This window comes from Myxine glutinosa, chromosome 1 (genome assembly GCF_964187855.1).
Source record: "Myxine glutinosa chromosome 1, kmMyxGlut1.1, whole genome shotgun sequence".
Classification (NCBI taxonomy): domain Eukaryota; kingdom Metazoa; phylum Chordata; class Myxini; order Myxiniformes; family Myxinidae; genus Myxine; species Myxine glutinosa.
In genome coordinates, this window is record NC_136261.1 from 60,584,943 (window position 1) to 60,729,121 (window position 144,179).

Sequence of the window (144,179 nt, forward strand, 5' to 3'; positions counted from 1 at the left end):
ATTCATTTGGGGATTGTCCACATGTTTGAATATTTGCCGGATAAGCATTGAGATTCTACGAGGTAAAGAATTCGTAATTGCTGTAGTAAATCACGTAAATTATACAAGCTGGTACATGGAGTAATTAATTAAGTTCCCGTCTGTCTCGTGTCTTTAACTTTCCTGTAAACACGTGTGTTCATTAAGAGAAGGGACAAATTGTACTTGAACATGTGGATGGCCCGTCCATTGTATTAGCGACAGGTGCAGAACAAAATATCATGCAGCAATTACAACCAACATATCTGCAAATGGCTCCTTCTTCTTCTTCTTTAACGGCCACAATTATTCCCACGTTCTTGTGGGGTTGCCTGGGGGAAGCTTGGCCAAAGTCTTTCACCAACCGGCTGGCCAGGTTAAGTGATTTGTTCAGGGTTCCGGCGATATTAGAATGTTGTATTTATAATCAATTAGAATGTTATAAACGACAATGCAAATATAATCTCTACCCCCTTTTCAATACTTGTAACATCTAATATTATCAGGTAACTAGACGACCCATGACCCGTTGGGTCAATGTTATTTAATATATAATTAAGGGGTTACCATGGTTACAGTGGGGGTCAAAGGTCAACCTATGGTGAAGATATATAATTTTCTCACAATTTCTAATACAGGGGCAAAATGCCATATAAAACTAAATTTACTGGTTCTAATTGCTTTTATTTATCAATCCTCACATAGAAGAGCAGTTTTTAGTAATGAGCAGTGAGGAGAAGACCCCTCAGCCAATGATGCCACCCCGCAGCCAATGATGTGACCCCTCAGCCAATGATGTGACCCCTCAGCCAATGATGTGACCCCTCAGCCAATGATGTGACCCCTCAGCCAATGATGATGATGATGCTACCCCTAGACGACCCATGACCCGTTGGGTCAATGTCAGTTTGAATAGATATGAGAATAGAACCAAAGCGAACGCTGGACATCATCAGGGAGATTATTTGGGCCAGCAAGCCATAAGGCTCACCTCTCCAGCGTTCTAAATCACTTACCTGTGACACGTGATTTCGGCCCTTATCTCCGATCACGTTGACGGAAATCACCACAGCATATCGTCAAGATCCCTCCAAAAGGCTCGTCTTTGTCACATACATCACGCAACGTGCGATCCACAGCCTCGAAACTCTCTCTCCTGATCATAGGACACTCATCCCACACGATGGGTTTTGTACTTCGAAAGAGGTCTGCGATAGTGGAATTTTTATCGATGTTGCATACGCCATCTTCCCTCGGTGTCAGAGGGATTTGGAACCTTGAGTGCGCTGTTCTTCCACCAGGCATGAGGGTAGCAGCTATGCCAGATGAGGCCGCAGGGGGCAACTTCTCCACTCGCTCTCACTTTAGAGAGAATCAGGTTAATAAGAAACGTCTTCCCTGTGCCTCCAGGCGCGTCAATGAAAATCATTGATGACTGATTCGTGCGGATGTTGCTATTCGCGTCCATAGACGTGAGGTGTGATTCGTTGTCCGCGTCCGTAGCGCCGTCGGAGGGTTGATACGACATTCTTCCTGCAAATAGTATTGTGTTTGTGCTATCGTTTTGCCGATCATCAAATGACAAATAAATTACATTGTGAAAATTAAAGATTTCAAATAAACCTATTTAAAGTGTATGCGCATATAAATAATTTTTTAAATCGAAGAAATATCTCGGTAATTTCCTGAAACATATTTTACTTCCGGGTAATAATGTTGAATGAAATGACGAAGATATATACTGTATGCCTGTTATTTTAGGCGGTGTATTTTCGTATATCAACGTGGCGCGATTTTTAAAATATATCTCTGCAATTTCCCGTGTGTGCGTGAATGTTCTCAATTATTTATTTTACCGAGTCTAAAACCATCGATAAAAATGAAATCAGATGGCGACTTAGATTGAAGATAAAGGCGTGAAACAGACTCAATGGCCTTGAAGATACAAGCCTTCCAGAATTCATTTCGTTCTATAAACGGAAACTTTCATCGGATTTTCTTCCCGTTTTTTTTCAACCGAGTCTAAAACTATGTTAGCGACTGTGAAAAACGAAATGATATATCGAATTTGATTTGAAATAAAACTGAGAGAGAGAGCAAGACACCACGGGCCTACAAAACAGGCCTCAAAGCTATGCGAGTTAATAAAATGGTGGATATTACTACTCTCTCAAAGGGGTAAGCCACGCCCCCGGACCGATCGAATGTTACATACAAACACGCAAGATTTCAATTTTATAATTATATAGATAGATATAGATAGATAGAGATGTTGTAATGTTTTCCCCTTTTTAACTGTGACATACGTGTCATCGTATGTAAATATGTTGTATCATATGTCATCATATGTATCATATGTCATGTCGTGTAAATATGTCATCGTATGTAAATATCACATGTAAATATGTTGTACCAGACTGTTGACTCAGTCTGTCATCCTTCCGATGTCGGCAAAATGAGTACCAGATGACTGGTAATGGGGGGCACTGCATCAGTGGCACAACCGTACCTCCAGGAAATGATGCAGACACCAACGTAAAACACTATAATCCGATAGTTTCTATTTAGGTCACGAATTGAACCCAGACTAGACAACTCAAAGATAAATTGGCTACCTCTGTACCATCCTGGAGCAGAAATAAAGCGCATTTGAAAGCAAGTGCTTGACATAAACAAATCTTTGTTAAAGATCAGTGAACAGCCAGGCAATCGAGTTTCAAATTTGCATTCCTGGAATGCAACAGGGACATTACCATATAATTGCTGGAAGGCTTGGATTACAAACCAAGTTTTAAAAACAGGCGGATTGAAAATTGCAGTGTTGATTGCACATGCAATTTGAGCACGTGGAAGTCATGCCACTGTGTGGTGAGGCCAACATGGTGGATGCTCACAATCACAGTACGACTTGCACATGGACCTGACGATAGAATATAGGCCTCCATCGCAGGGTGTATCATTTCGGGAACTACCAATTCCTTTGGAGTTGGCATTCCTTCTGGTATATTTTGCTCTGGATACCTGGGCCAAATTAATCTAGATTATTGTATAAAAATCGCACCCGTGTCCCAAAGAAGCGGTACAGTTTGGAATTTTTAATATGAAATAGGCAAGGCCTTGAAACGAACGAATTCCATTCGAATTACCATTTAGGATCAACTTTTAGAACCCATTATAATTACCTATTAGAATCACCCTTTAAAACCCATTAGAATAACCCTTCAAAAACCCTCTAGAATTACCCTTTAGAACCTTCTAGAATTACCTTTTAGAATTACCCTTTAGAACCCTATATAATTACCCTTTAGAACTCTTTAGAATTACCCTTTAGAACACATTATGTTCATTAGGTTTAGAAAGTTAGAACATTTTAGAATTACCCTTTAGAACCCATTGGAATTATCTTGTAAAAAATACCCTTTATAACCCCTGAGAATTACCTTCTGAAATCGCCCTTTAAAACCCATTAGAGTAATTCATTTAAACCCTTTAGAATTACCTTTTAGACCCCTCTAGAGTCTAGAATTACCCTTTAGAACCCTTTAGAACCTTCCAGAATTACTCTTTAGAACCCATTATGTTCATTGGGCTTAGAACTTTATAACCCATTAGAATTACCCTTTAGAACCTTCCAGAATTACCCTTTAGAACCGTCTGGAATTACCCTTTAAAACCCTATAGAATTAACCTTCATAATTACCCTTTAGAATTAACCTTTAGAACCCATTAGGTTCATTATGTTTAGAACTTTAGAACCTTTTAAAATCACCCTTTAGAACATTCTAGAATTACCACTGAGAATTACCCTTTAGAACCTTCTAGAATTACCCCTTATAATACCGTTTATAATTACCCTTTAGAACCTTCTAGAATTACCCCTTATAATACCCCTTATAATTACCCTTTAGAACCTTCTAGAACTACCCCTTATAATACCCCTTATAATTACCCTTTAGAACCTTCTAGAATTACCCCTTATAATACCCCTTATAATTACCCTTTAGAACCTTCTAGAATTACCCCTTATAATACCCCTTAGAATTACCCTTTAGAACCTTCTAGAATTACCCCTTATAATACACCTTATAATTACCCTTTAGAACCTTCTAGAATTACCCCTTATAATACCCTTTATAATTACCCTTTAGAACCTTCTAGAATTACCCCTTATAATACCCCTTATAATTACCCTTTAGAACCTTCTAGAATTACCCCTTATAATACCCCTTATAATTACCCTTTAGAACCTTCTAGAATTACCCCTTATAATACCCCTTATAATTACCCTTTAGAACCTTCTAGAATTACCCCTTATAATACCCCTTAGAATTACCCTTTAGAACCTTCTAGAATTACCCCTTATAATACACCTTATAAATACCCTTTAGAACCTTCTAGAATTACCCCTTATAATACCCTTTATAATTACCCTTTAGAACCTTCTAGAATTACCCCTTATAATACACCTTATAATTACCCTTTAGAACCTTCTAGAATTACCCCTTATAATACCCCTTATAATTACCCTTTAGAACCTACTAGAATTACCCCTTATAATACACCTTATAATTACCCTTTAGAACCTTCTAGAATTACCCCTTATAATACCCCTTATAATTACCCTTTAGAACCTTCTAGAATTACCCCTTATAATACCCCTTATAATTACCCTTTAGAACCTTCTAGAATTACCCCTTATAATACACCTTATAATTACCCTTTAGAACCTTCTAGAATTATCATTTATAACCCATTAAAATTACCTTTTCAAATCACCCTTTAAAACGCTCTATAATTGCCCTTATAGACCCTTTCGAGTTAACCTTTAGAACTTTCTAAAGTTACCCTTTAGAACCCTTGTCAATTAATCAGGTGGGTTGGAAAGTTTCTTCTTCATTTTTGACTGAAAGACGGACACAGCCAAATATTGAAGCGTCTTCCACGCTTAAAAATTATCTTCTGGAAATTTCCTCAACAAGGGTTATATAAAGTGTGTCGTGGTGTATAAATGGGAGATAAAACAACAATTAAACACGTGTGCAGACTGCAAGCGAAAAAACCATCAAAAGCAAGCTCGTATAAACAAGGCCGTAAACACTACATGGTTCCAGGCTCACACAAATATGTGGTAGATGAAGAGTGCACACCTGGTGTGCCATTCCAAGTGGTCGTAGATTGGAATGCTTCGTGGTGACAAACAGACACCTGCTGGATCTACTGCCTTCCTCACGCCACTTCTTCGGCTGTCCCCGCCAAACGATGAGCATCCCTGGAATGTACCTGGTTAGGCGGATATGTGGCCAAATATAGGAGGATTGTGTTGTGACTTTGGTGGTAAAAGCACCACAATTGGCACATTTGAAGGTTATTATATACTAAACGATTTCAGATATAGGGCCAAGCTCAATGTTTTCCCTGGATGCCCAGAAATGGAAACATCCAATATGGCCGCCATTCAAATTGTGAGAAATTATGAAGTCTAATATCTTCGCCAATAAATGACATAACAATACGAATATAGTATCTATTTATATGTTTTCAGCTATGATGAATTCAATGGAATCATCGTTTTGATGATAACATGTACACAAATCAATATGTCAGACAAAATATGTAAATTAGTTTGCGAAAAAATGGGAAATGCAGTAATTTTTCAAGGTTTAGAAAATAATTTAACACACATGTACAAACAGTCACATACTTTATTGTCAAAGAATATGACACCATAATATATGACCATGTGTGTATACCTTATCACATACATGTATATCGTTATTCAAAACACGAACATAGAAATGAACAATATTTTTTAAATGTGACCAGACGAGGAACAAAACAGCATAACAACAAAATAAGCAAAAAAAAATGTTGAATAGACCATATATATCAAAGAAAAAATCTAGCACTGAGTGGCACACTTATTAATAATAATAATAATAATGCATTTATTTTATATAGCGCTTTTCAGGAAGCCCAAAGACGCTTTGACAGAGTGCAAAACATAATGCATAGCAAAACATAAAAACAATTGCAAAAAAAGAAGATTCAATAGGGAAATATTCAAAGCACAAAGGAGGGAGAAGGAGAGGAGATAGTCAGGGGTTAGATGCTGTGGGTTAAATGTTGAATGCAGTGTTGAACAGGTGGGTCTTGAGTGATGTTTTGAATGTGGTGAGTGAGGAGGAGTCTCTGATGGTGTGAGGTAGCGAGTTCCAGAGGGTGGGAGCAGCGATGGAGAAGGCCCTGTCCCCCCAGGATCTAAATTTGGTCCGGATGGGGGGGGGGGTCAGGAGGTTGGTACCAGCAGAGCGGAGGTTGCGGGTGGGAGTGTGTCTGGAGAGGAGGTCAGCCAGGTAGGATGGGGCCAGGTTATGGAGGGCTTTGTAGGTCAAGAGGAGGATTTTGTACTGGATTCTCTGGGAGATGGGGAGCCAGTGAAGCTTGTAAAGGACGGGGGTGATGTGGTCACGGGTCCGGAAATGGGTGAGTAGACGGGCAGCGGAGTTCTGAATGTATTGGAGTTTATTGGTGATTGTTGAGGGTGAACCATAAAGGAGGCTATTGCAGTAGTCCAGACGGGAAGTGATGAAGGCGTGGATGAGGGTTTCTGCAGCCACCGAGGAGAGGGATGGACGGAGACGGGCGATGTTTTTCAGGTGAAAGAAGGCTATCTTTGTGATCTGTTTAGTGTATTTGTCGAAGGAGAGGGTTTGGTCAAAGATGATGCCAAGATTCCGGATGTGAGGGGAGGTGGATACTGGGAAACCGTCGATGTTGAGGGCAAAGTTATGGGTGGACTTGGTGAGCGTTTTTGGGCCAATGATGATTATTTCAGATTTATCACAGTTAAGTTTGAGGAAGTTGATTTGAAGCCAGGATTTTATTTCAGTGATGCAGTTTGTCAGGATAGAGTGGGTGGCGGTGGAGATGGACTTGGTGGAGATGAAAAGCTGGATGTCATCGGCGAAGCAGTGGAATTGGAGACCATGACGGCGGATTAAGTGACCGAGGGGGGACAGGTAAAGGATGAAGAGGAGGGGGCCAAGAACTGAACCTTGGGGGACACCTTGGGGGAGGGGAGCAGTGGGGGATTTGCAGTTATTGATGGAGATGAACTGACGTCTGTCAGAGAGGTATGATTTAATCCAAGAGAGCGCAGTGCCGGTAATGTTAAAGGTGGTTTCAAGTCGGGTGAGGAGGATGGTGTGATCGATGGTGTCAAAGGCGGCGCTGAGGTCGAGGAGGATGAGAATGTTGAGGTTGCCAGCGTCAGAGGAGAGGAGAAGGTCGTTGGTGATTTTGAGGAGAGCAGTTTCAGTACTGTGGTTGGAGCGGAATCCGGATTGGAATGTTTCATACAGGTTATTGGCAGAGAGGTGATGTTTGAGTTGAGTGGCTACAGCGCGTTCCAAAACCTTTGACAGAAAGGGTAGGTTGGAGATGGGTCTGAAGTTGTTTAGGGTGTCAGGGTTTAGTCCAGGTTTTTTCAGAATGGGGGTAACAGCAGCAATTTTGAGGGATGGTGGGACGATGCCTGTAGACAGGGAGGAGTTTATTGTTGCAATGATAAGTGGAGGGAGAGCAGGAAGGGAGGCCTTGACAAAGCTGGAGGGGATGGGGTCAAGAGTGCAGGTGGCAGTTTTCATTCCGATGAGGAGTTCAGAGAGGTCAGTAGGGGAGACTGGGGAGAATTGAGACAGTATTTACTTTATACAGTATTTATTTATACAGACAGTATTTATTGACACATTTACTGTATAAAAGAACGTAATTTTTGTATATAATTATAACTGATACCAATAACTGGACAAAACCTACACTACGAATCATTTGGTAATTACATACGTGTAGATCTACGTGTCCACACAAATCAAGAATAGTTAGTAACGGAACAACTAAACAACACAACTTAATGGCTATCATTATGATCACAATTACCAGCGCAGTTGCAGAGTGACGTGCACTTCAGATCAGCTTTGACACATTTGCAGAGTCCCCTGCATCCCTTCTTACAGCCACACCGTAGCAACTCTGAACAGGACACTGCTGCTTCTGGCAACAATGTCCACAATGGCTCCCATCCTCGTGAAGTATTCTTTTTCCATCCCCATGACTCTGGCGAAGGAACATCTGGAGCTCGTATGTGTGCCTGCCCCCAAACATGTCCTCCCTGGTAAATGTCACGTTTTGCATGCTGAAAAAGCGCTGCGCTAGTTGGTGGGATGGCATCGATGGATCTTGCTTTGGTAGTGAATAGATGTCTCCTGGCTGAGTCAGCAGTAGCTTCAAAACTCGTTCTGTCATATAGCAGCACTACGTACGACTCTAGTACTGACATACTAGAGTCATACGTACAATCATCATTGAAGCTTGCTGGCATTGCAACAAGTTTCGCAAATACTGCAGTAACTGCATTGAATGATTTCCATGTGTCAAAGGCAGTTGTCTTGCCCCTTCTAGCAAAGGAAGAGACCGTGTCACAACCGGTGAATGCGTGGAACATGGGAAGAGCTCGTGCCTTTTCTGCACCCAAAGATGTGGCGATTTGATGAGCTGGGATGTATCGAAGGTGTTTGCCAGTACTAAACGCTATCCAAAGTTGCGTGTTCTCGAGTTGCACAACAGTCGAGAGAGCCAGGATGACGACATCCGTGTCCACTGTACGCAGCATCAGCCTGCGATAACCTTTCTCTGCTGCATCCATGACGTGCAGAAACATTCTGGTGTCGGCCTCTTCGTGAGTACAAGGTGCCAACGATGAGACATCCTGATGAACACGAGAACAAAGCACATTCTCGCCGCATGTTGAGAACACTTCCTTCTCTGTCGAAAGATTTTCCACCACTTGATGTGCCAAGAAATCAAAGAGCTCAGTCTTGTTGTCATCTATTCTCAGAAACTCCTGCCAGTTTCGTGGGATTGAGTTGGCTGTTGTGACACGCCTTCTGACGCCCTTTCCTCGTTTCTCTCTTGTTGTATACTTTAGACTATCTTGGCGATACACATCCCAAATAATGTCAACTCTGTTGGATTTTGCCAACTGTGCCTTGATGTATGGCAGGAACACTAGTGTGGCGTAGTCTTGGAAGGTGTTTGCTCCCACTGGCCTCAGCATATTGACGATAGCAGCTCCATCCAGTATGATGATGTCGACTGTTGGCGCCTCGCCTTCAGATGTACAAAGCTTCTCTAGACAGTCGGTTCGAGCCGCTTTGGTACCAAGCCGTAGTTTTCCCAACTGAGACAAGGCTGGCGGGTATGCATGGTTTTCATGCTTGAAAAAGTTTTCCTAATCACCGTCACGTGTTTGGCATGCGATGTAAAGCCTGGAGAACAGTGCACAGTCACTCTTGAGCGATGCTACCATCTGTGTCGCTTTGGATGGAGTCCTTGTGGGTGGCCGGCTGAACAAAGCCAATCTGTTTTTGGGAATCGTATCCGATACAGGTGTTGTTCGCTCAATTAACCGCTGAGTGACATAGCTGTCATATTGGTCCTGACCCAGCTTCTCTATCCCACGAAAAGTTTTAGCTACAGCTTGATCTGGGATGTCTCTGGTATCTAGAACCAGAAGGTCTCCACTGTCTTCCATGAATGGATTACCGAGGTCTTTCATTACTTGCACAAGAGCCCTGATCTCGCTGGCAAAGGAGACTTGTGCGGATGGTGTATGCTCATGATGCCTGACTTGGTCTTTCTCAGTGTTGTTATCCGAGCAAACTGTTTCGAAACTGTCTATAGCCCTCGCGATTTCTGGTCCAGCTACCATCCACCTCAGTAGAGCTCTAGGATTTTGCATCAACCCGATTGCCCCACCATCTCCCTTGACGATTTTGTTGTTTTGTTCATGTGCCTGGTCGATAGCCATGGCTGAGAAGGGGCGAGTCGTCTTATGAACAATGAAGCTGCCTTGATCGAACTCCTTTGCTACTTTGGGAAGTCGTTGGTGTAGTGTTGTCATATCACGTATGTGCACGGGAACCCATCTAGCATAATGAGTGTGGTCCAAGGCAAAGAACCAAGGAGCTAATGCCTTCAGCACAGGAACGTAGAGTGAAAAGGTACCATCACGAAGTGACCGGACATAGACCAGGAGGAGACATTCCAGGTGCATGACCATATACCAGTAGTGGAACTGTGGAGAAACCTCAGCTTGCTTCACACACCAATCATCAAACGACAGTGGTGCACTTGTTTCCATGCTATACACATCATAAGCTGTGTGGAGCAAAATTGATAATGCACTGGAGGTGACTTGGTGTGCATGTCTAGTGCGCTTGACATGGGCACCTTTGAGAAAGGAGTCAGCCGTTCCTGCTGTCGCAATACCTGCTTGGGTAAGAACATTTGTCCAGCCACTGCCATCCAGCAAATCCCCGAGAGTGGTCAAAGCAGCCATTTCTATATGCAACCCTCCAAGTAGGATGACAAAGTTCTCTTCGCCGTACACTTCTGGCCAGTTCCATTGGATGAGCTTTGCGATCGCGAACAAAGGCTGATCTACTGTGAGCACAGGAATCTGCCCAGGGTTCAGATGTTCGACAGCTTGTTTGATAACATCCATCGAATGACGAATCATGGCCACTGACTTTGAGTCGTCCGGGAACAATGGCAGAAGTGATGTGATGGTAACATCGAAGTTACGTGATTGGTTTTTATTCGAGTGGAATGCAGCCAAGCAATCAGATCATCAATATTTTGGACCTGTTGATTTATGAGTCGCTGTGTGTTTTTCTGCCATTTCGTCTCGTCTTCAAGAGCAGCCTCCAGAGGAGCAGTGTTACTTGTGAGTGGACCTGTCATCTCTGGGATTTCTGGATCTTTCTTTCTAACTGCCACTGGAGTCAGGATCGTGTAGGTTTCCGGAAGTTGTGGTATCTTCTTGTTTGTTGTCCCTGGTTGTAAGTTAGCTCTTTCTCGCTTGGTGTCGTCAGTCTCTTTTTTACGATTTTGGAACAGCGATATGCCAGTGTCATGAAAAGAATCACGAGCAGTGTTCAAGCTGGGATTGTGGTCAATGTTATCCACTGCCGCAGTCGTGAAGAGACCATCTCGAAGAATGAGGGGGCATACAACACCATCATTTTCATATTGGCTGGCTGTTTCGTTGGCCATATCCATGGATATATCCATAACCCTGTCATATGATATTGATAGTCCGAGATGGAACAAGGTATCAACAACTTCACGTTTTCGTGTGTGTGCATGAATCATCATACCGAGGTATATTGGCAGTGGCGTCTCTCTGTTCTTATTGTGATGAGTACCAGTGGAACCTCGGCGTCTTTTCACGTAGCTGTTGTACTGCAGCAATTGTGCCATACTGAGCGTTGCTTATCTCACCTTCTCAGTTTCTTTATTCATAATGTTTGGGCCGTCCATTATCATGCTAACTAGTGCCACCAGTGACTTGGGAACAGCCTGTTCTTGGCAGCCTTTGCTAAAGGACCCATCAAATGTTGCTTGCATTTCCAACATATCTCGACGAATGAGTTGTGCTGCCTTTGCTAAACATATAGCTTCGTCGTCGCAGTTATCCACACTCGAATTCATCAGTGCAAATCCGACATCATCATCAAAACTGAGTAGAACGTCTCGGCCTTGCTTGTAGGCCCGGATTCCAGGGACATTAGCAAGTATTCGATCTTTTACGTCTGAAGAGTGGATACGGCCAGTTACCTCAACCCCCAGGTGTCTCAGTCGATCAGTGTATAACTTGAGAAGATCTGACAACTTGAATATTGGGGCAACCGATTGCTCTACCATCTTTGTGTCTTCTATGTAGCCTAAGAGTTCCGCCAATGCTATGCCATGAGATACTCCATCTGTGTTCCTTTGTCGATCTACGGCTGTTTTCCTACTGGCTGCGTTGTACAATTTCACAAGGCATGGTGCATGCTATTTGGCATCCTGTGCCACCAGGTCGCCGGAGCTAAGTTTTGCAATGAGTTCTTGATCGTGAAGCTTCAGGGTGCATTGCTTAACTCGATAGGTCAGTTTGGGCATCATGGCATCATGCAGAGAGGCACGTTCCGTTGCAACTTCATCACAGAAGAAACATACATCACCTTGAGAAGGTAGGTCTTTTCGTGAAAACTGTCGCCACGTGTAAGGGCGATCTTGGGTGTCACTTTCACATGGAGGTATTGCAGCTGTCTGAAGTCGTGCTAGACGACTTGAAGAACACTTCAAACGACAAGATGAGTGCCACTGAGCGCTATTTTTGGCAAGTGTCTGAGGGATACCATCGCCATCATCTAATTGTGCTATGTCCACGCCAACTGGCTGTTCACCTAATTCTCGAAACGTTGTTAAATTGTCATCCACACGGTCATACCCAGCCCCAACATCTGTCCTCTTCGATTTTGCTGGGCACTGGAGAGGCTCTGAAGAATGTTCTTGGCAAAGGGCACAACGACTCCAATCGATGGGAGGATAGCCAACTGCCGATGTAGATGGTTGCAGACTGACATCTTGTACGATCTTACATCGCTTCTTCGCCGGCATGGTGGATTCTACTTCTGATCAGTCACCTGAAATAAGAGAAGTATTATATTAATATATTGAAGGAGCTGGGGCTCCCACGTCGATCGGAAGAATGGACGCGACAAAAAGCTGGAATTCATCCGAGTTGCTTTAATCAAACCAAACACTCAGTCACTCTGAAAAGCCCATTTATCGGGCAGCAATATATATACATATTATCCCGGAGAGTTTGCCCAGGAAAGGCGAGAGGGGGCGTGGCCCAGCGTCCTGGCTGCGGCCTGGCAAGTTGAGGGTGAGCCTGCCCGGGCATGCCCGGGCATGCCCGGGCGTCCCGACCGAGGCCTGGCAAGTTGAGCGCGGGCCTGCCCGGGCGTCCTGGACGAGCCCGGCATGGTGATCGCTCCGCGTCCTTGATAGGTGCAAGGCGATTGTGAAAACCCAGCGGTAGCCGCTACACACGTCCCCCCAGAATCGACTTGCACCGGCAGGGTCAATTTGAGGGGGGTCCTGATGACCCGGCCGAAGCGACCCCTGGCGGGTCGTGGGAGGGCGTCCGGTGTGGTGGTGGGCGGTCGAGTGGGGGGCACCGTGGACGGGGGGCGGCCTCGCCGCGGCGGAAGGGCCACACGTGGTGGGTGGTCGACGTCCACGTGCGCCGGCTTGAGGCGGTCCACCGCAATCCGTTCCGACCTGCCGCCAATGTCGATGACGAACGACTTGTCGTCCCATCGCAGCACCCGGAAGGGCCCGTCGTACGGCCGCCGGAGTCGCCCCCAATGTGCGTCGTTACGCACAAAAACATACTCCGCTGTGCGAAGTGCTGGGGGGCGTAGGACTGGGGGTCACCGTGGTGGGATGTTGGCACGGGGGCAAACCGTCGGGCGGCCTCCTGGAGGTCCGAGCGCTGGTGAGCTGCGGACCAGGGACTGGTAGCGTCGGGCACGAATTCGCCCGGGATGCGTAGCGCCTGGCCATAGACAAGCTCGGCGCTGGATGCCTGGAGGTCCTCCGTGGGGGCCATGCGGAGGCCCAAAAGGACCCACGGCAGCCGGTCGGCCCAACCGCCGTCTTGAAGGCCGGCCATGAGCGCGGCCTTCATGGAGCGGTGGAATCGCTCGCACAACCCATTTGCTTGGGGGTGGTAGGCCGTAGTACGGTGGAGCTTGACCCCCAGGTTGCGGGCGACCGCGCCCCACAGCTCGGAGGTGAACTGTGGTCCGCGGTCTGACGAGATGTCCGCCGGTGCGCCGAAGCGGGCGACCCAGGTGCCGATGAAAGCCTGCGCCACGTCGGCGGTGGTGGTGGAGACAAGGGGAACGGCCTCCGGCCACCTGGTGGTCCTGTCCACCATGGTGAGCAGGTGTGTGAACCCCCGTGATGGGGGGAGGGGGCCCACCAGATCCACGTTGACGTGGTCGAAACGTCGTTCGGGCACGGTGAAAGGTGCCAGCGGGGCCTGGGTGTGTCGGTGGACCTTGGCCCGTTGGCAGGCCGTGCAGGTGCTGGTCCAATCGCGGACGTCCCGACGAAGGCCGTGCCAGACGAATCGCGCCGACACCAGCTTCTGGGAAGCTTTCCGGCCCGGGTGGGAAAGGCCGTGGAGGGAGGCGAAGATGCGGCGTTGCCAGGTGACGGGCACGATGGGGCGAGGCTGGCCTTGGGAGACATCGCAGAGCAGGACAGTGTCCGCGAAGGGGATGTCGGCCAGGCGGAGGCCCGTGTCCGCCGCCCGGAGGGCTTGCACCGTGGTGTCGGTGGTTTGGTCCGCCGCCATAAGCGCAAAGTCCACGCCCAGGTGGACCACGTTCGCTCTGGCCCGGGAAAGACAGTCGGCCACGGCGTTGTTTTTGCCGGCGACGTGCCGGATGTCCGTGGTAAACTCCGACACGGCGGAGAGGTGGCGCTGTTGCTGGGCCGACCACGGCTCCGTGACCTTGGCCATGGCGTAAACCAACGGCTTGTGGTCGACGAACGCCGTGAAAGGTCGGCCCTCCAGGAGGTGGCGGAAATGGCAGATGGCCAGGTGTAGACCGAGGAGCTCCCGGTCAAACGTGCTGTATTTGAGCTCGTTCGGCCGGAGCTGCCGGCTGAAAAAAGCGAGTGGCTGCCAAACCCCATTCACCCATTGCTCATGTACGGCACCCACCGCGTAGTCGGAGGCATCCGTGGTGAGGGCGATGGGAGCGTTGAGCACCGGGTGAGCGAGCAGTGTTGCGTCGGCGAGGGCCCGCTTTGAGCTTTGGAAGGCCGCATCCATTGCTGCGGACCAGGCGATGTCGTGCTTGGCCGGCTTGCCCCGGAGGGCATCGTAGAGGGGCCGCATGAGTTGAGCAGCGCGGGGCACGAAGCGGTGATAAAAATTCACCATTCCCAGGAATTCCTGCAGGGCCTTTATGGTGCGGGGACGCGGGAACGTGGTGATGGCCTCGACCTTGGTTGGCAGCGGCACGGCCCCGTTCTTGGTGATGTGGTGGCCCAAAAAATCAACGGCCGTCGTGCCGAAGTGGCATTTGGCCGGGTTGACGATGAGGCCGTGCTCGCTGAGGCGCCCGAACAGTGTTCGGAGGTGGAGGAGGTGCTCGGCCCGGGACGTGCTGGCGACGAGGATGTCGTCCAGGTAAACGAAAAGGAACGGCAGGTCACGCAGCACGCCGTCGATCAAGCGCTGGAATGCCTGAGCCGCGTTTTTGAGACCAAACGGCATCCGCAAGAATTCGAATAAGCCGAACGGCGTGATGACTGCCATTTTAGGGACGTCGGCCGCCCTGACAGGTACCTGGTGATATCCCCGTATGAGATCAATTTTCGAAAAAATGACCCGTCCCGCCAGACGGGCGGAGAAGTCTTGGATATGCGGGATCGGGTACCTGTCGGGGGTGGTAGCGTCATTGAGACGGCGGTAGTCGCCACACGGGTGCCATCCACCCCCCGGCTTTGGCACGATGTGCAGTGGCGAGGCCCACGTGCTATCGGAGCGCCGCACGATGCCGAGGTGCTCCAACGCGTCGAATTCGGCCTTCGCCACGGCGAGCTTGGCTGGGTCGAGGCGGCGGGCCCTGGCGTAGACCGGCGGGCCCGTGGTTGGTATGTGGTGCTCGATCCCATGCCATACTGCGACGGCCGAAAACGTCGGCCGCGTGAGGGCCAGGAACTCCGTGAGCAGGCGAGCAAACTCGTTCGCCGCCGGGACGGCGCATGCTAGCTCGGTCGGCGCGGAGCTGCTCAATGTGCATACCAGGGAGCTGAAGGTTTCGGCGTTGATTAAACGACGCCGTTGGACGTCCACCAGCAGTCCGTGTGCGCAGAGGAAGTCGGCGCCGAGCAGAGCCATGGGCACGTTTGCGGTTACAAACGTCCAAGCAAAGCGTTGGCCGCCGAAGCAGTGGCTGACGTTGCGCGGGCCGAAGGTGCGGATGGTCGATCCGTTGGCCGCAACCAAGGAGGGGCCGCAAACCGCGGATTGCCTGTCCTGGTCAGAGGCGGGTATGACGCTCAGTTGGGCGCTGGTGTCGCACAGGAAGCGCCGTCCGGACGCTTTATCCGCGATGAACAGTAAGTTGCCCGTGTGGCCGGCGCTCATGGCTGGTAATGAACGCCGGCCCGGCCGTTTCCCGGCCTGCCGAAGGTGCACGGGGGTCGGCATGTCCGGGCCTTCTGTCCGAACCTGGCATGATAGTAACACCACGCTTGGTCAGGTGGAGGTGGAGGTGGAGGTGGAGGCATCATGGAGGAGGTCGTCGTGCTGGAGGTGGTCGGCTCGGTGTAGCGGCCGCCAATTGTGTCGGCAGTTCGGTCGTCGACCGTGCCGGGTGCTCGGGCGCCATGGGTGTTGCGTCGGATGGCGGTGGGTCCCATGTCGCTGCTGTGATGCGCTGTCCTGTGGCGGAGATCTTGTCGGCTTCTCTGGCAAGGGCCCGGGGATCTGTGATCGTTGTGCTTGCCAGGGCGAGGCGTACCGGGTTAGGCAGCTGACGGAGGAACAGCTCCCGGAACAGGAATGCCGGAGAGTGCTCGCCGAGCAGTGAAAGCATGTAGTCCATTCGCTCGGAAGGGCGCGTGTCGCCGAGCTCGGGCAGGTCGAGCAGGCGCCGTGCGCGTTCCGCCGATGGGAGGGCGAAAGCGTTGAGGAGAAGCTTCTTAATCGCGCCGTATTTGTCAGCAGCTGGCGGGCTCTCGAGGAGGCTCAGGGCGCGGGCCGCGGTGGCCGAACCGAGCGCTGCTACCACATGGTGGAAGCGGGTGTCGTCGGCCGTGATGCCTCGCAGGGCGAACAGGGAATCCGCCTGTGCGAACCAAACCGCCGCGTGAGCCTCCCAGAAGGTAGGCAGTTTAAGGGTGACTGCCGTGTCCATGTCGGTAGGTCACCAATGAAGGAGCTGGGGCTCCCACGTCGATCGGAAGAATGGACTCGACAAAAAGCTGGAATTCATCCGAGTTGCTTTAATCAAACCAAACACTCAGGCACTCTGAAAAGCCCGTTTATCGGGCAGCAATATATATACATATTATCCCGGAGCGTTTGCCCAGGAAAGGCGAGAGGGGGCGTGGCCCGGGCGTCCCGACCGAGGCCTGGCAAGTTGAGCGCGGGCCTGCCCGGGCGTCCTGGACGAGCCCGGCATGGTGATCGCTCCGCGTCCTTGATAGGTGCAAGGCGATTGTGAAAACCCAGCGGTAGCCGCTACAATATATTATATATTATATATATATATGTTATATATATTATATATATATTATTAATATATATTATATATATATTACAATATATAATGTATATTCTATCTGAAAGCATGTACAACAAGTCGTGCAACATGATAAATTGTCATATTTATGCATCGGCCACGACATATTTATCATGAATATCAGCTTAATCGGGATTTTAATGCCTTTTAGCGACAAATGAGTGGTGCCATTGGCTTCCTTATGTGTGAAAACATATAAAACGATATGTTATTCATGTCTATGTGATATATATTCAGAAAGATATGACGTAAAATAGATTTTCACGATTCAGATGGCGGCCATCTTGGATTGTCCCATTTTATGGGTGTAAAAGGAAAACATGTGCTTGGCCCTATATCTGAAATCATTTAGTATGTCATGATCATCAACTGTGCCAATTTTGGTGCTTTTACCACAAAAGCCACAATCATATCACATAACTGCCTTACTAACCAGCGTTAGGGTTAGCTCTTCATACCTCCCTTTGGAAAGGTCTTCGAGACCCTCTGTCTCTTCACACGTCGCTTTGGCACATCGCCATAATGATGCTGCACTCTCGGTCTACAATGGCCAATATCTTAAGGTTTATGGAATCTGCAGCCTCAAAAAGGGTCTCTGTTCCAAAGACCCGCAGGTGTTGCGTGTGGAACCATTTGTTTGGTGCTAAATACGTAAACTCACATATAAAAGTAAAGCAACAAACGACAGCACATTCGAATCATTCAATCAACCTTATATAATGCACAACCTGTCATGTAATATGTATAAGGCATTTATACCTGGAGGCAAAGCGGAAATTAAAATACTTCTTACATTTTATTATCCCACGTCACATTTTATTCAATCAAAACTTACTCCTTACCTGGTTTCGAAGTTAATAAATCTAGGTGGCCCTTAAGTAAAGTAAAATTGGATGTTGATCATTTAAGGTAAGGTGATATGCAAGTTAATTTTTATGTAAGTAAATGTATAAAATGTGGAGTCCTGTACATCATAATGTGGAGTTAACTTCGAAAAGGAAGAGATTGTTTTCAAGAGCATCGGAGAGGGTTGTGCAACGATAGATGTCTGGGCCCTCAGTAACCAATAAGAGGGGAGTGGAGAGAGTTTGCTTGATCACAGTTAGAATTTGTGAATGGAGGAGGTTAAAAATGCAGGTATGACATTCATTTTGTAGCTAATATGGATTTGGGAATTCAGTATTCATTGCCCCACACACGCGAAGTGAAAAGCAGGGTGAAGTAATTGCTTCACTTCTGTCTGTCTCTCTCTCTACAAACAAGTTTATAATCGATGAACAACTTCATTTGAATTGAATGTTAAATTTTGAACGCAAATTCGAACATGAATCGGAAAATGATCCCGAAGTTTAACAGTACTTTGGCTCTGAATTCATCCCAATCGTGTATGCGGGGAGAGGAGTGAGATAAGTTTTTAACTCGGTCTGCTTGTCTCACAGTCAAAAATAATTTAAATTAAGTACAAACTGGAAACTTACTGTTTTTAAGGATGTTATAAAGGACACAAGCACCATGCACGAATAACTAATGTAACGTGTTAAATACGGTGGTGTAAAAGACGCTGCATCAACGGCGGTAAACTTCTGAATTTTTTTTCTCCAACCTTTACAATCTTTATTTTATTTAAATAGAATTATATACTTGAACACTGCTGAACACAAATCACCTTATTTCACTTTCAAAACCCTTCCATTTAGCAGTACCTGGATAAAATATTACGTTACTTTACATTGTCATAACTAAACAAATTTGCCGCTCGTAGTCCCTTCTCCTTCGTGATAGGTCCTTGTTTTTCAAGACAACGTGGGGTAATGTAATCTATTGACTCTCTTCTTTTGAGCTATTTAGTCTCAGTGATCCCTGATGGAGTTAGATTTTACTTTAGGTGGCATTGGACAGATTTTGGTGGCATTCGAAGGTTAAGCTACACCTCAATAAGGGAAGAGCAAAGTCCCACCCCCAAAGGTTGCATGAGCTTATGACTCAATTGATGGAGCAATTTCGTTGCTGAAGTCGTGCTCGGGTTGCACCCTGCTGAAGTTGCACCCTGCTTCTCCCATCCAATCTAGGTGAGGGCACCACACTCAGCTCGACCACCCCTGAACCAACCTTTTTATTTATTTTATCCAGGCTGACCAGGTGTCTCGTATTTCAAGAGATTGCGTCGCTTTTTACCCAAATATCTAGCATCCCATTTCATACATTCCTAGGATGCCATTTGTCCTGTTTTTTTCAGTACTACCAACAATATTTACCCTGCGCTCGCAAAGCAAAAAGTAGGGTTAAGGGATCGGCTGAGTGCGTACGTGTGCCGTACGTGTCTGCATTTTTAAAATTCATTTTCTCAGCAACTGTTGGTCCGATTGACACGACATTTTAGCATAGGAGTGCATCCGCCTGTAGAAGCTCTTTTTTATGCAAAAGTATGACATCATAGGTCACATGGTACGGACGCCATCTTGGGAAAAACCTTGCACCTCTATATCTCCGAAACCACACAATGATATCCCTTGCCTCTTGCGTTTCTCTGCCTGAAGAAAAGACAACGTACGCAAATTTCATCTCCTGTGCCATGATGCCTCAGGTTACCGATCCCACTGCGAGTCTGCTACATATAGTGGGGGCCCAGAGCCAAAATATTCACAATAATTATGCATTTTTTGATAAAAGCAACAAATTTGGCACAACGATAGACCAATATCATATGAACAAATCTGGATATTGGGGCATCACAGATTTGGCCTCTGACAGCCATGGAAACCATCTTACGAAATGGCCACCTGTGGTTGCAATGACTTCACAGATCAGCTGAGGGTGGACCAAGCCCGGTGACGAGCTGCACTGGACCACCCTACCAGATGCAGCCCAGACCTGATACGAGATAAATGTGTCCTGCAAATGCAATGAGGGTCGTGTGAAGTGCTGTAAGTGCAGAAAGGCTGCACTTGAATGCACAGCTCTGTCTGTGTGTGAGGGCGAGTGTTTGCAGTATTGACAACGTGGCCTCTAGTGACACATGAATAGAACCATGACTGTGATTATCGTGAGATCTGAGGATCTGAACAGAATTAACTACGATATCTGATGAGGACTGCACTCGATATTCAATGCATAAGTGACATCGCTCAACTGATATTTTTTATACATGGTATAAGCTCCTGGAAGAGCTAGGCCACAGAACAGATCAGGGCATAACATAACAAAGGGAACAGTAGCAGATAGGGGAAACACCAACAGCAAGGTGGAGGGAGAAAGTAGACAGAGATGGACAAACAAGGTATGCAGTTAATGATCAGCTGTTGGAGGTGAACGCAAGGGGTGGGGGTGTTTTAGCGGGTGTAGAAAAGATCATGGGATTTGATAGGGGGTGGTGGTGAGCTGCGATGGTGGTGAACAGCTGTTTGGGAGACATGGAGGGAAGAATTGGATATTAGAGAGTGTGGAGGCGGTTCCACAGGTGGGGGAATGGAAAACTAAATGAGTGGAGGTGAGGAGTGCTTCTGGATTTAGGCAGTTTCACGAGGACGGGGTTGCTGGTGGACTGCGTGAGTCCATCAGATACTTGGGGCACACATCATGGAGATGGCAGAGGGTGCAAGACCAAATATGAGGCAGAAGACGACCGAGACCAGTAACCTGTCGGCAATGGCGAAGTGATAGGCCCATGGACCTAGGTTCATCACGAGAGATTCCAATGATCTTAAAAACCTTAGTTTCCACAGCGTCAAGCTAAGCAAGATGTTAGGCAGGGGAGCCAGCTCAGAGGGGAGAGCAGTACTCCACCAAGCTGCAGATGAAATCCTTGTTGGGGCATAGGAGCTGAGGTGTGCCAAGCAAAGACTTGGCACAATGCAGGCTGCACAGTCAGCGTCTGGCTTTGCCGGCCAACTTTGAAATGTGGCTTACCCACGAGAGATCATGGCTGAGAGTGAGACACAAGAGTTTGAGTGACTGAACCTCTTTGAGATGGTTGTTGAGAAAGAAGACGGGGGGGGGGGGGGGGGGGGGGGTTGCGGAACGGTCATTTCGGAGAGAGACAGAGACAGAGACAGAGAGAGAGAGAGAGAGAGTGTAGTATTTATCAGGATTGAAAAATATGATCCACGCGTTTGACCAGTTTGTGATTTTGTCAAAGTCTGATGAGAGGTATGACGCTGCTGGCTGTCTGTAAGAAGGATGAGGGATGTCATGGCAGAGTCTGGAGTCATCATAACGAGATAAAGATAATTTTCCAGAGAGTCAGTGAGATCAGCTGGTCGAAGGTCTTGGCGGGTAAACCCATCATGAAATGTTGATTTTCAGGATGGCTGAAATACCAATGTTTTGGGGTGACCAGCACAGTGGTTAAACAAAATGAATATTCCACAGCAAAAAGCGATCGAAAATGGCGGAAGAAAAAAAAAAACCCCGGGAAGTAAAAAAAAGTTTGTCGAGTTGTCGTGTACCACTCTGATGATAGTCTCAAGGGAAACCAAAGAACAGTGAAGTAGAGTGTTTACCCGCTCCACGTTATCATGCCTTCAGCTCCAATGCCCTCGAGAGGAGGGAGTCCGCATAAAAACCCTCGCCTTCCTCTTCCTGGGTCTCCATCCTCTTGTACTGAGAGAGTTGATTGGTTGTTACTGGTTTGAAACCACATCCCACTAACATAACATTTACTAGCAGAGTGGTGAGTGGTTCGTGTGCAGCCACCCGGCTGCTGGTTGCATCATTTTTCTGTGGGCGCGTCTGCCGCTGATGCAATGCCTCTCTCTAACCAGTTATCTGGTGCTCATTTTGCCAACCTCGGAAGGATGACAGGCTGAGTCAACCCCACCTGGCGTTAATTGGTGAATTGATTCTGCTTGCACAATCTGTTCATGTGGAATGATGCATGTAAAACTAGAAAGTCACTACACCATCTATTTCTGAACTAAGAAGTTCCTCATCATTACCAAAAGCCTGGTTTTGGCTTATTGGTTAAGGTGGCTGGCTCAATATCTCAAGGTCTTGAGTACTGTTACGTCTTGGAGTTGAAGACTTGAACCCATGTCCATGCATTGAATAACAACACCACGTGGGTTGATTCAGCCTGTCATCTTTCCAAATAGGGCAAAATGGAGAAGACTGTCATGGTGCCCACAAGGCTAACCCCTGCTCGGGCAGGGAAAATGGCCTTAATATGCCTGTTGTTTGTTGTATTCTTCCGAGGTTGGCAAAATGAGTACAAGCTTATTGGGAAGAATGAGCCATTCAAGTATCCTGTTGTAGCGGTTACCGGACACAATTCTCTTGTACCGGCCGGTGACGTAATCAGCGGGCGGTCACTCGGGTTGCATACCACGCCCCGTTGAGAGGCGTGGCTTACTGTTTGAATTTGAAAGATATATTGCCGCTCGGCGTAGCCTTTTTCAGTGCATTCGTGCCGAGCTCGGAATAAACAGCTCAGTGAAAATCAGCTCATTGTCACGTCCATATTGTTGGAGTTCGACGTGAGAGCACAGCCCCACATTGGTGACCCCTTTTACGAACACGGCAATGGAGTCGACCGTTGCTTCGAAGCTCCCTGGCTTCTGGGAATCGCACGCGGCCGTCTGGTTTGCCCAAGCGGAGTCCCAGTTTGCTCTGCGGCACATCACGGCGGACGAGACTCGCTTCCACCACGTGGTCTCCGCGCTAAACGCCGCCACCGCCTCCTGGGTCTTGAGCCTTCTACGGAGCCCGCCGGCCGACGACAAGTACGGCGCACTCCAACGACTACTCCTCGGTACGTTTGACCTCACTGAGGCCAAACGCGGGCGACAGCTGCTCGATCTGCCTGAGCTCGGGGAGGCTCGACCATCTGAGCGCATGGACCACATGCTCTCCCGGCTCGGCGAACACCGCCCAGATTTCCTCTTTCGCGAGCTGTTTCTCCGACAGCTACCCGGGCAGGTATGCTTAGCTTTGGCTAACTCGGCAATCGAGGACCCTCGCGCCCTGGCTAAGGAAGCCGACAAATTTTTCTCGGCTGGGCGGTACTTCGGAGCGGCCGCCTGGAAACTGGCCCGGCCGAGGCAACGCCCCCGCCACGACTGGCGCTGCCACCGGCCGATTCAGCGCCCCTTGTGGCCGCGGCCGCCATGACACCCCGTCAGCCGCACTCGCAATGACCGGCACCGCAGCCACCACCGGGGCGGACCATGTGTTACTACCACGCCAGGTTCGGGCAGAAGGCCAGAACGTGTCGCCCTCCGTGCACTTTCGGCGGGTCGGAAAACGACCAGGCCGGTGCTCGCTTCCTGCCATGAGCGTCGGCCATTCCGGCAACCTTTTGTTCATCACGGACACCGCATCCAGGCGGCGTTTCCTGTGCGATATGGGAGCGCAGGTGAGCGTTATACCTGCCTCGGGGCAGGACAAGCAGGCCGCGCTTTGCGACCCCGCCATGGTCGCCGCAAACGGCTCCTCTATCCGCACCTTCGGTTCACGCAGCGTCGCACTCTGCTTCGGGGGCCAGCGTTTCGAGTGGGATTTCGTCACGGCGAACGTGCCCATGGCTTTGTTGGGTGCGGATTTTCTTTGCGCCCAAAGACTTTTGGTTGACGTAAAACGTCGTCGGCTCATCAACGCGGAGACCTTTCAGCTCTCTCGCTTGTTCGTTGAGCAGCTCCGCACCGACCAGGCTAGCCTGCGTGCTCCCGGCCGCAGACAATTTCACCTGCCTCCTCGCTGAGTTCCCCGCCCTCACGCTGCCGACGTTTTTGGCCATCGCCGTCAAACACGGTGTCGAACACCACATTCCGACCACTGGTCCATCGGTCTACGCCAGGGCTCCTCGCCTCGACCCTGCCAAACGCGCCGTGGCCAAGGTGGAATTTGATGCGCTGGAGCAGTTGGGCATAGTGCGGCGCTCGAACAGCGTGTGGGCCTCGCCCCTGCACATCGTACCCAAACCGGATGGCGGATGGCGACCTTGCAGCGATTATCGCCGCCTCAACGACGCCACCACCCCCGACCGGTACCGGATACCGCATATCCAGGACTTTTCCGCCCGTTTGGCGGGGTGGGTGATCTTCTCCAAGGTCGACCTTATTCGGGGCTACCACCAGGTACCTGTCCGACTGGCCGACGTTCCGAAGACTGCTGTAATTCCACCTTTTGGCCTCTTCGAGTTCCTCCGAATGCCGTTCGGCCTTAAGAACGTGGCCCAGGCCTTCCAGCGGCTGATGGACAGTGCGCTGCGCGATCTCACCTTTCTGTTCGTCTACCTGGATGACATTCTCATCGCCAGCACTTCCTGGGCGGATCAACTCCTTCACCTTCACACGCTTTTTGCGTGCCTCAGCCAGCACAGCCTCATCATCAACCCGGCGAAATGCCAGTTTGGTGTGGCTGCCGTCGACTTCCTGGGACACCGCCTCACGCCGCGTGGGGCCGTTCCGCTGCCGACCAAGGTGGAGGCCGTTAAAGGTTTCCCGCGCCCTCGCTCCGTCAAGGCCCTGCAAGAGTTTTTGGGTATGGTAAACTTCTACCACCGGTTCGTGCCTCGCGCCGCCCAACTCATGCGCCCCTGTACGAGGCCCTCAGGGGTAAGCCGACAAAGCACGACATCGCCTGGACCGCGGAGATGGACGGGGCATTCACTGGCGCTAAGCTGGCCCTCGCCAACGCCACCATGCTGGCGCACCCGGCGCTTGATGCACCCATCGCCCTTACCACGGACGCTTCCGACTACGCGGTGGGCACCGTACACGAGCAGTGGGTTAACGGGGCTTGGCAACCGCTGGCCTTCTTCAGTCGGCAGCTCCGCCCTAACGAGCGCAAATACAGCACGTTCGACCGCGAGCTCCTCGGCCTTTACCTGGCGGTTCGCCACTTCTGCCACCTTTTAGAGGGCCGCCCATTCACGGCGTTTGTGGACCACAAACCCCTGGTCTTCGCCATGGCCAAGGTCTCAGAGCCGTGGTCGGCTCGTCAGCAGTGCCAGCTCTCCACCGTGTCCGAATTCACGACGGACATCCGGCACGTCGCAGGCAAGGACAATGCTGTGGCCGATTGCCTCTCCCGGTCCGTCGCGGGCGCCGTCCACCTTGGCGTGGATTATGCCCGCATGGCGGCCGACCAGGTCTCCGACCCCACGGTGCAAGCCCTCCGGACAGCGGACACGGGCCTGCGGTTGTCCAACGTCCCCTTCAAGGACACAGGCACAGTTCTCCTGTGCGACGTTTCCCTAGGACAACCTCGTCCCATTGTGCCCGCTGGATGGCAACGACTCATTTTTGACGCCATCCACGGCCTTTCCCACCCGGGCCGGAAAGCGTCGCAGAAGCTCGTGGCAGCGAAATTCGCCTGGCACGGGCTCCGGAAGGACGTCCGCGACTGGGCCAACGCCTGTGTCGCCTGCCAGCGTGCGAAGGTCCACCGGCACACCCAGGCCCCGGTGGCACCATTCAACGTGCCCGCATGGCATTTCGACCACGTCAATGTGGACCTGGTGGGACCCCTTCCCTCCTCGCGGGGCTTCACCCATCTCCTCACGATGGTGGACAGGACCACCAGGTGGCCGGAGGCCATCCCGCTGACGTCAACGACGTCCGCCGACGTGGCGCAGGCCTTCATCGGCACCTGGGTCGCCTATTTCGGCGCCCCCTCGGGCATCTCCTCTGACAGAGGCCCACAGTTTACCTCTGAGCTATGGGGCGCGGTCGCGCAGGCCTTGGGGGTCAAACTTCACCGCACCACAGCCTACCACCCCCAGGCCAACGGTTTGTGCGAGCGGTTTCACCGCTCAATGAAGGCCGCTCTCAGGGCCAGCCTCCAGGACGACGGTTGGGCTGACAGGCTCCCGTGGGTGCTATTGGGCCTCCGGACGACCCCTAAAGAAGACCTCCAGGCTTCTACCGCCGAGCTGATCTACGGCCAACCACTGCGCATGCCGGGGGAGTTCATCCCCGACGCCACCGGCCCCTGGTCCGCGGCTCGCCAACGCTCGGTCCTCCAGGAGGCCGCCAGGAGATTTGCCCCGGTGCCCACGTCTCATCATGGCTGTCCTCAACCCCATGTCCCCCCAGCGCTTCGCACAGCGGAGTACGTTTTTGTGCGCCACGACGCGCACCGGTGACCACTCCGTCCGCCGTACGATGGGCCTTTTCGGGTCTTGAGGAGGGGCGACAAGTCGTTCGTCGTCGACATTGGCAGCAAACCGGACCATATCTCCGTGGACCGCCTCCAGTCGGCCCATTTGGACCTCGACCAACCTCCACGGTTGGCCCTTCCTCCACGGCGGGGCGGTCCCCCGTCGACCAAGCCTCACGCCCAACCATCCGCCGCCAAGCCGCCTCCCACCCCCACACAAATCGCCAGGGGTCGTTTCGGCCGGGTCATTAAGGCCCCCCACAAACTGACTCTCCCTGTACAAGTGAATTTTGGGGGGGCGCATGTAGCGGTTAACGGACACAATTCTCTTGTTCCGGCCGGTGACGTAATCAGCGGGCGGTCACTCGGGTTGCATACCACGCCCCGTTGAGAGGCGTGGCTTACTGTTTGAATTTGAAAGATATATTGCCGCTCGGCGTAGCCTTTTTCAGTGCATTTGTGCCGAGCTCGGTATAAACAGCTCAGTGAAAATCAGCTCGTTGTCGCGTCCATATTGTTGGAGTTTGACGTGAGAGCACAGCCCCACACTGTGTCAGAATGGCGACCTGTCCAGGATTGTGCACAGCCTAGAAAACTGTTTCAGCAGCCCTCTGCCTCTGAATATGCAGATGCAAATGGAGTGGTTGTCTCGTTTTCCTCTACTTCTTCTTTTTATTTTTCTTCTTCTTCATTCTCACCATAAAATAATGAAGCATTTTATTTACGAATTCCTTTTACTTGCCGTTTTCTTCGCTTACTTTTCTCCATGCACTATGTTCGAGCGAGGTTTGAAATGATATATTTATCTGAAAAAATATTTAGGGTGTATACAGAAGCTTAGCTGTAACTTCTCCCACTTTAAAGTTATTGGTAGCCTTTTTATACGTGCCTTTCGTTTTATCGAAAATATCTTCGGTATAAAATAGTTTATTGCAATGAGAACAATAATCAAATGCGACGTTAACAAAACAGATTACTTCCGCTTTGTTCAGACTTGCTGTTGCTGGGAGTATCAGTATGGCAGCTCTTTGCTGCAGCATGGCTCTGGCAACCTGGCACATGAGGTGTGCGCATCACGGCCTGGGAAACGTATTAACGAGGCACGTTCCATTAAGGATCATATCGACAGGTAAGGCTAATAATTACAACCACTATGAGTATGATACGTCCTGATATTAACATTGATCGTCCATTTGCTCATCAGCTCAGCTGGGCTAATGGGTAATGCGTCCATACAGACTACAGTACAGATGTCTACTGTCCGTTGCTTTTCAAACACCAGACGAAAGAGAGATTTGTTCATTGCCTCATATTAAGTAGCACTACGTAAAATATGGACAGCGATAAATAAATAATTGTTCTGCAGTTAGTTTTTGGAATAATGTTAATGTGAAAGTTTCAGCGTGAGAGTAGATAATGCATGGAATGGTCTCCCGAGAAAGGTAGTGACACTGACAGCAGTTAGAGTGCATAGGTTTGAATTGGAGTTAGACATTAGCGATAGAAGTCTCCAGGGTTATTGACAAGACATGTATGATGTAGGTAGTTTGTGTGTGTGCATGGGGATAGTATCTGGTGTTGGTGTAGCGCAGGCATGATGGTCCAAATGGCCTCCTGCTCCAAAGTTCCTTGTACAGGGATGAAGTCGCATGGACCATTGGTATCGTAAGCAATATAGTTGTCAGAGCTTCAAAATGATTTGCCTTTACATAATTACAGGTAGGTTGCAGAGTGAGAGAATGACGAGAAAGAAGGATGGGTTATTGAAGAAGAGGAAGGAACAAAGGAGGGGTTGTGGACAGAGAGAGTGGAGTGGAGTAGAGTAGAGTAGAGATCTGTAACTTTAATATGTATATACTATATCGTTTAGTTTACCGTACCTTTTTTATTATACTTTTTAATTTCGCCTTTTTATTTTACTTTGGGGTGACAAGGTGGCCCACAGGTATGCACACTCGACCCAGCTGTAAACGGCCATGCTGGTGTTTCACAGGCAGGGTGCTTCATCAATGTGTGTGTGCGTGCGTGCCATCCCTCGGATAGACTTTAAACTTGCATAACTGTTATCCCATCTGCCAGAATTAGTTGATAGACATTGAAGATCCCACAGTGTCCTTCACACTTCTTCATAAAGAGTAGGCAAGCTATCTCCAGCACCATGAACAAAATCCAAATTCCCACCAAAACCAGCAGAGGGCACTGCATCAGCGGCACAGCCGTGCCCTCAGCCAATGATGCGACCCCGCAGCTTGTGCTGTAATACAACACAACAACATGCATTTTAAAGGCCATTTTCCCTACTAGAGCGGGGGTTAGCCTTGCGGTCCCCATGACAATCTTCTCCATTTTGCCTTATTTTCTGCATCTCTCCTTGTTAACCCCCTTGCCCGCATTTCTTCTTCCACCATCTTTAGCCAAGTCTTTCTCGGTCTTCCCTGTCCTCTACTTCCTTCTACATTCATTTCCATCACTCTTCTCAACCAGTCACTTTCATCCTTCATCAACACATGACCAAACCATCTCAACCTGTTTCTCTTCACAGCATCAATCACAGGCTCTATTCCCATCATCTTTTGCAATTCATCATTTGTCTTCCTCTCTCTCAACGATACTCCGCACATCCGTCGAACCATTCGCATTTCCACCCTTTCCAACCTTCGTTGCTGCTCTACATTCATTACCCATGTCTCGCTCCCATAAATCATAACACTTCTCACACATGCAGCATACACCTTTCCCTTCAGCTTCAACGACACTCCCCTCATCATCAGCACGCCACTCAGTTCCCGAAACTTCTTCCATGCACATCTCACTCGAGCAACCGTTGCCGAGTCTGATCCACCTTCTCCATTCAGCATGTCTCCGAGGTAGCAAAATGTTTTCACACCTTCCAGCTTCACGCCGTCTCCAAGATCCAACTCAACATTTCCTCCATCTGCAGCTCCCTCTGTGCACACCTTACATTTGAATGTAGCTGCCACACTGGTTAATGACCCTCTCAGACCACTACATTTTTGATGAACCCACTCAGCGCACATTGTACATTGAATGGAGTTCACTCCGACACCCTTCCTACACACAGCACAGGGCCACTTCCCAGTTCTTTCCACCTCACCACATGCTTTACCACTTGCCATCACCTTCGTCTTTCCGATATTCACCTTCAGACCTTTTGTCTCCATACATTCCTTCCACTTGTTAATCTTTTCCTTCAGTCCATCCATACTTTCCGCAATCAACACCAGATCATCTGCATACAACAACTCCCACGGTAAACCCTCCTTTACGTTCTGAGCCAGCACCTCCATCACAGCTACAAATAGTAGTGGACTTAGTACCGACCCCTGATGCACTCCCACCTTCACCTCAAACTCACCACTGTTCCCGTCCTTCGTCCTTACAGCTGTGCGCGCTCTTTTGTACATTGCCATCACTACTCTGAGCAACCATTCCGCTACTCTTAACTTCCTCAATGCCCATGTCTACTTTGCGTGGAACCCTATCGAATGCTTTCTCCAGATCAACAAACCCAAGAAACAACTTCTTCCTCTTCTCCATGTACTTCTCCTGCAACTGCCTCAGTCCTCACAATGAAAAGCGCGTCTGTCGTTCCTCTTCCTGGCATAAATCCAAACTGCATTTTGTCGATCTTCACTTTCTTCCTTATCCTCCTCTCCAACACCCTTTCCAATACCTTCATTCCATGCTCCAATAACTTCATCGCTCGGTACGAGCCACACTCCAGAGGGTCACCTTTCCCCTTGTATAGAGGGACGAGGGTACTCAGTTCCCAATCCACTGGAATGCGGCCTTCTTTCACCACCAGATTACAGATCTCTGTCATTCTCTTCACACCCCAACTTCCTGCTGCCTTCAACATATCTCCCACAACTCCCGTCGGCCCTCCCGCTTTTCTACCCTTCATTGCTTTTATCGCTTCCTCAACTTCCTTCTCAGTTATCTTCTCTGCCGGTCCTAAAACTGGGTTACTCTCTATGTTGCCATCCCATTCATTCTCTGTATTCAACAGCATTTCCATATATCTTTTCCATCTTCCTTTAATTCCATCTGGGTCAACAACGATTTGTCCCACTTCATCCTTCAAGCAACTCACCCCCATCACATCACACCTCTCTTTCGCTATCTGCTTTGCAATTCTGAATACTGCTTTCTCACCCTCTTCCGAATCCAAGCGTTCTCCGAACATTTTCCTACATGCCTCCTGCGCCTTTGCTACTTCTTTCTTTGCAGCCTTCCTGGCTGCCTTATAACTTTCATGCTCTGCTGTTTCTGCTCCCGTACCCTTCGCCTTCTGCCACTCCTTTAACTTCTTCCTCTTCTCGTCAATCCTCTTTCCAACTTCATCATCCCACCACCATGTTTCCGAGTGCCTCGGTGGTCCTTTTGTCCATCCACATACCTCACCAACGGCTCCCAACAGACTAGCTTTCATTGACATCCAACCACTTTCACTGTAATACGAAAGAAAAATAATTTTTCTTTTATTTCCGTTTATATTTCACCTTAAATTAATTTACTTTACATTTTTATTTTACCTTAAATTAACCCTCTTCTTTTTTTTTGCTCTGTCCGAGGGTTAATACCCGAAATGTTAATTTCATGCTTCCCACGTCAGCACACCCAAATCAATGGCCTGTTGATTTCATCCATCAATTGGTACTTGTTCTACCACACACCCTGTTGCAGTGGCATGTTAAACCACATGTTTTTGAGGGTGAGAATAATACAGAGATTTGTAAAACATTTGTCATACTTTGAAATTCCATGCCTTGAACTAAATACGAGAGTTTATCCACATACCAGTTTGTATTGTGTTGCCCATTATTCATTAAATGTTCGGATATACACCTCACAGTTCAAGAAGGAGCTCAAGTCCATTTGCGTCTCGGTTTTTATGCCTCCGCTGACGAAGTCGCCAGAGGTATTATCTTTTTAGGTTGTCCATCTGTTTGTAATGGGTTTTTGGCTAATCTTCAGAAACATTCAAGGTACGACAGTTTCAACTCGCACCATCCGTCGCCAACTCGATGAAAGGTGGTTCTATGGTAGGAGACCCAGGGGGATCCCACTGCTAAGAAAGCCTGACTGGAGTTTGCCAAAACACATCTGAACAAGTCAATATCCTTCTGGGAGAATGTCCTGTGGACAAATGAGACCAAATTAGAGCTTTTGGTAAAGCACATCATCTCTATGTTTACAGAAAACAAAATGAAGCCTTCAAAGAAACGAACACCTTCCCTACAGTCAAACATGGAGGAGGTTCAGTGAGTGACGGAAGCCAAACAGTTCAATCTTGGTTTCATCAGACCACAGAATCTTGTTTCTCACAGTCTGAGAATCCTTTAGGTGTTTTTTGCAAACTCCAAGTGGGCTTTCATGTGTCTTTCACCGAGGAGAGGCTTCCGTCTGGCCACTCTGCCATAAAGCCCAGATCGGTGGAGTGTTGCAGTGATAGTTGTACTTCTGGAAGTTTCTCCCATCTCCACACAGGATCTCTGGAGCTCAGCCAGTGACCATCGGTTCTTGGTCACCTCTCTTACCAAGGCTCTTCTCCCTCGATTGCTCAGTTTGGCCGGGCGGCCAACTCTAAGAAGAGTCCTGGTTGTTCCAAACTTCTTCCATTTATGAATTATGGAGGCCACTGTGCTCTTGGGAACCTTCAATGCAGCAGAGATTTTTTTGTAGGCTTCCCCAGATCTGTGCCTCGACACAATCCTGTCTCTGAGCTCTGCAGGTAGTTCCTTCGACCTCATGGTTTGGTTTTTGCTCTGATATGCATTGTCAGTTGTGAGACCTTATATAGACAGGTGTGTGCCTTTCCAAATCATGTCCAATCAATTGAATTTACCACAGGTGGACTCCAATCAAGGTGTAGAAACATCTCAAAGATGATCAAGAGAAATTGGAGGCACCTGAGCTAAATTTCAAGTGTCATAGCAAAGGGTATGAATACTTATGTCAATGTGATATTTCAGTTTTTTCTTTTTAATAAATTTGTAAAACTTTCTAAAATACTGTTTTCTCTTTGTCATTATGGGGGTATTGAGTGTAGATTGATGAGGGAAAAATGAATTTAAACGATTTCAGCATGAGGCTGCATCATAACAAAATGTGAAAAAAGTGAAGGGGTCTGAATACTTTCTGAATGCACTGTACATCACGAAACGCACATACATCACGAAACGCACATACATCACGAGACGCACATACATCACGAGACGCACATACATCACGAGACGCACATACATCACGAGACGCACATACATCACGAGACGCACATACATCACGAGACGCACATACATCACGAGACGCACATACATCACGAGACGCACATACATCACGAGACGCACATACATCACGAGACGCACATACACCACGAGACGCGCTGCACACATGAAACAATTACCTCCTAGGAAAAACAGGTGAAAAGCCTCTCCCCTTCACTAACGCATTGAATATTTCACTCGAACCCACTACACAAGGGGAAGGAGGTATTTTAATCTTACTCTACATAAATAACTACATGAAGAGACCTGCATGGTGGTTGTCATTGCATCTGAGCGGTTTCCTAAAACCGAAACAACAGTATCCATGACATATATATATATATAGCAGTAAAGTATGTTTGTTTGTTTGTCCTCTTATAACTCGAGAACTACTTATCGCAGAGAAAAACCAAAGGCATATTCGAATCAGTACGTCTCAGAGCAACTACAGCACACCTTAAATTTAAAAAAACTTCGGGTTTTAAAATTAGCGTATTAGCGCAGAAGCGCTAGCAGAAGAGGGAGGGAATCGAAGGGAGGGAGCGCAGTGCTCCCTCTAGCGCTTCGCAACACCAGCGCTTCTGTTAGCGTAATGGTGCACAGGCGGTTCTCACTCTTGCGCATGCGCAAATGCGCTGTTCCGATGCTTCATGTTCCTGCAAAGACTTTGGCGCATGCGCAAATGACGACACATGGGCCACTGTATGTTCGTTTAATACGTACGCGCTTTGATGGGCGGGGCGTATGGCGTTCATGAAATGGTCGAATGCGGAAGTGCTTGAAGCCGTTGCGAGCGACTCGCATGATCTCTTGTCATGGTCCACAAGATTATCACAGAGACGTGCAGCTTCCCAGGGGGAGGAGGAGGGGAGGGCGAAGAGGAGGGGAGGGGAACAGGGGGGAGGGGAACAGGGGGGAGGGGGGAGGGGGGGAGAGGGGAGGGGGAAGGGGGGGAGGGGGAGGTGAAGGGGGGGAGGGGAGGGGGGAGGTGAAGGGGGGAGGGGAGGGGGGGAGGGGCCCTTCTTCCCCCGGGCACCCCCACACCCTCCCCTCCCCCCTTCCCCTCCCCCCCTCCCCCTCCCCCTCCCCCCTGTTCCCCTCCCCCCTGTTCCCCTCCCCTCCTCTTCCCCATCCCCTCCTCCTCCCCCTCCCCTCCTGCTCCCCCTCCCCTCCTCCTCCCCTCCTCCTCCCCCTCCCCTCCTCCTCCCCCTCCCCTCCTCCTCCCCCCCCCTTCCCCCTCCCCCTCCCCCCCTCCCCCCCCTCCCCCCCATTCCCCTCCCCTCCTCTTCCCCCTCCCCACCTCCTCCCCCGCCCGGCAATGCCGGGTAGTTCTGCTAGTATATATATATATATATAATATATATTACACACACAGACACACACACACACACACACACACACACACACACACACACACACACACACACACACACTAATGAATACACAAGACACAACACAAGAATTAGATGACAATCACTGAGCTTGAAGGAAGTGCCATCATTTCCCGGGGCACTGGCCAATGAGTGAAACCACAATAATTGCACTGCATTTCTCACCACACTCAGCGGGACATTTCCGAAGAAGGAATTTCCTCCTCTCCATGAATGCCAATTTATGGGGATTGTCCATGTTCTATCCATTTAAATGCTGAGTGTCAAGCAAGAGAGCAGCAGTTGCCATTTTAAATGTTTTGGTATGACTCGGCCGGGGTAGGAACTACCGACCTCTCATTGTTGGAGTGGGACACTCTAATCATTACACCACCGAGTCTGTGCTCAGTTGGTTCACAGACTGACAGAAGATCAAAGGGGAAATGGGAGACAAAGATATTGAACATGAGTGGATGAGTAAAAGAAAGGCAAGGGTTTGGGGTCGGTCTTGTCGGTGGGAGTAGAAGAGGTTATGGATCGGTACTGGAGAAAGTATGAGATGACTCCTGAAGGACTAGATGTATGACACAGGTAGTCATTTCCACAGAGAGGTGAATATTGGCATGAAGTAATGGGGATGAACGTTGAGTCTAGAATTAGGGAAGGTATCCAGGTATGGTATTCTTTAATAACGCATGCGACTTGGGTGGTATACAGAGGAAAGGGGGTCGAGAGGGTAGAAGAGCGAGAACAGAAGTGGTTTCGCTATTTATTCAGTTTGTGTGAATACAAACGTAGCTTCCTGAATGGAGCATTTGGTATGGGGATCTCCCCGTAGCCAGACCATGTATGGCCATGCCACACGAGGCCTTCCTGATTGTGCAATTTGGTCCCGACTATCGTAGCTCTACTGCTTGCATGCATTCATAGTGTGCCTTTGTGCCACTTATTGGAACATTTAACTAACCCCACTGTGCTCTGTGGTGCCTTGTGTTTTTCGCTTTGCCATTTATTCCGTTTGTAAGAATGCTGAGAATCCATTCCGGTGTGAATTCCCCAATGATCATGTCAGGTGGGTTTTCCTGACCGGGTGGAATGAATCAATCAAATTGCTTATTTCGTATTGATTCCCTCACTGCTTATCACCACGTTTGGTCAGTATTGTTTCACAATGGCTAGGAGATTCCATTCCGACCTTTCACCTTGAGCCAGGTGGCTTCATAATTACGGAGACATTTTCTGTGTATCACAATGCCATCTGCATACCCCACTGTGCCATATACAGTACCATATTGTTACCTCTGCCACCGAAGGTGGATGAGGTTATGTTTTCAACTTCGTTTATCAGTCTGTTTGTTTGTTTGCCTGTGAGCTCGATATTGCAAAACGTTGCGGACCGATTCGGACAAAACTTGGTGAACAGGTTTGGTTTGTGACAAGAACGAGACGATTCGATTTTGGTTTGGTTCCGGATCCAGATCCGGCCTATCGGTGGGGTACAAAACGTAAAATGTTCAGCCTGTCGGAGGTATGTGCTCTACCAAGTACCATTCTTGTTTATTTGTACATTGCTTAAGTATCCATGTATCCATACAGCTGACCTGCACTGGAGAATATTGTATCCACTCTTTTTAGTTCTTATGTTTCTTTACAATGATTGTCATATAAACTCTGTTTACAAAGAAAATTTAATGACTTCTTTATTAAAATCTATTTAAGACAAGTGAATAAAAAAATGTTTGCTAAATTAAAAAGGTAATGTAGGGATGTCAAACTATAGTTTACAAAAAGGTCCTAAACAAGATAGGGATGATGTTGGTTTAGAGAGTAGCGAACAGTATTGCCTTCACATAACAATCCCTACTTAATTTAACAATCTTAACAATCTTAACAAAACAAACTTAACAATGAAAACAAAACAAAAACTTAACAAAAAAAACAAACTTTCAAACTTTTTGAAAACAAAAAACAAACTTAATCACTGCGTCATTTACACTTCATCAATTACTGTTTCAAGCTTCTGCAAACGTTCCACTGGTTACAACAGTACTTGATTACTCTTGTAGTGCAGCCACATACTGAGACTACAAATTAGCAGCCGAAGTACAATGTGATAATATCAGTTCATGATCATCAACTTCTTACAAACTGCATGGACATCTCTAATAACAGCATTCTATAATTATCTGCATTTGTGATTGGTTACTCTTTAGTTGATAAAAAAGAAAAGTAGGGAAGACAACTGAAGCTGCAAGAAGTCCCTGAAATTATATTGGAGCTTCTTGTACTTTTGCAGAAATTAAATATAGGAGCTTCTATTACTTTTATTTAGGCCTAGCCCTAGACATTAGGTAGGGATTGTTATGTGATGATGACTCGCTACGTGACGACCCGACGCAGTTTACCTCTCCTCTCATCTTGTTATAGTACTCAATGGGCTAATTTAGACTTGGGTCAGCGTCTTTAATGGGATCCTTTAAATATTATTTGGGATATTTGATGAGCGTGACGAGGCAGTGCATATTGAAACAGAAACCAAATACTGCATTGGAATAATCAGAAGGAACCAAAAAAAAAAAAAAAAAAATTAAAAGTAAAGAGCAAAGAGCAAAGCTGGAGTCATCAGGAGGAACCTGGATAGGATTCGGGTTTCAGCCGCTACTCCTCTACCCTCAAACCCATCCAAGCGCAACCAAGTGAGCCTTCCAGAACAAAAAAATTCTGCAGGAATTCACTTGTTAATAATTAATTCCCTCCAATAATATTGCTAATTATAATGTTAATAATAATGATAATAATAATTATAATGGTAATAACAATAATAATAATGTTGATAATAATAATAATGTTAATAATTAATTCTCTTGATGTTAATAATGAATTTCTTCTTAATTGTTAATAATTATCAATTAATAAAATGTTAATAATTAATAATTAATTAATTCCTTGTTAATAATAATTAATTATGTTAAAAAAAAATTGCTTGTTTATAATGAGCTGTTATTTTGTTAATAATTGTTAATAATAATTAATTGTTAATAATGAATTTCTTGTTAATTGTTTTATATTCGGCGTTGTCAGATCCAGATGGTACTTTCATTCCGCTTGAAAACCCTTTGAGTTGTCCGATAATTGACATTTATTCAGTGCTCTGGCTATTTCTGTGTTACCCCCAGCTTTGGCAGCTATTCCAGGAGTTCATCACAAGAAGGATGATCAGCACAAGAATCCGACAAGAAGAAAGGTAATAACCGGCATTGTCAGGCACGTTTCACCTTTTTCTTTTTTTAATGAGCTTCATGAATGGAACTCTGTTTGGGGTCTTGTGCTTCGGAAGGTTTAACTTGCAGCCTTGCGAGATGATGGATGCTTGTGGCAGTTTTATCAAAGCTGTTTTTCTCCCATTCCTAAGCTAAGAAGACCCTGATTTATTTTTTACTTTTCGGGACTTTGAACCAAGTTTCTGAAACGAATTTCACCCCCGTTTTTATCAAGACTGTCCTTGCCGACTCTCCGGGCTTTTCTTTCCAATCTTGTAGCACTTCTTGAAATTTCTGTGGCACCGATCTGATTTTGCAATCACAATGACTGTTTATTGTTTTGGGATATTGCAGTAGATTTGCTGGACATATAATTTCCCTTTACTGATTAGCTGCAATCTATGTGTTAACTGCATCTTCATTTTGCTTTTTGAAGCACCTCTCATTACCATTTCCGATTACATTAGTTTGACAGCTTTCTTTTGACGTAGAAACTCGGTGGCATAATTACCTGCGCCACTGAAGGTGGATGGAGGTTATGTTTCCACCCCTGGCTGTTTTCTGTCTGTGAGCAGGATATCTCAAGGTTATGGATGGATTCTGAGGAAATTTGGTGGACAGGTTGTGTGTGTGACAAGGATGAATTGATTAGATTTTGGTGAAGATCTGGATCCGGATACTAGAATTTAAAAAACGGATTCTTCACCAATGAGAGATGGGCCAAAAACGATATATAGCACAATATTTCAAGAGGTTATAGATGGATTTTGACAAAACTTGTTGGATGAGTTGGTAAGGTGACAAGAACAAGCCGATTAGTTTTTGGTTTAGGTCCAGATAAAGAACCAGTCTGTCAGTTGGATGCAAAATGTAAACTGTTCAATACAATATGTAAACTGGCGAAAGTATGTGCTTTACTGAGTGTCACTCTCGTTGTTGGAGTGTCTGCTCTGAGTCACAAGGTCAGCTGTTCAATTCTGGCCCTGGCATATTCCCAACAAAAACTTTAAAAACGTTACATGCTCAGTATTTGCAGGATCGCCATCCATGGGGAATAGGAAATTCATCAATAATTCCGCTCATTACAGAGAGAATAACATCATAAAGATTGTGTCACCGGTTCCCAAAGTGCCCAGGAAGTTGTTTCACTTCTAAGTTCAGCTTGTTTGTCTGAGATTATCTCCAGTGTTGTCTCATGTATTTGTCTGCAACTGTGTGTGCAATTTGTTTTGCATCTCCGTCACAAGCTTTCAATCCTTTAAATCTATGATAATAGAAAAAGTCCTTCAATACGATGAAATTTAGCGGCCCCAAACTTTGCATGCATACTAAGGGAACTCCAACGGAGTGCATGAATTTGGGTAAATTTAAACACCCCTTTTGAAGATGATTAATTAAATTGTAACAAAAACAGGCTATATCCTTGGTCAGCTCCACTATCTCTTGCAGGGATCTTGAGCTTTGTTTCAACCTGCTAAAAAATGCCTTGCCTTGAAAACAGGCCGCTGCGATTTCTGCACAATTGAGCGCTCAATTTTTTTTTCATCACTTTCCTCACTCACATCACCTGATCTGATCTGATCTTCATAGCTACAAATCGCTGTATACATCGCTTTTGTAGGTGCTATAGTTTTCAAATTAGGAGCTTGGAGCGATTTTATGTATTACTAGTGTGGCTCGGCTCGCTACGCTCGCCTCAACACACATTGTCGCAGAGACATGGGATTGTTTCAATTGAGGATAACGACCTGACTGAACCTGAGTTGCTGTGTTGTCATGACTTGCACCAACCAATCATAATACAAACATTTTCTTTTGTACAAATTTATTTGTAATATTGGTGATATTATTTATTTGTAATTTATTTGTAATCAAAAAGGGTCCAAGTGGTGTAAAGCTCTAAATGGTCAAGGGTCCAACTGTCTAATCGGTCTTAAGAGTGTAGGGGTCTAATTGGTGTAAAGGTCAAAGGGTACTTGAGAGGTGTAAAGGCTATAAAAGGTTGGAAGGGTGAAGGGATCCCAAGGTGTCTATTGTCTAAAGTATTGAAAGGGTCTTAAACGTATAAGTGGTCTTCAGGATCTTGAGGGTCTTATGGGTTTAAAGGGTCTTATGGGTCTCCAGGGTCTTTTTGGTCTTCTGTTTCTTTCAGGGTCTTCAGTGTGTTTTGGGTCTTCAGGGTCTTTTGGTTATTTTGTATATTTTCCGTCTTTTGGGTCTTCGTGGTCTTTTAGATCTTTATGGGTCTTCAGAGTATTTTGGGTATTCGGGGTATTTTGGGTCTTCTGGGTCTTTCAGGGTATTCAGCATATTTTGGGTCTTTCGGGTCTTTGGGATCTTTTGGTCTTTGAAGTCTTCGTGGTCTGATCGGTCGTCATTGTCTTTAATGGTCTTTAAGGTATTTTGGGTCTTTGGGGTCTTTTTGAGGCTTTGGGGTATTTTGGGTCCTCTGGGTCTTTAAGGGTTTTTTTTAGGTATTTTGGGATTTTAGGGTATTTTGTGTCTTCTAAGTCTTTGGGGGTCTTCTGGTTATTTTGGGTCCTCTGGGTCTTTTGAGTCTTTAAGGGTCTTCAGGTCTTTTGGGTCTTTGGCATTTTATGGGTCTTAGGGTTGTTTTGGGTGTTTATGGATTTTTAATGGTCTTCAGGGTCATTTTGGGTCTTCGGTGCGTTTTGGGGTCTTCGGTGCGTTTTGGGGTCTTCGGTGCATTTTGGAGTCTTCGGTGTGTTTTGGGGTCTTCGGTGCGTTTTGGGGTCTTCGGTGCGTTTTGGGGGTCTACGTGCATTTTGGGGGTCTTCGTGCATTTTGGGGTCTTCTGTGCGGTTTGGGGTCTTCGGTGCGTTTTGGGGTCTTCGGTGCGTTTTGGGGTCTTCGGTGCGTTTTGGGGTCTTCGGTGTGTTTTGGGGTCTTCGGTGCGTTTTGGAGTCTTCGGTGCGTTTTTGGCGTCTTCGGTGCGTTTTGGGGTCTTCGGTGCGTTTTGGGGGTCTTCGTGCATTTTGGGGGTCTTCGTGCATTTTGGGGTCTTCGGTGCGGTTTTGGGTCTTCGGTGCGTTTTGGGGTCTTCGGTGCGTTTTGGGGTCTTCGGTGCGTTTTGGGGTCTTCGGTGCGTTTTGGGGTCTTCGGTGCATTTTGGGGTCTTCGGTGCGTTTTGGGGTCTTCGGTGCGTTTTGGGGTCTTCGGTGCGTTTTGGGGTCTTCGGTGCGTTTTGGGGTCTTCGGTGCGTTTTGGGGTCTTCGGTGCGTTTTGGGGTCTCCGGTGCGTTTTGGGGTCTCCGGTGCGTTTTGGGGTCTCCGGTGCGTTTTGGGGTCTCCGGTGCGTTTTGGGGTCTCCGGTGCGTTTTGGGGTCTCCGGTGCGTTTTGGGGTCTTCGGTGCGTTTTGGGGTCTTCGGTGCGTTTTGGGGTCTTCGGTGCGTTTTGGGGGTCTTCGTGCATTTTGGGGGTCTTCGTGCATTTTGGGGTCTTCGGTGCGGTTTTGGGTCTTCGGTGCGTTTTGGGGTCTTCGGTGCGTTTTGGGGTCTTCGGTGCGTTTTGGGGTCTTCGGTGCGTTTTGGGGTCTTTGCGGTCTTGGTAGTCTTCGGGGTCTTGGTGGTCTTAAGGGTCTTGGGGGCCTTAAAGGGTCTTCAAAGGTCTATGGGATCTCAGCAGTATAAAGGGTAGAAAGGTATATTTCAACAATACGTAATTAATTAATAGACGTACAGAATTAATAGACAGGATGCAATCGGCGTTCAAACAGTACAATAATTAATAATCACAGCTTCACGGCTTTACTGGGGTCTTCGGGGTCTTCCGGTTATTTTGCGTCCTCTGGGTCTTTTGAGTCTTTAAGGGTCTTTGGGGTTTTCAGGGTATTTTGGGTCTTCCTGGTCTTTTGGGGTCTTGGTGGTCTTAGTGGTCTTGGGGAACTTAAAGGGTCTTCAAAGGTGTATGCCTCTAAGGGATTTCAGCAGTCCAAAGGCTCGAAAGGTATATTCCAAAACAAATCTAATTAATAAACGTACATAATTAATAGACAGGAGGCAACCAGCATACAATCAGTGTGGTATTAATAGAGTCTTTGGGCTCTTTTGTAGATACATAATTTGGGATATTAATAGACACATAATCACAGCTTGACGGCTTCATGGATGGACGAACTTTCACAGACGGACGACGAATGTACGGCTTCACGGACCGTGATTTTTGGTTTTATAGATATAGATATGATGCGATTTTCCATGATGCCCTCTCAAGGACAAATTAAAGTATATAATAATCGAAATCTGTCTTTTGATTTGAGGATTGGAGCAGGTGGACTAAATAACCTGCAAAATCTGAAAATTTAAGGAAATTAGCAATTCTTGTAACTTCGTGTATTTATGTAAGCAAGGCTGTCATCCCTCATTCTGCACTGTCGTCTTAATTCATACCTCCATAGGATAGGGTGTCACTCTGCTGGGACCTGTGATACTTGTGATTAATATTTGAAGACTTTCATTTAAAAAAAAAAAAAACTGTCCTTTTGAGGCGTTTTTTGTGTATACTGTACGCTGTCAAGTTATTCAGGGTGTGTTCAGTCACCAAGCAGCTAGCTAGCTCTTGCCAAGCCAACCGTTCCTTATCTAAGGTTTTTAATTTTGTGCTTGCCACTTGGTGAGTGCTCTACAAGAAACTTTGAAACTGAACACACCTCAGATTAATTGCAAGGTGACATAGATAAACATCTACACCATGACTTATTTTGGCCATATCGATGAGTTTGTCCCTCGGGGCAGACTTTGACATTACGTGGTAACGACGAAACGTGGGTCGGTAGGAATTGAAAGTGGGTTTTATTTTAATGCTTACTTTTCCCAAACGTTGTTAAAAATGCTTTGTTCACTGTCAGTGGCAAGGGGGGCGTGGGAGGATGGAGGGGAAAGGGTGGGGTGGGAGTCTGGAGGGAGGAGAAGGGGTGGCGTGTGAATCCTTATGGAGGGGAGGGGAGGGGAGGGGAGGGGTGAGGTGGGAGTCCAAAGAAAGTGGAAGGGGTGGGATTGAAGTCCAGAGGGAGGGGGGTGGGAGTTGTGAGGGGAAGGGGTGAGAGGTGGAAGGGGAAGGGGTGAGAGGTGGAAGGGGAAGGGGTGAGAGGTGGAAGGGGAAGGGGAAAGGGTGAGAGGTGGAAGGGGAAGGGGAAAGGGTGAGAGGTGGAAGGGGAAGGGGTGAGAGGTGGAAGGGGTGAGAGGTGGAAGGGGAAGGGGTGAGAGGTGAGAGGTGGAAGGGGAAGGGGTGAGAGGTGGAAGGGGAAGGGGTGAGAGGTGAGAGGTGGGAGTTTGAATGGAAGGGTTTAGGAGGAGGGAGGGGAGGGCATGGTGTTGGAGGAGGCAGGGGTGGCAGGCGGGACCCGGTGTTGGAGGAGGCAGGGGTGGCAGGAGGGACCCGATGTTGGAGGAGGCAGGGGTGGCAGGAGGGACCCGGTGTTGCCTGGGTACCTTTGCTCATAAATGAATAGAAAATATGGAACTGCTCAACATTTGACAACCAAATGGTGTATTCAGATATCTGATCCAGAGTTTTCTGTCATCAACTCCGACTGCAGAGAGATCAGCTATTGAAGATTCCTCTTTCTCCTCGTACGGAACGCATGAGCCCTGATCTCAACTGGGCAAGTGTGTATCCTTCAGCTGCAGTCTTCAAGCCATGGAGTGTGCCGCTCCCCGTTCGTATGGGATATCCAGTCAAGCTTGGAGTCCCCCCAAGCAAGGAGGGAAATGCAGAGCTTCTCAAGGTTTGTGCTGTATTTTCACTCTTTGGTCCTTCGTGTATCATCGTAAGATTTTCGAAAATAGCTGTGCATACACAAGTGCAGCTTAGATGCTGCTTAGAATTTTGACTTAACAAAAAAAAACAAAAAAAAAACATTAATATGAAGAGACTTTGTTAACTGATAATGGTGATTCATGATCATTGCACATTTAACTTGTACTCCTGTTGAAAAACCCAAATTCGATGCTGCAATGGTTGGATCATCCGCTCTGAGTCTGGGAAGGTCGGTGGTTCAAACCTCGGTCGAGTCATACCATACCCATCCCGACATCGTTTTACGTTTTTACCTTCACCTCTGAAGGTGCACGGAGGTTATATTTTCACCACTCTCTGTTTCTTTGGTTGGGAGCAGGATATCTCAAAAAGTTGTGGAGTCATTTAGAAGAAATTTGGTGGACAGGTTGGGTGTGTGACGAGGACGAATTGATTTTGGTGAAGATCCGGATCTGGATCTGTTTCCTCGAAATTTTTTTAATGATTCTTCACCATTGAGAGATAGGACCAAAAACGATATATAGCAGGATATCTTAAAAAGTTGTGGACGGATTATGACAAAATTTGGTTGATTAATTGGGTAGGTGAGAAAAACAAAAACAAAAAAAAAAACCACCTTTAGAGGCCATTTTTCCCCGCAAAGCAGGGGTTGGCCTTTTTCGGGAACCGTGGTTGTTGTTGTTTTTCTGTCCCCTTTTTGAAGCAATGTTTTACGGCCGGATGCCCTTCCTGACGCCAACCCTTTTTGCCGCCTTTAACGACAAACAGGGAATTACCAGTGAACTGGTACTCAATTAGCCGACCTCGGAAGGATGACAGGCTGAGTCAACCCCCCTGGTGTTAATTCAGCGATTGACCGGGATTCGAACCCAGGATCCTAGGATCCTAAGCCGGCACCCTAGCCGCTAGCCCAACACCAGGGTCTTGGGTAGGTGAGAAGAACAAGCCATTTAGATTTTTGTTAAGATCCGGATGCAGATCCGGCCTATCAGTGGAATACAAAAACGTAAACTGTTCGGCTTGGTGGAGGTTTGCGCTCTACCAAGCGCCGTTCCAGTTGACATAATGTTAATGAGGAACTGACTGATTGATTCATTCACTTAGTCTAGTAGGAAGAGGGGGGTATCATGCACCCCCCGGAAATATACTTCTAATCAGTGTTTCTAGATTGGAAAAATTGTGTAGAAAATGATGAGCTATGTTAAAAAGTTGTCAAAACGTCCCACGTATCATTTTTATGCAAATTAGTGCCGCCATTATCGAAAAATCTAGTTTCACTATATCTCAGGCAATATTGCAGATAACTGAACAAATAAGGTGTCTAGACCCATGTTTTGAGGGTCAAAGATCAAAATAAAACTATTCTTAAAGTGATCACATGTGTCTGTGTCATGCTAATATGCAAATTAGTGCCACCATTACAAAATAATCACATTTTTATCAATTAAGAGACTCCAATATTGCAGATAACTGAACAAATAAGGTGTCTAGACAGATGTTGTTGTGTTTCTAACCAGTGTTTATTTATTTTGAAGTACAAGGGTCAAACATCATAATATAACTCTTCTCTTTCCCATTCCAGATAAACAGTCAGGTAAATACCTCTCCACTATGAATCACTCATCATCGTTTTCAATGAAATCGTCAGAGTCCAACTCGTCCTCTCCTTTCTCGTCCTCCTCCTCTTCCTGTTCATGCTCTCCAGTGTCCAGGAGATCAACTAGCGAGGTTGGTAGGACAGGACCGCAGGACAATACTGGTTTCAACACTCCTTCATCAGTCCTCATCCATCCTTGCCCCTCATCATAGGGTTTTGGCTTTTCCAGAATAGCTTCATCAGCTCGCTTGTACAAGGCGACACGGTGGTTCACACGTTGGACGTGCGGCTTCAGAGCAGAGTGGCATGGAGGAAGCCGAGCCATGTCGACCTTGGACTTGGAAGTGAGTTTCTTGTCTTCCCCAACCATTTTGCGTAGCAACTTGGCACGGACGACGTCCACTGAAGACTCACGACTCTGTCCATACATCAGACAGGTGAATTACTCCAACTGCCTCAGCACCTCAGGCTTGAGAGTCCAGTAGTCACCGAGTTGACTAAACGCCTTGTGAAACCTGGGGTTCTTCTCCAGCTTTTTCAAGGGCCCCACCTTCCCCTTCCCTTTGAAGGCACTGGTACAGTCTTCTCCGCTGAACACATAGAACCCAAGAAGAGTGGCGCAGTAGTCTTCTCCCAGGGATTCTGCAAGCTCAGAGAGGTTGAGAAGTTGTCGATGTTTCCCTGACCAGGTATCCAGGTATACAGTCAGCTTGATGGCATGAGCATGGTAGAGAAGAGTCATGAAGATATCTGTGTCAAGTGTTCTGACCACAGCATTCTTGTATCCGAGGGCAGCAGCATGATGGAGGTACAGTACCACCCTTGTGTCAGTCTCTTCCTGGTTGCTGTAGATTGTGGGGAGCTCACGCACCTCAACCTGAAACACAAAGGGGCATTGCACTTCAGTCACAACCAATTCTAGATCTAGACAAAAATCACGGATAATCACATAATTTACCAATATTTAAATATAAGACTGAAAGAAAAAATCGCATCACCAATCACCAATTTTTTTTACTATTATTCACCAATCACAAAGAAGCACTTTGGCAATATTATTTAAGTTAATCCTGGTAACAATAATTAATAATAATATGGGTTTTCAATTTACCTTGCCATTTGATGAGACAAGTTGATGGGCTCTCCCCTCCACGATCAGCACTGCCATCTCTGTTCTCTCCAGCTTTGAAGGTGCCTGTTGATCACTCCATACTCGCAGCAGGAGCTGGCAGATCTGCTTTTTGTTGTCATCATTTACAAGGAACATCTTGAAGTCATATGGCTTCCTGGTCACTGGTCCAGCCAAAATGATCTTCTCTGAGCTGCCACGCCTCAACCTCTCCTGCACTTTGATAGATTCCGGATGGTAACTCTCAGTCGAGAACAAGAAGTGCGTCTTGGCCACCATTTGATCGAGCACCTGTAGGCATATCTCACCACAGGTTGGAGGAAGGTTGGCAAGGGTATGTAGCAGCGCCATGCCATCCTGGATGAACAGGGCATCCTTAGGGTATGGCAGATCTTCTGGGGGTGGTGTCCTCCAGAAGGTTGTGCAGAATAGAGGCTTTGTTGGTCTTGGAGAAAAATCCATCCGGTGTTCCAAGGCTGGGAGGCACAGGCATCAGGCAGTACTTCATGAGTTCTTCCAAGTCCAATGGCTCATCTTGACTCTGAGACTTGACGAGGAGCACGAATGCAAGGTTGCTTTGCTCCTGAAACTGTATGACCTGGAATGATAAATGGTTAACATGTTGATATGGCGTGCAACATAAAAAAAATACGTGTTCACATTAAAAAATGTAAAAATTAAGATTACCATTTAAAAATACAACATTAAAAAAATGCAATTGCCCTCGGGTATTGGAACACCTCATTACCTTTCCCTGTGAGGATGTGAGGGTGACCTTCTTGTTGCAAGTCTCCATGGTCTTGAGTTTTTTCTTCTTGATTGGGTCGAAGAAGCTTCCTGGCTCTCCACTCTGTATGCGTCTGATGAAGTCAGCTTTGGCGGCGTTGCCCACAGCTTAATTGGTAAAAATGTGATTATTTTGTAATGGTGGCACTAATTTGCATACTAGCATGACACAGACACATGTGATCACTTTAAGAATAGTTTTATTAAAATCTTTGACCCTCAAAACATGGGTCTAGACACCTTATTTGTTCAGTTATCTGCAATATTGCCTGAGATTTAGTGAAACTAGATTTTTCGATAATGGCGGCACTAATTTGCACAGAAATGATACGTGGGACATTTTGACAACTTTTTAACATAGCTCATCATTTTCTACACAATTTTTCCAATCTAGAAACACTGATTAGAAGTATATTTCCGGGGGGTGCATGATACCCCCCTCTACCTACTAGACTAGGATGGATGAATTTTAACGATTTGAATCCTGTTTCACTGTAATGCTCATTTTGGCCCTGCGATGGTCCAATATTATCAAAGCATCAAAACATCAAGATTGCTTTGCGGTTTGGAACTTTTGGGTCCATAATCCGAGAATCACTTTGTGAGATCAGCCACACAACAGGGTTAGATAAGCCAGAGATCAGCCGGGCTTAGGGAGGTCAGCCGGGCCTGGAGAGGTCAGCCGGGCCTGGGGATTTCAGCCGGGCCTGGGGATTTCAGCCGGGCCTGGGGATTTCAGCCGGGCCCGGGGATTTCAGCCGGGCCCGGGGAGTTCAGCCGGGCCCGGGGAGTTCAGCCGGGCCCTGGGAGGTCAGCCGGGCCCTGGGAGGTCAGCCGGGCCCTGGGGGGGTCAGCCGGGCCCTGGGAGGTCAGCCGGGCCCTGGGAGGTCAGCCGGGCCCTGGGAGGTCAGCCGGGCCCTGGGAGGTCAGCCGGGCCCTGGGAGGTCAGCCGGGCCCTGGGAAGTCAGCCGGGCCCTGGGGATTTCAGCCGGGCCCGGGGAGTTCAGCGGGGCCCGGGGAGTTCAGCGGGGCCCGGGGAGTTCAGCGGGCCCGGGGAGTTCAGCCGGGCCATGGGAGGTCAGCCGGGCCATGGGAGGTCAGCCGGGCCATGGGAGGTCAGCCGGGCCATGGGAGGTCAGCCGGGCCATGGGAGGTCAGCCGGGCCATGGGAGGTCAGCCGGGCCATGGGAGGTCAGCCGTGCCATGGGAGATCAGCCGTGCCATGGGAGATCAGCCGTGCCATGGGAGATCAGCCGGACAGCACTTGCACTCTCATTAACAAATGTTTCCTGAAAGTAGTTTATTGTGTCTGTTAGATTGAATAATAATGAACTTTAAAAAAAGTTGTCCTCGATGGAGATGCCACATCTTTCCAAAGTAGTTATATTGCAATCTCAACTTATCTGGCTTTCTTTCCTTTACTTAATATTTTTTGCTAACCTACAAATGTTAATTACCTCCACCACCATAGGTGGATGGAGGTTGTTTTCACTCCTGTCTGTCTGTCTGTTTGTTTGTGAACAAGATATCTCAAAAGGTTGTTGGACGGATTTGGACAAAATTTGGCAGAGATGTAGCGTATGTGACAAGGTCGAAATGATTCGATTTTGATGAAGATCCAGATTCGGATCTGGCTACTGGAATTTTTAAATCTCTCTTCACCATTGGCAGATATGGCCAAAAACGATACATTCCGAATATCTCAAAAAGTTATGGACGGATTTGAACGAAACTTTGTGGACAGGTTGGGGGTGTGACAAGGACGATTCGATTAGATGTTGGTGAAGATATGAATATGGATTCGGATGTGAGAATTATTTAATTTTAAAGTGATTCTTCACCAATGAGTGATCGTGCTAAAACCAACAAATAGCATGATATCTCAAAAAGTTATGGACGGATTTGGACGAAACCTAGTGGACAGGTTGTGTGTATGACAAGGAAGAAGCGATTCAATTTTGGTGAGGATCCGGATCCGGCTAGTATAATTCTTTCAGTGATTCTTCACCATTGGGGGATCGGGCCAAAAACGATATATAGCAAGATATCTCAAAACGTTGTGGACGGATGATTTTGTTTAAATGTGATTCTGTATTGTGATTTTATGGTCTACTTTAGGATACAAAACGTAAACTGTTCACCTGGTGTAGGTATGCTCTCCACTGAGTGCCGTTCTAGTTTCTTTCAATTTCTGGACATGATATTTTCGTCACTTCTTTTCCCTCCTTTTATTTACTAGTACACCCACTAATTACGAGAGGGGCAGAAAGGGTCATTCCTCTTTGGCGTACATAGATTACAGTCGATCTATGGTCTGGTCTCATTGGGTGTGTGTTCATTTACCAAGTTTCTTGTGGGGAGATCGCCAAGTGGTTTAAGCATTTGAGCAAGCATTCCATTCAAAACTGTTAAGGAACGGCTGGCTTGGCAAGTGCTAGCTAGCTGCTTGGTAAATGAGCACACCCCGGGCTTCCTCCCTTTCATTTTTGTTTTAAACAGAAGTAGCGAGTTTCAAAAGTTCACTACGAAAAACGCCACGTTAGCGCCAGGAAGGGTCATGTTATTAACCCAACACTTATGTGGGACCTAGAGTACAGTAGATCTTCGCTCAGTTCTGTAAGTAAAACTTACCGCACACATGTCGGGATTCCTCCAAATTTCTTCATTTAGTGTTATAAACAGCATCAGCGACTGTTTAAAAAGCTAATCACACGTGTTTGTGGTTCATAATATTCATTACTGTTCATTAATGTTCATGACCTCAGGTAGAGGCCGTTGCTCCCACGGAAACGCCATGATAAGATATTTATATACGTTGACTGGCCGGAAAAACCCCTTGGGGAGTTGGGACATTATTAGTATTAATAATGTTTTGTAATAACATTAATATTACGCTATTATCATTAGTTTTGTTATTTGAAGCGGCCTTGGAAAAACGCCACGATAAAGCTAACTTAATATTGCTATACACCTCAACACGCAACCCATTGACAGCAATGGTGGGGAAAACCCAATCGGGAGAGAAAACCCCCTTGGGGAGGGGGGAAATGAATGCACTACAACCTTCATTATGTAACCCTTGGTCATCCTGTCAAGTTTGGTTGAGATTGGATAAGTAACGACAGCATGTATTGGCATCAAAAATGCATCAGAGAGACAGAAATGGCGTATTTTAGTATGATCTCCATTCTGCTGTCCACCTTCTTTGCCTTCTGTTTGTGCAGTTAATTTAAAATTAGGGCCAAATTACTAGCATAATTAAAACGTCGCAGCACTGGCAAAATTCCATCTAAATTGTTAACTCATTTGCCCAGGGACGTTATGTGCTGGATTGCTGTCTTGAGCAATGTTTCAAATGGTTCAGTCAGAGTTCAGAACAATATCCTGAAGGTTGCAAAAAGTTTTGGTCAATTGAGTTAATTTACAGGCAGTAAATGAGTGATGCCCTGCAGTACATTTACACCAGAAATGAAACTTTCGCATTTCCTATGGCAGCAGTGGCCACACGTTGTTTTGCAGCTGTTATTGTAAATTAACACAATTAATCCTTCCTTGTGCTTTCTGCACGGAGAATTAGAAATACACATTCTTTACCTGCATAATTATTGGATGATTAAGGAAGGAGCATCTTTTTTGCTTGTTCTTTTATTATAGGGTTCACTTGAAAGTTCTTCACTTTTAAGAAGAATATTTAAGCCTTGCCTATATGATGGGGAAGGGCTTATAACTGTGGTTGGATTTGTTTCTACAATTTGTGCCCCCAGTTTTTAATGGTACCGCAGAGTTTCTTAGACCCCTCGGAGTATTAAACCACCATTTAGTTGTTTTCCATCTTCTTCTTCTTCTTTTTGTGCCAATTTCCGAATTGTAACTTGCAGCAGACCTGGACTTTTGGAATGAAATTTGCATTAATATAATGGAATTAAAAAGTATGTGGGATTGACTCTTTTTTTTTTTTTTACCTTGACCTAATTTTAACGTCATGACCCAATTATAGACATTCTCACTTTTTCACCATAACTTGACGAAGGTTTGTCCGATCGGGACTAAATTGCCCTCTCTCGCTAGCCTAGATAGAGTAAGGCGCATTCACTCTTTATTTACATCATACCGCTCTGGGTTAAAGGTCAAGGTCAAATGGTGGTTTGAAAAAATTTACGCAGTTTTTGTCATCGCTCAATTTTGCCATTGCGGAATCTTAGACGACTTGAACGTCCAAGACGTTCTTCCATCATAAAGGTATATCTGCACTGAAGTTTCTGCACCTGATATTTGATTTGTGTCGTTGAAGTACTTTTTTTACTTCCACCACCGAAGGTGGATGGATGGAGGTTATGTTTTCATGTTTGTCTGTTTGTCTGTCTGTCTGACTGTGAACAGGATATCTCAAAAAGTTTTAAACGGATTCAGATTAAATTTGGTGGAGTGGTTGGGTAGACACAGACGAAATGATTAGATTTTGGTGAAGTTCTAGATCCAGATATGGATCTGAGAATTTTTAAAGTGATTCTTCACCATTGAGAGATTGGGCAATAATGGATATATAGCACGATATCTCAAAAAATTATGGAAGGCTTTGGATGAAATTTGGTAGACAGGTTGAGTGTGTGACAAGGACAAAACGATCCGATTTTGGTAAAGATCTGAATCTAGATCTGGATATGAGATTTTTTTTTATTTTAAAGTAATTCTTCACCATTGAGTGATGGGGCAAAAAACTTCGTACAGTATAGCATTTTATTTCAAAACGTTGTGGTACAGTGTATTATGACAAAACTTGGTGAATGAGTTGAGTAGGTGACCAGAAGAAGCCGATTAGATGTTGGTTCAGGTCCGGATTCAGATGCAACCCATCAGTGGGATACAAAACATAGCCTGGTGTTGGCTTAGCGGTTAGGGTGCTGGCTTGGGATCCTAGGATCCTGAGTTTGAAGCCCAATCGATCGTTGAATTAACACCAGGGGGGTAGACTCAGCCTGCCATCCATCTGAGGTCGGCAAATTGAGTACCAGCTTGCTGGGATGAATGTGCCGGTGTATGCCCCGGTTTAGAATAGGTACACCTTATCCCAAGAGGAGACGAAAGGGTTGGTGCCAGGAAGGGCATCTGGCCATAAAAACATTGCCCCAACTAGAACGCCACTCAGTAGAGCGCATACTCCCGCCGTGGGTCAAGTTGGAATAGTACGATTTCACAAAAGTTTGAGGGAGTAGTTCAGTGACAACACAAGACAAGACAAGACAACACAAGACAAGACAAGACAAGACAAGACAAGACAAGACAACACAACACAACACAACACAACACAACACAACACAAGACAAGACAAGACAAGACAAGACAACACAAGACAAGACAAGACAAGACAAGACCACACAACACAACACACAACACAACACAAGACAAGACAAGACAAGACAAGACAAGACAAGACAACACAAGACAGACACTGCACAGATATATATCTAATATATATATATATATATATATATATATATATATATAAGATAATGTTAAAATAAAACAAGGCAATTTCACTTACATTTTCAGATTCAGCGTTCAATTCTATATAAGTGAGTGTATTTTGAGGCATGTGTGACTTCAAATAAAATTGTAAGCCAGGAAAAACGTTTGTTTCATTCCTTCGGCTAGGGATACACCATGTAAAACCTGCCCAAACGTGAAAACAAAACTCGCTCATTTTAAGTCGTACAAGCTAATGTGACCACTCATTCTTCTGGGAAGAATCCCATGCACATGCTGGTCACACTTATAAGTCACCTTCGTCTTTATAAGTTCATCAAATACTGACACCGCGATTGACATTCGCTGAGGTAAATGTTGATATATCTTCTGAGGTAAAAAAAAAAAGAAAAAAAAAAGTTTTAAAGCATTATACGTATCAAACGATACATTTTATGAAACGGGGAAACCTAATACACACTTTGGTGCTTTTAAAATGACAGAATGTCTTTATTAGAAGAAAAAAAATGAACATTGAAGACGACGCTGCGAAAAAAATACACCGCTCTAATGCAAAACCACGAGTTTAAACTACATTTACAACAAATATGAAAACTATTTTTATATCACAATGTTAAATATAGAAGATAATGTTAAAAAAAAATGAGCCCTATCTTCCAATGGTAAAAAAATCCTTCAAAAAATTCCTGGATCCGGAATAATATCCTGAGCTTCACCAAAAACTAATCAATTCTTCCTTATCCCAAGGGCAATCATCCTACCAACTTTCATCCAAATCCGTTCAGAACTTTTCCAGATATCTTGTTCACGAACGCACGAACACACACGAACACACACACACACACACACACACACACACACACACACACACACACACAGACACAGACACAGACACACACAGACACACACAGACACACGGACGGACGGACGGACACGATCGAATGCATTACTCCCTGGCGGGAGTAAAAAGGGAACCATGATTATTGTCATGGGGCCCGCGAGGCTAACCCCTGCTCTAAAAAATGAACATTGAAGACGACGCTGCTAAAAAAAAATACACCGCTCCAACGCATAACCACGAGTTTAAACTACATTTACAACAAATATGAAAACTATTTTCATATCACAATGTTAAATATAGAAGATAATGTTAAAAAAAAAAGAGCCCTATCTTCCAATGGTAAAAAAAGCTTCAAAAAATTCCTGGACCCGGAATAATATCCTGAGCTTCACCAAAAACTAATCACTTCTTCCTTATCCCAAGGGCAATCATTCCACCAACTTTCATCCAAATCCGTTCAGAACTTTTCCAGATATCTTGTTCACGAACACACGAACACACGCGCGCACACACACACACACACACACACACACACACACACACACACACACACACACACACACACACACACAGACACAGACACAGACACACACACACACACACACCCACGGACGGACACGATCGAATGCATTACTCCCTGGCGGGAGTAAAAAGGGAACCATGATTATTGTCATGGGGCCCGCGAGGCTAACCCCTGCTCTAAAAAATGAACATTGAAGACGACGCTGCTAAAAAAAAATACACCGCTCCAACGCATAACCACGAGTTTAAACTACATTTACAACAAATATGAAAACTATTTTCATATCACAATGTTAAATATAGAAGATAATGTTAAAAAAAAAAGAGCCCCATCTTCCAATGGTAAAAAAAGCTTCAAAAAATTCCTGGACCCGGAATAATATCCTGAGCTTCACCAAAAACTAATCACTCCTTCCTTATCCAAAGGGCAATCATCCCACCAACTTTCATCCAAATCCGTTCAGAACTTTTCCAGATATCTTGTTCACGAACACACGAACACACGCGCGCGCGCACACACACACACACACACACACACACACACACACACACACACACACACACACACAGACACAGACACAGACACACACACACCCACGGACACGATCGAATGCATTACTCCCTGGCGGGAGTAAAAAGGGAACTGTGGCGGACACAAAAGCCCACTGGCGTGGTGACATCATTCCGCGCACCAAGTGGGCGGTGGCCACGCACCAGGGGTAGGCGTGGCCTCATGATATACACCGGGCGCCCAGCCCGGGACAGTACAGTGTTACAGTGTAGTCTTACAATAAAGACGTTTATATGTTACCGCTTGTCCGCTTCCTCCTTGCTCACAAGCAGCGCGCGTAACGCCGCGCTTTACTGGTGACCCTCGACGTTGGATCTGCTGGAGCGATCCTTCCACACGCGACGCCATCGCCATGGCCGACTTCGTCAAACTTCCGGAATTTTGGGAGGCTCAGGCCGAAGTCTGGTTCGTCCAGGCCGAAGCCCAATTTCAGCTTCGGCGCTTCACCGGCGATGACACGCGCTATTGCCACGTCGTCGCCTCCCTCGGGCCCGGCACGGCCGCTCGAGTTGTGTCCGTCCTTCGCCACCCACCGAACGGCCACAAGTACGAGGCACTCAAGCGGCTACTCCTAGCCACGTTCGGCCTTACGGACGACGCACGGGCCGACCGCCTCCTGGATCTCCCCGAGCTCGGTGAGACGCGCCCGTCGGTCCGAATGGACCATATGCTGTCACTGTTGGGCGACGAAGCCCCCGGTTCGCTATTCCGGGCGCTTTTCCGGCGCCAACTTCCAGCGCAGGTCCGCCTCGCGTTGGCCGGGACCGAGCTAACGGAACCCCGAGCATTGGCGGCCGAGGCGGACAGGTACTTCGCCGCTTCGGACATGCGGGCGAGCGTCGGCGTGGCCGTCACGGCCCTCGACGCTGATGTTCAGCAGCATGTTCCACAGCATCAGCTTCTACAGCACGCTGATGTTCAGCAGCATGCTGATACGCACCTCGTGAACGCCGCCACGCCCCGCCCACCGCCGCGGCGAAAACCGCCACCGCGGGGAAACCCGCCAACTCCACCGGCCTGGCGGAGCCAGCCGCGCTCCTCCAGCTCCACCTCCTGGTGCTGGTTCCACGCCAAGTTCGGCCACGAAGCTCGGCGGTGTCATCCGCCGTGCTCCTTCAACGGGTCGGGAAACGCCCGGGCCGGCGCTCAATAGTGGCGATGAGCGCCGGCCATTCGAACAGCCTGCTGTTCATAACGGACACCTTCTCCAGGCGCCGTTACCTGTGCGACACGGGAGCGCAGGTGAGTGTCATTCCCGCCGGCACGTCAGACAAGCACGCCGCGGGTGGGGGCCCCGCGCTGCTTGCCGCGAACGGGACGCCCATCCGTACGTACGGAAAACGCTGCCTCTCTCTGCGGTTTGGAGGGCAGGTTTTCCGATGGACGTTCGTCACCGCCGACGTGCCCATGGCACTCCTTGGCGCGGACTTCCTGTGCGCTAATGGGCTCCTGGTCGACGTCAAGCGCAGACGGCTTGTCCAGGCCGAGACGTTCAGCTCGCTCGCTTGTGCGTTGCCCAGCTCAACGAGCGGCTTGCCAAGCGGCTTGCCGAACGATTCGGTTCCGGCCACGTTGGTCTGTACGCTTCCGGCAGCGGACGCATTCACCCGCCTCCTCGCCGGCTTCCCGGCCCTCACGCGGCCCACCTTCTCGGCGGGGGCCGTCAAGCACGGGGTGGCCCATCACATCCCCACCGTCGGGCCACCGGTCTACGCCCGGGCACGCCGCCTCGAGCCGACGAAGCTGGCGGTGGCAAAAGCGGAGTTCGCTACCCTGGAGCGACTCGGCATCGTTCGGCGCTCAGAGAGCGCTTGGGCGTCGCCGCTGCACATCGTGCCGAAGCCCGGTGGGGGATGGCGACCGTGCGGGGACTATCGCCGTCTCAATGACGCCACGACTCCCGACCGCTACCCCGTCCCCCACATTCAGGACTTTTCCGCCCGTTTGGCGGGCAGGTCCTTCTTCTCGAAGGTGGACCTCATACGCGGCTACCATCAGGTCCCCGTCAGGCCGGAGGACGTCCCGAAGACGGCGGTCATCACGCCATTCGGACTCTTCGAGTTCTTGCGCATGCCCTTCGGTCTGAAGAATGCGGCTCAGGCGTTCCAGCGACTGATGGACAGCGTCCTGCGCGACTTGGATTTTGTCTACGTTTACCTGGACGATATCCTCGTCGCCAGCGCGTCCCGCGAAGAGCACCTACGCCACCTCCGCACGCTCTTCGAACGCCTGGGCCAGCATGGCCTAATTGTGAACCCCGCAAAGTGCCGGTTCGGCGCCGCCACAATCGATTTTCTGGGGCACCGTGTCACCAGGCACGGAGCCGTCCCCCTACCGGCCAAGGTGGAGGCGGTGAAGGGGTTTCCGCGCCCCCGCACGATCAGAGGGCTGCAGGAGTTCCTGGGCATGGTGAACTTTTACCATCGGTTCCTGCCCCGTATCGCCCAGCTCCTGCGCCCCCTGCACGAAGCTCTCCGAGGTAAGCCGGGCAAAGGCGACGTTACCTGGACCGAGCAGATGGACACGGCGTTCACGGGCGCGAAGCTCGCCTTGGCTAACGCCACCATGCTCGCGCACCCGGCGCCCGATGCACCGATCGCCCTCACCACCGATGCCTCGGACTACGCGGTGGGCGCAGTGCATGAGCAATGGGTGCGTGGAGCTTGGCAACCGCTGGCGTTCTTTAGCCGGCAGCTTCGCCCGCCCGAACGCCATTACAGTACCTTCGACCGCGAGTTGCTCGGACTTCACTTGGCGGTCAGGCACTTCCGCCATCTGCTCGAGGGCCGGGCGTTCACTGCCTTCGTCGACCACAAGCCGCTGATCTTTGCGATGGGCAATGTCACCGAGCCGTGGTCGGCCCGGCAGCAGCGTCACCTCTCGGCCGTGTCCGAGTACACGACGGACATCCAGCACGTCGCGGGGAAGGACAACCGGGTGGCGGATTGCCTTTCCCGGGCCGTCGCCCACGCAGTCCACCTCGGCATCGACGATGCCCGGATGGCAGCGGACCAGGCCGCTGACCCCGACGTCCAGGCCTTGCGGACCGCCGTCACGGGCCTCCGCATCACCGAGGTGCCGTTTGACGGCGCGGGCGCGGCCCTCTTGTGCGACGTCTCCCTCGGGCGTCCTCGCCCCATCGTGCCCGCGGGCTGGCAGCGCCAGGTGTTTGACGCCATCCACGGCCTGTCCCACCCGGGCGCGAGGGCCTCCCAAAGGCTGATCGCCGACAAGTTCGTCTGGCATGGCCTCCGGAAGGCCGTCCGCGGCTGGGCCAGGACGTGCCTCGCGTGCCAGCGCGCCAAGGTGCACCGGCACACCCAGGCCCCGTTGGCCCCGTTCACGGTGCCGGAACGCCGGTTTGACCACGTCCACGTGGACCTGGTGGGACCTCTGCCCCCCTCGCGGGGTTTCACCTACGTCCTCACCATGGTGGACCGCACCACCCGGTGGCCGGAGGCCGTGCCCTTGGCGTCGACAACGGCGGCCGATGTCGCGCAGGCTTTCATCGCCACCTGGGTCGCCCGGTTCGGCGCCCCCTCAGACATCTCATCCGACCGCGGCCCCCAGTTCACCTCGGAGCTCTGGGGGGCGGTTGCGCAGGGGCTCGGGGTCCGGCTGCACCGAACCACGGCCTACCATCCCCAGGCTAACGGCCTGTGTGAGCGATTTCACCGCTCATTGAAGGCCGCGCTCCGGGCCACCCTCCGCGACGGCGGCTGGGTCGACAGGCTCCCCTGGGTCCTGCTGGGCCTCCGGACGGCGCCCAAGGAGGACCTGCGCGCATCCGCGGCGGAATTGGTCTTCGGGCAACCGCTGCGGGTGCCGGGCGAGTTCCTCCCCGACTCCACGGCACCATGGTCCGCGGCACAGCAGCGCTCCGCTCTACAAGAGACCGCCCAGAGGTTCGCCCCGGTGCCAACGGCATGCCACGGGCACCCACCGACGCACGTCGCCCCGGAGCTTCGCACGGCGGAGTACGTCTTCGTCCGCCACGATGCCCATCGGACACCACTGCGGCCCCCGTACGACGGGCCTTTCCGCGTGCTGGAGACCGGGGCGAAGCACTTCACCCTGGACATCGGCGGTACTCCTGACCGCGTTTCGGTAGACCGCCTCAAGCCAGCCCACCTCGATGTGGACCATCCACCGCCAGTGGCCCGACCCCCACGTCGGGGCCGCCCTCCTGCGGGCGGACCCCCGGCACCGCCCAGCCCCGCCGCCACGCCGCCCCCCGGTCCTGCACCCATCCCAGGGGCAGCCAGGGGCATCCCACCTGGCATCCCTGCACCCCGGACGCCGCCGATCGCCAGGGGGCGCTTCGGCCGGGTCATTCGTCTGCCCCGCAAACTGGCCCTCCAGGTGCGCGGGAATTCTGGGGGGGCGCGTGTGGCGGACACAAAAGCCCACTGGCGTGGTGACATCATTCCGCGCACCAAGTGGGCGGTGGCCACGCACCAGGGGTAGGCGTGGCCTCATGATATACACCGGGCGCCCAGCCCGGGACAGTACAGTGTTACAGTGTAGTCTTACAATAAAGACGTTTATATGTTACCGCTTGTCCGCTTCCTCCTTGCTCACAAGCAGCGCGCGTAACGCCGCGCTTTAGAACCATGATTAGGCAAGATAAAAAAAATGAGTTGGTGATCGTCCCCGCCCGACCCTACGAAACACACCCGACCCGAAACTTTTTTTATTTTTTATTTTGAAAAAAATCATTCAAAAACGATCTTTTCAGTCAAATTTGGCGCCGTCTGCACCGCATGCGCAGTGCGTGCTGCGCAGAGCGTCGCAAGTGCCTCAGGCAACTTCACCCATTTTACGTTAGCCATTCATGGCGGCTATTGTGTGAGATTTTTCCCGCTGAAATCTGTATCGATTCGTGCTAGAATCGGCTTGAAATGCCTATTATGATCGCATCAATAGCCCGTGAGGGCTCTTCCAAGACGGTGAAGGACTGGTTTGCGTGCAATATCGAGTTGGATGTTACAATCTCGGACTTCTATGCAGAGTTCTCAGACGGCAAGTATGATGGGGATAGGGAGCCATTGCCTGACGATACACGCGGTACTTTTGTCAAAGTATTCGCCGGCCCCAGTAAAACTGACATGACGAAAGTTTCACCAGCTTGCAAAGTTTCTGATGTGACAAAGACTCTTGGCTCATTTCTCAAATTTGTGTTGGCTGCAGACACGGCCACGGATCACAGGATGGAACCCGATAGTCGACCAACTGTTTTTAGTGTCCTCATGAATGCTGCCCATGATGATGCTTCTTGTACTTGGGTGCCAAGGTGCCAAGGGCATGGTGTTTATCTGTTTTTCCGATGTCATGGTGTATATACATGTACAGGTGTCTTGCCCTTTCACTACCAAGCTCAGCTAGGACATTCAACATCATCCAAAATCACACAAACACTGTGTTTCATAGAGATTTGGGCAATGTCTGTAAATCTGTGAGATGAATGAAGAAATTAAATCATTTTGAGGAGAAAGGAGTCTTTATTTCATATTTTTCCATGTCAACAAAACTCAATGGAAAGTAGGAAAAAAAAATAAAAAATAAAAATAAAAACCTCCCTCCCTACCCGAACTTTTGAGAAAAAAGGACGATCACCAACTCATTTTTTTTATCTTGCCTTATTGTCATGGGGCACGCAAGGCTAACCCCCGCTCTCGCAGAGAAAAAATTTCCTTAAAAAGGGAATTTGTTTTTTCAGTGGGATACAAAAACGTAAACTGTCCAGCCTGGCGGAGGCATGCTCTCTGCTGAGTGCTTGTCTTCTAGTTTGCATCGTTTCCCAATCAACAAAAACACGTTTTTGATAAATGACTTGAATATTTTTTCTCCGATTTTCATGATGTTGAATTTTATGGATAGGCTATAGATGAGACACATTTTCTTAATTTACACTCTATCCCTAAATGTTGATGGTCAGGGCCATATGGCAGCCATAGATAAATATGGTCATCATTGGATCGCCAATGTCGGGGGATGCTTACCCGTGGCGATCATTTTGTGCTCACAGATATCTCGTTTCACCTGCTCTTTCAGGCCACGTCATGGGGATGCGTGGTAGGGGGTTGCCTGCTCGACTGGGTCAATATTTGTAATTCGCGTGAGTTTGGTTGCTTTATTCATATTGGCCTCGTATCATCACCGGAGAGGCATGAAAATGTACGGAAGCTCCGATTTATGTCAGCAGATTCAGAAAAACGCATTACTCAGGCATCCTCAATTATAAACAATCTTATTTGACTAAACTAGTACCAAAAGGCTATTAGGCCCGTCGTTTTTCCAAAGCCTACGGTCATAACATTGCCCAGTTTCTACTGCAGTTTGTTCTATTTAGCAGGGTTCATGAAATAAAAATATGTCAATGCATTCAGTCGGTGGTCATGCATGAGGTTGTCACTCGTTATGAGGTTGTCACTCATTATGAGGTTAACTCTGCACACAAGCAAGACAAATAAATGTACTGCAGACTGAAGAATCCTGATAACAGCTTCCCCTTGTACCTATTGCTTTAAACATGTCTGAGGTGGAGGGATATTTACGATCGATGCAGCACGATTTTGCATGCCTTTGGGAGGCATTCTTTTGAATATTTTGCCAATGACCACAGATTATGTTTGTATGATGATTATGGATGACCTGATGTCGTAGTGAACAGCAATCTTGAAGCCATGGAGGGAAGAATGGGACTGAATAAACTGTGGAAGTTGGTTCCACATCCGAGAGAAAAGAGGCACAAATTGTTGGAGGTGAGCAGTGAGGTTGGATTTGGGGAGTTTATCAAGAAGGGGGTTACTGGTAGACTGTGTGTGTCCTGCAGAAACCTGCAAGGGACATCCAAGAGAGGGCAGAGGGTGCAAGACCAAAATTGAGGTGGTAAAATGCAGAGGCCACCATCCTGTCGACGATACAAAAGTAACAGGCCCAGACACTCGGCTTCGTTGTGGGAGATCCCAATGATTTTGGGACAGACACACAGAGGGGGAGAGACACACAGAGTGGGAGAGACGCACAGAGAGGGAGAGACGCACAGAGTGGGAGAGACGCACAGAGGGGGAGAGACGCACAGAGGGGGAGAGACGCACAGAGGGGGAGAGACGCACAGAGGGGGAGAGACGCACAGAGGGGGAGAGACGCACAGAGGGGGAGAGACGCACAGAGGGGGAGAGACGCACAGAGGGGGAGAGACGCACAGAGGGGGAGAGACGCACAGAGGGGGAGAGACGCACACACAGAGGGGGAGAGACGCACACACAGAGGGGGAGAGACGCACACACAGAGGGGGAGAGACGCACACACAGAGGGGGAGAGACGCACACACAGAGGGGGAGAGACGCACACACAGAGGGGGAGAGACGCACACACAGAGGGGGAGAGACGCACACACAGAGGGGGAGAGACGCACACACAGAGGGGGAGAGACGCACACACAGAGGGGGAGAGACGCACACACAGAGGGGGAGAGACGCACACACAGAGGGGGAGAGACGCACACACAGAGGGGGAGAGACGCACACACAGAGGGGGAGAGACGCACACACAGAGGGGGAGAGACGCACACACAGAGGGGGAGAGACGCACACACAGAGGGGGAGAGACGCACACACAGAGGGGGAGAGACGCACACACAGAGGGGGAGAGACGCACACACAGAGGGGGAGAGACGCACACACAGAGGGGGAGAGACGCACACACAGAGGGGGAGAGACGCACACACAGAGGGGGAGAGACGCACACACAGAGGGGGAGAGACGCACACACAGAGGGGGAGAGACGCACACACAGAGGGGGAGAGACGCACACACAGAGGGGGAGAGACGCACACACAGAGGGGGAGAGACGCACACACAGAGGGGGAGAGACGCACACACAGAGGGGGAGAGACGCACACACAGAGGGGGAGAGACGCACACACAGAGGGGGAGAGACGCACACACAGAGGGGGAGAGACGCACACACAGAGGGGGAGAGACGCACACACAGAGGGGGAGAGACGCACACACAGAGGGGGAGAGACGCACACACAGAGGGGGAGAGACGCACACACAGAGGGGGAGAGACGCACACACAGAGGGGGAGAGACGCACACACAGAGGGGGAGAGACGCACACACAGAGGGGGAGAGACGCACACACAGAGGGGGAGAGACGCACACACAGAGGGGGAGAGACGCACACACAGAGGGGGAGAGACGCACACACAGAGGGGGAGAGACGCACACACAGAGGGGGAGAGACGCACACACAGAGGGGGAGAGACGCACACACAGAGGGGGAGAGACGCACACACAGAGGGGGAGAGACGCACACACAGAGGGGGAGAGACGCACACACAGAGGGGGAGAGACACACACACACAGAGGGGGAGAGACACACACACACAGAGGGGGAGAGACACACACACACAGAGGGGGAGAGACACACACACACAGAGGGGGAGAGACACACACACACAGAGGGGGAGAGACACACACACACAGAGGGGGAGAGACACACACACACAGAGGGGGAGAGACACACACACACAGAGGGGGAGAGACACACACACACAGAGGGGGAGAGACACACACACACAGAGGGGGAGAGACACACACACACAGAGGGGGAGAGAGACACACACACATAGGGGGAGAGACACACACACACAGAGGGGGAGAGACACACACACACAGAGGGGGAGAGACACACACACACAGAGGGGGAGAGACACACACACACAGAGGGGGAGAGACACACACACACACAGAGGGGGAGAGACACACACACACAGAGGGGGAGAGACACACACACACAGAGGGGGAGAGACACACACACACAGAGGGGGAGAGACACACACACACAGAGGGGGAGAGACACACACACACAGAGGGGGAGAGACACACACACACACACACACACGGAGAGGGAGAGAGAGACACACACACACACACAGAGGGGGAGAGACACCCAGAGAGAGAGAGAGAGAGAGAGAGTGTGTGTGTGTGTGTGTGTGTGTGTGTGTGTGTGTGTGTGTGTGTGTGTGTGTGTGTGTGTGTGTGTGTGTGTGTGTGTCTGTGAATGAAAGATAGGGATAGAATTGTGGGGAACAGAAATGAAAAAACGAGATGTGTGTGTGTGTGTGTGTGTGTGTGTGTGTGTGTGTGTGTGTGTGTGTGTGTGTGTGTGTGTGTGTGTGTGCGCGTGCGCACACGCATGTGATTTCTCGTGGTTGAAAGACAGGTTCAAAGTTTAAAACCAGCTCCTGATTCTATAAACGTTTGCAGAGAAAGTAGAGGCAGCGAGCTGCCTGCCTGTTTTGAAGGTTGAGAAATGATATGGCAGAGGGTGGAAACATCAGCAAAGAGAGTGGCAAGATTTTCCAGGGAATGAGAAAGAACATTTATGAAGATGAGGAACTGGCAGTAGGTGATCCATGAGAGTTGGTGGACTGGGATGCCATAAGCAGATGGTTTGGTGATCAAGTCGGGTGCTAGACTGTATCAAAGGTTTGAGACATGTCCAGAGAAATGGCCCTGATCTCATGGCTGAGATTGATTGCTTCCAACCATTGTTGGTAGAGTAGAAGCAACCATGTCCAAGGTAGAGTGGCCGGGTCTAAAACAGAACTGATTTATCTGAGATCATGCCATTGGAGAAAAATAAGGATTTGATGTCAACTGCAATGATAGATTGCCTGACCTTGCTTATAATTGGAAGCAAGCTCATAGGCCGTTTTTTGCACCATCTCCACGTATTGTCGTGATGTTGGCTAACTTCCAGGAAGATGGAAACTGACCCAGAGGGAGTGTTTGAGTGAACTGGGCATACATTGGATGAGCTAGAGCAGCAGCGCAGGTTTTTAGGATAAGTGCACTGATGATGTCTCGGCCTGTCACAGAATCGGATTTCAGGTTTGCTAGAAACCTCCCCACCTTCTCAAGATCAGGAGCAGTTTGGTACGAGAGGATAGGTTGGGTGTCGGGAGTGATGATTTGGGTGCAATTATTTTTTTTGTAAGGAAATGCATAATTGAAGCATATGGCCTTCTCACGAGCAGAGTGAGCTGTCGTGCCACTTGGAGTGAGGAAATGCATGGAGATGGAGCATACTCCAGAAAAAGACTTGATATTGACCTAGTGAATGGCCCAGACACCTTGTTAAAGTGCCTCCAGGAACTTGTTTGGCACTTGCCTCCTTCCTCTCCCCTCCTCCCTCTTTTTGCTCATTCATTCACTTGCTTGTTGCGTCCGTCTGTTGTTCTGCCCCACTGTTATTACGTTGCCTTTTTACCTTCTTTCATTTTGCTCCTTTCATGAGCTTCGGATGTGTTACCAAAAAAATAAAAATAGCTGCTTGCTACCGAATGGGATGAAAGCAAACTTTCTCTGTAATGATTCAGCACAAGACAGAATACATATCTCATTTCACCGTCCCTTGCCAATAATGCTCTTTATCCGAACAGTGCCAAGAAGCATGTGATTTGTGTTGCTTTTGCCTTGCGGTTTGGACATGCAAATGATGTGTTACATCTGCTTTCAACGCTTTTCCCATGTTTCTTTATGTCACTGCCAAATTTAATGTGCACTCTTGATCACTTTTGCCTGTTATTCATATATCCCTTTTTTCTCTTCTTTCTTTTTCTTTATTCTCTCTTCTCTCTCACTCTCTCACTCTCCTGTTCTCTCTCACTCTCTCACTCTCCCCCTCTCTCTCTCTCTCTCTCTCTCTCTCTCTCTCTCTCTCTCTCTGTGTGTGTCTCTCTGTCTCTCTCTGTCTCTCTGTCTCTCTGTCTCTCTGTCTCTCTCTCTGTCTCTCTGGTGTTGCAGTAGTCTTACATCCTAGACTCCAGCCATTGGAGATCAGATGTAGAGAAATTTGCAAGGGCCATTTACTATCTGTGGAGTTTGTCAGCGGTAACCAAAAGATTTGCACGACTAATGTATACTGCCCTAGTGCTAACTCTGCAAGAAGTGCTTTTCTTCACAAGTTAGCAGGTTTTTTAAGCACTATTGACCTGTCCATGTTGGTTTGCGTGGGGGGAGACTACAACTGTACCCTCAACCCACAACTTGATAGAAACACTCCTGAGCCTCATCCACCGAGTGCAAGGCCTTTGGCACAGCTCATTAAAAAATTTCAACTTGTGGATGTGTGGCGGGTACAGAACCCTAACATCCGGCAGTACACGTGGGTTTGTGCCGCAAGAAATCTTTTGACAATGGCTCGTTTGGATAGAATTTATGTTAACCATGATAAGGTAAATCTTGTCAAGAATTCTTATATAAGGCCATCTGGTTTTTCTGATCATCACATGGTTGTTGTTGTATGTGGCCTACCTCATCACGTGTGTAGAAGTGCATATTGGACTTTCAATGTCAAACTTTTACAAAGTGAGCATTTCAAAGAAGCATTCAGAATGGTATGGAAGGAATGTGAAATGCAAAAGTTTTCCTACCTAAATTTAAGGCAATGGTGGGATTGCACAAAATCCCAAATTAAGTGCTTTTGCCAGCAATACTGTCGTTATAATACCTGTAACACACTCGGTGTGATAACTGCCTTAAAAAACGATATACTTTATTGTGAGCAGAAATCTGGAATGTCCAACGAAAATGTCCAGCAGTTGTCAGAGAAAAGAACACTACTGGCTGAAATGGTGAGAGAGCGTGCATCTGGTGCTTTCGTCCGACTGCGAATGGACAATATCCAACTTGACAAACCAAACAAAGACTTTTTCAACTTGGAAAAGACAGCCAAGATCCCTCAACAAATTCACGCTTTGCGCTCTTCTGCCGGTGCGCTTCTGTCTTCTCAAAGTGACATCAAAGATGAATTACAAAACTTTTATTCAAAGCTGTTTGCCTTGAGAACTGTGAACCAGGAAAACAGAAACGAGATGTTTGAACTGCTCCCATCTCTGTCTGAAGACCAGCGACAACAACTGGAGCCTGGCATCTCTCTCGGAGAACTTACTGTTGCTCTTAAAGGAATTCAAGATGGGAAAGCCCCTGGACTTGACGGCCTCCCAGTTGAATTTTACAAGGCCTTTTGGGACATGCTAGGCCCTACTCTACTTGACATCTTTCATGATAGCCTTGAACAAGGTGAATTGCCACTAAGTTGCCGGAGGTCAGTTTTGTGTCTCCTTCCAAAAAAAGGGAACTTGCAAGACGCCACAAATTGGCGGCCTGTGTCACTCCTAAATACGGACTATAAAATATTGTCGAAGGCGCTCGCGATACGTCTAAAGGAAGTCATCCCCCTTTTGATTGATATTGATCAGTCTTATTGTGTTCCTGAGCGTTCTATTTACGATAACATTTTTTTGGTGAGAGACTTGATCAGTCTCGGTCGTACTACATCTCATGGTTTTGGTTTGGTTCTTTTAGATCAAGAAAAAGCTTTTGACAGTGTTGACCATTCTTTTTTGTTTGCTGTACTAAGGAGAGCTGGTTTTGGACAAAATTTTGTTTCCTATGTTAAGTTGTTGTATGAAAATGCATCCTGTCTGTTGAAGGTAAACAACACTTATGTTGCCCTTTTCCCTTTCAGCGAGGCATCCGTCAGGGCTGCCCGCTTTCAGGAATGCTATACAGTCTCTCGGTCGAACCGTTACTAGCTTTGCTCCAAAACTCAGTGGAAGGAGTCTCCTTAACAAAAAAACACAAAATGGTTACTTCAGCTTATGCGGATGACATTTGTGTTGCTGTTTCCAGCCAAAATGATGCGGGTGAGGTCTTTCGATGTCTGTCCCAGTTTGAGCTCGCCTCCACGGCAAAAGTAAATTGGAACAAAAGTGTTGCCTTATGGGTGGGCCCCAGTCCACCTTCCTCAGCTCTGCCTGTGTTACCAGGAGGAATGCAGTGGAACAAAGAGGGGTTTAAATATTTAGGGTTATTTGTCGGAGTCCAAGCATATGAACAAAAAAATTGGGAGGGTTTCTTGGAAAGAATTAAGCAGAAACTGGCTAGATGGAAACGGTTGCACCACCTTCTATCGCTTAAGGCAAGGGTGACAATAATAAATAACCTGGTGGTTCCTTTTATTTGGCATAAAGTTATCCCCCTCCAACCTCCGAGATACTTGGTCACAGGCATTCAGAGGGTTCTAACTCAGTTTTTCTGGGGAGGCCACCATTGGCTTGGACCAGACACGGTGTGCAGACCCCGAAATGCAGGTGGCCAAAGCTTGATACATGTTCCGAGTCGGATAATGGCTTTCCGCATGTTGACGATAAAGCGTTTATTGTATGGTGAGTGTGTCCCGTGGCGGCCTCTCACAAACGCTTGGCTGCAGGAAGCAGATGGGTTGAAGTATGACCGAGAGCTCTTCCTCATGGACCTGCAGCATGTCAACACGACTCTGCTCCCCGAGTTTCATCAGAGCCTTCTGAATGCCTGGCAAGTCCTTGGAATACAACGATTAGAGGTGTCCTACGATGCAAAAAAATATATGCATGAGCCATTGGTTCTGAATCCTTTATTTCCTGAAATTTCAACCTCCAGGTCATTTATGCATTGCTTCACCTGTAATGGAATAAACAGAGTGCGAGACCTGATGAAGCCTTCCCTAAATGGATGGTTATCCACCGGTTCTCTCACATCAAAAGTGGGGGTTCGGTCATCTAGAATGGTGGACAAAGTTTTGAGAGTTGTGATTAAAACTTTCAGGGAATTAAATATCGGGTGGACTGGGGCAGATGAAGTGGTGGACTCTCGTCTCTATTTCCCCGAGCTCCAAGTCACCTAAAAAAAACAACAGTGTGTCTTCTCAAAGTCAGATGGTTGCGGTGTGTTCCATATGATGGGAAAAAAAGTTATTTTTGGGATATGCCAAGAGGTGCTTATACCGGGTTTCACAAAACCTTTAAAAAATCGGTGGGATGAGATCATTCCGGCTAGTTCGTTCCTATCTCCAGTGTGGAAAGAGATGTATAGGTCTCCAACTTTAGGTCGAACCGGAGACTTAAATTGGAGACTAGTTCATCAGGCCCTGGTCACCAAATACTTACTTAATAAGTTTGATCCTTCTGTACTGAATGTTTGTCCTTTTTGTGAAGAGGCTGAAAATGTGACCCCTGCTTTTGTGAAATGTAAGAGATTGGTACCCCTTTTTTGTTTCCTCCAACAGTTCTTTTATAAATTTAAGTTTGTTTTTTCTGTTGCAATTTTTGTGTATGGCATTGAAAGGAGTACCAAGAGCAAGACAGCGGTCCCTTTCTTGAATTTTCTGTGCGGAATTGCTAAACTTGCAATATATAAAACTAGGAAGATCAAATTGAGTGGCAGAGATGAAAATGTGCTGTTTTGCTTTAAAGGAATAGTGTCGGCCCGGATAAGGTTCGGCAGTGTGAACGACGATTGTTTTACAGATGAGGTGTTGAGTTTGTTTTTGTAAATTATACTTACGCTCAATGTCCACATATACATGTATATACATCCTTTTTGCTTGTACAACTTTCCTTTTCTTGTAAAAATTTTGCGGTGTTCTTCCGTGTGTGTTTTGATACTTTTATAATAAAAGCACATAAAAGTCAAAGTCTCTCTGTCTCTCTGTCTCTCTCTCTCTCTCTCTGTCTCTCTCTCTCTCTCTGTCTCTCTGTCTCTCTGTCTCTCTGTCTCTCTCTCTCTGTCCCCCACACTTCAGTTGTATAGATGGGAGTCAATGCACTGAGGTCTAAGCTTTTGATGCTATGCTCCACCTATGTGCAGTTTTGGCAGAAATTTTGTCATTTGCTCAGGGTGTCAGAGACAAGAAACCTACAGTGCATTCAGAAAGTATTCAGACCTTCACTTTTTTCACATTTTGTTATGTTGCAGCCTTATGCTGAAATCGTTTAAATTCATTTTTTTCCCTCTTCAATCTCCACTCAATACCCCATAATGACAGAGAAAACAGGATTTAAGAAAGTTTTGCAAATTTATTTTTTAAAAAACAACTGAATTATCACATTGACATAAGTATTCACACCCTTTGCTATGACACTTGAAATTTAGCTCAGGTGCCTCCCATTTCTCTTGATCATCTTTGCCATAAAGCCCACCGATCTGGGATTTATGGCAGAGTGGCCAGACGGAAGCCAAACAGTTCAATCTTGGTTTCATCAGACCACAGAATCTTGTTTCTGACAGTCTGAGAATCCTTTAGGTGCTTTTTTGCAAACTCAAAGTGGGCTTTCATGTGTCTTTCACTGAGGAGAGGCTTCCGTCTGGCCACCCTGCCATAAAGCCCAGATCGGTAGAGTGTTGCAGTGATGGTTGTCCTTCTGGAAGTTTCTTCCATCTCCACACAGGATCTCTGGAGCTCAGCCAGAGTGACCATCGGGTTCTTGGTCACCTCTCTTACCAAGGCCCTTCTCCCCTGATTGCTCAGTTTGGCCGGGCGGCCAGCTCTAGGAAGAGTCCTGGTTGTTCCAAACTTCTTCCATTTAAGAATTATGGAGGCAACTGTGCTCTTGGGAACCTACAATGCAACAGAAATTTTTTGTACGCTTCTCCAGATCTGTGCCTCGACACAATCCTGCCTCTGAGCTCTGCAGGCAGTCCTTCGACCTCATGGCTTGGTTTTTGCTCTGATATACATTGTCAGCTGTGAGACCTTATATAGACAGGTGTGTGCCTTTCCAAATCATGTCCAATCAATATTGAATTTACCACAGGTGGACTCCAATCAATGTGGAGAAACATCTCAAAAATGATCAAGAGAAATGGGAGGCACCTGAGCTAAATTTCAAGTGTCATCGCAAAAGGTATGAATACTGATGTCAATGTGATATTTCCGTTTTTTCTTTTTAATAAATTTGCCAAACTTTCTAAAATACTGTTTTCTCTTTGTCATTATGGGATATTGAGTGTAGTTTGATGAGGGAAAAAAATGAATTGAAACGATTTCAGCATAAGGCCTCAACATAACAAAATGTGAAAAAAGTGAAGGGGTCTGAATACTTTCTGAATGCGCACTGTACTTGTTGCGAAAGACACTTCTTCTTTAATATCCAACAACTGATCCGAGAGCTTAACATCCATCCACGGGATGGTGCACAAATTGATGAATCACCTTGCCTGCAAAACACAAGGATGACAGTTTATTGCTGCATCGTGATTCAAACCCATGTGAGACAGCTTTGAGGCCGAGTGCTTATACCTCTTGGTCGAGGCTATCCTCCCAGCCATAAAATACAGTTATGTTACAGTGGAGGCCTCATATTTTGTGGCTAAAACCCAAAATGGGCCGTTACTAATTGTCATATTTTCTAGCTATGTAACAGAATGGTCAACTTGAAGGTGAGTTGTTTTTTCTTCTGTCGGTTTTTATTTTCTTTGTAATTTCATTCATGGATATGGACTGTTGTACGTTATGACACCATCGCAATGCATTACAAACGATGGTTTTGTCGCTGGAAGCGTTTAGTCTTGCGCTTTTAGGATCCGATTCCAGATGACTTCCTTGTTGCATTCGCAGAGGCAAGCTACCTGATGTCCTGTGAAAGTTCCGTTCGCTTCCAGGCTCATGTCCGTGCATTTCTTGTCACAGATTGCAAACTTCCTGCACCTCACTCCGCCAGCTATTAAGAAGCACTGTGCAGCATTAAAACGTGAGTCCCTACTGTCAGTGCTGCCCTTTTTATCTTTTATTGTTTATGTCATTGTGTCCAATTGGTATATAACGCCGCTCATTCCAATCGTCATTTTTCTTGCTGGGCTTTTTATTCAATATCTCTACCTCATAATGTTATGTTTCCGGACTCATTGGACAAATAGGACATTTAAATGATCACAATTTATGGTGGACTCGGAAGGCCCGAAAGTGGCCTCATTTTATTGATAAAAATGGATATCCCAAGAAACTGCTTAAACTTTAAGGATAAATTGTATATCTGAGTTTTTTTTAAATTATTTTAGTCATTTTATACTCGAGCCTCAACCACCTTTACAATGAATAACTTACGTTGAGGCATTTGCTATGTTGGGCATGGCATGCTGAAACTGTATGAATTGCCTTCTATCCGTATAATTTAATGGAGGGTGTCCATCTCTTTCCTTTCTCCTCGCTCTCACCGTTTCATGAATAAAATCATGACAATCTTCAAGCCGTGACAATCTTCTCCATTTTGCCCTATTTTTTACATATCCCCTTGTTAACCCCCTTGCCTGCATTTCTTCTTCCACCACCTTTCGCCAAGTCACCAAACTTGGTCGTCGTCTTCTTTTTCCCAATTATGCTTTGTGCATAAATATTTACTTACAACTTCTCCATTTATTTTATTCAGTCCAGTTAAAACTGGTAAAAAAAAACCCTGGTGTTGGGCTAGCGGCTAGGGTTTTTTTTTTTTTTTTTCTTTTTTTGTATACAAGATCGAGGCTCGTGAAAGAGCTAACATTAATCACACAAAAAGACAAACCGACACACAAAACACAAAAAACAAGGGGAGCGGCAGACAAGATGGGGAGAGAGGGGGAAGGACACAAAAGAGAGGGGGAAGAGGGGGAAGGACACAAACACAACATTTGAGAGCAGGGACATCGGGAGGACTTGGGGGGGAGGTGGGAGAGGATTAAAACATATGAACACTGCAAGGACTCTGGGGTGAATTACCGGGGGTAGAAAATATCAAGGTTTTCGATGGGGTACGATAAGAGATGGTGGTGAACAGCTGTTTTAAAGACCTGGAGGGAGGAGTGGGATTGAAGGGAGTGGGGGAGTTTGTTCCAGAGGCGGGAGAAAAGGGGAATGAAAGAGTGAAGGTGAGCAGAGAGCCTAGACTTTGGCAGTTTAACCATAAGAGGGTTGCAGGCAGATCTTGTGCAACCTGAAGGAATATTGGGGGGACAGAGCACAGAGAGAGCTGGGGGAGCAAGGCCGGAGAGGAGTCGGTAGAAGACAGAAAGACCACCAACCTGCCTGCGGTGAGTGAGTGAAAGGCCCTCGGCGTTGACTACATCGCAGGAGATTCCAATGATTCTGAAAGCTTTGGCCTCAACAGCGTGAAGCCGAGCAAGGTGTGAGGCAGGAGCACCAGCCCAGAGGGGGGAACAGTATTCCATTGAGCTGCGGATGAAAGCCTTGTATGTGGTGAGGAGCTCAGGTGTGCCAAGGAAGGACTTCGCACGACGGAGGATGCCCAGTCGGTGACTGGCTTTGGAGGCCAGCTTGGAAATGTGGTTTTCCCAAGAAAGATCATGGCAGATAGTGAGACCCAAAAGCTTGAGCGACAGAACTTCTTGGAGAGGATTGTTGAGAAAGTAGATGGGAGGGTTGTCCAGTCGGTCCTTTCGGAGAGACATTGTAAGAGTGTGAGATTTGTCAGGATTGAAAGACATGTTCCACTTGTTTGACCAGTCTGTGATTTTGTCCAGGTCTGCAGAGAGTGAGGAGGCTGCAGACTGCCGATCTGAGGGATGAGGAATGGAGCGACAGAGAGTAGAGTCGTCAGCAAAGAGATAGAGAGGATTTTCAAGAGAGTCAGAGAGATCATTGATGAAGACCAGAAAAAGCACAGGGCCCAGAACACTACCTTGGGGAACTCCAGCCTGAACAGGAAGAGGAGATGAGAGAAACCCATTCAGGGCCACACGTTGACTACGACCAGAGAGGAAGTCCGCCAGCCATGCGTGGAGATTTCCATGGATACCAAAGGAGGAGAGTTTGGAGAGCAGAGCAGGGTGCCAGACCGTATCGAAGGCACGTGAAATGTCAAGGGAGACAGCTCTAATTTCCTGTTTGGCGTTGAGGACCTCCATCCATTGTTGAGAAAGCAGAAGCAGCATGTCCAGAGTAGAGTGACCAGGTCTGAAACCAAATTGATGATCAGAGATCAAGCCATTGGAGAAGAGGAAAGATTTAATATCTGAAGCAATGATGGATTCCATGACTTTGCTGATAATTGGGAGAAGGCTGATTGGTCTGTAGTTGCTGGGATCTGTTTTTGCACCTTTTTTGTGCAAAGCGGTGATGTTGGCTGATTTCCAAGCAGATGGCAGATGACCTTGAGCAAAAGAGAGGGTGAAGAGAACAGAAAGAGGGAGTGAAAGAGCAGAAGAACATGATTTTAGGACCCGTGGGCTGATGCCGTCAGGACCAGTTGCAGAATCAGAGTCGAGGGTTGACAGAAACTTTTCCACCTTGTCAGGAGGAAAGGACACAGAGTCCAGGAGCAGCTGGGTACGACTGGGTACGGTGGGTACAGAGAGGGATGGGTTTGGGACACAAGATTTAGAGGCAAACACAGAGTTGAGGCATTCAGGTTTTTCACGTGCGGAGTCAGCCGTTAAGCCGTTTGAGGTGAGGGAGGGGATGGAGGGGGAACAAACACCAGAAACAGATTTGACCAGACGCCACCAGGATTTGGAAGAGGGAGACAGATAAGAGAGTTCAGTCTTGAGAATGGTGAGATATTGTTTCCTGGCTCTCCTGAGGGTGGACACACACTTGTTTCGGGCTTTGTGAAAGGAAATGAGATTTCCTTCCGTTGGATTTGCTTTCCAGGAGACGAAAGCAAGTTGTTTCAGGGCAACAGCCTCACCACAAGATTCCGTGTACCATGGACGGGAGGAAGGGTATGACAACTGAAGACGAGATGGTATAAATCTGTGCATGAGAGAGAGCAATTTACTTTGAAAGAATTCCCAGGATGAGTTGATGTCAGAGGCGGTAGAGATGGGAGACCAGTCCAGATGATTGATGGCTGCTTGAAGACCGTGCCAGTTGGCCTGAGTGAAATGCCAGACTCGTCGACGCTGAGGAGGCTCTCTGAGAATGGTCAGAGAGATGTCCACTTTGACAAGCACATGATCAGATGAGCCGATTGGAGCAGAAGAAGAGCAGCAGACATTTTCAGGGAAGTTTGTCATAACCAAATCCAGAAGAGAAGATGCTCCGTTGACTGAGATCCGGGTCGGGAAATTGACAGATTGTGTCAGTCCCAGTGAGTCGCAGAAGTCCTTTGCTGAAGAGCCATGGCTGGTGAGAGAGGTACCCACACCCAGCCAACTGGCATGGTGACAATTGAAATCACCACATATGAGGAAGAGAGAGTTGGGATGGGTAGATAGAAGTTGGTCCATATTATCAGACAGTGAGATGTAGATGGAGTCATCGCTGATTGGTGGACGGTACAACACACATATGAACAAAAGGTGGGAGCGAAGGGGAAGCCGTAGCCAAAGGTATTCCTGGGGGTGAGGTGGAGAGAGGGCAGTGGAGGGCGAGTGAGGAAGAGAGTTTTTTATAAAGATAGCAACCCCACCTCCAGGACGAGGCTCAGGTCTATCATACCGGAGGAGGGAGTAACCTGGGAGAGATACCAAGGCATCAGAGACATCATGAAGGAGGAAAGTTTCTGTTAAGCAGATCACATCTGGTTTGTCAGAAGCAACCTGTATGGAGAGGTCAGTCAAGTTTGAGCGAAGGCCCCGGATGTTTGAGGTCCATACCGTTAATGAAGAGGAAGGGGGAGCATCGGGTCCAGAACAGGGGGAGGGAGGGGTAGGGTAAGATGTGGAAGAGGAGGAAGAGGTAGGGAGAGCTGTTGAAGGTGTGTCAGAGATTTCAGAATAGCTTGGAGAAAGGGAAGAATGGGGCGGACAAAAGGTTTGATGGAGATTGGGTGAGGCACAGTGAGGTGTTATTTGAGGAGGGGGAAGAGCAAGGCAGAAGGTTTGGGGAGATGAAGGTGAAAGTTGGAAGGAGGAAGAAGCAGGGAGGATGCTTTGAGGAGGAGGGGTGAGAGGGGAGTCTAGGAGGGGAGGAGCGAGGGAGAGTCTCTTAGGATCCAAGGATCCTGGGTGCCAGCTTAGGATCCAAGGATCCTGGGTTCGAATCCCGGTCGATCACTGAATTAACGCCAGGGGGGTTGACTCAGCCTGTCATCCTTCCGAGGTCGGCAAATTGAGTACCAGTACACTGGTAATTCCCTGTTTATCGTAAAAAGGCGACAAACAGGGTTGGCGGCAGGAAGGGCATCCGGCCGTAAAACATTGCTTCAAAAAAAAGGGGATCAAAAAACAACAACAACCACGGTCCCTGAAAAGGCCAACCCCTGCTTTGCGGGGAAAAATGGCCTCTAAACGGTGGTTTTAGTCCAGTTAAAAATAGGCTGTTCTCATAATATAATTTGCCATACTGCATGGCACCATGGAATTCCGGTGGGCAGCGCTTCCGGTGCTATTCCATCACTGGATTGTTACCTTCGCAAAAGCGGAAGGTTATGTTTTGATCGCTGTGTATTTATTTGTATGTCTGTGTGTGTGTATGTTAATCGCATAACTCAAAAAGTATTCAACCGAATTGCATGAAATTTGGTGGGATGATTGGTTATTATACGGGACACATTTGATTAGATTTTGGGAAACAGATTTGCTCAAATTCTGACTATTTTTAACTCGATCGTATTTCACTCAAAGTTATGAGCGACTGAAGAAGAAGATGTCCATCCAGGACGTCATCACTATAACGCGATCTCCCGCGATCATTTCAACCTCAAAAAAAATTATAATTGCAGATTTGACAATAGATGAGGCATATTAACAAACGAATGAAACAGATTTGCTCAAATTCTGACTATTTTTAACTCGATCGTATTTCACTCAAAGTTATGCGCGACTGAAGAAGAAGATGTCCATCCAGGACGTCATCACTATAACGCAATCTCCCGCGATCATTTCAACCTCAAAAATTTTATTTTGGCAACAAAAGTAGCTGCGGCGAAGGTATGCGCTCTACCGAGTGCCCGTTCTAGTTGTTGTTGCTTTCTCCCGTCATATATATATATAAGCTTGGTCCAAGTCTTTCACGAACCGGCCTGGCCAGGCCTGACATTTGCCTAGTTGGGGCAGGAATTTGGAACTTGGCCATGGTCCCGGCGATACTCGCCGACTCTTTGCGAAGGACACCATGGAATCTTTAACGTCCACCCACATATGCTGGCATACAGGACTCCCAGTTTAACGTCCATCCGAGGGACGGCACACACATTGATGAATCACCCTCCTGTGAAACACCGAACTGACAGTTTATAGCTGGGCCAGGATTCAAATTTGACAGCTTAGAGGTGAGTGTGCATACCTCTAGGCCAGCGGTCGGGAACCTATGGCTCGCGAGCCATATATGGCTCTTCTGGTGACGGCATATGGCTCCCAGACAATTTTGAGTTAAAAAAAAAAAAAAAAAATCAGTTTGGAACTGATTTTAAAATACTTGTGATATTTCTTAATAATACTGTGTCATTTTAACGTAAACAGAAATTAGTTTTGAAGATAAATTTCACGGGTCACGGGTCACCCGTGGGTCGGGTCGGGAACCAATGGCTCGCGAGCATGTCCGCGTCATTGTAAAGGTGAAGAAATCAATTTTATCAGATAACCAACTAGTTTATCCGCTTCAACCCTTGTAACGGAAAAGATGGCGAAAAGAAAAAAAGACGATGATTACCGTGCATTCCAGGCTGCGTGGACAGAGGAATTTGCATTTGGTGAGAGAGCAGGATCTGCGGTATGTCTAATATGCAATGATAAAATTGCATCGATGAAACGGTCAAATATAAAGCGGCACTTCGATACGCACCATGCTTCATTTGCATCGAAATATCCAGCGGGGGACAACAGGAAAAGGGCATGCGAGGAGCTACAGCGGAGAGTGCAGACGAGTCAACAGCAACTACGTGTGTGGACCAAGCAAGGTGACGGGAATTCCGCTAGCTTTGCGGGTGCTTTGGCAATAGTAAGGAATGGAAAGCCATTCACAGATGGCGAGTATGCCAAAACATTCATGCTTGATGTGGCCAATGAACTGTTTGATGACTTCCCAAATAAAGACAAGATAATCAAACGAATAAAAGACATGCCCCCGTCAGCAAGAACTGTGCACGATCGTAGCATCATGATGGCAAATCAAGTCGAGGAAACACAAATTAAGGACATAAACGCCGGGACATACTTTTCTCTCGCGTTAGATGAGTCAACAGACGTTAGCCATCTATCTCAGTGCAGTATAATTGCCAGGTATGCTGCAGGTGACACACTGCGTGAGGAAAGCTTGGCTGTTTTGCCAATGAAAGGGACAACAAGAGGAGAGGATTTATTCACGTCTTTCATGGAGTTTGCTAAAGAAAAAAAACTACCGATGGATAAACTTATTTCTGTCTGTACTGATGGTGCACCCTGTATGTTGGGGAAGAACAAAGAATTTGTAGCGCTTCTCCGTGAACATGAAAAGAGAGCCATCCTAAGTTTTCATTGCATCCTGCACCAGGAGGCGCTTTGTGCTCAGACGTGTGGCCAGGAGCTTGGTGAGGTGATGTCGCTGGTCATTCGAGTGGTCAACTTTATTGTTGCCCGAGCTTTAAATGATCGCCAGTTTAAAGCTCTGTTAGAAGAAGTTGGGAATCATTATCCCGGTCTGCTTTTACACAGCAACGTGCGTTGGTTGTCAAGGGGGAAGGTGCTCAGCCGTTTTGCAGCTTGCCTGAGTGAAATCCGGACTTTTCTTGAAATGAAAGGCGTCAAGCATCCTGAGCTAGACAACACTGACTGGCTCCTGCAGTTTCACTATCTCGTGGACATAACTGGCCATCTGAACCAGCTCAATGTGAAAATGCAAGGTATTGGAAATACAATCTCATCCCTTCAACAAGCAGTGTTTGCATTTGAAAGCAAGCTGGAAGTCTTTCTCAGGGACATTGAAACAGGTCGTCTTCTGCACTTTGAAAGACTGCAACAATTTAGAGATGCATGCTTAGCAAGTGACTCCACTCAACATCTGGATCTCCAGCAGCTAGCTGGCTTTACGTCCAATCTCCTGCAGTCATTCAAAGCACGTTTTGGAGAATTTCGTGCACGCACTGGTCTTTTCAAGTTCATCACTCATCCACATGAGTGTGCAGTGGACAAAATCGACCTGACATGCATCCCCGGGGTCTCTATCGGAGACTTTGAGCTGGAAGTTGCTGACCTGAAGGCATCAGACATGTGGATGAGTAAGTTCAAGTCACTTAATGGAGAGTTGGAAAGTCTTGCGCGACAGCGAGCAGAGCTGGCGAGGGAACACAAGTGGACAGAAATGAAAAATCTTCAACCTGAAGACCAGCTGATTCTTAAAACTTGGAACGAGCTTCCTGTGACATACCACACAATGCAGCGTGTGAGTATTGCCGTATTGACCATGTTTGGCTCTACATATGCATGTGAGCAGTCATTCTCGCATATGAGGAACATTAAGACCAACCTACGCTCACGTTTAACTGATGGAAGCCTCAACGCCTGCATGAAGCTCAACCTCACCACGTATGAACCAGACTACAAGGCCATCAGCAAAACCATGCAGCACCAGAAGTCGCATTAAAAGTAAGACATATTTAATTTATTATACGTTAAAAATACTATATGGCTCTCAATGAAATATATTTAGAAATATTTGGCTTTTATGGCTCTCCCAGTCAAAAAGGTTCCTGACCCCTGCTCTAGGCCATCCTGCCAGCCCGTTTAATGTAAATAATGTTGTTCTTAATATGCGCACACAATTTCATGTGCATTTGCACTTGACATCTTCTTCTTCTTGTGAAAGCTTCATCATGACTGACTATGCTCGCTCGTATTGGTCTTTTTGAAGAATGTTGACGGTATTGTTGCAAACATTTTGAAAATTAAGAGAAATTCAATATTGTTAAAGAGCACATGTAAAATAACACCATCTTTCAGAAATGGTCGAATAAACCCCAGTTGTGTTTAACACATTATTCTCTCATCTCCTTACTCATTTATCGTTCCAACCTGATATTCCTTTCTGCCACCTCTTCAATCACTCCACCACCATTTTTTCCCTTCCACCCAACCCCATTCTCTCCACTTTACTATTGTCACCTTATTCAAAACAGCCGTTTGCATTGAAATTTCATGTCGCCTATACCTTTCAAAGAAAATGGGTTTTAAAAAATTAGATGCACCCCATTTTTTTTCGCATTTGGCGTATTACATAAAAGTGTAGGTCGTGTGGTTCTTGAGGTTGTCAGTGACGGATGGTGTGCCGAGCAGAGTTCTGCACGAAATGGCCTGAAGAGCTCGATACGGATGAGAAGTGTGAGGTCCATTTTCCCATCGAGGTGCAGATTAGCGATTACATCTCCGCCGGTCCATCGATTCGCAACCCGAAGGCCCGCGCGGTAACGTTGAATGTGAGTAAGGCAGGAGAGGTTTTCTCTTATGTCAAGTTGTTGCTGTTATTGAAATGTTTAACAAGATTTCACGATATTGCAACCTGTCTGCAGATTCGTTTGTCCAGTTTGAACCTGGATGATCATGCCAGGAAAAAAATGATCTGGTTGGTGGGTCATCGGTACTGCAAGCAAACAGATATTCTGACCATAAAAACGGACAGGTCGGTCAATTGGAGGATTGCACTTTTGCATGAGACTTCGCACTTGCGCTGTATGAGGGCAGCATCTTGAATTGTCTGATTAGCTCGCAAATGATGCAACACTAAAATGCCTCAGTTTGATCAATGAACTGTCTTGGCAAATAAATGTGTATGATTTGTAAGTTTTCTTTGTTCATGAAAGAAAGCAATGTTTTCACAATATTCTGTAGGATTTTGTTCTTATATGCTCAGGATGAATTGTTTACATTTTCCATCCATTATTTTTTAAATCATTTTCCATATATATATACGTGGACACGCACACAGACGCGCAGACACGCACGCAGACACACACGCCTGTGACCAATTGTATTTTTTACTGAGTAAACTTGCACATGCAATTCTGGCAACTCCGCAACCCCCTAACCCCAAGTCCTCACCCTTCCCTTCCCATCCATAAGGCATCAATCCCCTCCCCACATCCACCCCTCAACCACAAACCCTCAACCCCCTCACCCCCATCAAAGCCTCAACTTCCCCCTTCCAAATCTGTCCCATCTTTACTCCTTCCCCCCTCAACGTCCACTTGCTCATAAAGGCAAACAGGCACTCCCACTTTGAAACAGCAGAATATTTAATGCTTTGTGCTCCCCAATTATACTATCACCGACTTCACAGAAACCCGTCATAGTTGCCTGTCGAATTTTAAGAGAAATTAATTGGAAATAATAGTGTCATGTTGCCGGCGATTGAAACCACCAGTGACAGATACAACAACAACAACAACAACAACAGGCATTTTAAGGCCATTTTCCCTGCTAGAGCGAGGGTTAGGCCATGACAATCTTCTCCATTTTGCCCTATTTTCTACATATCCCCTTGTTAACCGCCTTGCCTGCATTTCTTCTTCCACCACCTTTAGCCAAGTCTTTCTCGGTCTTCCCCGTCCTCTACTTCCTTCTGCATTCATTTCCATCACTCTTCTCAACCAGTCACTTTCATCCTTCCTCAACACATGATAAAACCATCTCAACCTGTTTCTCTTCACAGCATCCATCACAGGCTCCATTCCCATCATATTTCGCAATTCATCATTTGTCTTCCTTTTTCTCAACGATACTCCGCACATCCACCGAACCAGTCGCATTTCCACCCTTTCCAGCCTTCGATGCTGCTCTTCGTTCATTGCCCATGTCTTGCTCCCATAAATCATAACACTTCTCACACATGCAGCATACACCTTTCCCTTCAGCTTCAACGACACTCCCCGCCTCGTCAGCACGCCACCCAGTTCCCGAAACTTCTTCCATGCACATCTCACTCTTGCAACTGTTGCCGAGTCTGATCCACCTTCTCCATTCAGCATGTCTCCTGGGTAGCAAAATGTTTTCACACCTTCCAGCTTCATGCCGTCTCCAAGATCCAACTCAACATTTCCTCCATCTGCAGCTCCCTCTGTGCACACCTTACAGTTGAATGTAGCTGCCACACTGATTAATGACCCTCTCAGTCCACTACATTTTTGATGAACCCACTCTGTGCACATTGTACATTGAATGGAGTTCACTCCGCCACCCTTCCTGCACACAGCACACGGCCACTTCCCAGTTGTTTCCACCTCACCGCATGCTTTACCACTTGCCATCACTTTTGTCTTTCTGATATTCACCCTCATACCTTTTCCCTCCATACATTCCTTCCAATTGTTCATCTTCTCCTTCAGTCCATCCATACTCTCCCCAATCAACACCAGATAATCTGCATACAACAACTCCCATGGTAAACCTTCCTTTATGTTCTGAGCCAGCACCTTCGTCACAGCTACAAATAGTAGTGGACTTAGTACCGACACCTGATGCACTCCCACCTTCACCTCAAACCCACCACTGTTCCCGTCCTTCATGCTTACAGCTGTGCGCGCTCTCTCGTACATTGCCATCACTACTCTGATCAACCATTCCTCCACTCCTAACTTCCTCAATGCCCATGTCAATACTTTGTGTGGAACCCTTTCGAATGCTTTCTCCAGATCAACAAACCTCTTCTTCCTGGCATAAATCCAAACTGCATTTTGTCGATCTTCACTTTCTTCCTTATCCTCTTCTCCAACACCCTTTCCAACACCTTCATTCCATACTCTGATAACTTTATCGCTCTATACGAGCCACAGCCCATCGGGTCACATTTCCCCTTGTATAGAGGGACAAGGGTACTCAGTTCCCAATCCACTGGAATGTGGCCTTCTTTCACCACCAGATTGCAGATCTCTGTCATTCTCTTCACACCCCAACTTCCCGCTGCCTTCAACATATCTCCCACAACTCCTGTCGGCCCTCCCGCTTTTCAACTCTTCATTGCTTTTATCGCTTCCTCAACTTCAAAGCTTTTTATCGCTTCAATTTTACCACCAGTGACAGCCGAACAGTTTTTACTCCCGATGCATCCAACCAAGTTAATGGCAGTTCCTTTTAGTTTTATGGTGCATGTGGCACCGTAGGCGGCAAGGTCCTTGCATAAACGAAGGCACACGGCGGTTAATCCGAGCCCCACAGACACAGAAACATGACACCGTTGAAAATGCAACACAAATCGATTTATTTAAATGAAACAAGGAATAAAAAAATGAACGTTGTGGTAAAACTACTATCTAAACGAGACGTCTCCACTCAGACTCATGTACAGACAAGCAGGAAAGATAAATAAAAATAACTTCCCTTACTGTAGGGCTGACCCTCAGCTCTGTCCCCAAAGTGCGTCGAGGGCACGTTGGTCATTGCTGCTGGTGTAGCCGCTTGTGCGGACACGCCCCGATAATGGCGCCGAAACCGTGTGTCAGAATACGCCCAAGCGCGAGCATGTACTCAACCAGCCCTTCTTGCTTCCACCGCCAAGCACTACGCGGCCCCAACTCCCCCGGAATGCACCACAGTCCAACAACACCCCCCTCCTCCAATGTTCCTATATCTCCACAATGCTCCGAAGGTTCTCTGCACGAGCGCGCATGAGAGGAACGACCGTCCACCACGCAGCCAGGTTCAGAAGAGATAGACAAAGATGGCGAGACGTGACTTTTTCCTTTCAGCTCTCGAATGTTCGACGCTGATGTCACGCTCTGTCCAATCACCGAGCTCTACTCAATCATCCCATCGCGCCTCCACCAATCACGAAGGCCGGGGCATGGCCTCCTTGTTACGAGTCGTCAGGGGTCAGAGTCTAATCGCTGTTCATGAATGTTCGGATGACGTCGGTCATGAGGCGGCATTTATGTGCCGATCGGCAAATGTGCTGGGTGTTGGTAAGCCCTGACGGCATTGTGAGCGAATGAGTCCATTTGTTATAGTTGTTGTTTGGCGGGCTTTTTGGTTGTAATAAAGACGGAGGGAAGGTGACGGGCAAATTACACACTGGGGAATTAACCTTTAATCCCTAGAACTGCTTAACACAAAGCCACGCCCCTCATGGCAACATGCAAATGCTCTTACCCGGACAGACGGCCTACTTATGGACATCGAGATGGGTTATTTTTCTTCACGACACTCGGAGCATACTAATCTACACGATTCTAACTTTCCTATGAGGTATTTCATGCCTACCCCCACACACACAACAATAGCATGGACCTGCATAACCTCCACTATTAAAGTGCTGCTTGAGAGAATGCCATACAGTTATTTGGGCAGTTTATATACAATACAATGCTGCCTCGATCACTGAGGCCTATCTTCACAAGGCCCGTGATGCCTATGGGCTCAAAATCCGTTTAAGTGTCGCTTTTGTCGGTTTACACTGAAGGGAAAACTTGTAGGGAGGGCAAGGCGATTGGAAATATAACAGCTCCGAAGATGTCTTTGACTTCACATATCAGTAAGCACCAATGTGGTGGCCCTTGTATATAAATTGTGGGTGGGGTCATGTGAACTGTCAAACCAATGGGTGGAACCTGGCCGGACACATGCACGGCTCCTTTTATAGTACTAGTACACCCGGGAGCTATGGGAGCAGCAGGAAGGGTCATGTTATCCTTTCTGGGGAAAACAGATAGATGACAGATGACAGTAGATCTATGCTCATGTAATGCTCGAAGAACGTTGGGTTTCCTCCCATTCAGTTTAGTGTTAAACATCAGTAAAGCCTGCTTAAAAAGGTAATCATATGTGTTTGTGGTTTATAATATTTTATATTTCCGGTAAGGGTTGCCCCCATGAAACGGCACCACGATAAGCTATTTACACATATTAACACGGTGCTTGTTCAATGAGGAAGAATCCCTTGGGGAGGTGGATATTATTAGGGTACCACATGTCTTTCAGGATGTGGAACACTATTGTTTTTCTTATGTTTATTCTATGTTATCTATATAATAATAGCGTAAGGACTCGACTTTGTTATCCCTTTTACGCCGCACCCAGTGACCTGATGCCCACGGCACTAATGGATTTACGATCTATGAACCGCGCTCTTTGTTTATCACGTACAGCCATACTCGAAAAATCTGAATTAGCCGACGTTGGGGTCCAAAAGCATCCGATTAATGGCCGATACGACGCCATCTTATTGGCGTCTGCTGGGAGAAGGCGAAGCAAGCCGTCCGCTGATTGGACAGTCAAAGGCGACAGCAAGCCGTCCACTGAGTGGACAATCCTGAGCATGCATATGTGCCGGGGTCGTCGATCGCGGTGTACGCTAACCTCATCAGGTGGGTTTACCATAATTTCTTCCAACCGCGCTCTTTGTTTGTCACGTACAGCCATACTCGAAAAATCTGAATTAGTCGACTTTGGGGCCCAAAAGCATCCGATTAACTGCCGATACGACGCCATTATGCCGATTCCTATTACGAATCCATTCATTTTTCAAAGGTATGTCGTAGCGTTGTCATTTAGGTAGATTGCAATAAATACGTTGTTCATATACGCACTCTTCATTCTCATCTTTCTTCCTAACTCTTACTCGGACAAGCAAATCCCCTATGCCATCCATAATGGTACACTCTATCCATACACCACATCTTCCCTGCCGTGGATGTTCCACGGGTTTCGGCTAGTTCTATATAATTATTATTCTACCGTTTTTGGACTTTTTTTTTTTTTTTTCAAATTAATTTTCTCTGCAAACACTTGACCGATTGACAGGAAATTTTCACCAGAGGAGTGCCTCGGCCTGTACAATCTTTTAATGATAATTATGACGTCACAGGTCACGTGGTATGGATGCCATCTTGGAAAACCCCCAAAAAATGGCACTTTGTCAAAAACTCCTAATGGGGAATAAAATATATGAATAAAAATGTACAAGTAAAATATAAATATATCGGTGCCTTCATTATGACGTCATAATTAGACTCGTACAACCCTTAATCGGATCGGTTTTTAAAATATTGAGCGTGCAAATTTTTTTTTTAAATCTATGCAAAAATTGAACGGAAAAATAAAACTTATGACAGAATAGGTCATGTGGTTTGGCAGCCATATTGTATTGAAAATGAAAAACTTCAAAAATGTTCTCCAGAACGGCTTAATAGATCGATGCGAAACTCAAATGCACATGATCTACTAGCCTTGGGGGTTAAAGCTTGAAGACGATTGTCATCGGTCACACGGTCTGGCAGCCATATTGGATTTTATGCAAAAATGAAAAAATATTCTTCTCTAAAAGTGCTGAATGGATCGATGTGGCATTTTAACCATATGTTCTACTGCACATTTGGATATAATGTTGAAAAAAAAAAAAAAACGTGAAAAAAAACCCTATCAATGCAAAATTGTATAAACTAGCGTGACTCGGCGCACTCCGCGTGCCTCACCACACGTCGTTTCAGAGGGATAGGCATCTTTGACCATTTCAGTGTATTTTGGGTCTTCAGGGCCATTTGGGTCTTCAGGGTCTTTTGGTTCCTCTGGGCCTTTTGGTTCCTCTGGGCCTTTAAGGGTAGTTTGGGTCTAAAGGGTATTTAAGGATATTTGGGGTCTTCAGGGTCTTTGGGGTCTTCATGGTCTTTTGGGTCTTCGGGGTCTTTTGGATCTTTGGGGTCTTTTGGATCTTCGGGGTCTTTTGAGCCTCAGGGCCTTCAAGGGTATTTTGGGACTTTGGGGTGTTTTGGGTTTTCAGGGTATTCGGGGTCGTTTGGGTCTTTCAGGGTATTTTGGGTATTCAGGGGTCTTGAGGGTCTTGGGGGAATTAAAGGGTCATCAAAGGTCTGAGGGTCTCAGCAGTCTCAACATAATTAAGAGGGTGGTAATTTTATTTGACGAAGAAGACGTTTTCGTCACATATAAACATAACGACATAACCATATACGTTTGCTCTATTATAATAAAAATATATCGTGTCTCACCATTGCTGCATATATAGTTTGAAAATGATGTCTTAAGTCACATGGTTTGGCAGCCATCTTGGATGGAAAGACAAACCGATCCGATCAACACGAAACTTCACACACATGACCCCCGACCCAATCATAGGCGGAGTGTATAAATTTTTGATGTCATAGGTCATGTGGTTGGTTTAGCAGCCATATTAGTTTGAAAAACGATACTTTAAAAACCTCCTCCTTCAAAACTTCTTAACCTATTGTTGTGAAACTTATTACAATGTATGCAACGAGCGTAGTGGATCATAACTGCAAAGTCTCGCATCGATAGCTTCAGTGGTTTCAGAGATATAATTATTTAATATTTTCCTTTAAACCAATGGCTCTGCCACATCACTGTTTTATTTATTTGAAGAATAAACCTCAACTTATCCTTCTCCAGAACGGCTGAATAGATCGATGTGAAACTTCACACACATGATCAACAAGTCTTTGGGAATATAGTTTGATAATGTAAGCATCGCAGGTCGCATGTTCTGGCAGATATGTTTTTAATTATTTTTAATCCTGTTTTTACAATTGAATTTTTTAAATCCAATTCTGAATTAGGTTTTATGGAGACAACGTTATGGGTCACGGATGGGGCTGTATCATAGGCAGGTTACAGGCCAATATCTCTATCCTGACCTCAATAACTCTATCCCTCCCCTCAACCCCAAACACTTTCCCCCACCCCTCAACCACAAGAACAACTCCAATAACTATCTCACCCCCTCCATCGACCCAATAACTCTCTCCCTCCCCTCCTCCTATTTCCTCTCCACCCCCTCCTATTTCCCTCCCACCCCTACAACAACCTCCAAGTCTCCCCTCCTACCCAACCTCCAACTCCCAACTCCCCACCATAACTTTCCCCCCAACCTCCACCTCACTCCACCCTAACTTTCTCCACCCCTCCCCCTCCTCACCCCCCACCGCAACCCTCGAAGAGTTGTATCAAAATCGTATCAAAGTGGGATTGTATCAAAGCTGGATGTCTTGGTACCCTGTCAACACTGCCAGCAGTTACTGTATAAAGTGGTAGTTCTAGTTAGTATTAATATTGTTTTGTAATAATTAATTTAATTAGCATGATAGTTTCTGGTGTTGTTATTACTTTTGTAATTTTTGTAACATTTGTAATTTGAGAAATGCCATGATTAGCTATCTTAACACAGATATACATCTTCACACCGATTTTGTTCAAGATGAACAACCCCCTTGGTGAGGGAGTTTTGGGGGGTGGGGGGGGGGGGTGGGGAGAGGAATTAGTCCCTACAACTTCCACTGTGTGACCCTTAGTCCTCCTGTCAAGTTTGGTTGACATTGGAGAAGTAACGACCGAATGTATTGCGGTCAGACAGACAAACAGACACCAAATTGCATATTTTAGGATAATTATAGAGATGGGTTTTTTATGTGAAGGTTAAATAACCAAGAATGTACCTCTCACCTCCCACAAAATGTCAAAGGCCTGAAAATCTTGACATTTGCTGTCAGAGATATATAAATGAATATATGAATGATCGTTTTAAGGCCATTTTTCCCCCGCTAGAGCGGGGGTTAGCCTGGCGGGCCCCATGACAATCATGGTTCCCTGTTTGAGGCAATGTTTTTATGGCCGGATGCCCTTCCTGACGCCAACCCTTGGTCACGCTCTTACGATGCGCAGGGATACGGTGTACCTATTCTGAATGGGGGTACACACGGGGATCATTCATCCCAGCAAGCTGGTACTCAATTTGCCGACCTTGGAAGGATGACAGGCTGAGTCAACCCCCCTGGCGTTAATTCAGCGATCGATCGGGATTCGAACCCAGGATCCTAGGATCCCAAGCCGGCACCCTAACCGCTAAGCCAACGCCAGGCATATTATGCTATGCCATATGCTGTCAGAGATAGTTTCACATAAATGGGTTATGCGGTTGTGATGGTGGTCAGCTTGACACAGGAGGCTGAGTGGCCAGGCCCATAAAGTATTTATTGTGAATTTCTCACCGCTGTATATTCAGCCCTTTATGGGTAATTTCCTGGAAGCCTTTGGCAACTCTGCCTGCGTTTTCACGACTGGATGGGCAGGTTTCGTGTTCTCAGTCCCTGTTCGCTGTATTGCAGCTGTTGATTTGAACCTGTGACACTTTGTCATTAGTTTACCTTGTGTGCAGCTGGGGTATTGCGATTATTTAATATTTCATTGGTCATTCTTTGGTGCCTTCTTTTCTACGAAAATGTATATATTCTCCAGTAAACAAACTGTTATTGAATAGCACTTATTCTATATTTCATACAGCTGCAGCCAATGGTTATGGTTTAAATTTATTAGCTGTGGATTGAATTGCATTCATTAGTGGCCTTGTGGTGAGGACGCTGGACTGCTATCCCCAATGTTGCAGCTTTAAATTCAACTGAAGACCTGAAGGATTTGGAGCGTAAGCTTCTCAGAACAAGTAAAGTCTCACGTAAATTGCCATGTTGCGATGAAATTATCAGTTAAAACCCAGGTGGCTCACTAATTACCATCAAGGAACACTTGATCTGCCTGATCCTTAGTCAAGGCTATATTATTATGCTATGCCATTTGCATTCCTTTCTCCCAGTTGCATAATCTTAAAGATTGGAGAGGAGAACAGTGGGGCACGCACAGACATCAATCACCAGTGTTTTATATTCATTCATTCATATGTACAGTCACGTGAAAAAGTAAGTACACCCCATGTAAAGTTTTGACTTTTTCAACATATTTTAACATACTGCTATTTTATCTTCATTTCAACAATATTGATAGATTTTCGCATGTGGAAAAAGTAAGTACACCCTTGGCTCTAATAGGTGGCATTGCCCCCTTTGGCAGAAACAACCTCAAGTAGGCGTTTCTTATAACTGTCTACCAGTCTCTGACATCGACTGGGAGAAATTTTTCCCACTCCTCTATGCAGAATTCTTTCAGCTGTGCGATGTTTGAGGCATTTCTTGCATGCACAGCTTGTTTCAAATACCCCCACAACATCTCGATGGGATTTAGATCCAGGCTTTGACTTGGCCATTCCAGAACCCTCCATTTCTTTCTTTTCAGCCATTCCTTGGTGGATTTACTGGTATGTTTCGGGTCATTGTCATGTTGCAAGGTCCACCTTCGGTTGAGCTTCAATTCTCTGACAGATGGCCTCACATTATCCTCAACAAGCACCCTCTGGTACAATGAAGAATTCATTGTGGATTCTATGATGGTGAGCTGTCCAGGCCCTGATGCAGCAAAGCTGCTCCAAACCATAATATTTCCACCACCATGCTTTGCAGTTGGTATCAGGTTCATGTTGTCAACTGCTGTCTTTGGTTTTCGCCAAACATGTCTTCTGGTACTGTGGCCAAATAGCTCTACCTTTGACTCATCTGTCCAGAGCACATTGTTCCAGAAGTGCTGGTCTTTGCCTCGGTGTTCATTGGCAAACTTTAGTCTTGCCCTGATGTTCTTTCTGGACAGCAAAGGTTTCCTCCTGGCACACCTCCCATGTAGATCAAATTTGTGCAGCCTCTTTCTTATGGTAGACTCGTGCACTTTGACATGAACAGTGGCAAGGGCTACCTGTACGTCCCATGATGACATTCTGGGGTTCTTAGAGACTTCTTTCAGCATCTTGCGGTCTGCTCTCGGGCTGAACTTGCTGGGCGGCCTGGTCTGAACAAGTTTTCAGTTGTTTGGATTCTTCTCCACTTGTAGATGATCTTCCGGACAGTCGAATGATTGATTTCAAATTGTTTGGAGATCTTTTTAAATCTCTTCTCAGACTCGTAGGCATCAATAACCGTCTCTCTGAAGGCCTCAGAGAGCTCTTTTGATCTAGGCATGGTGAAGCTGCACACTTCAACAACAAAGAGCAAACCAAAATAAATGTCTGATGTTTAAATAAGACAGTTTCCTCCAATATCCTCTCTGACGATGTTCGAATCATTTGCACCTGAGCTGGTGTGGTGCACCTGATTCTAATTTTAGGTATTTGAAGTAGTGATAAATGTAGGGGTGTACTTACTTTTTCCACATGCGAAATTTGCATTTATGTTTATTTAAATTATACAATTGACTACAAAATGTAAATGTTTCATGATATTTGTTATATTATATCACCTTTATCTGTCAATATTGTTGAAATGAAGATCAAATAGCTGTATGTTGAAATATGTTGAAAAAGTCAAAACTTTACATGGGGTTTACTTACTTTTTCACGTGACTGTATGTGTATATATATATACATATGACAAAAATAAATTATTACTAGTTATAAGCATCCACAACCTTTTTTAAGAAAAGCTTAAGAGTTACATTTTTCCTTCATTCATCTGATCTGTATATATCACCTTGTCTTTTTTTTCTTGTCCGCGTGTTTTCCTTCTTGCAGATGCCCATTAAGAAAGCAGAACTATGATTATGCCTTTTACCTTCTCACTGTACTTTACCATGAATCATGGGTAAGTTAATTCTTGCCTTGCCTTTTTCTTGCCTTTTTTCACCTGCTCTTTAAAATGCTCTCACAAATTGTTCTGGCTTGAGGGCAGTGGGGAGACCGTTTGACATAATAAAGCAAGGAAATAAACGAACTGGAAAAGATGAGACATTTGGAGGAGAGAGCAGTAACCTGCAAGTTGGGTATGGTTAATGTGAGTGGAAAATTTAGTTCATGGGTTCATCATGTTCATGAAATTTTGACTGATTAGCTGATGTTGCACCACCTGCTTGATTTAACTCCTAGAGGGGAAAGCGCAATCAAACAGCCTCAGGAAAGCGATTCCAAAAGCGGCCTTGTTTGCGACAGGCAGTGAAATTGTTTCAAAATGGGCAAACAATAAATACGCCCTGGCATACGCCATTGGAAACATGGTCCCAGATTCTCTATTCATCACTAATGTGTTAATCCCCTATCACTCCGTACAACTGGTAAGAAAAGCTTTCAAATAGCCCAATAAATACAGAGAATGGTGACGCACAAATTCCCTCCACTGATTTGGAGCAGGCCTGTAATATAGCCTGCATTTTTAACTGCATGTAGAGGAGCCCCTGATCTGTACTACCAGAGGCCTAAATACCAAAAGACAAATTCTACAAGGCAGTAGCACAAATCCAGTTACCCATCAGGTATCGTAAACTAGCTGATCTACCCGTTTCATCGTTGTTATGACATCCGAGGACCTGTTTTGGCTTGATTCTTTTCTGGACCATTAATCCCGAGGCGTCGTGTTTGCCAACTTGTTTCCCAGTTGTAGCAGATTTATGGTGTATAAACTGGTTAATGCCCCTTTGGTTTTATAAGTTGTTTCATCACTCTGTTTGGTTATTTTTATTTGCTCGTGAAACATGTTTTATTTGTACGAGTATATATGAACAGATCACATTAGGTTGTTGTTTGGTTGCTCTTGAAGTATGTAGCACCATCCTTTCTCCTCATCCCTTGAATTGGAGAAATAGTGGGCATGGGGAAGAAGGAAGGAGGGGGAGAGGAAGAAGAGGAGTGGGGGTGTGGGGTTACTTTAAAGAAGGTCGAGTTCCACTTTGCACAAATTATATTCAATATTGAATGGTTCCATGCATCGATGTCACAATTGGCATTCTTTTCCAAAATTGAATTTGCAGAGGAACACTTTAAATCGAGATGGATGTAAGGGTGTTTGAGACCGAGGTTGAGAATGCTGCTGATTCTTGCCTTTTAAATCACATTGAGGGCTAAGCCTCATCCGCTGTTGTGGAATGCAGAAAGTTGAGCCTTGGGAAGGAAGCAAATCACGCGAGGACATGGAGATCTATGAATGGGACGGAAGCCCTTCGGAGGCCTCCCTGCATGACATCCTGGTCAACATTCGGCAAGCAGAGCAGAAGCCTGCACCGACCGTGGATGAATTGAGGACCTCTGAGGAGATCAAGAGCTACAGCAAGTCTGTAGAAATGCTGAAGAATGTTGGCGAGACCGACCAGAACATGCACAATTATAAGGAGGCTGTGCTGCGACTGCTTCATCTACAACCAGCAGCATGAGCCAGTGCTCAGATACTGCTGTAAATTGTGCATTGACTTGTTAATATGAACTCGTATTCTGATTTGCCATACTCTGATGGTGCAGAGCGTTGGTGCGGCCGAAGCATTTTCTTGGCAAAGGTTTTACTGGGTGGTTTGCCATTGCCTTCACCAGCAGCAGTAGTTAGGGCAATTATAATTTGTGATTTGGAAATGGCGTCGGCGATAGCTCACTTACTCTTTGCGAAGGATATCTTGGGATGTTTAACGTCCACCAAATAATGCCGGCAGATGGGATACCTAGGTTAATGTCCATCCGAGGGAGGGCGCACACATATATGAATCACCTTGCCTGTGAAATACCGAGATGACAGTTTATAGCTGTGTTGGGATTTAAACCCAGTGTGCGGCGAGGCGAGTGTGCGTACGTCTCGGTCTCCGCTGCCATCCTGCCTGCCCCAAACATCTGTGTTGATGGTTGTTATCTGCAGATGCGGGTTTCAGAAGGTGGAATGGTGTGTGTGTGTGTGTGTGTGTGTGTGTGTGTGTGTGTGTGTGTGTGTGTGTGTGTGTGTGTGTGTGTGTGTGTGTGTGTGTGTGTGTGTGTGTGTGTGTGTGTGTGTGTGTGTGTGTGTGTGTGTGTGTGTGTGTGTGTGTGTGTGTGTGTGTGTGTCAATTTCCCTGGCAGATTAAACTTTGACCTCGTGATGCCTCTGACAGTTGTAAATGGGATCAGTGTGTCAAGGGGAATGGTGGTGACTCCAAGCCCTTGTGGAAGAAACTTTCTCCATTCTGCCCTCAAATCCTCGGAGACTGTGTAGTGAAAGTTTGAGTGCTGCAATATTGCCACTTTCCCCGATTCTCGACGTAACCGAGTTCAACAAATCTTGAGACGTCACCTATATTGACGGCCTTCTCCCACCAGTCTCCCGCGCAATCTCTTTATAGGCCTAATGACACAGGCTTGATGGAAAAACGAGGGCTTGAGTCTGTTGGAATCGGAATCTTGTATTTGACTGGCGTGAATAAAAGCCAATGCCTTCGGTTTGCTATCGCTCTCTGTGAAAGGATATTTCAAACGCTTAAATGTTTGAATTTCTTTCTCTGCTCAAATAGATCTGCCATAATGGGCAGCTGAAGTAACAGCGGCGTGCTGAAGTGATTGATGCTCCTGCCATCTATTTTTTCGGTGCTGATTAAATCTTCCTCGAAGCCTGAGTTGTCACCTTATTTTGTTATTTTTCTCTAATGCTCTTCTTTCTCTTCCAACTTAATTTTTTGAGAAGGGAAGGGAAGTGTGTTTGTGTGTTTGGAGTTGTGGGATTGTAAGGGTCATATATGCCATCTGGCTTGAGGTTGGGGGTTGGAGGCTTCCCATCTGGTGGGTTTCATTAAATGTGGGTCCATATTGTGCATTCATTTTTCATATATAACATTTTCTTGCTTTACTGTACACAGCAGTGTCTTCATTACATCGTCTCACTGGAGCCTAGCGGGTAGATTAATTAATACACCTTTTGTCTGATATTGAGATTACAAAGTAAAAATTTTTATTGGACATCTGTGGGACATGGGCACAATTACCTCCCCCACCACCTGCCATGGCCCAATCATCTCGTTTTAGCCGCATTTGATATCCTGCAAACTCCCCAACCCTCTTTATACCTCATAAGGTAGAGATGTTGGAACAAGCACTGATTATTCCCTGATTCCCAAAAGTAAATTTTGATCTTTTTGCTGGAATGTGGACATGGTATATCATATTGTTATTAATTTGGGGTAAAGGGGAATATCTAGATTTAGGTAGATCTGCATAGGTACAGTGCATTTAGAAAGTATTCAGACCCTTTCACTTTTTCACATTTTATGTTGCAGCCTTATGCTGAAATCGTTTAAATTCATTTTTTCTCTCATCAATCTACACTCAATACCCCATAATGACAAAGAGAAAACAGGATTTTAGAAAGTTTTGCAAATTTATTAAAAAGAAAAAACTAAAATATCACATTGACATAAGTATTCAGACCCTAAACCCAGTACTTAGTTGAAGCACCTTTGGCAGTGATTACAGCCTCGAGTCTTCTTGGGTATGACACGACGAGCTTTGCACACCTGGATTTGGGGATTTTCTGCCATTCTTCTCTGCAGATCCTCTCAAGCTCTGTCAGGTTGGATGGGGACCATTGGTGGAGAGCCATTTTCAAGTCTCTCCAGAGATGTTCGATTGGGGTCAAGTCAGGGCTCTGGCTGGGCCACTCAAGGACCTTCACAGAGTTGTCACTTAGCCACTCCTGCCTGGTCTTGACTATGTGCTTAGGGTCATTGTCCTGTTGGAAGGTGAACCTTCGGCCCAGTCTGATGTCCTGAGCGTTCTGTTTCAGGTTTTCATGAAGGATATCTCTGTACTTTGCTCCGTTTATTGTTCCCTCAACCCTGACCAGTCCCCCAGTCCCTGCTGCTGAAAAACACCACCACAGCATGATGCTGCCACCACCATGCTTCACCGTTGGGATGGTATTGGGCAGGTGATGAGCAGTGTCTGGTTTCCTCCAGACATGACGCTTACAATTGAGGCCAAACAGTTCAATCTTGGTTTCTTCAGACCACAGAATCTTGTTTCTCACAGTCTGAGAGTCCTTTAAGTGCTTTTTTGCAAAATGCAAGCGGGCTTTCATGTGTCTTTCATTGAGGAGAAGCTTCCGTCTGGCCACCCTGCCATAAAGCCCAGATCGGTGGAGTGTTGCAGTGATGGTTGTCTTTCTGGAAGTTTCTCCCATCTCCACACAGGATCTCTGGAGCTCAGCCAGTGACCATCGGGTTCTTGGTCATCTCTCTTACCAAGGCCCTTCTCCCGCGATTGCTCAGTTTGGCCGGGCGGCCAGCTCCAGGAAGAGTCCTGGTTGTTCCAAACTTCTTTCATGTAAGAATTATGGAGGCCACTGTGCTCTTGGGAACCTTCAATGCTGCAGAATTTTTTTTGTCGGCTTCCCCAGATCTGTGCCTCGACACAATCCTGTATCTGAGTTCTGTTGGCAGTTCCTTCGACCTCATGGCTTGGTTTTTGCTCTGATATGCATTGTCAGCTGTGAGACCTTATATAGACAGGCGTGTGCCTTTCCAAATCATGTCCAATCAATTGAATTTACCACAGGTGGACTCCGATCAAGGTGTAGAAACATCTCAAAAATGATCAAGAGAAATGGCAGGCACCTGAGCTAAATTTCAAGTGTCATAGCAAAGGGTCTGAATACTTATGTCAATGTGATATTTCAGTTTTTTCATTTTAATAAATTTGCAAAACTTTCTAAAATCCTGTTTTCTCTATGTCATTATGTGGTATTGAGTGTAGATTGATGAGGGAAAAAATGAATTTAATCGATTTCAGCATAAGGCTGCAACATAACAATGTGAAAAAAGTGAAGGGGTCTGAATACTTTCTGAATGCGCTGTAGGTGTCTCTGTGTCGTGCTCGAGAATCTCACCTGTAATTAGTCCTGTGTTTAGCCCGGTTTGTCGGATCTAGGTGTGTCTTCGTCCCCATTACGAGGAATGGGGCCTGATAAATAGTTATTGGGACTAAGATAATTCCCCTGTGTGTCAGACCTGGTGATCATACCTGTGTCCCTTATGGCAACGCACTTTTGTAGACATTAGATAGGCTCTTCGTTGATAGGGATATTTTTTAGACAGTAGTATGTAATAGATGAATCAAGAAATTCAATGTCCATAACTTTGTGAGAAGAAGAATCCCAAATTTTAATTCCTGAGGAGGACAACACTTTCTGTCTGCAAGGAAATACACAGCAAGAAACAATAACCTTTATCAAACCATAGAAGAGCATATTACAATTCACAAATTACATTGCAAAATTCACAGAAGGTCCCAAGTGAAATCCTTGTACAGTAGAGATGTACATCATGAGGATACAGTGGCATGCACAGTATACAGTCAACATGCAGTGTAAACATACAGAATCGACCAGCCAAGTAAAACATCCGAAGTACAACATTTACAGCATTACAAACCTAGTGAAAATCCAAAAGTACAACAAACCAACATCTTACAAACCCAGTGATAATCCTAATATTTTGACGTCAGTCCTGACTTTTATACAAGTTGAAGTGGGAGGAGCAAGTGGAGGGGGAGGAGCGAAGAGATGGGAGGAGAGCAGTAGGATTGGTTAGGCAAAGTGTGGGTGGGATGGAGTAAGGATCGGGGGATACAATGTGATTGGTCGAGTGAAATATTGAGATGGGAGTACTCCCCGCTGAGAGCATGTCTGCATTTTCAAATTCTTTAATGAGAAAGATATGTTCTTCGAGACTCTTCGGTGTCAAGGTTCCATCAATCATGACGTTGCGTTAACATTATTATAACTTTGCAGCAACGTTTTATAACGCCATTGCAGGGACATTTACATGACGTTTTTTGTTTCATAACTTTATGGTTTAATATTCAGGAATCGATAAAAACAGGCATGCAATAAGAAAGTCCTTATTTAATCAAAAGGTCACTCAGTAGCTATGACAACCACATCCTTTGTCAACCTGCAAACTCATCTTTTCCCTCATAAGTCAAAATCATATATAAGAGGTATGAACCTATATACTGTACTGTAATCTTACAAAACCTATATGCTGTAATCTTACAAAACCTACATGCTGTAATCTCTTACAAAAGATTTTTACTGAGAAGATATTGGATCAGAGAGCCAGAGAGAGCTAGCCTACCAGACTGCTTGTACATGGATTTTTTTAAATAGGATTTTACACTTTCGACTAACCTTTATCAAACACTAACAAGCTATAAGTTTTATTTGATTCAGTCTTTAATTATCGTTCTTTTGAAAGATTTACTGTAGTCAGGGCCCTTAGGGATATTTTGGTTCAAATTCTTCCAAAAGCATCAAATTTGGCGCAGATGTTGCCCATGCCATACTCTTTCGATTTTTGACGGGCGCCAAGGGCGGTATGATCCGGGGACCATACCGGTCCATCCCGCCATGTCACCTGACCTATGACGTCATAATTAGGATATGCATCCAATCACATGGCGTACTATAAGTGGTCAAAGTTCAAAATGAATCGATCGAAAAATGAAGGCAGGGATCCTTTTAAGGTTTTCATAAAATCCAATATGGCCGCCAGGTCACATGACCTATGACGTCATATTTATGACATGTATACAATCATGTATACATGAACCTGGATCATGATCGCACAAAAATTAAACACAAGGATATGGCATACAGTTCATAAAACATCAAAATCCGTACCTTTGTAATTAGACTGATGAACTGCATATGCCTGAAAATTAGGAAATAGACATGTAAATATTTCCTCTAATTGTCAAAAATAAGGTCAGAGTTCGATTACCCAACCCAGAAACATAAAATGGTGAACCTCGCGTAAATCTTGACAAAAAACTCAAAAACCGACATGTTTGACTCAAAAATGACCTTTAAGATGACCTTGAGGGTTGACCTTGACCTCGAATCATCAAAATAACATCATAATTGGATTCCTCGACCTCGAAAACCCCTGAAAAGTGGTATCATACATGATTCCAACCCTTTTGGTTATTTAACAGATTTTCCTCTAATCTGGGTGGTGGCCATTTAGTATTTCGCCAATATGGGGCCCCGGGGGGGGGGGGGGGCGCCCGTCAAAAATCGAAAGAGTATGGCATGGGCAACATCTGGGCCAAATTTGGTGCTTTTGGAAGAATTTGAACCAAACGGCCCCAAAATATCCCTAAGGGCCCCGACTACTGCGAACGTTGACAATTCCATAAAACTATCTATCAAATAGCTACAAGTGGAAGTAGAAAAAAGGGTGCGCTGCGCCCATCCTCCATCGGCCAGCGCAGAGTGACTCATCCACTCCCATTGTCCAACTCTGCAAAATAATTACCATGTATTTTGCATAGCTTCGACCTCGTACTGAGTCGATTATTCACTAGTTTTACCAAACACAATGGGATTTGGAAAGCAGCTTAGTGAATGCTAACTACTTCAGACGCCCAGGTCAGACACTGTGGCATCAGTTGTTTTATTTTATTATTTGTTGTCAATTGTATTATTTTACGTTGAAAAACAATATCCTTCTACAACTTATTTATATAACTCAATAAAACATTTCATTTTATTCATCATTTTGGGAAGACCCGATCCAACACTGTATTTTAAAAAAAACACCCTATCTGTAATCATATTACCCTCAATCATAAAATGATTTTACCATGACAATATGTGGTCTACCATTGCCTCTACTAAGATTTTACTTTTCTCGAGCAAACAAATTTGGTCAGAGTGTCGGAGATGACTCGCCTACTGAAGGAAATCCCAACTTCTGCATGGAAACCACAAAAACACTTGCACACGAGGAGAGCAGGTTGTAGCTCATAGAAATTACTTGCTTCATAAATTTTACACTTCCACATCGTGCACACATTAATTAAATGCCCCCCCACTTACAATTACTGACCATAAGAACTGACCGGAAGAAACAGGCAGGAAGCGGCCGCGTACAACGACGCCATTGCAGGCAAGCATCGTACAAGGCAGGCTAAGGCCACGCCCACCGCGCGATGGATGGACACCGAGGGGTTGGTGGGTGGGTCGCACGACCGGTGGGAGGGGACTCATGAATTGGGGAGATGCCCGGCTGACGTCAGAGCACACCGAACAAGAGAGTTGGAGCGGCGGACATTTTGTCACTTCGGTCCGGACTTTAGTGGTGAACGTGTGTGTGCCAACATTTTCCCTTCTCGTTCCTGGTTCCTTCCCGCCCAGAGCTCTTTCCTTTGCCTTTTGCCTTCACGTGACTGTCCCTTCTTGCTCGACCTGTTTTTGCCTTTGAACTTTGGTGGAGAGACCAGCGCCGATGATTCTCTTCCCCTGCATTCGCATACGAACGACGAGCGAGGCATGCAGTAGGAGCGCTGATGAGGGGTGTTCGTGCCAACGCCCGAGCAGTTCGTGCCAACCGGAGCCGCGCTCGGGCGCGAGCTTGGGGCCTGGACGACAGAGATAGATAAGACGCACCACAGTCCACAACACGACGAGACATTAATTTTATTATCCCCCCATTTGTCTTGTTTTTGAAATCTGGTGTGGGGGCGTCCCAATTTAGAATTTACTTTCTTCCGTCGCGTTTCCTTGTTCTCGGGTTCCGTAATAAATATTTCTTTGTTGTACATTTAAAATCCGTGTTTGGTTTGATTTATTAATTTCCAGGTTGAAGACGCCTGCGGCCGTGAAGGTAAGTCGGCATAGTTCATCCCAGCTCGTGTATGATCCGACATCGATTGGATAAATGCCTCCATTAAAGCTCGTTTTGGCCATCCGCGATTCCCGGTCTTAACCGAGAGGCAATTGCGCGCCAATATCATATCAATATTAAAATGCCCTCATCTTAATTCTGTCCACACTTTCTTATTTTGGCATGAAGTTACAATTCCTCCACGGGTCCACAGGAGTATTTTAAATGGTGTAAAAAAAAAAAATCAGAGTACATAGTCCTGAGGTTTTAGTCTGCAGGATGTGGGAGCACCCCAATGCTCTCAATGGAAATGTGTATTGTATAGCGCTGCTCCTGGTGGTAGGAGGGTATTACAAGTCAAAATACGTCAATTCTGGAGGGAATTAACCCGCCGTAATTCTGAGGGAAATTGACCAATGTCCATAATTGTGAGGGAATTAACCCGTCAGTAATTCTGAGGGGATTGATTAACTCATCCAAATGTAATTCTGTGGGGAATTGACCCACCCATAATTATGCAGGGAATTTTGTCCATAATTCTGCTGGGAATTGACCCATCCGTAATTATACGGGGAACTGACCCTTCCTTAATTCTGAGGGAATTAATTAACTCATCCAAAATTATGTGGGTAAATGAACCCATCCGTAATTCTGTGGGGAATTTGTCCATAATTCTGCTGGGAATTGACCCATCCGTAATTATTTGGGGGAATTGACTCATCTGTAATTATGTGACGAATTGACTCCTCCATAATTATATGGGGAATTCCGACCGTAATTCTGCTGGGAATTGACCCATCCATAATTCTGTGGGGAATTCCATCCATAATTCTGCTGGAATTGACCCATCCATAATTCTGATGGAATTGACCCGTCCGTAATTCTGATGGAATTGGGCCGTCCGTAATTCTGATGGAATTGGGCCATCCGTAATTCTGATGGAATTGACCCATCCGTAATTCTGATGGAATTGACCCGTCCGTAATTCTGATGGAATTGACCCGTCCGTAATTCTGATGGAATTGGGCCGTCCGTAATTCTGATGGAATTGGGCCGTTCCTTAATTCTGATGGAATTGGGCCGTCCGTAATTCTGATGGAATTGGGCCGTCCGTAATTCTGATGGAATTGACCCTTCCGTAATTCTGATGGAATTGACCCGTCCATAATTCTGATGGAATGAACTGGTCCATACTTCTGAGGGAATTGACTCGTCTGTAATTCTGATGGAATTGACCCATCCGTATTTCTGAGGGAATTAAAGAACTCATCCAAAATTCTGTGGGGAATTAACCCATCCCCATTTCTGGTGGTTAAAGAGTCCGTAATTCTGCTGGGAATTGACCCATCCATAATTCTGTGGGGAATTCCATCCATAATTCTGCTGGAATTGACCCATCCATAATTCTGATGGAATTGACACGTCCGTAATTCTGATGGAATTGACCCGTCCGTAATTCTGATGGAATTGACCCGTCCGTAATTCTGATGGAATTGACCCGTCCGTAATTCTGATGGAATTGGGCCGTCTGCAATTCTGATGGAATTGACCCTTCTGTAATTCTGATGGAATTGATCCATTCGTAATTCTGATGGAATTGGGCCGTCCGTAATTCTGATGGAATCGGGCAGTCCGTAATTCTGATGGAATTTGGCCGTCGGTAATTCTGATGGAATTGACCCCCCCCCCCCCCCCCCCAAATCTGTAATTCTGATGGAATTGGGCCGTCCGTAATTCTGATGGAATTGACCCTTCCGTAATTCTGATGGAATTGACCCGTCGGTAATTCTGATGGAATTGACCCGTCCGTAATTCTGATGGAATTGACCCTTCCGTAATTCTGATCCAATTGACCCATCCGTATTTCTGAGGGAATTGATGAACTCATCCAAAATTCTGTGGGGAATTAACCCATCCCCATTTCTGGTGGTTAAAGAGTCCGTAATTATGTGTGGAATTAAACAGTCCATAATTCTAAAGGAATTAACCCATACGTAAGGACGTATTTATTTGACGTTTTTATTCGCTAGTTTAAAAAAAAAAAAGTTTCTTCACAGAAAGGAATTGGTTTCTGTAGCCTTAAAAAAATGTTTTTTTTCTACAAAGCATTTATCCTTGACTGGCTTGGGATGCACCTTGGTTTCATTCATTTAATATGCACATAAACTGATGGAATTTTTTTACCCTACCATGCAGCACCTGCCTCAAAGCAACCCTCCGTTCCCTTTCCAGCCCACTCATCGCAAATCCCATATCTTCTTCTTCCTCGGATATCTTCCTCCATTTTTTTTTTTTTTTTTTCCATGTTTGGCCACTCCCCCCTCCCCACCACAACCACCCATGTATATATATATAAACAGATTGCTCCGTAAGCCCCCTGCCCCGTCCCTTCCCCCCAATAGTGTAGTTGATGTGTTAAAATGGATATTTCAATTAATTGATTGTTGAATAGCAAAATGTCAGTATGTTTGGCATGAAGGAATCTTCCGGGTTAAACATAGTTGTCTGTCATTTATTTATTTATTTTGATGCTTTTCTTCCAGTGAGGATTGAACAACATTTTGTGCTGTTTCATGATGAGAAATTCGAGTTCAGGAAAGATACCATTGTGGAGGTTAGTATTGTAGTGATCCTGGCCTTTTGAAAGGTGAATGAGGAGCAGCTCAATGGAAGACCTTGTGCATCCTGCACGGATTTGGGTGAGGCAGGTGACAGTCTTGCTCCATTTGTGTTGAAAGAGCTTCAAAAAAAAAAAGGAACTGGGGCACGATCCTGTCTGATGGCTGCAGTCGGCCCTGTGCTTCAGCATTCTGGGAGATGATAATGATGTTGAAATGTTTGGAATCCGCAGCAAGCGTGAGAGACATGTGCAGCAGGGCCACTAACACACGGGGGAACGTACTTCAACTATAGACCTTGTAGGTTATGAAAAGTTCGGATTTTCCAAGGAAAAAGTTTGACATGATGGAAGAGGTCTGCGGCTCCCTTTGGAGGCCATCTTTGATTATATACAGTAGGCTGTCTGTAGAGGTCTTTCCTTATGGTGAGGCGGCCCTGGAGTTCAAGAGAAAGAACCTCTTCTAGTGCTTCATAAGGGGGAAAAAAGGTTGTTTTGTTTGATGGTCCTGATGATAGCCGATGAAGTTTTACCTGAATTCAAAGACATGCTCTGAGTTGAGGATCAGTTGGTCCATTCAGAGCTATGTTCTGATTGAGTGTCGGAAGCCAGTTGGCCTCTGATGCCAAAAGCATAAATCCTGGCAAGCAGAATGGGGTGCCAGACTGTCAAATGCCATAGATAGTCCCGGCGATGCAATCCTAGCTTCTTCTTGGAGATTAGGCCAACATCTATTCTTGAGATAAATTAAGTGACTGACAAAATCAATACTGACAATTTGGAGATCAGGCGGTTTGAGAAGAGAAAAAACAGTTTGCGCTGCAATGATGGTCGTCATGAGTTTGCTGATATATAATTGCAAGTAAACTGGCCTGTAATATTTGGAAGTCAACTGGAGCAGAGACGAGGCTCAACAAGGTGCTACCAGGCATTTGAAAGAGGACACAGGTAAGATAATCCAGCCTTAAGGTTTGCCATATACTTTATGGCTCGTCTGGGGATGAACACACTTGTTACAAGGCTTGCGGAATGGACTATGGTTGCCTTCAGTCTGGTTAGCATCCTATGATGAGAAAGGAAGCCGAGATCAGGATGGATATACTAAATACTTGTTATGGTTCCCGGAGGGAGGCATTAAGTGTTTAGTCTTGGTGGCAATTGTGTCTTGTTTTTTAAAAGAATATTTTTTCCTTTATTTTTATTTCACCAATTATAAATTATTTAATTTTCCTGTTATTTAATTATTCCCTTTTGCAATTTTCATCATTTTTTTTCTATTTTTAATTATTTAATATTAGATTTTTTTTTAATTATCAATTATTTTTTCATATTCAATTACTACATATTTCCATTATTCAATTTTCAGTTCTTTAATTTTTCCCATTTTTTTTATCATTGTGTTTCTCGGTACGTTTGTTTTCATTATGATGCAGAATGTCAACTGCTACCACTTCGCTAATGTTACGAGTTGGCTATACCCAGTACCATCAGCAATCTCTAATCACAGCCCTCTAGTTTATGTGAGAGATGGAAGACTTAAATCCTTTGAGTGAGGCCAGATTCCAGTCGCTGCCAGCCATCCTGGCCACCACTCATTTTCAAGGGCCTCATCCACACTTGAAGCTCCCCACCCATATTACTATAGAATACTCATCTTTACATAAAGGTAAAATTACACCTTGATGAAAGTTTTAATAAGATCCATAATTGTAGAATTTGGGCAAACTTCTGGAATATACTCCAAACGACAACCAATGGCAAATTAATGAAACTAATGGCAAATTAATGAAACACACAAGCCAGTGCCAGTCCAACACCAAGTACGTGCAAGTCTATAATGAGCAAAAATAAAAAAGTAAAACTGTGCTGCTCTCCGATTTCAGTCAATATCACACTGAACTTTTTTAACACATCTCACAACTTTCCAATAAATAAATGAACTAGAGCAATGTGACTGTGTCGCCAATATGCCCCGCGTAGTCGCTGCCCGTGATAACGGGTAGATGCCCTCATTGACTGTCCTAAAAATAAAAGTTTGATTTAAATCCCTTCAGCTGTTTTCAAGTATCACATTTTAACCAGACAGGACAGCTTTCACATCGATCGGTGAAGCGGTTCTGGAGAAGGGTTTTTTTTAAATATAGGCTTTCAAGCTCATATGGCTGCCAAACCATGTGACATATGACATCAAAAATGTAAACACTACTACATATGTATGGGTAGGGGATCACATTCGTGAAGTTTAGTGCTGATTGGATAAGGTTCATTTTTCTATCCAAGATGGCCTCCAAACCACGTGACCGACGACGACATAATTTTCAACCTATATGCAGCAATGATGTTAGGTGGCATTTGTAAAGTTTTGCATCGATGGGGTAAGCGGTTTCAGAGATATAATTGTTTAATATTTTCCTTCATTCCAATATGGCTGCCACACCATGTGGTCCATGACGTTTTTGTGGTCAACTTTTAATCGTCATGCCTAATCATTGCCCTGGGTAAAGTTTCGAATCGATTGATCTGGTGATTTGGGAGAAGATGTTTTTTTAAGGTTTTAGGTTAAATCCAATATGGCTGCCAAACCATGTGACCTATGATGTCATAAATTTAATATTTCAATACAAATAGGTCATGGATAATGTGCATGCAATTCCAGATTTTTAGGATAAGGCATTCGATTAAAACATTTATGGCTGGTATACCACTTCACTGATGATGTCACCATTATCATGCTTTTGCTCCCCATTGGGAGTACTTGTCAATGTGCCAAGTTTCACATTTTTCCATTGAGCGGTTTCCGTGAAATATTTTTTAAATTATTTGTGTTAATCCAATATGGCTGCCATACCACATTATCTATGACGTCACAATTATCAGAAAAACATTCTGCATGGGTGTTACTCCTACTCTGAAAGTTTTGGCTCAATCAGACATGTGGTTGCTGAGAAAAACGAGGTTTAGCCCGTATGGGCGGACGGACTGACAGACGGACAACCCGAAAACATAATGTCTCCGGCCACCTTCGGGGGCGGAGGCATAACTAAAATAAATGAAAAAATAAATTAATAATGGTAGTATGACACTAGATTTGATGTAAATACGTTGAGAATATGTTGGGCTATCAATTTCCTTCACCAGGAAAATATGAAAATCGAAAATACACGTTAATGTCCTATCTATCATAAATTGGTTTGATTTTTTTTTTTTTTTTTGTGTAGGTGCACGTGTGACCACTTTGTCATCTAGAAGGATGATTAAGAAGTAGCGTGCTTTTATCACACATACCAAAGAGTTTGACATTTCAGTGCAGTCATCCTTATACCGTCGCCATCTCGCCACTCCTCGCACAATCATAAGGGAGAAGAAATCCGCAGGGGACGACAATGGGAACGAGGCATGGGTTGTGTATAAAAAAACATCCCCTCTGGCCCTGAAACTCACCCACCAGATGGAAAGCCTCAGACACACAGCCAAACGCAAACTTTTTATTTAATGAGTTTCAGCATAATGCATATCGGTATAGAGATGCCCAAAGCGGAAACAATTAACATGGTGTTTGATAATCTTGCATATCCAACACCTTATGCTCATATTTCCCCCTACAGTTGTTTTTTGCAACTTTCATTATAATCGTCCACCTCCAATTAGCATCACGCCGCTTGGCTAAGGCACCTTTTCGCCCCCTGGCACCAAATGTGCATATTCCGAGACCCCAAATGCTCGAGTCCCTCTTAATAATTTCCTCTTTTTTTTCACGTCTTTTAAGGCCAAGTGGAAAACGCTGCTCAAATATGTTGTCATCATGATCGTAAGGCTGTGCTTATTGCCTTGTGAATCCCAGACTGATGATTGGAGGGAATGTGAATTATGCGTGCTCCGGTGTGTTGTGTGTGTGCTCTGATGAGCTCAGTGTAATAACACTGGCTCTGTGTCTACTTTGCCTTAACCTCACATTGTAACGGAACATTACATGCACGATGCATCGACTGTTGAGTGTTTTGGCTTCTCTTATTGGGGAGTTCATCGTTGTCCAAATAGATGGTCCGGCAAGAGGCTATAGCCGTTGTGGCCCATCTATTACCACTGCAAGCAATCCTACCACAACTACCACCGAGTAAGGTCAATAGCCCAAATGTTTAATGAGCATGCTGCCCAGGCATGACCTTCAACTGGATCTCACTTGGGCAGGAATTTGTCATTTATTCATGGTGCTGCGATTAAGTTAAGACCATATAGCAAGTTTAAGACCATCCCATGTTGTTAAGTTCTGCTAAGACCATATAGCAAGTTAAGACCATCCCATGTTGTTAAGTTCTGTTAAGACCATATAGCAAGTTAAGACCATCCCGTGTTGTTAAGTTCTGTTCAGACCATATAGCAAGTTAAGACCATCCCATGTTGTTAAGTTCTGTTAAGACCATATAGCAAGTTAAGACCATCCCGTGTTGTTAAGTTCTGTTCAGACCATATAGCAAGTTAAGACCATCCCATGTTGTTAAGTTCTGTTAAGACCATATAGCAAGTTAAGACCATCCCGTGTTGTTAAGTTCTGTTCAGACCATATAGCAAGTTAAGACCATCCCAAGTTGTTAAGTTCTGTTCAGACCATATAGCAAGTTAAGACCATCCCAAGTTGTTAAGTTCTGTTCAGACCATATAGCAAGTTAAGACCATCCCAAGTTGTTAAGTTCTGTTAAGACCATATAGCAAGTTAAGACCATCCCGTGTTGTTAAGTTCTGTTCAGACCATATAGCAAGTTAAGACCATCCCATGTTGTTAAGTTCTGTTAAGACCATATAGCAAGTTAAGACCATCCCATGTTGTTAAGTTCTGTTCAGACCATATAGCAAGTTAAGACCATCCCATGTTGTTAAGTTCTGTTAAGACTATATAGCAAGTTAAGACCATCCCATGTTGTTAAGTTCTGTTAAGACCATGTAGCAAGTTAAGACCATCCCATGTTAAGTTCTGTTAAGACCATGTAGCAAGTTAAAACCATCCCATGTTGTTAAGTTCTGTTAAGACCATATGGCAAGTTTAAGACCATCCCATGTTAAGTTCTGTTAATACCACATAGCAAGTTAAGACCATCCCATGTTGTTAAGTTCTGTTAAGACCATATAGCAAGTTAAGACCATCCCAAGTTGTTAAGTTCTGTTAAGACGATATAGCAAGTTAAGACCATCCCAAGTTGTTAAGTTCTGTTCAGACCATATAGCAAGTTAAGACCATCTCATGTTGTTAAGTTCTGTTCAGACCATATAGCAAGTTAAGACCATCCCATGTTGTTAAGTTCTGTTCAGACCATATAGCAAGTTAAGACCATATAGCAAGTTAAGACCATCCCAAGTTGTTAAGTTCTGTTCAGACCATATAGCAAGTTAAGACCATCCCATGTTGTTAAGTTCTGTTAAGACCATATAGCAAGTTAAGACCATCCCATGTTGTTAAGTTCTGTTCAGACCATATAGCAAGTTAAGACCATCCCAAGTTGTTAAGTTCTGTTCAGACCATATAGCAAGTTAAGACCATCCCATGTTGTTAAGTTCTGTTCAGACCATATAGCAAGTTAAGACCATCCCATGTTGTTAAGTTCTGTTCAGACCATATAGCAAGTTAAGACCACATAGCAAGTTAAGACCATCCCAAGTTGTTAAGTTCTGTTCAGACCATATAGCAAGTTAAGACCATCCCATGTTGTTAAGTTCTGTTCAGAACATATAGCAAGTTAAGACCATCCCAAGTTGTTAAGTTCTGTTCAGACCATATAGCAAGTTAAGACCATCCCATGTTGTTAAGTTCTGTTCAGACCATATAGCAAGTTAAGACCATCCCATGTTGTTAAGTTCTGTTCAGACCATATAGCAAGTTAAGACCATCCCATGTTGTTAAGTTCTGTTCAGACCATATAGCAAGTTAAGACCATCCCATGTTGTTAAGTTCTGTTAAGACCATATAGCAAGTTAAGACCATCCCATGTTGTTAAGTTCTGTTCAGACCATATAGCAAGTTAAGACCATCCCAAGTTGTTAAGTTCTGTTCAGACCATATAGCAAGTTAAGACCATCCCATGTTGTTAAGTTCTGTTCAGACCATATAGCAAGTTAAGACCATCCCATGTTGTTAAGTTCTGTTAAGACCATGTAGCAAGTTAAGACCATCCCAATTTAGGTTCTGTTAAGACCATACAGCAAGTTAATACCATCCCACTTTGTTAAGTTCTGTTAAGACCATACAGCAAGTTAATACCATCCCACTTTGTTAAGTTCTGTTAAGACCATACAGTAAGTTAAGACCATCGCACTTTAGGTTCTGTTAACAACATACAGCAATTTAAGACCATCCCACTTGTTTGCTTGGTTTGTTTGAGGGCGTGTACGGGTAGAGGGTCAAGTGGCTTTTTAGGATTATGTTCGTGCCCTACCTGTTTCACCGGAGGAGACTATAGCTTTGCTCTCCATCTGTCCGTCCCACCTGTAGCTCTCTCGCCTCTTTCCGTACCCTTTAGCATATTGAACTTGGTACATGGCCTTATTATAAGTTACAGCAAGCTCTATTTTAAGGGTGTTTCATCAATTTAAAAAAATTGTTATGGGTTTACTATGCAAAATATTGGGACCGGTAGGAGACATGTATAGCAAAGCAATTCTCCCTCTTCTTGTTATTGCTTCTTTTGTATTACCATCCCGTGTCATTTATCAAAACACAGATACAAAACGTGACTTGATCTCTGGGTGAATTCGGGTTGGTCTGGTGGCTTCATCTGATGGTTACTTAAGCCTATTAAAGGGACACAATCATTAAATTGTTTCGAGATATATGTTTTGGATGATTATATCCCTGACCCATTAAGCACAAATATATATATATATACATACTCGTGTATGTGTATATTTATATATTTACATGTATTATTTTTTTCATTTATTTTCATTTTACTCCTGAGCTGTTATATTAAAATTGTTGTATAAAAATCTTGGCTCAAAACTGTTTCCTTCTCAGGTCGATTATTATATTATCCAGGCAATGGAGAGAAAATCTGATGAAGGATGTTGCATATAAAATCGTTAAAATGCGAAGGGTGCTTCTTATAAACTGATAAAGCATCGCAATATTTCTATTATACCCGCATTCTTTTCGCTTCAACTTTAAGAAGCACAGTAGATTGCAGCCGAGGTTTCGTTGATTTGTTCATTTCACTTCTCTACATCAGCTTATTTAAAGAGTGACATTGATGCCTCTGAAGTCTCAGCAAAGGCCAAACATATATTTCTTTGCGTGACCCGATTTAAAAGTTTTTTTTTTTTGTTTTTTTTTACTCGGGCTGTATTTACAGTTGGACAGGTGTCACGGATTGCTCGGCAAAGGTTTTATTGTCTGCTGTATTGGAATGATATTTGAACAGGAGGGGCGTGCACGTGGTGCTGCTGTCACGAGGATCCAACACGTGTTCGCTCTCGCGCTGTAACTTTGATCACAAAATGCAATGAACTCTGGAAATGAGATGGACAGCACAGGCTCGGGATCCTCGTAAATCCTGAGCCATCGCTGCAAAGAAAATTGGATTGGGAAGCGATGGGTAATAAAGGGGAATTATAGCGGCACATTATGCGGGATATCGGTGACGGCCTTCTGTCCGCTGTGGACAAGCGAACCGAGATCTGGCCGTGGGCATTTGGCCTCGTACCAGGACATCGGGATGCACACGGACAAGGAACATTTGCACAAAGCTGTGCCATTGTCCAACAAGTTGTTTCCTTTCAATATGACGAATGAATGAATAATCGGGTGGTCTGGCATGATGGCTTGGGTTGGGGGTCCGCGCCGCGACGGACTTGTACATTGAAAGATCGTGACGTTGGCGTGCCTTGGGTGAACTTTATGGACGCCTCTGGTAAATGGTGTTTGTAAACTTTATAAAGAGCTTCGGAACAGGTACACATGACATGATCATATCGGCTGCGTGTCCACATGTGTACCTCCTGTGAAACCATCCGAACATTTGGTGAGTGCCAACCCCGCGTACCAATGCGGTTATTCCATAAATATACCAATGCGGTTATTCCAAAAAAACGAATGCGGTTATTCCACACAAAAACAAATGTGGTTATTCCACACATATACCAATGCGGTTATTCCATACATATACCAATGCGGTTATTCCAAACACATACCAATGCGGTTATTCCAAACATATACCAATGCAGTTATTCCACACGTATACCAATGCGGTTATTCCACACATATACCAATGTGGTTATTCCATACATATACCAATGAGGTTATACCACACATCTACCAATGTGGTTTTTCCACACGTATACCAATGCGGTTATTCCATAAATATACCAATGCGGTTATTCCATAAATATACCAATGCGGTTATTCCACACAAAAACAAATGTGGTTATTCCACACATATACCAATGCGGTTATTCCATACATATACCAATGCGGTTATTCCTTACATATACCAATGCGGTTATTCCAAACACATACCAATGCGGTTATTCCAAACATATACCAATGCAGTTATTCCACACGTATACCAATGCGGTTATTCCACACATATACCAATGTGGTTATTCCATACATATACCAATGAGGTTATACCACACATCTACCAATGTGGTTTTTCCACACGTATACCAATGCGGTTATTCCATAAATATACCAATGCGGTTATTCCATAAATATACCAATGCGGTTATTCCATACATATACCAATGCGGTTATTCCATACATATACCAATGCGGTTATTCCATACATATACCAATGCGGTTATTCCATACATATACCAATGCGGTTATTCCATACATATACCAATGCGGTTATTCCATACATATACCAATGCGGTTATTCCATACATATACCAATGCGGTTATTCCAAAAAACCAATGCGGTTATTCCACACATGTACAAATGTGGTTAATCCACACATATACCAAAGCAGTTATTCCTTACATATACCAATGCGGTTATTCCATACATATACCAATCCGGTTATTCCAAACATATACCAATGCAGTTATTCCACACGTATACCAATGCGGTTAATTCCACACATATACCAATGTGGTTATTCTATACATATACCAATGAGGTTATACCTCACATCTACCAATGTGGTTTTTCCACACGTATACCAATGCGATTATTCCAAACATACACCAATGTGGTTAGTCACACATCTACCAATGAGGTTATTCCACACATATACCAATGCGGTTATTCCACACATATACCAATGAGGTTATTCCACACATACCAATGAGGTTATTCCATGCATATACCAATGCGATTATTTCACACATCTACCAATGAGGTTATTCCACACATTTACCAATGCGGTTATTCCATACATATACCAATGCGGTTATTCCACACATATACCAATGTGGTTATTCCACACATATACCAATGAGATTAATCCACACATATATCAATGCGGTTATTTCACACATATACCAATGTGGTTATTCCATACATATACCAATGCGGGTATTTCATGCATATACCAATGCGGTTATTTCATGCATATACCAATGCAGTTATTCCATACAATTACCAATGCGGTTATTCCAAAAAAAAAAAAAATGCGGTTATTCCACACATACAAATGCGGTTATTCCACACATATACCAATGCAGTTATTCCATACATATACCAATGAGTTTAATTCACACATTTACCAATGCGGTTATTCCACACATCTACCAATGCAGTTATTTAACACAAATACCAATGTGGTTATTCCATACATATACCAATGAGGTTATACCACACATCCACCAATGTGGATTTCCACACATATACCAATGCGATTATTACATACATATACCAATGTGGTTAGACCACACATCTACCAATGAGGTTGTTTTGGATTCGGGGGTCGGCGCTCCCCTTATCAAGGGGGGTTTAATCCCTTTGTCCGTGACTGACCGACCTGAGTCCTTAGAAGTTATAACGCTCCTTCCGGTCGGTATTACCTAGGGTCATTCGTCAATGAAGTCCCAAATACCTACTTAGTAACCCCACCGTAAAGCAGGGAAATAACTCCTGCTCGAACCACGGACGTGATGGTAAATGCCGAGCGGTTAGCAGTCCGCGATCCGAGCCGTTAACAAATGACTAAACCCGATTCTGAGCGGTTCCTATCGTGCCACAGGTACTCAATTGAGAAAAGACTAAAGCGATCGGATGGAGAGGAAACCAGAATAAAGGAAGAACAAAGAATGGTTTATTAATTATTTACAAAACCAAAGGAAATGAAAGGAAAGAATGTACAGGAAGCGAAGAAGGAGAAGGACACAGGGCAGTCTTATACAGTCTTACTCTACAATCCAGACAAACAGACACACTCACACGGGAATTTTAGCGGGCAGGGTGGAAGGTCCAGGTAGATGGTTCCAGGTAGGTCGACTCCGTCCAGGCTCCGGTTCTGCGGGCAAAGAACGGCAGGCAGCTTCGCGTGTCGTCGACCGCGAGCGGACCTTACATATAGTGGGCGGACCAGGATGCTGCGTACGTAATACGTTTATCGAGCAAACGCTCTCTCTCTCTCTCTTTCGCAAGTTCGTACAAGGGCTTTGTGCAGCTTCGTCTCTCAGCGGCCGACGCTCCCAGCAGACCTCCCACAAGCAGTCCGTCTCAGCCAGACCCCACAAAGCGCCGTCTCCAACCCGAGTCGACTCTGTGAAAAGGCTCGCGTTGGCGCTTATATTACGCGCCCCCAGATTACTCCACGCTTCATAGAGCCACGCCCGTGATGGTATTCACTCAGCCCTGGTTGGCTGGTGGAGCTCACCGGCCACGCCTCCGACTGTTGGCTTACAGGCCACACCTTCTTCTTGGCCGTCCCGCCCCCTTTCTTCGGGCCTGACCACATGGTTAATGGCGGCATAACGAGCTCAAATACCAGTTTACTGCAGCGAACGCTGCTGATCAACCACATGATGTTTGGGGAGAGACAATCGCCGCCTGTAGGAGTGCATAATGGCGCCGCTTGGAGAGAGAGATTGGAAAATAAGCAAATGGGGCCTATCTTCTTTGATTAATGCAACGCAGATTCAACTATTGGGAACACGGCCTTACCTAAACACATACTAATGAGATAACTAAAGTTTCTATGGTGGCCTACGTGTTGCATATGGACTAATTAAGGGTGCAACCTTTAACCTTTTAAATGATGGGATATTTACAAGAATTATTTACAAAGTGAGGGTTCTAAAAACCGCAACACTGCACCCTCCCTTTTTCCATGCCCGGCCCGGGCCGACACACAAGGGAATTATCTTTTAACAATTAGTGTGGCGGCATGTAGGTGTGGTTACCCTCTACTTTTAACCTCACCCTGAGTGCAACAGTTTTAACACTAAATATGTCCCACCTGCTGCGTTGCATTCTACCTCACAGACTCAGGCCCACAGACTAACCGAATGGCGGAATTATTTCGAAACTACACATTTAAGCCGGTGGGGAGCATTATTTACAAAAAACACTACTAATTATTTACACTGCAACCCAGGACCTGTCTTTTGCGGGAAGAGAAGCAGAACCTTTTGAAAAGAGGAAAATCACTGCACTGCACTGCACCGATACACCATACCCACATGCACCAATTAACAAAAGGCACGAAAAGCACCATCCAAGCACGAAAATACAAAAAAATGCAGGAAAAGCACAAAGCATGAAAATGCACCAAAAAATGAAAATGCACACTGCACAGTCAAACATTTCAGGAATAATAAATGGTGTCTTCTTCTTTTCTGCTGGGCCGATGTTTCTTGCCTTGATCTTTATTTTCTTGCTTGCTGTCTATTTAATAAAAAGGATTGCACCAACCGTGTCCGTCTTTTATTTATGGCCACCAGGGCCAACTCCGGTGGTGCACCTGCATGGCATAGGTGCCACTTAAAACCGTGGTCCACAAACAAGATGCTGCTGGCAGCAATGGTCCGTTCCAGCCAAATGCCAGGCCACAGAGTGTGTGGTCCAAAGGTGGTGCCAGGCCACAGAACGTGTGGTGCCTGGTGGTGCCAGGCCACAGAACGTGTGGTCCATAAGTGGTGTACCAGTGCAGGCAGGCAGGCAGCAAGGGTGCGGGCGCACAACTGCAGCACCTGCACACTTTCCTTCGGGCACAAAAGAGCAATGGTCCGTGAGTGGGGAAGGAAGGACAAGCAGATCAGCGGGCAGGGGCGCAAGGGTACACATCAATACAAGGCAATGCAGACATGAAGGGCACGGGAGAGCGAGCTAAGAAAGCTCGTCCCTATCCGTTCGTCACCCCCCATGTCACCTACTCTACCCTTGCCCCTACCCCGTATTTACACCATTTACAAATTTCGTCTCTACGTCCTGTCTTTCCTATCCCCTAATGCCAAATTCATCATCAATCCCTCCTAAGGAGGAAGAGATGGAATATCAAACAATGTCTCACCCACGTCGAGATGCGTCTTTCATTCCAAACATTTGCCAAAACCTGGTGTGGAGATCTATCACCCTAGGTGAGTGGACGCGGATGGTGCGAAGAGATTTTCTCCTATCTATGCTTCTAAATGACATTAACTCTTTACACTACCCGGGGTCTTGCCCTGCCAATCCATTGGCCATCATTACACTATGTGGTTCTAAAAACCAATTCCCATTGAACATACTGTGGCGCTCTCCCAATTTGGGGTCCCGCTCCCCCCGATTTTTCAACCTGTGCCGTTGCACAATTTCAGGGCTGGGTCGTGTGGCTTACCAGAAGGTCCGCTCACCTGCACACCTCCGCCACTGCAGTTGCCACCCGAGCTTACCTAGCTCCTCTCTACCCTAACCTGGGGAAGGCCCTCTGGCTCCCTTACCCCACTAATGCCCCCTCTGGCATCGGGCTACCCGGGTCCTCTCTCAGGATCCACGGGCCCCATCGAACTCTAACTGGCTCCCAGAGCCTACCTGCGGCCTCACCTGGCCGACAGACTACCAGTGGCGGAGTGCTCAATAACCATACTCACTAACAGGCCACACGCCCAGCCATTTCACTCACTAATGCACACAACAAAACACTTCTTTTCCACAACCAGCACCACAGATGTCAATATCCAACCACAATTTACCTACTCCCTCTACCTACTTTTAAACTGCCCTCCCCGGGTACTCGTGAAGGGGTCCATCCTTCCCCCATCCACTCCTTCGCACCATACATTCCACTTCACGTATTCCACACTACTCACTCCACACCATTCATTCCATACTCCATTTACTCCAGACCATCTATTCCATCCCACCATTCTCCATACACCTGTACTTCACTTGCACACCTTGCAAGTCGATCACTCAATGCACAATCACACACATCCTCAATACTCTGCTCAATACACAAGCTCACACACAATTCAAGCTCATACACACAGCATCATTTCACTATCTATTGCCCTTCTAAGATTAGTGCTTCCCTGTCACCCCTTATACTATTGCACATCCCTCGTCGTTATCAACCATCTAACCTGGCTACGTCCCCACTACCTGTACAAAAGTCACTACTTAACTCTCAAGTCACCTATGGTCATCTTTCTAAATCCTGATACATTATCCAAGCCCTCCCTGGCTAGGTTTTCACCGCCATACCCCATAATCTATAGCTCCTTTGCCCAAAGTGAGGGATGGTAGAGTCACCATCCCCCGACACCGGGCATTATTTCCCACTATTATCCCCCCAGTCCACTCACACTATAAGCCCCCGTCATGAGAGGTACTGGGTCCTGCCTCGGCATCTAGAGCCTAGGCGATCCATGAAGGCGCCTGCTCGCCGGTGTAGGGTCTTATCCGGTCGGCATGGACGATCCGAGGGAGGGATCGTGGCCCCATCTTGATCTTAATGACCACGTCACAGACTTGCGACAGGGCGACCCCTGGGCCTTGCCAGGGAGAGGTGAGTTTAGGGCACCTGCCCTTCCGCCTCCGGGGATTGAAGAACCAAATCTTCATCCCTGGAGTGTACTGACTCCCCTGGCTCCGGTGGTCGTACCTGCACTTAATCTTTGCCCCCGCCAGCTGGAGATGGCGGCGGGCGAAGCCATGGACTCTCTCCTTGCCTTCCTCTAGGTGACGTGCATAGCCCTCCCTCGGCGGGATATCGGTGGAGTCTGGCACGGGACCGCATAGCAAGTCGGCGGGAGCCTGCAACTCCCGCCCATACAAAAGCAACGCTGGACTGCATGTGGTGGCCCCGTGCTGGCTAGTTCGGTCGGCCATTAACAAATACGGGAGATGTTCGTCCCAGTCATCCTGACGGGTGGTGGTGAACAATTCCAGTTGTTGAACCAATGTTCGATTGAACCGTTCCACCATCCCGTCAGATTGTGGCCGCAAGGGCGTTGTTCTTGTCTTTCTAATTGACAGGAGTCTGCACACATCTTTTAGTAATTGACTCTCAAAATTTCGACCCTGATTGGTGTGCAGCTCCTGTGGAATCCCATGCCGACATACAAATCCTTCCACGAAGGCCTGGGCTACCACCCCGGCTTCTTGGTTGGGGAGGGCATAGGCCTCTGGCCACTTGGTGAAATAGTCCATTACAACAAGGATGTATTTGTTACCTTGGCGGGTGCGGGGTAGTGGGCCTAGGATATCCATGGCCACCCGCTCAAGGGGGGCCCCCACCTGGTGTAATTGAAGGGGGGCCTTCATCCTTCGTGCTGGTCCCTTTTTGGCAGTACAGGCGTCGCATCTCCGACACCAGTCCTGTATAGCGCGCCCCATATTTACCCAATAGAACCTCCGGCGGACCCGAGATTTTGTCTTTGTCCTGCCCAAATGGCCGCCGGAGCGGGTACCATGCACCTGCTGTAATATGATGTTCTTAAATTTATTTGGGACTATCACCAGCCTGGAAGTTCTCTCAGAGGGAACCTCCACCCACTTGCGATACAAGATGTTGTCTTTCAACTCCAGGGTCTGCCGCTGAGCCCAGTATGCCTTTGTTGGAGCCCCGAGGGGGGTGACCTCTTCCCCATAAGGTCTTTGTCCCAATCGGACCCATTCGTACACCGGTCCCAGGACGGGATCCTCCCGCTGGGCTGTGCTCCAAGCCAATCTGCCAAATTCTTCATCCGTGGTTAGTGGCAAAATTGGCCCTCTCACCCGGGTTGCACGGACGACGAGGATAGGGGTGGAATCGCCCAATTGTTCCTTCTCCTCGTGTCTCTCACAAAATTCGCAGTTTTCCCCCAAAAAAGGACGCCAAGAGAGTGCATCGGCATTCCCATGGGCCTTCCCGGCCCTATGGGTCACATTAAAATCGTATTGCTGCAACTTTTCCAACCACCTTGCAATTTGGCCCTCCGGTTCCTTGAACCGAAGGAGCCATTGCAAGGAGGAATGGTCAGTTCGAACCAGAAATTTCCGCCCGTACAAGTACGGGTGGAAATGTCTCATAGCAGCCAGCATGGCCAATAACTCTTTGCGAGTGACGCAATAATTTCGTTCGGACCTACTCATTGGCCGACTATAATACGCGATCACTCTCTCCACGCCCTCCTGCGTCTGAGATAAAACTGCGCCCAATCCTTCCTGGCTTGCATCCGTGTCCAGGGTAAATGTCCCGTCACCAGTGGGGTACGCTAGAATGGGTGTGGATGTCAAACACCCCTTCAATGCTAGGAAGGCCTCTTGGCACTCCCTCGTCCAATTAAATCTCGTCCCCTTTCCGTAAGCCGGTGAAGGGGCCGGGCCAACTCTGCAAATTTTGCCACAAAACGCCGGTAGTAGGAGCAGAGTCCCAAAAATCCCCGCACCTCCTTGATGGTATGTGGTGCGGGCCACTCCTCTACCGCTGTAATTTTGCCTGGGTCTGTTTTTACCCCCTCGCAACCGATAACGTGACCTAAATAGGCCACCTCTCTTGCAAACAAAGTACATTTGCTTGGACTCAGCTTCAACCCTGCCTGTCTGTAGCACCCAAACACCTGGTCCAAATTAGCAATTGCCTGGGGGAATGTTTTTGCATGTACCAGGACGTCATCCAGGTACACCAGGCATGACTGCCATGGCATGCCGCCCAGTACATTCTCCATTAATCTCTCAAAGGTGGTGGGGGCATTACACAAACCAAACGGCATCATAGTGAACTGATACAGCCCCTTACCTGTGGAGAATGCCGTTTTCTCCATTCCTGCCCTATCCATCTCCACCTGCCAATACCCACTCTTGAGGTCCAAAGTTGAGGACCAATTTGAGCCCGCAACGGCATCGAGGGTATCGTCAATTCTTGGCAGGGGATATGAGTCTTTGAGTGTCACTTTGTTCAGCTGCCGATAGTCCACGCAGAAACGCGTGGTCCCGTCCTTCTTTTTGACCAGCACAACAGGTGACATCCAAGGACTTCCCGAGGGATCGATGATACCTGCATCGAGCATTTTATCTACCTGCTCATCAGCTTCCTCCTTCTTGCTCCAAGGGAGCCGTTGGGCGGGCTGACAAATAGGCCGGGCCTCACCGGTGTGGATCTGATGTTTCACCAGGCCCGTACGTCCAATATCCTCGGAGGGCAAGGAGAAGATATCCAAATGGGATTCAATTAATTTGTGTAAGGCCTCCCTCTGGGTACCTTCCAACTCTACGCTACTTCGATTTACCATCTCACAAATGGGATCGGGCCAATTCCTAGTATTTATTGAAGGCTCCCTCTGGGGCCGGCTCAGCTGGACGTTCTCGTCCCTCACTGGTGCGACTTCATTAACTGGGGTGCAGCCAGCTATCTTTGTGCCCCTTACTATAGTGCGTGGTTCTGTACTTATATTAATTACCCGGACGGCCACCACCGGCCCATCCGTTTTTAAGAGGGCGCGGCCCATGATTAAACCCGGTATGGACTGCGCTGCCACCGGTTCGACTAGGCCGCAGGACTCCTGCCATGTTGGGCGAGCTAACCATCTGGCCGGCACTATGGCCTCGGCCCTCGGAGGGATGGTCACGGCCTCAGAAGCCTCCAGCTCTGTTCTCTCGGCCGTGCTCACCCCCTCCAAACGGTAGCTCTTCTACTCCCACTTGCAGGGTCCCCCGGCATAAATCGATTTTACAACCGCTGGCAGTCAACAAATCCAACCCTATTAAGCATGGGTCGCACACCTCCGCCACCCAAACTTCTACTTCCCTCCTTACCGACCCCAACTTGAGGGTTACAAAACCACACCCTATGATCGGGGCCGTTACCACGGTAGCCAGCTGCAAACTATGATTTTCCAGACGCTGGATTTTATCCCAGCCATCTGCACTTGAATTAAAGATCACAGGGCTGATGATCGTGGCGCTAGCTCCTGTGTCCACTACGGCGTCTACCCCCACGCCAGCAATTTTGCACCGAATCGTCAAGCTACCTGTACCAATTTGGCCACAATAAATGACATGTCGCGTTAATGAGGGCACTTCACCATCCCCTACTGCCGAACACGGCCCTGTATGTCCGGCACCTTCTAGTTTCACGGGCCCTGGCGGGGGGGGGGGGGGGTGTCTGGGGTCCCTGTCCGACCCCAGACGGGGCGGAGTTGTTGGTCTCAGATGCCAGGGCTCGACACTCCCACGCACGGTGACCCAGCCGACAACAATTATAGCACCTCACCTGGTAAGGTGCTTGCCTCCGAAATTCCAAATTCCCCCCCCTGAAGGTCCGAATTGGGGCATTTGATCGTGGCCCACCGTGGGCCACCTCCGGGGCCGCCTGCCATGGTCCAGGTCCCGCCAGATACTGGTCCACCAACCTCCGAACCATGCTCTCCAGGTCAGGACCCCTTTCGGGGGCGGAACCCTCGGGGGGCCGCCACCAGCCACGGGCCCTACCTGGTGCACCGCCACGGCATGGCGCTCGCCTCCCCGGGCCAGGGGCCTTGCTGCTTCACAACGGGCTGCAGCGTCAGCCGCCTGGCTCAAGGTCTGCGGGCGCCACATGGCGAGCTGTTGTCGGAGCTCCGGGTCCGGGAAGGCCTGGATAAAGTGATCCAGCACCAGGCTTTCCTGGGAACCCGCTGCCATGTCCACGTGTGCAATCCCGACTGCGCGGCGAATTTTGTAAGCAAGTTCTCCGATGGTCTCCTGTGGCTTGCGTTTTCGCACCGCGAGCTGAGCTTTAACAAGCTCGCTCTGCTGTTCAACGCCGAATCTGTTAATTAAGGCCGCGCATAGGGCTGGCAGGGTGATAGCACCTGGTGGTAAGGCTGTCAGCACCTCCGCCGCCACACCGCGCAGTGCCCCCACAAGGTGTACTCCACCTTCGTCCGGTTTCCAGCCGTTACCCCTACACACATGGTCGAATTGCGCCAGGTATGCCTCAAATCACTCTTGCCGTCATACGGCACGACTGGAACCTTATGGCTGCCCAAAAGCTGGACCCCGTGCGTCACTCCTTGCGGGGTTAGCGCGGGGCCGAACCGTTCGGGCCCACACCGTACACTATTCCCGGGGGGCTCCCGCGCGTCCCCCGTCCCTCTAAAGACGACCACTGTCGGTGTCGATGCTTGGGTTGCCCCTCCGCAACCCGCTACCCACTCCATACTCGCACACCCTGGCTCACCAATACCCCCCGCACTCCCCATAGTCGGACCTCCTTGTACACACTCTCTTTCCACACACTCCGGACCAGTCGCACACCTCACCATTGACCCCCCACGAACGCCCGGGTCTATACCAACCCCCAAGCTCGCTGAACCTCCCCTCACACCATAGACATTCCCGATCATATCGCCACTCACCTCGGCGCTTCTTCCTCTTCGCTCCTCCTCCGTCACCTGCAAACTCTTTATTTGGTTATTAAGCACGTCATCACGATGTGAGCACAGACCTTGTACCAATTCCATCACCTCCAGCTTTATTTCCTTCTTAGTCTCCCTTCGTCTCTTTTTAATTTCACTCACCCCTTCTTCTACCTCCTCCAACTTTTGTTTCACCTCCTCTATTTCCCGGTGCGCCCCCACAATTTCTTCTTCTAAGGCCACCTTAGTCGTCTCTATGTGCTTCCTAACTTCTCGTTCTCTCGCCCCCAACGTCTCTACCACCTCATCCAGCCTCTTTGTCAGTCCCTCGTGTACCATCTGACATTCTTTCTTCGTCGCTATTAGTTCTTTCTTAATTTCTCTCTGTGCTGCTTTCAGCCCCCCTATCACATCCGTGTTCCTACTTACTTGCTCCCCTAACTCCTTTTGTCCCACTGTCAGCTGCTCTACTCTTCGCGTCAAATCCTCTATACCCCCCTGTAACCTAGCCGTACTCTTTCTCACCTCTTTCTCCACGCGCTCCTCACCCCGCTTTACCTCGTTGCGTACCCCCGTGACCTCTTCGCTCACTCTGCGCCTTTTTCCTCCGCCATCTCTCCCATTTCCTTCTTAGGTGCCACCCTCATTTGCTCCAATTCGTTCTTTTGGGCGTCCAATTTGCTTTCCAGCCCGTTCTTTACCTCCTCTATCTGATCCCCCATCTGTTTGATTTCCCGGGCGGTTTGATCCCCCATTTCCCTCAATTTGCCTCCCATCTTGTCTTCTAACCCCGTTAACCCGTTCTTCACCCCTTCCATTTGGTTCTCATGGGCGGCCATTCTGTTTTCCAACCCCGTTAACCCTTCATTCATTTGGCTACTCACGTCCTCCAATTGGGCCCCTAATTTACTTTCTAACCCCCCTATTTGGTCTCCCATATCATTTCTCAACCCCCCAATTTGGTCTCCCATATCATTTCTCAACCTCCCAATTTGACTTCCCAATTGCTCTCCCATTTTGTTTTCTAAATTACTCAACCCATCCTTCATTTGGTTAGTTTGTGCATCCATCTCAATTTTCAATCCCCCAATTTGGTTTCCCATATCTTTCCTTTACCGCGTGGCTCTGTCCCCCTCCAGTTTTATGGACGCCTGTATTTGCGCCATGAATTGTGCCATGAAGGCTTGCATGTCGCCCACCCCCATTTGCGCAGCGGGCGCGGCCCCTGCCGCCATGTGCGAGCCGCCGCCATTTTGTGCGCCTGCAACCCGCTCCACCGCACCTTCATTATTTTCCTCCTCCATCTCTCCCAATTGTTCCATGGGGGCCTGGGTTGATTCTAGCCCTTCCTCTACCCCCTCATTTTCCCCCACCGGCATCCGATCGCCTTGATTATCCATGGCACGATTATAATTTGGATGTTAACAATTTCGGCCGCTCGAAATTTTTGACCAAATTTTTTTTTATCCCAAATATTAAAAATTTTGGTTGGGGTCCAAATCCCACTCCTGACACCAATTGTTATGGATTCGGGGGTCGGCGCTCCCCTTATCAAGGGGGGTTTAATCCCCTCGTCCGTGACTGACCGACCCGAGTCTTTAGAAGTTCTAACGCTCCTTCCGGTCGGTATTACCTAGGGTCATTGGTCAATGAAGTCCCAAATACCTACTTACTAACCTGACCGTAAAGCAGGGAAATAACTCCTGCTCGAACCACAGACATGATGGTAAATGCCGAGCGGTTAGCAGTCCGCGATCCAAGCCGTTAACAAATGACTAAACCCGATTCTGAGCGGTTCCTATCGTGCCACAGGTACTCAATTGGGAAAAGACTAAAGCGATCGGATGGAGAGGAAATCAGAGTAAAGGAAGAACAAAGAATGCTTTTTTAATTATTTACAAAACCAAAGAGGAAACGAAAGGAAAGAATGTACAGGAAGGGAAGAAGGAGAAGGACACAGGGCAGTCTTATACAGTCTTACTCTACAACCCCAGACAAACAGACACACTCACATGGGAATTGTAGTGGGCAGGGTGGAAGATCCAGGTAGATGGTTCCAGGTAGGTCGACTCCGTCCAGGCTCCGGTTCCGCGGGCGAAGAATGGCAGGCAGCTTCGCGTGTCGTCGACCACGAGCGGACCTTACATATAGCGGGGGGACTGGGATGCTGCGTACGTAATACGTTTATCGAGCAAACGCTGTCTCTCTCTCTCTCTCTCTCTCTCTCTCTCTCTCTCTCTCTCTCTCTCTATCTCTATCTCTATCTCTATCTCTATCTCTATCTCTATCTCTATCTCTCTCTATCTCTCTCGCAAGTTCGTACAAGGGCTTTGCGCAGATTCGTCTCTCAGCGGCCGACGCTCCCAGCAGACCTCCCACAAGCAGTCCGTCTCAGCCAGACCCCACAAAGTGCCGTCTCCAACCCGAGTCGTCTCTGTGAAAAGGTTCGCGCTGGCGCTTATATTACGCGCCCCCAGATTACTCCGCACTTCATAGAGCCACGCCCGTGATGGTATTCACTCAGCCCTGGTTGGCTGGTGGAGCTCACCGGCCACGCCTCCGACGGCTGGTTTACAGGCCACACCTTCTTCTTGGCCGTCCCGCCCCCTTTCTTCGGGCCTGACCGCATGGTTAATGACGGCGTAACGAGCTCAAATACCAGTTTACTGCAGCGAACGCTACTGATCAACCACGTGATGTTGGGAGAGACAAGCACCGCCTGTAGGGGCGCATAATGGCGCCGCTTGGAGAGAGAGATTGGAAAAGAAGCGAATGGGGCCTATCTTATTTGATTAATGCAATGCAGATTCAACTATTGGGAACACGGCCTTACCTAAACACATACTAATGAGATAACTAAAGTTCCTATGGTGGCCTACGTGTTGCATATGGACTAATTAAGGATGCAACCTTTAACCTTTTAAATGATGGGATATTTACAAGAATTATTTACAAAGTGAGGGTTCTAAAAACCGCAACAAGGTTATTCCACACATATACCAATGCGGTTAATTCCACACATATACCAATGAGTTTATTCCACACATATACCAATGAGGTTATTGCACACATATACCAATGGGATTATAACACACATATACCAAAGAGGTTATTCCACACATCTACCAATGTCGTAATTCCACACATCTCTCATCTGTTTGATTTCCCGGGCGGTTTGATCCCCCATTTCCCTCAATTTGCCTCCCATCTTGTCTTCTTATTTTGCTCCCAATTTGCCTCCCATCAAGACCGGCGGTCCGGTCTGGAGAGGACGCTGGCGTTACTTGTTCGCCGCTTCTCCGACTGGGCCATTGTACATAGTTTGCTTTTCTGGTGGTCGTGGCGGATTTTTGACCGTTGGGTCTGCCCTCTGCTCGGTCCCGGCTCTGCTCCTGGCTTCGCCTGCCCGGCTCCTCCACTGTTTCCTCAGGCCCGCTCCCGTTGTTTGCGGCGGTGGCTGTTTGCCGCTGTGGTCTTGATTAGCGGCTGCAGTTGTTTGCCGCTGCGTTTGCCGCTTTGCCTCCTCGACCTTGGCCTCATACTCGTCCCTTCGCTCCTGCCTGGCATGGCTCTGAGGTACTCCGCCGCAAGGCTTCTTCTGCTCAATACCCGCTCCACCCCATCATGCATCTCTGCCATCAAATCAAATGGACTCCTCCGACGACCCAGGTACATTCACCGTGGCTCCGGTCGTAAGTTTGTTTATTTGCAATCAGGTCACTCCATCCCCGTCCTCTGGTCGGCTCAGCGCACTCTCACTCTTCGTCCCAGCGCACCTGGTCACAGCAACGCACACGATCGCACCTCCTGCCTACGAACCCTGGCTAAATCACCTGAATTCATCCCTGCTGTTCAAAACAACATCAAGCTCACCCTGTTCAACACCCGGTCCCTCAACAACAAATGCCTCATCCTGAACGAATACATCCTGGATAACAAACTGGACTTTCTCTGTCTCACCGAAACCTGGCAACAACCTCTGGACTACTACACACTTAACCTCACCACACCCAATGGATATTCCTACGTCAATAAACCACGCTCGGAGGGCCGAGGTGGTGGAATTGCCGTTATCCACCGTCAAGACATCAAGACCAACCTCATCTCCATCTCATCTGCTCCATCATTTGAACACCTGGCTTTAAAACTCTCTGGTCGCACGCAGTCAGTCATGGCTGTCGTCTACCGCCCTCCCAAACCACACCCATCATTCCTGTCTGACTTCTCCTACTTTCTGACCCAGCTATGTTCCCTCTCCCCCTCAATCCTCCTCCTTGGTGATTTCAATATCCACATGGACTCCACTGACTCCACAATAACCACTGACTTCACTGATTTACTCACCTGCTTTAACCTCACTCAACATGTCGACTTTCCTACCCATATCCGTGGTCACATTTTGGACCTTGTCTGCTCCACTGGATTAAATTTGCACCATCTCTATGGCTCTGACCTCACCCTCTCTGACCACTTAGCCATCACTCTGACCATCAACATCCCCGCCCCAACACCAAGGCATTATCGCACAATCAACTTCCGTAAGCTAAACGCTCTTTCACCTACCTCATTCTCATCCACCCTCTCTGAAAAAATGTCCACTTCTCCCTTCATTGACCTCCACACCCCTTCTGACCTCACTGACTACTACAACCACACTCTCTCCTCCTGCCTTGACCAGCTTGCGCCTGTAAAAACCAAAACAGTTTCTTTCACCCATTCTGCTCCCTGGTTTACCGCTGAACTCCACCTGATGAAAACTCGTGCTCGCCAACTTGAAAGACTCCGCAATAAAACGGGTCTCACAGTTCACTCCCAAGCCTACAAGGACCACCTACAACACTACAAAGATGCCCTCTCCCGCGCCCGCTCTGCCTACTACTCTCAAATTATCCACTCTGGCTCCGGAAACCCAAAAGCACTCTTCTCGACAATAAACAAACTCCTCCGCCCCCTGAACACCACCACCCAGTCATTCACAGTAGACAACTGCATCTCCTTCCTCTCTTTCTTCCAACGCAAAATTGACAACATCTACAACAGCTTGACCACCGCCGCACCCGCTCCCCCTCCAACCACCTGCCCCCCCTTGTCCTGCCATCCCCTGTCTCGGTTCTCCCCAATCTCCCCTACTGACCTCTCTGAACTCCTCATAGGAATGAAAACTGCCACCTGCACTCTTGACCCCATCCCCTCCAGCTTTGTCAAAGCCTCCCTCCCTGCTCTCTCTCCACTTATCATTGCAACAATAAACTCCTCCCTGTCTACAGGCATCGTCCCACCTTCCCTCAAAATTGCTGCTGTTACCCCCATTCTAAAAAAACCTGGTATAAACCCTGACACCCTAAACAACTTCAGACCCATCTCCAACCTACCCTTTCTGTCAAAAGTTTTGGAATGCGCTGTAGCCACTCAACTCAAACATCATCTCTCTGCCAATAACCTGTATGAAACATTCCAATCCGGATTCCGGTCCAACCACAGTACTGAAACTGCTCTCCTCAAAATCACCAACGACCTTCTCCTCTCCTCTGACGCTGGCAACCTCAACATTCTCGTCCTCCTCGACCTCAGCGCTGCCTTTGACACCATCGATCACACTATCCTCCTCACCCGACTTGAATCCACCTTTAACGTTACCGGCACTGCCCTCTCTTGGATTAAATCATACCTCTATGACAGATGCCAGTTCATCTCCATCAATAACTGCAAATCCCCCACTGCTCCCCTCCCCCAAGGTGTCCCCCAAGGTTCAGTTCTTGGCCCCCTCCTCTTCATCCTTTACCTGTCCCCGCTCGGTCACTTAATCCGCCGTCATGGTCTCCAATTCCACTGCTTCGCCGATGACATCCAGCTTTTCATCTCCACCAAGTTCGTCTCCACCGACACCCACTCTATCCTGACAAACTGCATCACTGAAATAAAATCCTGGCTTCAAATCAACTTCCTCAAGCTTAACTGTGATAAATCTGAAATAATCATCATTGGCCCAAAAACGCTCACAAAATCCACCCATAACTTTGCCCTCAACATCGACGGTATCCCAGTATCCACCTCCCCTCACATCCGGAATCTTGGCGTCATCTTTGACCAAACCCTTTCCTTCGACAAATACACTAAACAGATCACAAAGTCAGCCTTCTTTCACCTGAAAAACATTGCCCGTCTCCGCTCATCCCTCTCCTCCACGGCTGCAGAAACCCTCATCCACGCCTTCATCACCTCCCGTCTGGACTACTGCAATAGCCTCCTCTATGGTTCACCCTCAAAAATCACCAATAAACTCCAATACATTCAGAACTCCGCTGCCCGTCTACTCACCCATTCCCGGACCCGTGACCACATCACCCCCGTCCTTTACAAGCTTCACTGGCTCCCCATCCCCCAGAGAATCCAGTACAAAATCCTCCTCTTGACATACAAAGCCCTCCATAACCTGGCCCCATCCTACCTGGCTGACCTCCTCTCCAGACACACTCCCACCCGCAACCTCCGCTCTGCTGGTACAAACCTCCTGACCCCCTCCATCCGGACCAAATTCAGATCCTGGGGGGACAGGGCCTTCTCCATCGCTGCGCCCACCCTCTGGAACTCACTACCTCACACCATCAGAGACTCCTCCTCACTCACCACATTCAAAACATCACTAAAGACCCACCTGTTCAACACTGCATTCAACATTCAACCCACAGCATTAAACCCCTGACTATCTCTTCTCCTTCTCCCTCCTTTTGCTTTAAATATTTCCCTATTGATTCTTGTCTTTTTTGCAATTGTTGTTTTCATGTATTGTTATGCATTATGTTTTCCACTCTGTCAAAGCGCCTTTGGGCTTCTGGAAAAGCGCTATACAAAATAAATGAATTATTATTATTATTATTATCTACCAATGTGGGAATTCCACACATCGACCAATGCGGCAAATCACACATCGACCAATGCGGTTATTTGACACATATACCAATGCGGTTATTTGACACATATACCAATGCGGTTATTTGACACATATACCAATGACGTTATTCCACACATATACAAATGTGGTTATTTCACATGTACACCAATGTGGTTATTCCACACATATACCAATGAGGTTATTCCACAAAGCTTCCAACGTGGTTATTCCACACATATACCCATGCAGTTATTCCACACATATTCCAATGAGGTTATTACATACATATACCAATGCGGTTATTCCACACATATACCAATGCAGTTATTTCACACATATACCAATGAGATTATTCCATACATATACCAATGAGGTTATTTCACACATATACCAATGAGGTTATTCCACACATATACCAATGTCGTTATTCCACACACCTGCCAATGCGGCTATTTCACACATCGACCAATGCGGTTATTTCACACATATACCAATGTGGTTATTCGACACATTTACCAATGAGGTTATTTCACACATATACCAATGCAGTTATTTCACACATAAACCAATGATGTTATTCCATACATATACCAATGAGGTTATTTCACACATATACCAATGCGGTTATTCCACACATATACCAATGCAGTTATTTGACACATATACCAATGAGATTATTCCATACATATACCAATGTGGTTGGTCCACACACCTGCCAATGCGGTTATTTCACACATATACCAATGTGGTTATTCGACACATTTACCAATGAGGTTATTCCACACATATACCAATGTGGTTATTCCACTCAAATACCAATGAGGTTATTCCACACATATACCAATGAGGTTATTCCACACATATACCAATGAGGTTATTCCACACATATACCAATTTGGTCATTCCATACATATACCAATGAGGTTATTCCACACATATACCAATGCGGTTATTCCATACATATACCAATGCGGTTATTCCAAAAAAAAAAGAAAAAAAGTGGTTATTCCACACATATACCAATGCAGTTATTCCATACATATATCAATGCGGTTATTCCATACATATACCAATGCGGTTAATCCACACATATACCAATGCGGTTATTCCACACATATACCAATGAGGTTATTCCACACATATATCAATGTGGTTGTTCCACACATATACCAATGCGGTTATTCCACACATATACCAACGCGGTTATTTAATGTGTATACTAATGCGGTTATTCCTAAATATACCACACATACACACCAATTTGTTTAATTACGGTATTTTTACCAATTTGATTATACCTGTTGTGCAGACCACATGTACCAGCTTGGTTATACCTTGTGCGCAGATCACATGTGTCAATTTGGTTTCCTGGTGTGCTGATCACATGTACCAATTTGATTATACCTGGTGTGCAGCTCACGTGTACTAATTTGGTTATACCTGGTCTGCTGATCACGTGTACCAGTTTGTTTGTACCTGGTGTGCAGATCACGTTTACTATTTTGTTCACTCTCCATGTTCATCGACACTATTTCCAAGTCTGCAATCACGTCGTTCCATATCTCCTGCTGTGTATCAAACTGGAATTAACACGCTCAGTGTGGAAGAGTGATTTACATTATGGAGAGGTTATTTTAAAATGGCTGACCATCACACTCACTCACCTCGTCTCGAATGAGCAGATTACCTTTAATCGCTCGTTTTGATTCCCAAGGTTTGGGTGGCGAGACCATGGTGTCTGCAATCTTGCACCATATTTTGGACTTGGATAATTTTATTGCATCCCACCTGTCACTAAGTAAAACGATAACTGCTGTTTTACCAATCAGGGGGTGGATAAAACCAAAAGTAGAAATTTATTTTTCCCCCTCTTTTTGATTTAAACCCCAATACCCTTTTCTTGCCTTATTTTCAAAACCTGTTGCTGTTGTGACGTCATTTATCAATGGTATTGTTCATCTAAAGTGCTTATTTTTGTTGTCCACTCCTTATCATATCTCCGTGTCGTTCTGTCACCAAGTTGCAGGGAAGTTCAAAGATTGCTTCGCTGAAGACATCATGGTGTAGATGTGTTGCTTTTTCGGGGATCGTCTTGGCATAGTTATTAATGGGACTGTAGCAAACAGGAGTGTTGGAGGCAGCCCATTTATCTTTGGGGCTTCCTGGGGTGGTGCACTTTGCAACTCTTCTGCAACCTAATCTGTCCTTTGCGCTCAATTCATTGCTCATTGGAACTGCCCAGATTTTTCTCTGGAGGGTTTAAAATATAGGAATTCAGGCGTCGTCATCGTTTTAACGGCTGGAAGGTAGGCTGAGAGGTATGCGGACTCGCCACTCGGCTGTCTGTCCCGAGTTCGAATCTCGACCCATCGATAAAACTGTCATCCAGCAATGTGTGCACCGTTCCTCGGATGAATGTTAAGCTGGGAGGTTAGGGTTAGAGTTATGGTTAGCATTAATGTCTGCCAGCATTAGTTGGTGGACACGAGTGTGTCCTTCGCGAAGAGGTGAGCTAATGCAGCACCATGGCCAAATTCCACATCCCTGCCCTAATTTCCTGTGGCAGAGTGGCAACCCACCTAGGAATGTAGCCCAAGTCAAGAAACTGCTTTGGCAGAACAGACACTCTGTCTAGAATCCAGAGCATGGTATGTGATCTTCATGATTATGGTGTTGATGTGTCGGTAGCGGTGATGGTGAAGTGAATCTATGTTATAAAAGGAGCCGTGTCTGTCTCTCTGTCTGTCTTTGTTTGTCGTATTATAACTTGAGAACGGAATAACGGATTTCAATAAATCCAACTACGGTACATTCGGGTAACTCCTTGGAGTGTTTGTGATCCAAATTCTTTTTTGGGGGTGGGGGGGGGGGGTACATGGACACACGTGTCAAAACTGCAAATGCCAACACATGACGTTGGTTATCCCAGGAATCCTTTTTTTTCTTCCCCCATAGATTAGCCATTTCAGCAAAGATTGGTATTTCTGTCAGCGAAGCGACGCATCTTATATTCTCGTATCTATAATAATAAAAGGCAATGTGTGTGTGTGTCTCCTCCATATCTTCAAAACCATGAAACCAAGTGTTCCCAAACTTTGCATGCATACCTCTCGACTTCCAAGAGAGTGCCGGAATGAAAACTGTGTGTTTGTGTTTTAAACACCCTTTTTGGAGATGATTAACGAGGTGCTCATAACAAAAAATCGAAAAAGCCTAATAAAATGGCAGTCCGCCATCTTGGTCAGCCCATTGTCACATCGCTGAGTTCTTAACCCTTTGAGTACAGATGACGTCCAGTGCCGCATCCCGCGAATATTTTTGTTTACGGATGACGTTACTACACGTCAATGACTCTACCTATAAATAGATCGTCTACGTGGTTGCATTCCCGTACCAAAATGCCAAATTAATCCTGTACCGGGGGTATTTTTATTTTAAAAAATCCCGTACTCATCGGGTTAGGCCGTAATTTGGTTTCGACCTATTAAAACATTCCTTGCCTTACAACCACGATGACCTCTCATTGATTAATTAAAGCATATAATCAAAATCTGGATTGGGATTTGAGGATCGGATCCTGTTGACTCAATATGTATCAAAATCTGGAGTGAAATCTTAAGTTTACCAACATTGGCGATTCTTATAACTAAGTGTATATATTTATATATTTAAGCAAGGCTGTCTCCTGTCCTGCTTTTTTATGGTTCATTTTTTTAATTTAACTTAATAATAATTTCTAATCAATCTATATATGTGGGAAAGTTACGCACCCAGACCAGGAATCTCAATTCTTAAATAATAAATAATATTCCTTAAAATCCCAAGTAATTTTGAACTTAATTCATACCTCCATTGGATAAGGTGATACTCCACAGAAACTGCGATTGTTGTAGGAAACTTGAATATTTGAACCATACTTTTTTACAATTCCTTCTGGATGACTGATGCAGATTGTGTCTATTTCAAAGTACTAGGGCATGCCCGTACTATATATATGCCCGTACTATATATCTATCTAAAATTATATCCCCCCCCTCTATTTACATGAAATGGTTTGGTCCATTCGCAACGCCAAAGCGAACGGCGAACGGCTTGCGAGTACAGTGACAATCCCCCCCCTCTATTTACATGAAATGGTTTCGTCCATTCGCAACGACCACAGAACCCCCCCCCCCCCCCCTCTATTTACATGGAATGGTTTGGTCCATTCGCAACGCCAAAGCGAACGGCGAACGGCTAAATCGCCATAGCTCGGTAAGTACTTGTCCGATTAATTTCAAACCTTGAAAAGGCACATCCTCGGGTCCCCAGCAATATACCTGGCAAGTTTCAAGTATATCGGACCGGTAGTTGTCGAGAAATCGTTGTCGCATACATACACACACACATACACACAGAGATTAGTGGAATTATAGATAGATTCAAAGTATTAAAGAAGTGGGGATTGGTGGGTCGGATATACCAAACATTTTCGGCCATTTAAACCAGAAGCAATCAGCTTGCTATCGCTTGTCAAGCCAGCCGTTCCTTATCAACCATTTTGCTGGAGTGCTTGCTGCAGTGCTTAAGCTGCTTGGCGAGCGCTCTACAATGTGCTTGGTAATGAACACACCGCCGTTTCTCACCATTCTCTGACCTTTGCATTTGCCTTATTTATAGTTTTGATGAAATATTTGTAATAACTTTGCTGCTAAACTTTGAGTGATATTCTTTGATGTTTGTTCATTTGCACGGGAAGGGGTCGGTTGGGAGTCCGGCAGGGGTGGGGGTGGAATGAGGTAGGGGAAGAGGTGGGAGCCATGATTGCAGCTGCAGGTCGAGTCGTATCCCATCAGGCCTAAGGGAAGCTCATGTTATAATCTCTTTTAAAATGGTATGTGCTGTTTGAAAACGGGTAGTTCGCTGTCGTGTTTGAACAGGATGTCCGGTAGTTCCCGGAGACAGTTACACATTCATAATTAATTATATCCTTTATCAATTATTTTGTTATTTTGTGCCTGTTGTTAAGTTTGCCAAACCCTTGAAGGAGCTGAGCTCCAACGCGAGTCGAAAGAATTGACGCGACCAAAAACGGAATTCGTCCGAGTTGCTTTATTGAAACAAAACAGCTCAGGTATTCTGAAAAGCCCGTTTATCGGGCAGCAATATATATACACATTTATGCCCGGGCGTTTGCCCGGGAAAACCGAGACCGGGCATGCCCGGATGTCAAGGGCGAGTCCTGGAAAGGCGAGTCTGGACATGCCCGGGCGTCCTGGACGCGGCCTGGCAAGTCGAGGCTGGGCATGCCCGAGCGCTCTGGGCGAGCCCTGGAAAGGCGAGAGTGGGCATGCCCGGACGCTCTGGGCGAGCCCTGGAAAGGCGAGTCTGGACATGCCCGGGCGACCTGGACGTGGCCTGGCAAGTCGAGGCTGGGCGTGCCCGGGCGCTCTGGGCGAGCCCTGAGAAAGGCGAGAGCGGGCATGCCCGGGAAAGACGAGACCGGGCGTGCCCGGGAGGTTCGGGCGTGCCCGGGAACAGCGAGTCCGGGCATGCCCAGGAGAGGCGCGTCTAGGCCCGTCCGGACGAGCCCGACATGGCAATCGCGCCCTGGCCACGTCCTGGCAGGTGCAAGGCGATTGTGTACATTCAGCGGGAACCGCTACACACGCCCCTCCAGAATCGACCTGCACCGGCAGGGTCAATTTAAGGGGGGTCCGGATGACCCGGCCGAAGCGACCCCTGGAGGGTCGTGGGGGGGGTCCGATACGGTGGTGGGTGGTCGAGCGGGTGGACCTGTAGATGGGGGGCGGCCTTGCCGCGGAGGAAGGCCCAACCGTGGTGGTCGGTCGACGTCCACGTGCGCCGGTTTGAGGCGGTCCACAGAGATCCGGTCCGACTGGCCGCCGACGTCGACGACGAAGGACTTGTCGCCCCGTCGCAGGACCCGGAAGGGCCCATCGAACGGCGGCCGGAGTGGCCCCCGGTGCGCATCATGACGCAGAAAGACATACTCCACTGTGCGAAGCGCCGGGGGGACGTAGGACTGGGGGCCACCGTGGCGGGACGTTGGCACGGGGGCAAATCGGCGGGCGGCCTCCTGGAGGTCCGAGCGCTGGTGTGCGGCGGACCAGGGACTGGTAGCGTCGGGCACGAACTCGCCCGGGATGCGGAGCGGCTGGCTGTAGACGAGCTCGGCGGCGGACGCCCGGAGGTCCTCCTTGGGGGCCGTGCGGAGGCCCAAAAGGACCCACGGCAGCCGGTCGGTCCAACCGTCGTCCTGAAGGCCGGCCATGAGTGCGGCCTTCATGGAGCAGTGAAACCGCTTGCACAACCCATTGGCTTGGGGGTGGTAGGCCGTGGTGCGGTGCTGCGTGACCCCCAACGAGCGGGCGACCACACCCCAAAGTTCGGACGTGAACTGTGGGCCGCGGTCGGACGAGATGTCCGCCGGTGCGCCGAAGCGCGCGACCCGGGTGGCGATGAACGCCTGCGCCACGTCGGCGGTGGTGGTGGAGGTGAGGGGCACGGCCTCCGGCCACCTGGTGGTCCTGTCTACAATGGTGAGCAGGTGGGTGAACCTCCGCGATGGGGGCAGGGGACCCACCAGGTCCACGTGGACGTGGTCGAAACGCCGTGCAGGCACGGTGAAAGGTGCTAGCGGGGCCTGGGTGTGGCGGTGGACCTTGGCCCGCTGGCAGGCCGTGCAGGCGTTGGCCCAGTCGCAGCCGTTCCGTCGAAGGCCGTGCCAGACGAAACGCGCCGACACCAGCTTCTGAGAAGCTTTCCGGCCAGGGTGAGAAAGGCCGTGGATGGAGGCGAAGATGCGGCGCTGCCAGGAAACGGGCACGATGGGGCAAGGCTGGCCCTGGGAGACGTCGCAGAGCAGGACGGTGCCCGCGAAGGGGATGTCGTCCAGGCGGAGGCCCGTGTCCGCTGCCCGGAGGGCCTGCACCGAGGTGTCTGTGGTCTGGTCGGCCGCCATGAGCGCGAAGTCCACGCCGAGGTGGACCGCGTTCGCGCTGGCCCGAGAAAGACAGTCGGCCACGGCGTTGTCTTTGCCGGCGACGTGCCGGATGTCCGTGGTGAATTCCGACACGGCGGAGAGGTGGCGCTGCTGGCGGGCCGACCACGGCTCCGTGACTTTGGCCATTGCGTAGACCAACGGCTTGTGGTCGACGAAAGCCGTGAACGTGCGGCCCTCCAGGAGGTGTCGGAAATGGCGAACGGCCAGGAATAGACCGAGCAGCTCGCGGTCGAACGTGCTGTATTTTAACTCGTTCGGCCGGAGCTGCCAGCTGAAAAAAGCGAGTGGCTGCCAAACCTCGTCCACCCATTCTTCATGTACGGCGCCCACCGCGTAGTTGGAGGCGTCCGTAGTGAGGGCGATGGGCGCGTTGAGCACCAGGTGAGCCAGCAGCATTGCGTCGGCGAGGGCCCGTTTTGCGCTCGCGAAGGTCGCGTCCACGGCCGCGGAACAAACGATGTCATGCTTGGCCGGCTTGCCCCGGAGGGCCTCGTAAAGGGGCCGCATGAGCTGAGCAGCGCGGGGCACGAATCGGTGATAAAAATTCACCATGCCGAGGAACTCTTGTAGGGCCTTGATGGAACGGGGACGCGGAAACGTGGTGATGGCCTCGACCTTGGTCGGCAGCGGCACGGCCCCGGTCTTGGTGATGCGGTGGCCCAAAAAGTCAACGGTCGTCGTGCCGAAGTGGCATTTGGCTGGGTTGACAATTAGGCCGTGCTCGCTGAGGCGACCGAACAGTGTTCGGAGGTGGAGGAGGTGCTCGGCGCGGGACGTGCTGGCGACGAGGATGTCGTCCAGATAGACGAAAAGAAATGGCAGGTCGCGCAGCACGCCGTCCATTAAGCGCTGGAACGCCTGGGCCGCGTTCTTGAGGCCAAATGGCATCCTCAAAAATTCGAACAGGCCGAACGGCGTGATGACGGCCGTCTTCGGGACGTCGGCCGCCCGGACAGGTACCTGGTGGTATCCCCGTATCAGGTCAATTTTGGAAAATATGACCCGTCCCGCCAAACGGGCGGAAAAGTCCTGGATGTGCGGGATCGGGTACCTGTCGGGGGTGGTAGCGTCGTTGAGGCGGTGGTAGTCGCCACACGGGCGCCATCCGCCCCCCGGCTTTGGCACGATGTGCAGTGGTGAGGCCCACGCGCTATTGGAGTGCCGCACGATGCCGAGGTGCTCCAACGCATCGAACTCGGCCTTTGCCACGGCGAGCTTGGCCGGGTCGAGGCGGCGGGCCCTGGCGTAGACCGGCGGGCCCGTAGTGGGTATGTGGTGCTCGATCCCATGCCGCACTGCGACGGCCGAAAACGTCGGCCGCGTGAGGGCCGGGAATTCCGCGAGCAGGCGAGCGAACTCGTTCGCTGTCGGGAGGGCGCACGCCAGTTCGGTCGGCGCGGAGCTGCTCATCGTGCATGCCAGGGAGCTGAAGGTCTCGGCGTTGACAAGGCGACGACGTTTGACGTCGACCAGCAGCCCGTGCGCGCAGAGGAAGTCGGCGCCCAGCAAAGCCATGGGGACGCAGGCGGTCACAAAGGTCCACTGAAAGCGCTGGCTGCCGAAGCAGAGGGTCACGTCTGGCCGAGCCATTAGCAGCGACCAAAGAGGGGCCGCAAACGGCGTCCCGCCTGTCCTGCTCGGAGGCGGGTATGACGCTCAGTTGGGCGCCGGTGTCACAAAGGAAACGCCGCCCGGACGCTTTGTCCCGAATAAAAAGCAAGTTGCCCGAGTGGCCGGCGCTAATGGCTGGGAATGAACGCGGGCCCGGCCGTTTCCCGACTTGCCGAAAGTGCACGGGGGTCGGCACGTCCGAGCCTTGTGTCCGAACCTGGCGTGGTAATAACACCACGCCTGGTCAGGTGGAGGCCCCGGCCGTCATGTCGGAAGCGGTCGGCACGGCGTGGCGGCCGCCAGTTGCACCGGCAGTTCGGCCTCCAACCGCGCAGGGCGCTCGGGCGTCGTGGGCGTCGCCTCGGACGGCGGCAGGCTCCAGGTAGCCGCGCCGATGTGTTGGCCCGCCGAGGAGATCTTATCGGCTTCCCTGGCGAGGGCGCAGGGATCGGTGATCGACGTGCCAGCCAGGGCGACGCGTACCGGGTGAGGCAGCTGGCGAAGGAACAGCTCGCGGAACAGAAAATCCGGAGAGTGCTCACCGAGCAACGAGAGCATATAGTCCATGCGCTCGGACGGGTGCGTGTCGCCGAGCTCGGGCAATTCGACCAGGCGCCGTGCGTGTGCCGCCGGTGAGAGGGTGAAAGCGTCGAGGAGGAGCGTCTTCAGCGCGTCATACTTGTCGGCAGCCGGCGGGTGCTCGAGGAGGCTCAGGGCGCGGGCCACGGTGGCGGAACCGAGCGCTGCCACGACGTGGTGGAAGCGGGTGTCGTCCGCGGTGATGCCTCGCAGGGCGAACTAGGAGTCCGCCTGGGCGAACCAAACAGCCGCATGAGCCTCCCAGAAGGTAGGCAGTTGAAGAGTCACTGCCATGTCCATGTCGGTAGGTCACCAGTGAAGGAGCTGAGCTCCAACGCGAGTCGAAAGAATTGACGCGACCAAAAACGGAATTCGTCCGAGTTGCTTTATTGAAACAAAACAGCTCAGGTATTCTGAAAAGCCCGTTTATCGGGCAGCAATATATATACACATTTATGCCCGAGCGTTTGCCCGGGAAAACCGAGACCGGGCATGCCCGGGTGTCAAGGGCGAGTCCTGGAAAGGCGAGTCTGGACATGCCCGGGCGTCCTGGACGCGGCCTGGCAAGTCGAGGCTGGGCGTGCCCGGGCGCTCTGGGCGAGCCCTGGAAAGGCGAGAGCGGGCATGCCCGGGAAAGACGAGACCGGGCGTGCCCGGGAGGTTCGGGCGTGCCCGGGAACAGCGAGTCCGGGCATGCCCACGAGAGGCGCGTCTGGGCCCGTCCGGACGAGCCCGGCATGGCGATCGCGCCCTGGCCGCGTCCTGGCAGGTGCAAGGCGATTGTGTACATTCAGCGGGAACCGCTACACCCTCATATTATATGGTGTTGCCTTCCCTCTACTCTTGCTGCCTTCACCTCCCTGCTTGCTGCCCTCACTTCCTCTTGCTGCCTTCACTTCCTTCCCCTCCCCTCTTGCTGACTTCACTTCCTTCCCCTCCCCTCTTGCTGCATTCACTCCTTTCCCCTCCCGCTGCCTTCACTTCCTTCCCCTCCCCTCTTGCTGACTTCACTTCCTTCCCCTCCCATCTTGCTGCATTCACTCCTTTCTCCTCCCGCTGCCTTCACCTCCTTCCCCTCCTCTCTTGCTGCCTTCAGTTGCCCTTATACTGCCTTCCCCTCCCCTCGTGATGCCTTCACTTCCTTCCCCTCCCCTCTTGCTGCATTCTGCTCACGCTGCCTTCCCCTCATGTTGCCTTCCCTTCCCCTCTCGCTGCCTTTCTCTCACTTCACACTTCCTTTGCTTCCCCTTACGCTGCCTTCCCTTCCCCTCTTGCTGCCTTTGCTTCCTTCCCTTTCACGTCATCCAGTCCCTTCCCCTCCCCTCTTGCTGCCTCTGAAATTTGAAACAAAGGCTAGATTTTCTCAGAGGTGCCTGAACGGATCTCCGTCAAACTTTCAGAGGCTCATCAGTGAGTGCAGGTGAGTGTTTCCAGCAAAAAATGTTTTGAAAATATTGAAAAGAAAATTTGGATTTTTTATAATAATAGCTCTTTAGTACCGAAGTCTTTATTAGCTATGTGAAAAGAAATATTAAACGATCCCTGACCCCATTCCTTAGTGGGTGTAGGGAAGTGTTTTAGCCCTCCTCCCCCCTCCCCTCCCACCAAAAAACCCAAAAAATTGATTTCTTCAAAATAAAATGCCAACTGGATTAGAACAGCACTGGGCAACGCCAGCTACTCCCAGTATATTTACATATTACAGCAGGACTCCTTTTGAGAACTTGGAATTGCATCGGAAGCAGCCCCTTTAATGTCGTTTTGAGAGGAGAAAATCTAATTTGCCACTGGCAGGCTCATAAGACTGAATGCTCATAAGTGAATGTACTGTTATAAAGTGCAGAGGGAAAAATAGAATAGTAATCGAGGTGGTGTAAAACGTGATGTGAGCTGTACCCTGTGACCTTGAGGCAAAGGTTCCTGCAGGGTGACTTTTGAACAGCGCTTGCAGGGAAGAACAAATCTGCAGAATATAAAATAAATTTTTTTTTCCATGTATGACACTTCTGGAACTTTGAAGGTCACACAGTTAACTAACAGCGCAGGAAAAAGCTTTGCAGCCCACCTCACCCGTGCTCCCTCCTAGCACTTCTGCTACAAAGCAGTGCTCTCTTCCCTGTGTGGCAGAAGAGAGGTTGGGAATGGTGAGGGGAGGAAAAGGATGAGAAGGTACTTAACAGAGAAGACAACGCTCTTTACAACATAGAAGAGACGAGGTTTATTTCTAATTTTGTTGCGATGGACATTTTAAAAATTGTTATATTTGGGGTGGGAGGAATTGAGTGGTGACCAAATTTACACAAACGTCACGTTTACACTTAATAAGATCCATCCGAATCAAAATATCTCAATATCCCAACGAAAGGTAAAATTATCCCTTGTAAACTCCAATGTAAGTTTTGCAGCACTGAATTAATTTTGCAAAATTTCCCCCTTGGATTCTAATTATATTTTCGCTCATGGTCGATGTCACTCCAGTGTTTTGACGAAATGCTGTTCGGGGAGTGGGGCCTTCGGAAATATGAATTTACATTGGAGATTGAGAAGCAGAATGGGAGATGTGCTCGAGATTCCAATCGATGGTTAGATTTTCTTTTTACCTCTCTGGATGCCATCTGTGTTTAAATATGAATTCGAAATTATTGTTTCAGCTTAGTCGAGTAGTTTTGGTGTGTTCTCAACTTTATTTTCATTTTCTTTTGTTTTAGGTGCAACTCCTGTATGTGGTGAGGAGCCCAGGTGTGCCAAGAAAGGACTTCGCACATGGAGGGTGCCCAGTCGGCGACTGGCTTTGGAGGCCAGCTTGGAGATGTAGTTTTCCCAAGAAAGATCATGGCAGATGGTGAGACCCAAAAACTTGAGCGACAGAACTTCTTGGAGAGGATTGTTGAGAAAGTACATGGGAGGGTTTTCCAGTCGGTCTTTTCGGAGAGACATAGTAAGAGTGTGAGATTTGTCGGGATTGAGACATGTTCCACTTCTTTGACCAGTTTGTGATTTTGTCCAGGTCTGCAGAGAGTGAGGAGGCTGCAGACTGCCGATCTGAGGGATGAGGAATGGAGTGACAGAGAGTAGTCATCAGCAAAGAGATGGAGAGGATTTTCCAGAGAGTCGGAGTGATCATTGATGAAGACCAAAAAAGCACAGGGCCCAGAACACTGCCTTGGGGAACCCTAATTTCAGTTCGATCCCCAATTTCAGTTTTCATTCGCTGTGCTTCTACTAAGAATAATAAATAACTATTTCCCCAGCAGAGTCCCCTCCGCTCCTTCTTCTCTCCTCCTCTCCATCCTCTCCCCTCCTTCTCCTCCTCCTCCCTCCTCTCTCCTGCTCCCAACTTACCACCCCATCTCTCCTTCAGCCCCTCTCTCCTTCCCCATCCTCTCTCCCTGTCCCCACATCACATCCAACCAGATACATTCAAAACAGCTATTAGAATGCATTGTTGCCAATAAAATGCCAACAATATTCATACGATTTATTTTCACCTTTTGCTGCAACTGAGACTTAAACCACCTTAGCGACTTTGAAAAATTTAATCAGATGGTGAATTAGAGTCGAGATAAAGCCGTGAAAGAGTCTGAATGGACTTTATATTATAGCCACAGGCCTTAATTTGAATTAAAATGCATTTTTGTCTAAAAACGCTAACTTTCGTCCAATTTTTACCGTTCTTTGCCTCGGAGTCTATCTTAGTGACTACGAAAAATGAAATCAGATATTGAAGGAGAGTTTAGAGAAAACCGTGAGAGAGTCAGAAAGCGTGAGCCTTACAAAAGAGGCTTATGAGGCCTCAAACAAAATGGTAGAGATTTGATTTTTTTTTAAGCCCCTCCCTGAATGGGAGAAGCCTCACCCTGAACGGACAGACAGACAGGCTGGAGGAGAGTATTATAGTGTATATTATATACAGTAAAACCTCACCATCCGCATGTTGATGGGATGCGATTTTGACAGACGGGCAGACAGAATAATGCACAAGACCAACCAATATATTTGAAAAATCTTCGATTCTGCAAGTAACAAACTTTCTTCTTTATATATTAGATATATACAGTTCAACCAGACTTGCAGGAACGCATGATTGAACAATATACCTGGTATTCAATTATTCACACAGTGCATGCAGAGCTGCATTCTGCGCTTCCATAGCAGCACCCCATGAGCTCGCCATGCCTCGGATCGTTTTATGGTATTGAAGAATTACAGGACCATTTCCATTGCCATATCTGTGATGACAGGCCCGGGCAAGCTGAGTCCAGAAAGCATGATGTGTATGGCAACGTGCTGTCAATCATACACACCTTCCATCCAGTGATCCCACACCATATAGACAACTCAAAGGTGTGTGCGCTTCCTCTGGCCTCATCTGCCAGCCCAGCAGAGGGATGAAGAGTGTTTTTTTCCCAATATTTGCGACCATAAAGAAACCGGTTCGGATGAATCTGCAGGAAAACCAATTCGGTTCATAATGAGCGAGCGCAGGGCTGGGAAGCTTAATTAAATCATCCTTTAATCCACCGAAAGATCCTGCAAATGCATATTGAATTAATTAATTGTTAATGCATACAATATCAATTGAAACATCCATCCGTTTACACCCCAGTGCTCTGATATTCCACAATCTCAGTTTATTACTTTCTCAAATTATGTCATTAGATATGGGATATCGCGTTTGGCTTATTCACCAACACATGATTTAATTCTCAACTCGAGCGATTAAAGCGTATAAACATATATATATATATATATATATATATATATATATATATATATATATATATATATATATATATATATATATATATATATATATAGAAATATATTGTTACGGACCGCGGATAAGGATGTTGGTTTGCCGAGCGGATGGCACTGCGGCTGAACAGTTACCCCGACTAACCCGATTCCTGAACGTTGGCCGGATTGCGCTACAGATATTCAATGGGGAAAAGACTAAAGCGAAGGATGTGAAGAAGAAGAGAGACAAAGGGTAAGGATTACGAATCTAATTTATTTACTATTTACAACCAAAAGTAACCAAGGAAGAAGGAAAGATAAGAAAATAATATACAGAAGATATTAGAGACACAGTGCAATTATTAACTTATACCAGCTTAATTAATACCCAGGGACAAGACACACAGAACAAACTCACGTACACAAAAGGATGGAAAGGCAGGAGGTGGATGGCTGGAGGGAGAGGAAGGTCCAACGGGTCGTGCAGCACGATCGGCGCGTTTCGCAGCCGCCGTTCCTTCGCGGCCCCGCTCAAAACTGCCGTCCAGGCCCCAAGCTGTGGTTACTGAAGCTGCTGTTGTTGAAGCTGCTGTGTTGCTGCGTGGACGTCGCGTGCTTTCTCCAGGCTTCTTGCTGTTAACTCCTTTTTTTGGTCCAACTTTGGCGAGCAAGGCGACGAATAGCAGGCTTTGTGCTTCCCTGGATATCCTTCGGCAGTACCTTGCGCGCGTGCTTTTATAGCGCCTCCGGCGATCAAGCCGCCGGCCTTTAGGACATGCCCATCGGTCAGCTCGCCTCGGCCCTGATTGGTGGGCACAGGCCCTCTGACCCCGAGCTGAGCACATGCTTAATGGCGGCTATTGGGGTGAAATCAGCAACCCACCGCTGTAACAAACCTGTGCCCCGTGCAGTTGGCAATGGAGGCTTGGAGGGGATGTAATTGGCAATCGAGGCTTGGCAATGAAAGTTTTTGGGAGTGGGAATGGGGAATGAAAGGAATGTACTCTATTTCACTTGGTGCAATGGAGTGTCATCTTAATGGAAGACAAGGCCTTACCCTAATACACATAATAAAGATATCACTATCAACCAGGGGGAAATCTATGATTGGCTGACGTGATTGTTTATGACCTAATTATGGGACGCCCTTTGACCTTTATACATAACTGGAGTAAGGAGGGTCCAGAATAAAGCAATATTTCACAACAATTTACGATACAATACAACACAATAAAAAAACACAATCCTCATATCCACAACAATATATATATATATATATATATATATATATATATATATATATATATATATATATATATATATATATATATATATATATACAGTCACGTGAAAAAGTAAGTACACCCCATTTAAAGTTTTGACTTTTTCAACATATTTCAACATACAGCTATTTGATCTTCATTTCAACAATATTGATAGATAAAGGTGATATTGAAGCACGCAGTGCTACGCACGCAACTTGCTACCAAGGAGGAAGTGGGCAACGCGGTAAGTTTATTGTTCTTTATTCCAAAGAGGTCACTGTAGCACTGGCGCGCTCCGGGCTGCGCACCCGGTGTATATCCTGAGGCCACGCCTACCCCTCGGGCATGGCCGCCGCCCACTTGGTGCACGGAATGATGTCACCACGCCAGTGGGCTTTCGTGTACGCCACACGCACCCCCCCAGAATTCCCGCGCACCTGGAGGGCCAGTTTGCGGGGCAAACGGATGACCCAGCCGAAGCGCCCTCTGGCGACCGGCGGCGTCCGGGGTGCAGGGATGCCAGGTGGGATGCCCCCGGCTGTACCCGGGATGGGTGCCGGACCAGGGGGCGGTGCTGGGTGCTGCCGGGGGTCCGCCCGCAGGGGGGCGGCCCCGACGCGGGGGCCGAGCCACCGGCGGTGGGTGGTCCACGTCGAGGTGGGCCGGCTTGAGGCGGTCTATGGAGACCCGGTCAGGAGTGCCGCCGATGTCCAGGGTGAAATGTTTCACCCCGGTCTCCAGCACGTGGAAAGGCCCGTCGTACGGGGGCCGCAGTGGTGTCCGGTGGGCGTCGTGCCGGACGAAGACGTACTCCGCGGTGCGAAGCTCCGGGGCAATGTGTGTAGGAGGGTGCCCGTGGTGCGCCGTCGGCACCGGGGCGAACCTCCGGGCGGTCTCCTGCAGCGCAGAACGCTCCTGCGCCGCGGACCAAGGTGCCGTGGGGTCGGGGGGGAAATCGCCCGGCACCCGCAGCGGTTGTCCAAAGACCAACTCTGCCGCGGATGCGCGCAGGTCCTCCTTGGGCGCCGCCCGGAGGCCCAGCAGGACCCAGAGGAGCCTGACGACCCAGCCGCCGTCACGGAGGGTGGCCCGGAGCGCGGCCTTCAACGAGCGGTGGAATCGCTCGCACAGGCCGTTGGCCTGGGGGTGGTAGGCCGTGGTTCGGTGCAGCTGGACCCCGAGCCCCCGCGCGACCGCGGCCCAGAGCTCTGAGGTGAACTGGGGGCCGCGGTCGGACGAGATGTCCGAGGGGGCGCCGAACCAGGCGACCCAGGTGGCGATGAACGCCTGCGCGACATCTGCCGCCGTCGTCGCCGCCAAAGGCACGGCCTCCGGCCACCGGGTGGTGCGGTCCACCATGGTAAGGACATGGGTGAAACCCCGCGAGGGGGGCAGCGGTCCCACTAGGTCCACGTGCACGTGGTCGAACCGATGTTCCGTCACCGTAAACGGGGCCAACGGGGCCTGGGTGTGCCGGTGCACCTTCGCGCGCTGGCACACGAGGCACGTCCTTGTCCAACCGCGGACGGCCTTCCAGAGGCCATGCCAGACAAACTTGTCGGCGACCAACCTCTGGGAGGCCTTCGTGCCCGGGTGGGACAGGCCGTGGATGGCGTCAAAAACCTGGCGCTGCCAGCCTGCGGGCACGATGGGGCGAGGCCGCCCGAGGGAGACGTTGCAAACGAGGGCCGTGCCCGTGCCGTCGAAGGGCACCTCGGTGACGCGGAGGCCCGTGACGGCGGTCCGCAAGGCCTGGACCCCGGGGTCGGCGGCCTGGTCCGCCGCCATCCGGGCATAGTCGATGCCAAGGTGGACTGCGTGG

General features: G+C 47.4%; 1 protein-coding gene across 1 annotated transcript; it reads left to right on the forward strand.

Moving 5' to 3' along the window:
- Window positions 1-27,320: 27,320 nt before the first annotated feature.
- Window positions 27,321-92,872, forward strand: MRPS35 (mitochondrial ribosomal protein S35). The gene is made up of 8 exons (XM_068112113.2): window positions 27,321-27,468; window positions 37,173-37,240; window positions 42,814-43,002; window positions 70,491-70,551; window positions 78,983-79,122; window positions 79,216-79,325; window positions 90,048-90,117; window positions 91,397-92,872. Exons 1-8 carry the CDS (start codon window positions 27,357-27,359, stop codon window positions 91,673-91,675), a joined length of 1,029 nt encoding a protein of 342 aa, XP_067968214.2. The 5' UTR covers window positions 27,321-27,356; the 3' UTR covers window positions 91,676-92,872.
- The last annotated feature ends 51,307 nt before the right edge of the window (window positions 92,873-144,179 follow it).

Bases quoted from the DNA above. Each gene is read 5' to 3' on its own strand.
- MRPS35 (XM_068112113.2), top strand. From the start codon at position 27,357: ATGGCAGCTCTTTGCTGCAGCATGGCTCTGGCAACCTGGCACATGAGG. The intron at 70,552-78,982 runs GTGAGTCCCTAC...TGTGCCGAGCAG, and splicing joins GCACTGTGCAGCATTAAAAC to AGTTCTGCACGAAATGGCCT. The intron at 79,123-79,215 runs GTGAGTAAGGCA...ACCTGTCTGCAG, and splicing joins CCCGCGCGGTAACGTTGAAT to ATTCGTTTGTCCAGTTTGAA.